Here is a 140,803-nt window from a genome sequence, read left to right as displayed (position 1 = left end):
CCTTTATTCTCATGGTGCCTCATCATTTCCAGAGGAAAGGCAGGCAGCTGCACTTGTGTTTATCCTAGGCATTAGTTTGGGTTTTATTTACACCAACTCCTATCCATGGTGTAAACTGGGAGAAGCTGTTTGTCAAGAAGGTATTTTGTCAACTTCGAACCTGTTTTCATAAATCCCAAATGAAGAGGTAGCTAGTCAAAAGACCATTTTGGCACACAGCTGGTTGGCTATAGTTTGCCAGAGGGTTCATCTCTTCAACTTGGCTTAAAACAATGGGTAAGGAATTGCAATATCTATTTCTAGCCTAAGCTTAAGTACTTACATAGTCCTCATTGTAGTACCCAACCTCACAATCTGTAGTGTAGTTATCCTCACAACACCCCTGCCTCACACAGAAGTCCTATTAACCCCACTATACAGGTGGGGACCTGAGGCAGAGAGAGACTAACACCCAGATTTTAAAGGTATTTCTGCATTGGTGCGCTCAGGGTTGCAGAGCCTAGCTGGTTTACGAGTCTAAGTCACATTTTCAAAAGGGACATAGCAGTCAAAATCCTATTGAGAGATGATGGAATTTTGGCTCCTAACTACCTTTTGAAACTGTGAGGTAGGCTCCTCTAACAGTTAGGCACTACAACACTGAGCTCAGTACCATAGAAATACCTTTAAAAACATGGGCCTAACTGACTTATCCAAGATCACACAAGAAGTCTGTGATGGAGCTAGGAATTGAACTTGAGTCTCTCAATTTCCATCCTAGCACCCTATGGCCATGTCTACACTAAGGAAACTGTAGCTGCATAGCTATGGCATTGCAGCTATGCCAGCATAATCATGTAGTGCAGATGCAGTTTATGGAGACAGAAAGCTTTTCCATTGCTGTAGGAACACCACCTCCCCAAGTGACAGTAACTAGACTGACAGAAGCACTCTTCTGTCAACTTTGCTGCACCTACAGCAGAGGTTAGGTCAGCATAGCTACAGATTCTTCATACCCTTGATACTGTAGCTATGTCAACCTAAGTTTTAAGTGTAGACCAGGCCTAACTGATCTCATAAAATAAGCAGATTTTCAAAGGCACAACTGGGAGCTGAGCACTCTACTATCCTCTGTGCCTTTGAAACATTTCCCCCATAATATTTCTTTTGTTTCAACTTTTATCACAAAATGAAAGTTCATAGTAGATAGTTTGGATTCACTTTACACAATGCACACACCTCTTCTAATCATTTAATCTAAGAGATTGTATTAACAATAAGACTAACAAACAATTAAGATACTTGCACTTAAGAAAATACCTTCAGCAATGTTCACTTCATGCATAATCACGCTTTTGTCCCAGACATCACAGAAAGAAAGACTCCAGAAATGTTTTTTTAACTAGGCTGTAAATGTATTAAGTAGCACATCTGGGAACTATCCAGCAATAACTCATCCAGTACAGGAATTCCTTCCTTTGTAATCCATTCCACCTGCCATCAGCCCCATCCCTCCTTTCTATCTGCTAACCTAGTATCTTCAATGCAAGCCCCGCAGCCCCCCACCCTACTTGTACAAGGGTTACGGGGGGTAGGGAAGATGTGGTTGTCTCCTTGCTGTACCAGACATTAGGATCCTCACACCATTCCCCACCTCCTTCAGCAGCTGCCTTCTCCTAATCCACTACCTGTTTGTCAGGGAACTGGACCCCTATGGAGCCATTATCTGCACTGGGCACCTGCCAAAATGTGACAAAATCCTAATCTACTCACTAGGTCCCTGGGCTGCTGAGAGGAAAGCAATAAAACCCACAATGCCCAGAGCAGTCTGGCAGTGAAAGAAAAATTCCTTCTCAGACTCAAAAAGGCAACTAGCATGATGCCTACAGCAATGCCCAACACCCCCACCTACTCAATGCCAAAGGGGAGGTGGGCAGGGTTGTCTTCCAGACATACAATGATGTCTGCAGGTAGGGGGAAGGATTTATAAAACCACCCTTGAGTGCACAGGAGCCAAAAGGTTTTTGCTGCACCATTCTACCTAATCCATCAGCCACAGAGCCCCCATTCTCTCCTTCTCAAACCCAAGAGGCGGCTGAGTACGGTGCAGAGTATGCAATCCTTAGATGGACCAAAGGTTTTCCTTCCGCTGCTGGCCCAGACAAAGCCTCCCCACTTCTGGGACTGTGAGGGGGGAAATTTCCATGGGTATGTCACAGTTCACACAGTGAAAATAATAACTAAGTTCGGCATTATTGATAGAGACTAGAACTACTGTGCTGAAAGTTGAAAACATTTAGAAATGCAAGGGCCCTCCTTCCAGATTGAGGCAGAGTCCAAAGCACATTATGAGACATAATCCAAAGCACACAGATGGTATTTCTGCAATGCACTGTATGTTATCAATTGATTTCTAAAACAGAAAGACACCCCATGCCAACAGAACCTATTACATTGTACACTTTGTTTCACTGGATAACATCAGCACATACTAGGTATTAGAGGGATAAAATTATCAGTGAGTTTTCTCCAGAGATTCCTGTCAATAATCGTTGTTATTCTAACGCTTATTCATAATTGTATGAAAACATGAAAAGAGATTAAAACATTGGCGAACAAACAACGGGTGTTATTTACATATAGATGTTTTTGTACTCCGAGTTTAGATGATTTTACCTTTTGAGCTATCACAATACGCATTGCAGATGATAAGTGACTGATAGTTATAACATTTTGCACGTCATATATCTGGAATGGAAGTCTCTGTGCACTTGCAAAGCCAAGGTCAACTGAAAGTTACAGACAAAGCTGGCTACCTTGTATTGGTCTTCAGATAGGAGAATTCACACTAATAAACTCAGCAGGCTCATAACAGATGCAGTGGCTCCCAGCTGGTGCTACCACAGACTTCTCACATTAGTGAGGACACTAGAGTAATACACAGAAATGCTGCCTGACTGGGGAGAAAGTCAAAGCACAGAAAGAGCATGATATTGGAGCTGGAAGAAAAGCAAAGGAGAGAACATAAAGAAGAGAGAGTGGTGAGGACTGCAGAATAGAGAAAAAAATGAAAGGAGCAGCTTCAATCATCTTGTGGTTAAGGCACTGGGCTGGGACTCAGGAGATCTGGGTTTAATTCCTGGCTCTATCACAGATTCTCTTTGGACCAGACACAATCTCACTGTGATTTCAGTGTCCCATGTGTAAAACAGGAATCCCACATCCTTACCTCACATAGTTGCTCAGATGCAGTACTGATGGACTGATGTCATCATGCTTATTATTCACTTATTCATAAACGAAATGGGTCTCCCACTCATCAAGTTTTACAACTTGGAACGTTCTATAAAATCAGCTGAATGAGATCCATCTATACCTTCTGACATTCATCGATCCTAATGTTATTGAGAAAGGACAAGCAGGAAGTCACAATCTACCTTCTCTATTTTATTCCATTTCCCCACCACTAACATTTCTATCAAATCCTCTTTTATACTACAAACTTCAGCAGGCATAGCTATGTCAGTCAGAGACGTGATGAGGTGCAATCCCTGACTGACATAGCTGTGTTGGCAGAACCCCCTAGTGCAGACAGATATACCAGCACCACTTTTGCTGGTATAGCTTGTTTCATTCGGCGAGGGCAGAGAAGATACAAGTTATACCGTCAAAAACACAGTTTTTCTGGTATACCTGGCTCCACACCAGGAGCGCTTTGTCGGTATAGAATGCCAGTACAGCTATACTGGTAAAGCGCTCGTAGTGAACACCTGGCCCTAAACAGTCCCAGTCCTTTCAATCTCTCCTTCTACAGAAATCTTGCCATGTGTTATGCTGGAAGGTATTAATGGCTTCCATCTACAGGTCCTTGATCTATAGACAATCAGAGACCTTGCTAAGGCTGATGGGTGTGTTAACCCTTTTTTCAGGCTAAATGGAAGGATCTCCTTACAGAGTGAAATAAGGGAGCCAATAGAAGCTACGTACTGATTGAGACATGGGCCTCATGGCAAAGCCAGAGCAGGGACAAACCATGTGGGTTGAAAAGTTTCCCTGGAACTGGCTGCAAACGCAGGACCTAGCAAACTGTGTATATCAGAGGAAAAGTTCAGAAAGCCAGCAGAGAAGTGAGAGAAGCAGTCTTGAGCATGGCCATGATAGGGAGCAGAGACTGAGCTCCTTAGGGCACAGGACAAGCTACAACAGTGATTCCCAACCTGTGACCTGGGGGCCAAAAGTGGCCTGCTGCTCCCCTCCCCTCGCTCCAGCAGAGAGCAAAGCACTCTGCCTGGGTCCCTAGGTGCTGTGGTCCCTGCTGGTGCCAGAGAGAAGGGAGCACTGATCTCCCTGGCTGCTGAAGGGAGATACTGCTTAGGGACCCCGGTAGAGCACACAGAGCTAAAGGACATGTGGTTTCCCTGCTGCAGCCAGGGGGACAGGAGATCAACAAGGAGGCAGCCTCCTCTTTCTGTCTGGCTGCAGGGGGGGGCTGCTGGCAGAGCAGCCAGGACCCACCATACTTAAGGAAGGGAAGGACTCTCAAAATCAGTGCCTTCTGGTTTGTCATCCACCCTGACTTAGCTGCCAAGCCATGTGCTTCAGTGTGAAGTGACAGTCACTCATCTACACTAGTGCTTTGTCTGTGAGTGTGTGACATACTGAGAGTAATTTGTAGGTGAATGTAAAAATGAGCACAATAGCATCAAAATGTTTACTTTAAATATGTAGTGATTTGTAATCCTTAATGGTGTATATGTCAATATATTTTTATGAGTTGATAGACTGGTGGCCCTTCAGGGTTGTAAAAATGATATCTGTGGCCCTCGAGCCAAAAAGGTTGGGAACCACTGGGCTAAAAAGTCAGATTTAGAGATTGTGAGCAAGGGTGTTTGTTTCAATTGAATTCAGAGAAACAGAACTTTGTGTACATTCTTTGTAAATAAACAGGACACCCTAGATAGATAGATAGCATTTAGCGTCAGAACAACAAGAAGGGGTTACAATCACACAGGTTTGATACCTTTCCTTCAGCTCTGTTGTCTGGCAGTTCCTTTTGTTTAGTCACAGCTCCTGTGTATTTTTGTTTATTGCCCACGAACTACCCCTAACTTTTACTAAAAATAACTGTGACAAAATCTTAACCTTAATTATGAGTGATGGACTCCAAAATCATGAAATTGGCTTAAAAATCATCAGGTGTTTTAATAATTTGGATCTTTGTATTTGACTCTTGGTTTTGGAGCCTTCTCATGCTTTCTCCACAACCAGGTGGGCTAGAAACATATTTTTTTTAAAAAAGAAAGCTGAGACTCTCATGTAATTACATATGTCTTGAAGCTGGGCCTTTAAGAAAAATAGCAAACCATGAGAATGGGCAACACTCAAATCCTTTGTTATAAAAGAAAATATTAAAAAAGATATCCTCAGTCTATCAGGATCCAGGAGGTAAGCCATGCAATACTGACAAGGAGGAATATTTTGTCAGACCATGGTGGCATTTTATCTTTTAAACTAAGGATAATGTAGTTATACTGAAGAGACTTATTTTAACTCTGAAATGCAGTAGAGTATCTATCTAGGTGCTTAGGCAGCCCTCATTACAATATTATCTGAGCACCTCAGGGTAACAGAGACTGACAATTTATTCTGTGAAAGCTATTTTTAGAGACAAGTATTTTAAATAGATAATTACCCTAACCAGGAAAGGAATTATCTAAATAGCATGAGCACAGGACTGGGGAAGTGAAAACTGAACTCAGCTCTCTAGCACTGACTCCTGCTGTGGCCAAGTCACCTTTCCTCCTCAGCTTCTCTTTCTGTAAAAATGGGGATAACACTGGAGTGCTGTGAGGGCTACATTTTGAAGATGGAAACTGTTAAGTAAATGCTATACATTCTTTGGAAGCTTCTTGTTAAAACAATGCAGGATGAGGGTGTACTTAACTTACCACAATAGCATGACTCCAGGGAAGAGACTAGATAAACATGAATGGCAGAGCTGAACAAGCATTTAGGAGCCTGCAAAGTGCACAGTTTCCATCTACCTCCAGTTTCAGGGATTTAAAATATCATTTGATCTCAGCTTTAATTTTAAAAGTATGTATGAGTTTCTAGCCCTTTTTCTTGCAATAACAACCTTGAAATTATAAACTGAAAGACAAACATTTCTGATTATTTGAGTCTGCAGCCCTCAAACAGCACTTGGTTCGGACAGAGCCTGGTCAGATGCTATTGATCACTAGGCCAACCCACAGCCTATGCTAGTGAAATAACAAGTCTTGAGGATTTTCCTAGGCAAGCTTTCGTAAATACATAAGTGTGCAGTTCTGTTCCAGTTAGAGCACACATTCCAATCAGAGCTGCAAATCTAATTTAAACCGATAAAAAAGATACCATAAAAACTGAATGGAAAAGATCTTTAAGCATATTGATCTCCCATAAACAGTGGATACTAGAAAGATGTGTTGCAGTATTAATTTAGTAATGGGTGGGCAAACAGCTTACCTCTATGGAAGAGATCCAGGGGATGGATCTAGAGACCTTGTATAGGAAGACCATCTTTATTGACCTACATAGAGGAACCAGGAAATTAGATAATTTAAACAGTGACTAGAATGAGCTCCAGAAAGTCCTCCTCTGTTTGCCTCTAGTAAAAGTGCACCCATAGTGAAAAACGGGAATCAGAAGAATATAGATTTAAGTTTCCTTATAGCTAAACCTATCAAGGCCAAGATGATTTCCATTCCCAGCCCTGGTTTTCTCTCTTCCTGTAGGAGGAGAAAGAGAAGCAGTATAAAGATTTTGCCAAGATTTTCAAAAGTAGTTAGTACTTTTGGGTCCCCAACTTGACACATCTTAGAGCGGCTGATTTTCAGAACCTTTAAGAAATCTCAGGTTAAGCACCCAAAATCACAAGCCACTTCTGCAATCTTGGCCCTTATAACTTCTACTATTCTGGGTGAGAACAGTCACACTGTTTTTAATATTGAGACAAAGGTGCTAGAGCTATTACTGCTGACTGGGTGCGTTCAGAATAGCTTTTATAATTGCCAGTCTCCATCCTGTCTTAATGACCTTTTGTAGACACACGCTATTTTATTATAGAAGGGGAAAAATTCACCCAGCTACACTTTTGCAGTGTAGTTACTAAGCCCCTATCACATCTTGTACATACTACACAAATGGTTGATCATGCGTTAGCTAAACAGCATGGGAATAAGGAGCAATACACTTAAAGGATTAGGATGCAATGAAGCAAAACAATGTGTTTCAATTTGTGAGAGAAATAAGCCCAAATACTTAAATGTGAGCATTAGCCCTGCTCCTAAGTCTAGTTACAATATTGGCACTTTACAATGTCATTTTCACATAATTGGACAGTAAACATTTATGGAAACTAAATTTATAAATTGATTCAATGAAAACCTAACTCATAGTTTTCCCTCCAGAATAGCCAATAATAGTTTTGTGGGACTTACTAAAATACATTTTTAAGCAAGGAAGCTTTGTATTTAATCTTCAATCACACAGCTGACTTCAGTGTTGAAAGGTCATCTTAGACAAAGGGTTGGGAATAACGTTGGGTTGCTGGCTCTGAAGCAGGGGCCTGTGTGTGCTCGGTCTTGCTATGATTCTTGCTGAATAATACAGGGGCAGGGTATAAAAGTCCTCTTCCCCCACACACTTGGCAGTGGCAGCATCCCCCAGGATAGGAGGGGAACTCCGGCAGAACCGGATGGGCCTAAACTGAGGCTGCAGGAGTGGTGCGAGGAAGACAGTCATCTAGTAACGAGCGCAGCCCCACTCACCCCCTTTTCCACCCCAACATGTACACAGTCTCAGCAGCTTGCACCCACACAACACAGGTGGTGGCCAGCCCCTCAGATGCTTTCCCCACAGCTGCAGACAGGAAAGGGCCGTTAGTAATAACTGCTACAGCCTCGAGCCTGCCACTGGACACTGCAGGCCTTGGTCTGTGCCTGGGCCCGAGGGCCCGGAACCCAATGGCGCCCCGACACCGTTCAGTAGGGCAATTCCTGGGAGAAGAGGGAAGCTTGGCGGGAGGCGGCCGAGACCTAGCTGTGGCCTGTATCTACCGCCGGCCATGGCAGCCTTGCCTCGCTGCCGGGCTGGGGCAGGGAGACCCGCGCTGCCCCCGCCGCAGGCTCAGCGCTGGCCCGAAGCTCAGAGGCACCGCGTCCCAGCTGCGCACCCCACTATGGCGCACCTCCCGTCCGGCCCAGGACAGGCGAGGCGAGGCGGCCCGCGGGGCTCCAGCCAGCGCCAGCAGCCGGGAGGAAGAGCCCGGCTGTGGCGGCGTCGGGCCGGGGCGTTGGCAGCGGCAGTAGCAGAACTCCCTCCTCACCGCCACGCGCCCGGGGGGAGCAAAGCGGCCAAAACCGCCCCCCTCACATGATCCCGCCGGCCCCTAATCCGCCGCCTCCCGCTCCCCGGCCGCTCAGTGCAGGGCTGAGGCGGGCGCGATGAAGGCAGGGTGCGGCCAGGGCTGGAGGAAACAGGCAAGAGGCAGCCGGGCAGCCTCCGTCCTGCTGCTCCTGGGGGCTCTGGCTGCCTTTCACCTGCCTCGCAGGGGCGCTGCCGCGCAGCGGCTCCGCAGGGAAACAGGTAGGCTGGAGGCTGCACCCCGGCCTGGGGACGCGGGGTCTCCCACTGCAGGACTAGGCATCGCGCGGGCCACCTGCGTTACGAGGGCTTGGATGAGAAGCTGATCCAATAGCGCCAGACTGACGCGTCCAGCCTGACCCGTGTGGGCTTCGGAGATGAAGTTGTCTCCCTTTAAGCAAACCTTTTGCAGCAATATACAGCACCCAGACGCTTTCTGCCTCTGTGGAGCTGGGGTCTAACTGGAGGTCCTGGAAACTGAGAGGGGGGGATAATTTAAAATTAGTTGCTCTAAAAAGGGGGAAGCACCTTTCCTTAGTGCAAGTTGCTCAGTGGTGTCTACCGGACTGGAACATTGGACAATATCCCTACAGCCTTATGTGTAGCGCCGTAGTTCTCCGGCTGGGTCTTCCAAAAATTAAAAACATCTTTTAAAGGAGGTTCATATGTTCCACCTAAACAAGACATCCTCAGAAGTTTTGTAACAGGGGGAGACGACTATGGTTGATATTATCCACAAGACCTTTGTACTCCCTTTTCAGAAAATGAAACACAGTGCATCCTTGCTACATCATCAGAATTTCCTGACGGATTTTTTACACAACAGGAGAGAGAAGATGGAGGGATCATTATCTATTTCCTAATTATACTTTACATGTTTATGGCTGTGTCCATTGTATGTGATGATTACTTCCTTCCTTCCCTAGAGATCATCAGTGAATGTAAGTTATATTTTAAGTCCTAGTAATCCATTTTTGTAAAATTGAACAGCTATTGGCAAGATTATTATTCTCTTGGAAGAGTTTCACAATATGAATATAACTCATAAATAAGGGCAGAAAGTGCAGCGTTCAATATTTAGCTTAGTTGGTAAACAATGTACAGGGAGAGTAGGCTTAAGGCTGGTAAACTACAGGAGTGTAGGAGATGCAATATTGACATCCAGGCTTACAGTATAAAGAAAAATATTGTAAATAAACTGATTAACTTTAAAGCGATTAAAAAAATGAAAGTACCAGATGTCCTAGACTAAGGCGGATAAACTTTTCTGCAGAAGTCAGTGTCCTGGGAAAAGCTAACAAAACACGTTGGTATCAATGGGATTCCTCTTGTATGCATCATTTTGATAAATTGGAGAGTGTTCAGAGAAGAGTCACAGAATGATTAAAGGATTAGAAAACATTCCTTATAGTGAAAGACTCAAGGAACTTAATATATTTAGTTTATCAACTAGATAGCTAAGGGATAATTTGCTGACAATCTAAGCATCTACATGGGGAACAAAAATTTCATAGTAGAGTAGTCTTCAATCTAGCAGACAAGATGTAACAATATCCAATGGCTGGAAGCTGAAGCTAGACAAATTCAGACTCTAAATAAAGGCACAGATTTGTAATAGGGCAATTAACCATTGGAACAATTTACCCAGGGCTATAGAGGTCCAGGGAATCTCCATCACTAGGTTCTTAAATCAAGACTGGATGTTTTTCTAAAAGCTCAGCTCTAGTTCAAACAGGAATTAATTCAGGGAAGTCCTATGGCTTGAGTTACTCAGGTCAGACTAGATGATAACAATCCCTTCTGGTTTTATCATCGTATTTGCATCAGGACAGAAGGCAGAGTGCATACATTTGCTTTTCTTTCTCTATCTGCAGTAGCTAAGTGCCTAAATACTAAGATGCCAGATGCATTAGAAATATCTTATTTAAAATGAGTTTAAGCAGTAGGGGAAACAAAGGTTTTAACTTGTTAGATTTAACAATCAATAATTAACTGATAAATAACCTGACAATGTCCAAAGGCAGAATCACCCAATGGTAAGAACAATAGTGCCCTCTTCTACCCAGATACCTGTATTAGTGGAAATAGTTGGAGTTTTGCCATAAAGGCTAATGTAGACTTAAGCCTTAATGTTTGCTTCATCCCAATACAATGTGATAAAGATGAACAGTTTTTGTTTTTAAACAAGACAATTGCTGGTTAAAATGCCCAATCCTGAATGAATTGGTAATTTATAAATGTCTTGTTATGCTTCAGGGGAATCTTAAGATGCTTTAACTAAGCTTCACATAATATATCCATGAAGCAAGTAGTGCTATACCCATTTTACAAATGGATTCAGCAAGTAAGTGAAGCAGGAACTAATTTTCAGTTATTTTATGCTTCACTTCAGTATATTTTCCTTGCAATAGTAGATAAAAACAAATAACATCTATAACATCAGTGAACTTTTGATTTAGATCTGACTTTAAATTTTTCAACCACAAATAAAGGCCCCAATCCTACGTTTATAAACTTTGTACACTTTTCTATAGAGCAAAAGCTATTTCCACACTTAAACCTATGCACCAGTCTTTAGAAAAATTAGTAAAGTTTTTGTTCAGATATTGTCTTACTGACATTCAAACAACGGTATCCACACTTCTGTTTTATAGCTTATTCTGTAACTAATACATTAATTTTCTTCTGCTAAGAATGCAAGGAACTGTTTTTACACATTAGTTGTAAGCAATTAGTGTAGAGGTTTAACTTTTGTTTAATAGTAATTCTTTTATTCCCTCTTCAGCCCTTGGCCTCTCTCAGGATGTTGCTGGAGCAACTTTTATGGCAGCTGGTAGCTCTGCTCCTGAATTAGTTACTGCTTTTCTAGGTAAAAAAAACAAACCATAGTTTGATTATTCAGAATATATAATTTCCCCTCCCAACTCCAAAAAAAAAAAAAAAAAAAAAAATTAAAAAAGGGAAAATTAACTATTAAGCACTGCTTTGCTTACAGGGGTATTTGTGACAAAGGGAGACATTGGAGTTAGCACCATCCTTGGATCTGCAATCTATAACCTTCTTGGTATCTGTGCAGCTTGTGGGTTGTTATCTGGTGTGGTACGTAAAACACTTGGATAGTTCTGCTCTCTTTGGAGCCAAATGATTGTAACATGGTTTATTGACAAACCACAAAGCAAGTTTAGTATGATAATTGTCTAGTTTATTACTCAGTAGCAAAACAGCATTTCATCAATCAGAAGATAAAATCTTATTGGGGAGTTATTTTTTTTTAAAAACTAATTGCTTTTGAATTATATATAAATTTTCTAAGAACTGAGTTAGTCACATATCAATAGAGAAACATTAAAGCAGCATGTATAGTACTTGGTGAAAGAACTACCGCAGATTTGAAAAAGTAATTTGTGTCCTGCAGGTTTCGAGACTGTCTTGTTGGCCATTGTTTAGAGACTGTCTGGCATATGCAATTAGTGCAGTAGCAGTCCTTACGATGATATTTGACAACAGAATTTACTGGTAAGTGCACAACTAATGTTAAATTCTTGTTGACTGGAAATTAGTGAGTGTAAAAATCAGAGTTTGTCACTTTTTCATCAAGCATTAACCTCAAGTAGCTCAATCTGAAGTTCACTGTATTGTATACTAACATGAATATTGTGTTGGCTTTAAAGATTGTATACTGAATCCAGTGTTCATGAAGGCTGTTATATTAACCATACTGTGTCATTACTATTTTCCTGAACCATTCAGCCTCCAGCACTTTTCTTCCATCCCACAGAAATTAGCCTGCAATATACACAAGATCTGAATTTTTAGGTTTTTCTTGAACTGGGAAATTGATCACATCATCATCCCATGTTCATTATTAAATACACTGCACTTATTTGCCATTTTTATCTTCAAAGACCATTAAAATCCTCAACATCTTTGAGTTGGATTTACAAATGGGGGTCCACTTGTAGTATAAAGGGGCAAGACTATATTGAAGTCAAGGGAGTTGCATCCATTTGTACCAGAAATGATTTGGACCAGTTTCTCTTCTTTACAAATAAATTCCTCTGCATAGCCTTCAGCAAAGTAACTACACCTAGGAATAGAGCTGTGAAATTCTAGAGCAGTGTCAGACCACTTCTACAGCAGTGCTCAGACTATGCCTTCTGTTGATTAACCCAATACATCTCAATTTTGCAAATATTTACTCATGAATAGTTCCATGAGACTACAGAACTGGGGCTGTAGTCTATTAATCAAATTGCTGTAAATAAGGAGAAACATTAGTCTCCATTATATCTATACCTAACTGTGTCCTTGCAAACTTAGAATATTTCCCCAATGCAGATTATCAGAGGTGTGTTTCCATTTAGTTGCCTTCTGCTACTAAAACCAATTAATTATCTCCTTAGTGGGTAATCACAAATATTACTAAGCTAAACAGCTTTTGTTATCCATTTCTTTAAAAAATAACAGAAGATAAAAACAAGTTCGATTTTTATGTAAAATCCAATTTTTATTCTAGGTATGAAAGTGCTTCCCTGCTGCTCATTTATGGTGTATATATTCTGGTGCTGTGTGTTGATATTAAAATCAATCAGTATATTATGAAGAAGTTTAGCCCCTGCTGTACCTGTTTTGCAAAAGCAATGGAAGAAAACACTGAACAACAGACACTAATTGGCTGGAAGGAAGAAAGTGGGCCACTAATTCGTCGACAATCAAGAACAGATAGTGGAATTTTTCATGATGAATCAGATTACTCGCAGCTTTCTATAAGTTTACATGGGCTTGATGAAATTGCTGAAGGTATTAGTACAGCTTCTACCAGTCTGTATCTAATTATGTGGGGAGCAGAGGCGGTTGAGTAAATTGTAAGACTGATTTCAAATGCGTTAGACCATGAAAGAACTCTATTTGAGTTTAATACACTACTGTTCCTTCTTGGAATCTGACCTTTAGCAAAATCAAAACAGACTTAGTTATATAAAGTTATCCAAGAATGCCAGAGCAGTCATTCATTTGAGCCATAGCAGAAGAACTGTGAATGATGGGTAGAGTAACTTTCCTTGAGATTCATTGAAGTACATATTTGAAACTTCATGGCTCAGCTGATATCTTTCATTTGATATAATTGCCACCTGCACTAACTGTGATATTGGTATTCTGTGAAAAGGGCAGTTACTCAAGTATGCTAAATAACTCAGGTGACTTTTCCTAGTGATAACAGAAAGGCAAAAACTGTTTGAGAGTGTATTTTTGTATGCTCTTGCCCATCACTCTTACAAGTAGAATCAGGTTATCAGATTATATACAAACAGAGCCTCATTACAGAGATTAATTAAAATGGCATACCTTTTAATCTTCAACAGATCCTCCAAGTGTCTTCACCATCCCTGAAGCAGATTTGAAAAGAATTCTTTGGGTGGTATCTCTTCCTATTATTACAGTACTCTATTTGACCACACCAGACTGCAGAAAACGGTTTTGGAAAAACTGGTTTATGGTGACATTTTTCATGTCAGCTGTGTGGATTTCTGCATTTACATATGTCCTTGTATGGATGGTAACAATAGTGGGTATGTACTTTACTTGCTGTATCAAGTCAGCTGACTAAATCCCTGGGGAGTGCATGATTTTTTGCATCTAAATAGTTTTCCTTTTCCACAACTGGGGAGGGTTAGCGCATAGTTCTGTATCCTTTTCTGAAAAAGTTTGGTCTTAGACTGCATGTTCTTAGCTCAGGTTCCCCCCAAGTGGTTAACAAGATAATTCAGCTGTTCCTATTTAGGTAGTTCTGAACTACCTTTTCAAAAGACCGCATAGAGAAGTTTTCATAATTAACTTTCTTCCTTTGTCTGATATTTCCTTAAAAGGTTATTTTCTGGAAATTGAGAGTTCTACCATTGTACCGCACTATCAGCCTTCCCACTCTGTGATGGACATCTGTCTGCTCATGTGCCTCTGTAATACTGAATGCATCTGAAAAAAACCTTTAAAATCGTACATGTCTAGTTTTTCCTGGATTTGCTAATGCACTTTCTGGCAGTCTCATACACTCATATCTTAAGTGACTGGATAGAAATGTTAAGTATCTCATGAAGTCATCCTGTCTCCGCAGTATTTTAGCAATTAGGAGTAAAATAGATGTACAAGCAAAAAAAAGTTTCTGAACAGTGACTAAGTTATTTTCCTCTTTCAGTTGCTCAACTTTCAGTCACATGTCATAACTTCACTAGTTCTCCAGTCATAACTTTCAGGATAGGCAGGCAATTTCTAAAGGAAATTTCTAAATTTTAAGAACAAGCCAAAAACTGACCCGCCTTCCAAACTTTATCTCAAAAAGCAAGCAGGAAAAAAAAAGGGACAACCCTTGCATTTCTCCTGTGTAGCTCACTTTAAGTGAACCTATGTATTCTAATAATTTGAAATAAATTAATATGTTGAATTAAGTTTAAGGGAGCTTTTTTAAATAAGGAAAAACCACCTGCCAACAGAGGCTTATGCAGTTTGATACAACCACTACTAAACAACTAGTTTGTCAAATGGTGTAGTGTACCAGTAGAAGTAAATCAGCACCCACTATCTTCATAACTAGATAAAAGCAGTTAGTGAGCTAGGAATCTTTCCCATTGCAGGTGAGAATTATTGCTGATCTGCTAGCTAGAGCTATGACAATGTGAAAGCAGGGGTGTGCCAAAGTTTCAAACAGTACAGAGGGTGGTCTACTTGGACATGACTAAAGTAGTAGTGGGAGGGGGTCTGTGTCTCACTGACTTCAAACTAAGTATTCTCTGTCTACAAGATAAAGCTTTAGATAGCCCTGCATATTCAACCTGGGTTCTTTTAGTCTCCTGAATCCATTTTTTAAAAGGTAATGCAGTAACATCTATGCTGCCCCTTGATCTCACAGAGTTTGTACAGGTTTAACATACACAAAGAATTATTCCCTATTAGCATGTATTAGTCCCATCTTTACATGGTCACTTGCCAGACTAGATCTGCACTTTTACTAGAAGCTGCTAAAACTATCTAGTGAGGAAAGAGCTCAGACTCACTTTAATTTAGGTTCCAATCATAACTTCAAACTAGCACTTCATGCTTCAGCTCTCCCTTGTCATGACCCCATTACGTTTTGGCTTTCTTGGTTTACAAGATGACTTTCTTCCGTCAGTGGTCCCTTAATCTAGCAGGCTTTTTTTTTGAGGGGGGAGAGGAGGGAAACAGAACCACTACATATCCCAGATCAGAATCACTTTCAATCCCTCCTTACAGAGAAGCAGCAGTTTTACATTCCCTATTTTAAAGTTTTGTCTCTACCTGGCCTAAGATGGTATCTGGCATGCAACCATTAGCCTACAGTGCACCTAAATTTACAGACAATCTATTGCATAATTCATTCTAACAAAATTAAATATTACTGTTTGTCAAAACTATTATGAATGAAAAAGGCCCAGAGCAAAAAAATTGAGGTAGACAATACACTTTTCAGTAAAGTGAAGTAAGATTAAAATTATCCATTAAAAACAAGTTAATAGTTTAAACAGGGATCAAATACTCAAACTTTCACCCAAGTTTTATACTGCATTAGAAACAAATGGAGACATTTGCTTGATAGTAAAATCAAAACTAAAGGCTGCTCAAAGTTAGCCCCAAAAGATAACTTGGATTTGAATCTAACCAATTCTAGTTTTAAATTTTAGTTAAGCAACTGAAGCACAACAGATGATTAGCAGTTAATCCATTTTCAAAGCATTAACAGCTGCTAGTGGGGAAGAAAGTAGTGTGCTGCTACTGAAGTTAATGTGAGAAAAACTTGTTTTCTACTTAAACTGGCATTTATGCTGGGAAATGTAGACTTTTAAATAATTAGAAGTGTTGTAATTATATTTTACTTAGCTTTTTTATTTTTATTTTTTTTTTAAAGTATGACTATTAAGAGTTGGGAAGTTACATTTTTCAACTGAAGTTTCACATCAATGAGTTTGGACAGTACTGTAGTAAGGATTATTTAAAGTCTTTTCATATGTCTCCAGGGGAGTTCATGTGCTTTTTTCAAGAGTGGATGATTAAAGGGGTTATTGCTTCCATGTGACTTCCAGAACTCATGTGATTAAACACCCAAAGAACACAAGGGATTATTCTATTTGCAGCAGTTCAAAAGTGTCACAGTTGTCAGAAACTTCAAACTTTTATGATAGCTGCAGGAAGTCAGTAAAAGCCTCCTGCCTCTAGCTAAATGGGCACATTTATTTTCAAAGCTGAAAGCTAATTCCATATCATGTTACTGATAGATTTTGGTGAGATCAAGACAGATGTTTGCTCGATTAGTAAATAACCACTGACTAGTAAAAAATTAAGAAATCAGTGTCAAACTCATAAGATTTCAGTAAATAAAGTTAAACTATTTTATTTCTTGTTTTCTTAAACTGAATTCTTACTGGCTCGCATGGATTCCTTTTGGAATGAGCATACAAATACCACTCGTTCCTTTCTCCGGTAAGCACAGAGCCGTGGCAGTTTCCTGGGGCAAGACTTCAACTATGAAATGTGTTGCTACTCAGTATCCTTGTTTATTCACTACAGGTGATACACTGGCAATTCCAGAGACAGTAATGGGTCTTACTTTACTAGCAGCAGGGACGAGCATACCAGACACAGTTGCAAGCGTACTGGTAGCTAGAAAAGGTAAGAATTTCAGCATTCATGTTCACTCCATTAAGAACTTGTTTGAAGAGCTCTCAACATAGTACTTCACTGTATCTGAAAGGTTCATAAAGTACATAAGGCTGCTACTGTTTGAGTGTCTAAAACAAAATAATGAAGTTCACCTAAAACCAATTGTAGCTTAGCCTACCAAAATTTAAAATGAAAATATCAAATATTCTAGGAAAAATGTTTGACTATAAAACTACAAATTTGATTGTGTTCCACCATGACTGATTTTAGCTCCTTGGTGTATACCTTACTTTATCTCCTGATCTCAAGGTAGATGCTTGTAATTTAGGGAGATACTTTATTGTACTGTAGAAAGAATTTTCTAAGTAAGTGGACACTCAGTGTTTTTTGTTTTGCAGGAAAAGGAGATATGGCTATGTCTAATATTGTAGGATCCAACGTATTCGATATGCTGTGTTTGGGAGTACCTTGGTTTATAAAAACTGCATTCGTAGATCCATCAGCACCCGTGGAAGTGAATAGCAGTGGTTTGACTTACACAGCTATTTCTCTTATTTGTTCCATTGTTTTTATTTTTCTGGCGGTTCACCTGAATGGCTGGAAGCTAGATAAAAAACTGGGAGCAATCTGTCTAGTAATGTATTTAGCATTTGCTATACTGTCAATTTTATATGAACTTGGGATCATAGGGAACAATCCTGTAATGGTCTGTGGTGGCTTTTAGCCAGTGACTGTACTGAGGAAGACACAAAACAATGAGGAGAAAAGGATCAATTTCTTCATTTAGTCAAATAAAAAAATCCAAAACTCCCTTTGGGCTCTAAAACTTATTTACAGAAGTTCTAAATCATGGCATAAAAGTAATCTTAAAAATAAAACATCACAGCCTAATTGGAGCCCTTTCTTTTAGAGTCAAGAATTACAGTGAGACTACAATGCATATATAAAACCAAAATTCTGGAAGGGATAATCTAATTTTTTACATTACAATGTTGATACCAGCTGGGGGAATCTGAAACACTAAACAAATCCCACTATGCAATCTTGAGATAACAGAGAAAATGGCTTATTTTATTAAAAACAGTATAACCATTCATTTAAACTGAATGACTAGAGACATTTGGCCTAATTATCCAGAGGCAACAAGCATCCACAGCTCCAACTATCTTTAAGGGACTCCAGGTGCTCAGTACCTCTGAAAATCAGGCACACTGTCCTTAAAAACCAAACATAGTAAGATTTAGTTAACAAGAATCACAGTATATTAAACACTATACTGTTAAAGGCTGGTGGGATTTAAAAGTTTGTTTTTACAGCTTTTTTAAGCATACAATGTTACTAAAAATGACTTACTAGGATATAGAAGCTAAACAGACATAGGAATGTTCCTGAACACAGTTTTAAATTATGCATTGCGATCCAAGCGTACATCAATTTCTCTGCCATTGATTTTTATGCCGTTCATTATTCTACAGGCCTTTTCAGCAGATTCTGGTGAGTCAAATCTGACTGTTCCACAGCCTTTTGATTTTCCATTCTCCATTTTTATTTCAGCAAACATTACATGACCTGAATAAATAAGTTAAACAGCAGTTACTATCAAGGCTATATTGTACTACCAAGTTAGAGATCTAATGACAAATTGAGGTAGAAAAGCATTTGGGAAAAAAAAAAAAAAAAAAAAAAAGTTTAGCACACATCTGATCTTAGATATTTGGAAAATATACTACCATCAAATGTGCTAACCAAGTGTAAGGCTTGCACCCATCTTGCAGCAGATTGAATCTTTGGGACAATCTGAGGTGTCAGTTTTTAGAAAATAAAAGTTGCTATTCCCATACTTTCAGGCAGAGGTTACTTATTGAAAGGAAACATAACATGTGCCAACACAGCAGACGAGAATCAGTATGAAAAGTCCCTAAATCCATACAGTTAACAGTCCTTCTCTCATACCAGAATAGGATTAAACATGTTTTTGCTTGAATTAAGTGAGCTCAGCTGCAAAAACAGAAGAATCCCATTAGAATAAGACCAGTTTTAAGGCCCTTTCAGACACAATTTGAACTATCAGACAGTTTAGATGCTAGTAATCACATGGTGATGGAAGACTTGCTACGTAATCTTAAACACTCAAGGCAGAAAACCAGTCATCTGCTTATTTTAAGAAAATATTTCATAGTGTGCTCCATTTAGTCCCAACATGTTAATACAGCCAAGCCACCAAAAGTACGCAAGCCTCTCTAAAATGTAGGACTCATTTTTAAGAGGCACACTATACAAGACTACTTTTTTACAGAAAGATGAAACATTTAGAGACAGATATTCTTTTTATTCCCTTAATGACATCTGCCTAATATACAGGCTTTGTTGATTTGTACTAATCATTCTTAAAATCATTAAACAATTACTATGTTAGTTGGTGTGAAAACTAAATTTCATTATAGCCTATTTCTGTAAATTTATGAATATAAACTATTCTGGTATAAGCACCGTTACAACTATATAACTGCATCCACAGTAGGGGGTTTTACCAGTATTATCAGATTAGACACACATATAGCTAAAACAATACAAAGAATTGTATTCAGACAACCCTTAAATAGAGATCCTATTTTCACACATATTATTAGGATCATTAGTTTTTTTCCCCTTTATACTAACATCTGCAGAATGGCTTGTAAAGATTTTTCCACATTTTAAAGGATGCATCTTCCAATGTTCACAAAATTCTTTTAATTTTAAGATGCAACATTACTAAGGTTACACATGAAAAGAAGGCAGCTATTAAGATTAGAGTAATTGCAAAAAAAAAGGGGGGGGGGGAGGGGTTACTATTGAACTTGGATTTGGGGCTGGGCCCATCTTCTGTTTTGTGTTTGTACAAAGCCAAGTACAATGGGGCGCTGGTCCATGACTATGGGTTCTAGGCACAAATATAGCTTGAAGATAAACTTTCTTCTAGGCTAGGTAGAAAAATAGCTGCAAGAGACTGGAAATTAATTCAGCATCTTATGCACTTCTGCTAAGTAGCATAAACACAGTCTCAGAGCTTACATCTACACAGAAAAACAAAAACCCACACACCCCTGTAACAGCAAGTCTCAGAGGCTGGGTCAACTGACTTGGGCTTGCACTACAGGGCTAAAAACAGTAGTGTACGTGTTCCCAGTCAGGCTGAAGCCCAGACTCTGAGGCCCCTCTGCACCCTGCCCCACCAAGGTTTTGGACCCTAGGTTCTAGCCCAAGTGGGAATGTCTACTCTGCTATTTTTAGCCCTGTAGTGCCAGCTCAAGTCAGTTGACTTGGGCTCTGAGACTCGCTGCTGCAGGGGTATTTTTTGTTTTTTGGCTATGTAAACATATCCATAACATCCCAACAATGAACATCTTTGCATGAAGTCAAAATCATCTGTAACTTCATTGGCCTGGAGAAAACCTATGTACATTTGCTATCAAATCTGTATAGCACAAATGTTTATGACCGTCTATTCAATATATCAGATGGCAGTGCTATGGTGAGAATTATTTCCTCCTCCTCTTCGCCTTCCCCCCCACTCCCCCCTAAAGTAAAAATGCTACTCTGCAAGCCAGTTAGGTTTTGAGTTCTGAAAGTGAGTTTTCACCGGGGAAACACATTGTTTGTTCTCACATCTAAGCCCCATGACTCATGCATTTTAGCAATAAGGCCATAAAGGCTTTCCAAATTACCTGCATAAATCAGTGTTATGTTGAATATCCACAGCAATCCTACACGTCTTCCATATACAAAGCCAAACAATATCGCAAGAATGCTTTTATTCCTTTTAATAAGCCACAGCCCTCAAATACACAAACCAAGCCCATCTAGTGCACAAAAAAACAAAAACAATCTGCTTCTAGCTGTAAGTCACATCTGAAGTTGCAAGGGTAAATTTAGTACAGTAATTTTCTAAGAAATTAGGATATGTGAGCAGGATAAGGCTGGCCAGACTAGTCTTCAGGCTATTTAACATTTTGTCTACTTGTGGAATGGACGTTTGTTAAGCTCTGTCTTTATGGCTTATACAGGGGCAACATTTGCAGCCTTTCATATACTTACCACACTGACTGAATTTCTCTTTTAGCTTCTGCCAGGTCAAGTCAAATGGAAGCTAGAATGAAAACAGGTATTAGTAATATATACAGACAGAGTGGAAAAAATAACTCTGAATTCACATGCTTACGTTTCTGACAAATATCTGGTTGCCTTTAGAACCTCTCTCTCTCACGCCACTTCCCATTGGGCCAGCCACAAATCCTCGATCTATATCAATGTTCCTGTCCAGGCCAGCTCCCATAGCTGGTCCCATTCGATCAAAACTGGAGCTCATCCGATCCATCCCCATTCCCATTCCTCCAGTCATACAATTCATACCACCCATTCCACCACCTACGCAGAGAGAGGAAGAAAAGATTTTCAGGAAATAAAAATAAGTTTACTTCATATTAAATTAAATGCAAGCTATAGCAATATTGTAAGTGAATTTAACTAACTGGGTCTCTTCCGTGGGGAAAATGCAGTCATTTTAGGTAAGAAACATACCAGTCCAGTACATAGAGGATAATGAAGTTTGTCATATTTCATATAAACTCCAAGCAGATGCAAATATCAGTATGTTAGCCCAATCAATATTGTTATAATATTCTTTGCACGTTACTAAAATTTATGTTTTTATTTCAACATTTCTGAATTACCAAGATATCAGTATTGTACAATAAGTACCAAGTAGCAGATACAGTACTCTTCAATCAACAATTCTATATCTATAAAAAGCATTCCAATGAGTAACACGACAAACTCACAGGAACTGAAAGTGCAATGACTTTCAAATTGCATTAGTAAGTCATACAGTGGACCAAAAAGATGAAATGAAAATACTATGGAAGTTTTAGAACATGGATAATTAGACCATTATAAATCCAGGAAGCCAACACAAAAATGCCAGTTTTGCTGAATGCAGATACACATACAGATTTTTACCTGCCTAATGGCATTGTCTTCCAAAGGAAAGATTATTTCAATTTAAACTAGATTGTCATTGATAGCAACTCCGTGATATCAGAAGCCTAGACTTTCCAACACTAAATGCTATTTTAAAGCACATTAGTTTGCATCAGGTACATGAAACTATTGGCACTCAGATAAATATCCTATTGAAAACATTATGAATCCACAATTAAATATTCAGGTAAGGTAGGAGGGGTCAAGGTCTTGCACATGTCTGGAGAATTAAGGAAGTGGTTTTACTAATGTGCCACCCAAGATAGCCAATGGCAAGGCATTAATGTCTTTCAACTATCCCAGCTTGAAGGCATCATGCCTATTGATTATGAATCTTGCTTTTACACAAGTTCAGGATTAGAGTTGTACACAAAAAGTTAACTGAATCATATCTGAAATTCTAGACCACAAATGATTTTCACTCACTGTGAAAATTATGGTATTGAAAAACCAAAGTTCTTTGTAGGATTCCTACAAATAAACCACCCTACTATTTTTTTGGGAAAAGGCTTACCAGAATGCTGCTCCTTCCATCTGAAATACTTAGTTTACGAAGAAGTTTAACAACTGAGGAGTAAACTCAGTGTAACTATATAAGGAAAGCACCTTTAGCAAAAGAGCTTCTCCAAGAACAATTAGAATTACAATCATAACATGGGACCGCTACATGAATATTTTCCTACAACTGACAAAGTATTGCACTAGAACAAGTTAATTATTTTAAAAAATCTTCTGCTACATCTATGCATTGATCATTTACATTCTATTAAAATCAATCAACCTACTCATTCCAGATCCTACTGGGCCCATGCTAGAAGCTCCCATTCCTCCTGCAAAACCACCAACCATTGCACCACCTAAACAAGGATAGAAAAAAAATCAATATATGCTAAGACTAGCTGTAAATTAACAAAGCCAGATAAATATTAGCATCTACACTGGTAATAGTTAAGACAAACTACAAAAGACACTCTTACCTCATGATTCTTCTCTGTGGACTGGTTTCACCAGTGTAGATTAGATGGGTTGGTCCCTTATTATGCAAGCTGGTGGGAAGCCTCTAATAAGTGACTTTGATGGCCCCTACCTCTTTTTACAGGTTTTAAGATGCTTTCCAAAGCACCTTTCCAGGTAAAAAATTCTTTTCTACAGACAAGTTACCACCAGGGCAAACTATGTGGAATCAAAATAAAATGATCCTGCAAGAGCACCAAAGCGAGGCTAACAGGACCACCTTGGTGTGAGAAATATAGACTGGAAAGAGCTCCTGGCATCCCCACTCCCAACTGATGTAACCAATAGCAGGAGATTTATTTTGAAGCTTTTGCTTCTCTCCCGAAGGATTCAAGACTGAAATGGCTAGGGAAAAGTACTTTATTCCCACCATTCTATAGCTCCCGCATGATGGCTTTGATAGAGGGTACCACAGCACTACACTGCCTGTCGCTGCCCAGATTTTCTAGTAAGCAACTAAAGTGCTGTTCTTTCTGGAGTAAACCTCAGTACCAGGCAAAGTGATTGAAACTATAGTAAAGAACAGAATTATCAGACACAGATGAACATGATATGTTGGGGAAGAGTCAACATGGCTTTCATTAAAGGAAATAATGCCTCACCATTTATTAGAATTCTTTGAGGATGTCAACAAACATGTGGACAAGAGTGATCCAGTGGAAACAGAGTACTTGGACTTTCAGAAAGCCTTTGACAAAGTCACTCCCCAAAGGCTCTTCAACAAAGTAAAGAGTTACAGGATAAAAGGGATGGTCCTCTCATGGATCAGTAACTGGTTAAAAGCTAAGAAACAAAGCATTAATTTTCACAGTGGAGGGAGGTAAATAGCGGGGTCCCACAAGGGTTTATACTGGGATCAGTTCTGTCCAACACATTCATAAATGATCTGGAAAAAGGGGTAAACAGTAAGAACAGTAAAGTGGCAAAATTTGCAGATGATACAAAATTACTCAGGATGGTTCAGTCCAAAGCTGACTGCAAAGCATCACAAAGGGATCTCATAAAACTGGGTGACTGAGCAACAAAATGGCAGATGAAATTCCATATTGATAAATGCAAAGTAATGCACACTGGAAAACAATCCCAACTGTACATACAAAATGATGGGTTTTAAATGAACTGTTAACCACTCAAGAAAGATCTTGGGAGTCATCCTGGACAGGTCTCTGAAAACATTTTCTCATTGTTCAGCAGCAGCCAAAAAAGCTAACAGTGTTAGGAACCATGAGGAAAGGGATAGATAATAAGACAGAAAATAAGCACAGAGAAGGGCAACAAAAATTATTAGGGATATGGAACAGTTTCCATATGAGGAGAGATTAAAAAGACTGGGACTGGTCAGGTTGGAAAGGAGACCACTGAGGGGGAATATGATAGAGGTCTATGAAATCATGAACTGTTTGGAGAAAGAGAATAAAAAAAGTGTTATTTACTTCCTTCACATAACACATGAACGAGAGGTCAACAAATGAAATTAAGAGGCAGAAGGTTTAAAACTAACATAAGGAACTACTTCTTCCCACAACCCACAATCAATCTGTGGAACTGATTGCCTGGGAATGCTGTAAAGGCCAAGGATATAACTGGGTTCAAAAATAATTAGATGAGTTCATGGAGGATAGGTCCATCAGCTGCTATTAGCCAAGATGATCAATGATGCAACCCCACACTCTGGGTGTCCCTAAACCTCTAACTGCTAGAAGCTAGGACTGAACAGCAGGGGACGGCTCACTCAATAAATTGTCACGTTCACTCCCTCTGAAGCACCTGGTACCAGCCACTACTGGAAGACAGGATACTGGGCCATATGGACCATTGGTCTGACCCCAGTATGGCCATTCTTATGGAGAAGAAAATAGAGAGAACTCTCTGATAAACCTAGATCATACATGAAGAATTGCTCTAGAGCCAGGCCAAGAGACTAACACTTCTAGACAATGGCAGCGTCACTGTGACAATAGATTTTGATATGAGAAGACAAATGGGTGGGATTCTAATGCCATCCAATGTATGTCCTCAAACTGACAACTTGTTCAATCCAGAACTATCTGCACAATCTTGACACTGTTTTGCTTGATTTTATTAGCTTTCATATTAAAGAAAACATGAGTGTACATGGTATGGGCTAGAAGGAAGGATACAAACTTCATGTTGCCCATTCTATTTTATCTGAAGGAAAACATTTCACATTCTGGATTTTTTGTCTGTCTGGTCTGGTTTTTTGCCACAGAAAGTCAATGACTGACTTGCCCGGACTGCACACACACTGAATAGCCAATTACTAAAACAGTTCCCCAAGCTGGATATATTTTCTGCATAATAAACCTGATAGACTGGTTAGCTCAGAAGAGTTCAAAACGGAAATATCATTGTTCTCTGAAAACCTAAATAGAAGGATGGTCTCTCACAGAAGGAGTTTGTTTTCCCTTGACAATTTATATATGCAACATCAGTGTTACCTTACCTCAGAATAATGTGCTGATTCTGACTAGAATACTGAGTTTGTTCAATGCAAGCTGGGCTTTTTCAGAGATTTAGCAGGTGGGTATCAAGAGCGCTCTCTGAAGCGCAGTATTTTCTTGGGCCAGATGGATAAGATCAGACAGGATCCCCAAACCAAAAAGCTTGTGTTTGGGTCCTGCACAGGAACCCTTTTCATTGTTTCACCACAATGCAACACATTTTCTGACTTGCAGGGGAAAGGCTATTTCACACACATTGCTTTTGTTGAAAGTGTCCTCCATGATAAGGAATTACTTGCAGAGCTTGTAGGAAAAATTTGAAACCAGCATACTAAATCCTAACAGGATACAGTAAGACCAAACAATCTCAGCAGAGCTCAGATTGCTGAAGAAATCTCCCATGCTAATCGGTAATCAGATTTTATCCTCAAAGTGATTCTCTGAAGGCAACACTAGTCTCCCAGCATCTGTCAGGAGCAAGAAATCTTCTGCCAAGGGCCTCTGTCATTAATGAAGACTCCTAGACTCAAGGACACTTCTACTCTGGTCATGGCCTTTAATAACCAAACTTCTAAATTAGCTAATCATCTAGGTAGGTGATTTCATAGATCTTGTTCTAGGTTCATGAGTTTTCTTAATATTGTAGGCAAGTAAGAGGGGAGATCCTTTTACTTCAGACAATGCCCCTTGAAATGAGCAATACAGACTCTTGGGTGCATTAAAGCTGTGAAGATCCCCTTGAGCAGCAGTGGCCCGTCTTCCTTAATTAAGAAGGCATCAGCCTAGATAATGGGATAGGAGGACACAAGGGTCTTCCTCAGCTAAGCACAGCATAAACCAACAGTTATTACGTAAAATCTATACTGTTTTCCCCCCATTTGTTAATTAAAATTACATAAGCTCAGAGGACCTATCAAGTTCTCACTAAATACAAACACACTGTCAAAATACAATCAAGACAAGCAGCTATCTTGGTCTCTTCCAACTACTTCCATTCTCTGACACTGCTATCCTGCTCAGTGGTCCCTAAACAGTACTGACCATAGGAAGCAGGGATCCAGATCTTGTACATACAAATCAGCCCAGGACACAGTGTTTCACCTTCAAGGATGTACTGTCTAGTCCTGTTACAGCAGCACCAGGGAATGCAAGTATATGGCAGAGCCCTGACCCCCCACGCTGCAGTAAGTTCCCCCACTCTACAGTAAGCTGTTTTGTAGTCTACTTGGCTGGTCTGCTCTGGTCTATTGCATGCAGAATTCCCACATCCAATTCCTCATGACAGAATTAAAATGCACAGACTTAATGCATATGCGTCTTGCAGAGGCTGACATTATCAATACACAGGAAAAAATGTGATACTAATGTAAAATACCTGCAGTCAGAGCTAAGTTTGTGTTTTCAACTCAGAAATTTGGTGTGCAAATTCAGAGCAGCCACTACCAACCTAAAACTATTCTATTTTGAAATTCTTCACTTTCAAGGAACTGTTCAGTCTCTAAATCCAAGATGGGACAAAGACCTCCTGCCATCTTAAAAGACAGATAGCCTAAAACAGATACTAGGAAATCTGATGTTTTCTGGAAGGGGACAAATTAACCAGATTGTGTAAAGATAACAAAACTACATGGCTGAGAATCTTCTTTTCTGCCCCTGAAGAAAAGACTGAATCATCCTGTGAGACAGAGATGCAACTCATAAATTCAAGAGAGTCAAGAGGACCCACTGATATTCTGTGAAGTGGACCAATCCTTGAAGACGCCCCTCCCCAAACAAAGAATGTATGAAGAGTAGGAGCCATTTACTGGCAGGGAGAAACAGAGCTTCCACACTGACTTGTGTAAAGAATGGTTCAATAACTTGACTTAAGCACTAGTCTAAAAAAGGATTTTCTAACTAAAATTAGTAATCATGCTTTTTAATCAATGTTGTTGTTTCTCCTTCAGGATTTTTTTTTTTTTTTTTTTTTAAAACAAGCAGCCTTCAGAGTGGGAACCTAAACCAGTCCCCTCTGCCTCTTCTAATGAGGCATCCATATATCATGAAGGATTTTATCAGTCAACCTCATACTACTCTGCACCTTCATGGAGGAAGTTAATAGAAGGTTCATCTCTTTAGCATGTCCACCATAGAGAGAAGGCAGTAAACAGCTCCATTTATGAAAAATCCAGGCTCATCCTTGCACTTCTGGTCAGCCTAAACTCTATTTCTGAAGAATATTTTTGTCCCAAATGAGCAAGTGAAGCCAAGAAAGTAGTGAAACCTGCTCAGTCAAAAAAAAAGGTGCCACATCCATGCACAGGACAGGGTGACCCAAAGTGAACAAAATATCAACACAGCCTTGAGCTGACTTGCATCAAAAAAGAAAGGAAGCAGACTAGGCATGTGCAAGGGAGAAAGAGACAGAAGCTAGAAGATGCTAAATTTCGTTGTTCCTATTGGATGCCTCCAATCCAGTTTACATGAAGAGGAAGGACAACCTGTCCAGTGTGCACTAATGAGAGGGCCACAGAATTTGCAAGACAAATATTTGAACAGCTGGTATGGGGTTTCCAGAAGGGTGTCCTGGAATTTAAATTATTCAAATATTGACAAAGTTACTGTGTTAACCTAAATATTTAAAAAAAAAAAAAAAAAAAAAAATTTTTTTTTGCTCCCCCCCCAAATGCTACTTTTAAATACATGCTACCTTATACCACTCCATCTTTGGACAGGGACACAATACTTCCTTCTATGCAAAGATCTAAATTCTATCATTGCAGCACCTACCAAAAATACTCTTTGGAGATTGAGGTTGAAGAGCAGTCAAATTTACTAATTGGTTTACTTGTCAAAAGAAATAGAGTGCTTGCAACACACTGTGATTGACCACGAGGAACTCAAGTTTGAGAGAGTTATCATACCCATTCTTCCAAACGAATCACCAAAGCCACGGTTCATTGCCATGTCACTGCGACCAAAATCTCTGTCCATACTTCCTCCCATTCCACCACGAAACATTTCTGCTGAGAATATACCAACAAGCAAACCAAAGTTGCAATAGATTTTCTATTATATTTTTAACATAAGATATGAATAAAATACATATTTTACGACTGCTTATTTAAATGGAAAGTAGTTTAAAGCACAAATCTGAAGAGCTCACATTTAAGTTTGCTGACTTACCTCCCATGCCAGTTGCCATGCCGGTTCCTATGCCCCCACTCATTCCACTGCCCATATTTCCTCTGAAGTCATCTACACTCCCCATCCCTATGTAAAGGAATGAGTTTTAATAATTATAATGAATTAAAAGTGGAGGGGGAAAGAGGAGGGAGAGAAAATTCACTCACCTCCCATTCTACTGACTCCACCAAATCCTCCCATGTTGGTCATTCCTTCCATTCCACCAAATCCACCGATACCTATGCAATAAGGAAAAATGTTTTCTATACTATATTTTAAAGAAGTTAACAGAAAATAAATAAAAACATATACCTCCTCCCATTCTGTTCATTCCTCCAAAGCCTGGACCATCCATTCCCATACCTTAAACAAAAAGTTATACATTCAGTTTAGAGTACAAAAAAAAAAACCTTCTCTATATTTATGTAAATCGATTTATCAAATTCATACTATTCAAGGTTTACTTTATTATAAGTAAACAACTTCTCCAGAAGCAAGACTGAGAACAATTAAAGTTATAGAAAAAAGAAATAAAAATATACTCACCTCCTGGACCCATATTCCCCATTCCACCACCCATGCTCAATTGGGTTGCGCTGATCGGTTGGCCACCTGGTCCAAGTCCCATCCCAATACCTCCAAGGCCACCTTTGAAAACCAGAGTAAGTATCAACACCAGGAGTCACAATTTCTGTTGCACAACGAGACCTTGCAGATGTGTACACCAGAAGACGTGGATGACATCACACAATTCCAGATTGCACATCAAAATATATGAAATTCAAGGAGTAAGAAAAATTATAGCTCATACTCACGGGGTAACTGGGGTGTCTTGTTCTCCACCATACGGAAGTCTTCATGAGGAATTGATTTGTCATCCTGATGTGAAATGAGTATTAGAAGGGATTTCACTACATTTTAGCTTAGCTAAAAGTAAGGTGTAAGGTAATGGGTAGACAACTCACCATTTTTACATGCATGGGTCTATCAAATAGAAACTGTCCATTGAACATAGCTGAAGACCAAGTCAAAGAAGTTTGATCTGACTACTGAAGACAACCTACCTACTTTCAAAGAATTGTTTTTATAATTTAGCCTATCTACCTCCCTCACACTTCTGAGTGGTTCCCTCACCCCTTCTCCAGTTTAGAAGATCAGCTAGTTTATAGAATGACATTTATAGACAATCACCGAACAAATCATCTCCCTTTTCAACCTTAACCACTGGATTGCAGTCTCTCTCTCTGGCCCAATGACTATTTAAGTGTATATCCACAGCTGAACAATCACCAGGCAAGAGAGACAGACTACGACTCTATAGTCCAGTGGTTCGGGCACCTACCTGGGAGGTGGGAGACCATGGTACAGTGCCCCTGCTCCAACCACTCTTTCATTTTTTATCCACTATGGAATGGGTCCAAACAAGAGAGGCTGAGGAAGCCCCGCATCAGAATATCCCATAGTTCAATGGTTAGACCACTTTCTGTTCAAACCCTCTCTGCCAAAGGGGCTGGGGGAGAGATGGGAATTGTACCTGGGTCTCCCATATCCCAGCTGAGTGCTCTAACTACTGAGCTAACAGTTATAAAGTGGGCATTACCAATTCCACCACCTCCAGCTGGATTTTGAAGGGACCTAATCTAGTGCATGTGCCAAGAGGCTGCCCCAGGCCACACAAACCAATTAATTCCTACTTCCCCCCTGGTTCATGAACTGCTAGAATTTAGGCATCTGGATGCCTAGAGTGGGGCAGAAGCGTACACGCCTCCCAGTCTAAAATTTAGGTGCCCAAGGAATTTTTACAATGGAAACATAAGTGTGAAGTTAGTTTAGGTGCCTACAAGGTTAGATGGCAGTCAGGCAAGAGTTCTGTGGATTTCAGTGACGTGCCAGGCATGAAGAATTAACCACCTAAACTCCAAAATTAGGGACCTAAGCTGTTTTGTGGAGTATGCTCAAGGTCTTCATATACACAGAGACTGAAGTTTAGCATGGACACAAGCTAGCTACAATGCAAATGGATACAGTGTAGCTTTAAGTCACATACACTCATACACCATTCAATGCATACTGAATCCATATTTAACAAATTGCTCCTTTAACCAGACAACAGTCTCAAAAACAAGGATACATATTGCCTGAACTGCTTCAATTGCTTGTTCAAAAGTGACTGTTCCCATTCCTCGACTCTTGCCATCCTTATCTTCTTTGATGTCTGCACGTTTTACAGTTCCAGCAATGCTGAACACCTCCTTTAATTTCTTCCAGCCAACTTTAAAGTCAAGCTTAATATACAAAATTAAACAATTCCAATACATTTATCTCTTCTCACTAAATAATTTAGAAGAGATTTTGCAGCACAGTAACTTTTTAGACTCCTAAAATATCTGATACAAAGGAATATGTACATACACTATATTTTTATGGCACATGTCCACTTCAGTAAGTCTAACATGTCAATGTGTCAAATCTCTTGGGAAAAAAGTGATGATTTTTTGTCACTTCTGTCTGCTTCCCTCCTTCTCAACTTTTAACATGCTGATTAGAAAAGGAAATTTTTTGCAATACCTGCATTCTCTTCAATGTAAGTTACATCTAAAGAAAAACTGGAAACTACCTCTAGTATTTCTTAAATTTGTGCAAATTCTGAGCTACTAAGAGAATCAGAATAAATCACCACATTAAAATAATAATATAAAATAATTTTTTTGTGCAGAGTAACTGGCAAGATTCTTTGCACAAGATGGATAAATATGACAACAAATACACTTGCTACCTAACAAGTACACTCAGTTTTAAAGAACAACCAAAGTTAATTACTGGATATAAATCTATTTGTAAATACTATTTTAAAAAATTGCAAGAAAGGATCACAGCAGAGTGAAGACCTTCAAAAAGTCCTGCTATGTAGTAGTCTACAGCTGTTTAAAGTCAATTTCAAGTATTTTGTTTTTACACCTCAACCTGGGCACATGAAGGCTTTCTTTCCCTCTTCAGTTTCAAGAAAGCAATACCAGACCTTAAAATTAATTTATATGCATTTTTTAAGTGAAGAGAGTGAGTGGATACTCTTGCATAATTCAAGAGATGGGTACTACTGAACAGAAAGATTTTTTAAGATAGACTAGAAATAATATTTTTTAAATATGTGCTTAAACTTACATTAGCAACAAAAATAGTGGACCCAAGCCTGCCAGCCTGCAAATTACTGATAATCTCAGGAGGAATGTTCGGATTATTGAGAATTGAAGGGGGTAAATTCATCAATCCAGGTGCCATATCAGGTCCATGTCCTCCTGGGAATGGTCCTCCCACACGCTGCAATGCCCTACGAGCATGTTCACCATCAGGATCCTAGAACACATTTAAAAGTAAAGCTAACACATTCATCAACAGCAGGATTGAGAGTTGAACAAAACAAAGTACTATTTTAAAATTGCACAAAAACCCATCAAAATCATCAACTAATATCCTTGTCAGCGTCAGCAGAGGGATCAAGCACTTAATTAGCATGGAGACCTAATTCCCTCACCTCTAGAGGTGGGTCCTTTCAGATGAGGGTTGAGGCATATTGGCAAAGCACTTGTTGAGGAAGCGTGCACTGCCACTTCACATGCTGTACCTAGCCTATGGACAAGTAGAAAAGATTTCAATCTAATGGGCTGTCAGTCTAGTATCTTCTTCCAAGCACTGAATTAATTCAATGAACTCTGAGTATGTTAATTTCACGATTAAAAATGTATCAGAACACTCCAAAGTACTATGATAGGAGCCAACACTATATACTACATTGAGAATTTTGACATTTACTTGAGATTCCAATTTGCACAATCATTCTATTTCCATCCCCCTGTCCCACTATAAAATGGTCAGAACAATCTGACTGGGAGACTAAAGTCATATTTTGATAAAAGTATACAAACTGACCGATAGAAGTGGTAGGAAATTAGAAATATCTACCATTTTAAAAAATACTGTTGGGTTTTTTAAAAGGCATTTGTTCATTTTGACATACTACAGTCTTTAAGACACATCATGATTTTGTCACACTGGCTTACAGAAGGCACAGTGCCAAGGGACCAATAGGCCCCTTGCTAGCTAAGGAAACATAAGAGGCCTCTGCACTATAGAGGAAGAAGAAGAAATGTATCGCTAATAGAACACTTAATGTATAGTAAAAAGCCACTTTAAGCATTCCTATAAAAGATTTCACCAATTCAAGCTAAAACAAAGTAACATTCATACCTCTTTAATGTTCAGGGGTCTTCCACTAAGGTCATATTTGTTCATAGTTTCTAATGCTTTCTTTACAAATTCTTCATCTTTGAATTCAACCACACTTAAGAGGGAACAAAATATTTAGAGTATTAAAATAAAGTTAATTTTAAAAAGCTAGCAGAATATTTGGACATTAATGTCTTTCCACACACACACACAGAAAGAAACTTACCCGCAACCCTACATCCATGATGATTTGTAAACATATGTAAGGAGAAAAAAAAAGGAACGAGTCAGTAAATATAACTGTAATATAGTATTTTAAGATTCCACATTACCGTTAAATAACTATTTATTAGATGATTTTCAACTCCAGAATTTATAAACACATGCTTTTTACTGGTAGCCAAAAAAATTTCATCTAGTCTCTTTTGAACAAACATACTGCAGTGGATATTACCATTAAAATGCAAAAGACAATACTCTAAACTTTATTTTATTCTCTTTGAGCCAAACCAGAATTGGACTACAGAAAAATGCCACACAGATCGATAATAAGGACAGTTAAAAGAATTTGATCAATGCCCTCAGTGTGTCACTGGATGCTGACCTTTGAGTACAAAATTAAATTCCACATACATATAATATACAAAGATTTTGTGTACCTTTTGGAATTACATTTAAAAGTTAAGTTACTTTTCATGAAAGTAAATTATCGACTGCACCAAACCCCATTTAATAAAGCAACCAGTTTAGGACTGCTTTAAGTGAGAAGTTATATAGAGACTAAACTGAAAACACACAATTTTTATTTTACAAATGTTAGGGAAATCATTTACAACAATTGTTCCTGCTCAGTTAGAATCAAACCTGCATTTCTCAGTTCATACAGCAGGTTCAGATCTACTATAGTTCAAACTTTTGACTAAAAAAGACAAAGGAGCTTTAACATTCTTCACTCTAAGTGCCTCATAGCTGGCACTCTCTTGGCTGCCAACCACCTCCTTCCATTCAGTTTAAAAAACAGGCAAGTTCAGTAATCCGAAGTGTTCAGAGCACTAGTCCTGTAAACTGTCAAATTAGATTCTTCAAACAGTATAGTCTTAACATTTTTATACTTATTGGCCTCAAATAAAAATATTACACTTGCAAAATTTGTCAATTCAGTAGTTTTTTTAAAGTCCTTTACATAAAACAGTTTAGAACACAACAAAAATCCTAAATTAAAGTGTTGGCTGAAAACTATTACCTTAGGAGAATTAAGTAAATGCCATTTGTTAACTTTTATAAAATAACTCGTCCCTTACAGCCAGCTAGATTGATTTACATGAAAGTGTCAGACTGATTCTAATACAGAAGCCTCAAGTCAATCATAATAAAATAAAAATGAAACTTACTTTCCAGTAACTGGTACAAGTATTATACAAAAATAAAACTGCTGAGGAACTTTTAAACCTCTAGCAGATTGTTGCCCACGGCACTTACCCTTGATTTTCCTTCAGCATCCTTAAACAGCTCCACGTATGTAACCTCACCAACTACATAAGACATACAAAGGGAAAATACCAAGAGACAATGCATTTAAACACCAGTATCTTGCTTTACTGTGCCCCTGTGCACAACTCTACAGAGAAGCACCTATTATTCACCAACAATCAAAACCAGACCAACATACCTCCTGTCAATGGCTATATAATTTAGCTAATTTTCAGAAATATGCAGCAGCCACATTCTCAAGAGCTATACAAACAACTATATTTAACCTAATTCATACTACAGATCATATTTTGGCCAGTATGATATAGTTGGTGAACAAATTCAGATATACACTTGGTCCCTTAACCTATCAGATTAGAACATCAACATTAGCACTGTTCAGTGACATTTGTCATCCTACTCACAACAGCTGTTTTAAGGTGACTTTCTACCTGAATGTCTTCAATCATAAGACTTTGCCTTCAATATAATAACCAAATTTACAAGTCAAATATTTCACAGCAAGCCACACACTTTCTAAAGTTTCAGTGAATAAAACCAATCAAATAGTCATGTCACCTTACAACAGATACACCAAGCACAGTTACAAAAAGTTTTTGGTATTATTTAACAGCCTAGAAGCCAAGTGTGCTTTGCATTACTTTTGAAGAATCAATATTTTCAAGAAAAATAACAGGTCTAACTTTTTACAGAATTCTTATTGGAGTTATTTTTCCCCAAACTGTCCAGAGTAAAAAGTTTGGGGTGTTCAGATTATTCTATCAAAACTGCAACAGCAGTAACACGCTTTTAATATAGATCTCCAGTCAGTCATGGCAGTGACAATGCAGACAAAGTTAATTCCACAGCCAGATTCCACCAAGGAAATACAAAACATCTTTTGAAAGACATCCTTTATTATTCATACGTTAACACACTAAGTATATTGCTTAAATACAATAGCCCTTTAAAAATCTACAAAGACTACAACTAGACAAAACAATCTCTTTAAAAAGTCATGAGGGCATGCATATACTGGTAGCTCTCTACTGTCACACTAGAATGGCAGAAGATTGTGAACACTTCATTTACCCATACTACCCTGCAATGCAGTTGTCTCAAATAAAAGAGAGGGGGAAAGATAGATATATCAAAACAACAACAAAAAAATGCAAGTCAAATCTGTGTGGCTCAAAGGACAAAAATATGTTAAGTTCCTCCCCTTCCTATGTGAAGGGGGTTATCAGGAGTGAGTTACCTTTCTCTCTCATAAGATCTTTAATAGCTTGCCATTTCATGTCATATGGGATGTTGCTAATGAAAACTCTGTTACGGTTAATTGTCTTCTTTTCTCCAGTGCCTGGATTCTTGTCCTTTAAATACGGATGGAATCTATTCTTGTTTCCAAGAGATGGAATTGCCTTTGGTTTTGGAACATACTTTTCCTTCACAGATGTTTTCTCTTCCTTTGCTGTCTCATCATTATCCCTATATTTTCAAGAGACAGATAGATTAGTTTTGGTTCGTGATAATGGTACGATTCTACATTAAAATAGGGCAAATTTCACATTTTGCATGCCATTAACTTTGCAACTACCATTCAGAACTCCATAATTTCCAAATACTAATCAATGTATTTTAAGAATTATTTCATTTTAAACGATTTCATGAACACATTGATTTATTGGGCAACAAAATATGAAGTTAATGTTTGCAAAGGAAGGCCAGACTATTCCTTTGTAATCACAATAAGGAAGTCTAATGAAGTTGTACTTCCTTTCTAATATACCTGTCAAGTTCCAGCAATGTGGTGTTATAAAGAAACTTATTAAAAATTTATGCAACTGAGATGTATCATTCTAGTTATTACTAGCCTTGAGACTTACGTGTTTTAAATAGTGTAGTGAAAGGTCTTTGCATAAGACACTGGTTAAAATTAGATATGAGACGAATATTGTGTAAGTGTCAGAACAGCCTTTATTATCCAAAATGTACTACAAGATTGTAGACGAGATGGATGTGGAACACTCCCACTTAACTTGTTGCTGTAGCAATACACTATCTTCACAACTCCTTACTAGCTATATTTGTTTGAACAGGATTGCAGGACCTAAAATTTTACACCAAGTTTTGACACTTTCAGTGTGTAGCTGAAAAGACCTAAAATAAACTTTTCAGTTATATAAATACAGTACATCGCGGGACTATTTGTGTTTATTGAAGAATTATGAAATTAAGAACTCTTCATAAGATCCTCTTTATGAAAAATAACCACTGCTTCCAATGTAACCAACCAGCATACCCAGAGTGGGCAATAAAGTCAATTTATTGCTGTTGCGCTAAGTAAATGAAAAGCTCTATGGTGTGCTTCCATTTATTTTCCATCCACAACGCCAAATTCCATTTTAGGAATTCAGAACATGAATTTGAAACAATTTTTTTTTTTTTTTTTAAAGAAAGTGTTAGGAAGTACTGGCATGAAATGGGCTTGGTAGCCAAAATATGTACTAATCAAGTTAGTTGAGAGATTATTGCAGTGTTTTTGTAAGATGTATATGGTAAAATGTTGCATTTGTAACATTTTAAATTCATGAAATAGTGTCAAAGTTAGCAATCCAAAAAATCACCTACTCTTGTTTTGCAAAATACACAGTTTTGTTCTTCAAAAAACAAGCATGTGCAGTATTTTTATTTTTTATACATAGCAAAAGTCAAAATCAATCACCTAAGCATTCATAAGGAATATAGAAATCCATGAATGCAGAACTTCTATGCATCCCCAGAGGCAGGGTACCCCAACATTTTCTGTAAAATTTGAGCTCTCATTTTAATAGTTTGTTCCCTGACTACAAAAAAAATCTTCCGGGAATCAAAGCAACATTACCTTGGTGGTCTGGAGACCAACTGAAATGACAACTTTAAGAGCTATGAACTACTCCATCTCACTTTAAGGTGGAGTCCGTTCAGCCAGAAGTAGTCAATCAGTACAGAATTCCCAGGAAAGTAATAAAATTAAGCAATACAGGGTCATCAGTTATAAGTTAATTAATTAAGAATAGGGACTTTGCCTTCATACTTGTCTATAGAGCAGCTACAACTTTTTTGGTGTTTTGTAAGTGTTTATATTTGACTTCTTGACCCAGACCTTCTAAACAGCAAGTTTTCTTTATTTTAATCAAACTTTACACAAAAGGATAGTTTGTTCATTCTCTAGTCAATTACTTGATGAAGATTGTCCCAACATAGTATGCATCAACATGTGCTGCGGCCAAAGTTGAGTAGGAACATAATCATGATTCAAAACTTTGATTACATCAACTGCATTTATTATTAGCATTTACTGCATAAATAATTAAGATATCAAGAAATAAAATAATTAAACTGAATTTTATTTTCTGATTGTAGATACTAAATTTTAACTAGAAGATTGCACCAGCTGGAAACAAACAGAAGCTAACATTTAAATCCAAAATTGCACAAAAAAAATAAATCTTCAAAACAAAATTAATAAAAAGATAAATCTTCCTAGTTTACATATAATGAAGCCATAGAAAACGACGTTTAGATTACTAATTTGTAATATGCACTCAATTTCTCAAGATATGAAAGTTAAAATACTGACAGCTCAGAATTCTATTTATTCGATGTACTGTGTTCAAAAAGTTATTCTAGGAACTTCTAATGGCTCTGTTCATAAGAATCCTACAAACTAGTAAATGGGTACAAAGTGGGGATGTATAAAGTTCCAAAACTAGATCCCTGATTCTGCAAACACAGATGCAAGTTCTTAGGACTACTCAAAGTAGTGACGTTATTACACAATATAGTAAGGTTAAGTTGGTGCATAAATCAGGATTGGAATAATAGATCATCATCCACTTTCACATGAGTACTAAATAGATCTGGTTACAGGAGAAGTTAAATAGACTGAAATGTATCTCTTGACACACATTAAAATGAACACTTAATGCTTTCTGTACATGATTGCAGAGGAAAGGAGGGGGGGATTCTGTGTACATTAAATCCTGTTACCCAAGACCACCACATCTTGCACTGCTTTCTAAATAAACTCCCCAACTCGACCAACAAAAATATAGGGTAATAAGTTTTTGATAAGTCATTGCCATAACTGTTACATTCCCAGAAAAAAATGAAACACTACACAAAAGTCTCTCTAATATGCAAACTGTGATTATCACCATGATGCATTTTGATGTTTGCACAGCAGTTTGAAAATGCAAGGCTCTACATACAGCCTTTATTTAATAGGATAGAGACAAGAATACTAACCACAAAAGACAGGAGTGTGAGCATTTAGAGCCAAGCCCACAACAAAGAAAAACCTGACCTAGGGTACCCCAAAGTATGTAAACTATAATCTACACAAATGTGTGGTCAAGAATGCCTTTATTCTTCATCCCTTTTTATAAATGTTTTTATTTTTAATCTGACCTCATGTGTGTTTATTTACCACAATCCATACTTTTAACATTTCAAACATCTATACAGCTTTCAAATAGCCACCACCTATTAAAAAAAAAGTCTGTCACAAAATGTTCTTTCCTCCCAAGTGTGAATTGGATAAAATGAGGAGCTGAAAGTTATACTGATCTGAGATCAAAGTCTTCCTATGTTCAACCATTGGCTAGCTAGTAAGTTTGAAGGTCTGAGGTAAAAAATCATCAGTTCTAGAAAATCCATTTGCTTTACATCACATTTAAAAGCTCCCTAGTAATATTCCATCTTTGTCCCTGACAAGTCATGGTTTACTAGATCTTAAAATAGCACCACCGTGATTTACAGGGAAGCTCCTAATTTTTAAAACCTTTTCAAGATGTGTTACCAGTAGTGATTTTTCTCTTTCCACCTGCAAAAGAGGACTCATGGCTCTAAGGTAACCTAGCTTTACAGACAGAGGAATAAAAATAATAGCAGCAATACAAAGTTAACATACATCTCCTGAAAAACCTGGCATAAACAGAACAAGTTATGGTATTGGATGGTCTGAATGTTTCACTGCTCAAAAGCGACCGATGGATTGCCATGCTGTGATGATAAACTCCCACCCATGTAATCCTTACACTCAGAATCCCATGCCTACTGCCTGTGTTACACGCACAGGGTTGGCTTCAGCCAGCAGACACACCACCGTGCAAGGAAGCGCACTGCTCCCAGCGAGCACGCCATTCATCATTAGTATAATGCAACTGCCTCCTGCCTTGCCCCAGGGCCGCGCTCCCCGTCTTCTCAAGAGGCTAATGGGATGGGAAAAGCAACCCTTCCCTAGCGCTGCACCCCACCGCAGGGCAGCCCTCGCGAGCCTCCCCTCTCCCAAACCGCCTCCCGCTCCACACCGCCCTCAAACTACGCCACAACACTAACGGGGGGCGGGGGCTTTCACAATCACGTCCCCAATCCCCTCCCAGCTGATGGGCCCCCCCCAGAGTAGCCCCATCTCCTCCACTCGTGGCGGGGGAGGAGCCTTGCCGGAGAGGATAGGAGGCAGACTACCTCTCTGCCACGGCCTAGGCGACCCACTGAATCCCCGCGCTCAAGTAGCCGCGTTGCCTGGCCCCCTCCCGCTCGGAGCCCAGGCCCAGCCCCGCACACACATTTTGACGCCATTGGCGCTGCCGCCGCTCTCGGTCGCTGTTGCCGCCGCCGCCTCCTCCTCTTGCTGCTGAGGCTGGTTGTCGGGGGCGGCTACGGCCTCCTCCGCTCTCCCCGGTGGCGCCGCCGCAGCGGCCTCCGGCTTATCGTTCTCCGCCATTTCCTCGCCGAGCTCCTGGCCAGGCGTGGCGCCGCTGCCGCTGGGTTTGAAAAGCCCCTGAGCGCCCCGGCCCTGGCCTCAATCCGCGCCGCCGGCCCGGCCAGCTCTCGCGAGAACGAGTTCGGAAGGGGGGGGGAGCGAGGAGGGCTCCTGGGTTACCATAGTGACACCGTTGTGCTGGAGACTCTGGAGAGGTTCAGGCCAGGCCTGTCATTTCCGTTCTCCCCTCTCCCAAGGCGGGGACATCTTACAGGAACGGGTCAAAGGACAGGGTTTCCCCCGTCCCTTTAATTAGCCATTTCCAGCTGGAAGAAGTGTTCAGAGCAAGCACCCCACAAAGACATTACCTGTTCCCAGCACTCTCTGTGTGTCCACACCCCAGCTATCCCCCAGAGCACTTACTGCCAATTCTAACTTCCCTGAGACCCCTTCCCTCACGAAAACCTACCTATTCTCACCTCTGAATGTTCAATAACACTCCCCAGCCTCAGTTAGCCCCCCCCAATAAACAACTCCCACCTTTACATATTCAATAATCCCCACTCCCCCAGCATACCCCCAAATCACCCCCCACCCCCGTACCACTCCACCAACATCAATCGCTTTTACCACTAATTGTTCAATAAATGCACCCAGGACCACACCAAAACTATCTGCACCCAGCACTAACTGTCCAATAGCCGCCCACTCAGCCCCAAAGGTCTCTCTCTCAAAAATTATCCACCTACCTTTAAAGGCAATAATCGGCAAACGACCATAATCCAGATACAAATGGGTGATTTTATACCACAAATAATAGCCTCTTAAAAATAAGCATTGCCCTGTACTTTTCATATGTATGGCCATTACTTCCTCCAAATTTTATTTCCTCCAGCCTTAGGGAGGTCCCACGGATCTGTGCGAACTTTTGGCTTCCCAACTCTGTGGACCATATTCATCCCTGCACCATTGCTGAGCACAGCACAGGGGCCAAGCCAAGGCTACCTCCCCAACCCCAGGGCTACCAGTGGCTTCTTTTGACCCACTCCACACACCCCATCTCGACTCAGGTTACAGCATTCCCAAGGGCTGCCCTACCTAGCTTTTACCCTAGCTGCAATTATCTATTGCCCTCTGAGCCATTCTAATAGTGAGGAATAGCCATGGCATTGGAATGCCAATGCCACTTTCCTGGCACAACTCCTGAGGTGAATGCTCATGATGGGGATAGCTAAGAACCAGCTATGTTGACTGTGATATTGTTGGGGGGGCGGGGTGCCTGTTTCAGGTGTATTCCCCAGCATAGATGTGCGCAGCACATTTCATTAGGGTGTGCACCCAGGAAATTTGTATTAGGGTGTGCACCCAGGGATTTTTCATTTTCATCTTTATCAGGGGTGTCAAACTCTATTCCACCAGCGGGCCACATTTGAATTTCCCGCCAGCAGAATTCTCGCCCTAGTCTCCGCCGCAAAATCTCGCTGCTCCATTTTTTTCGGCGGCAGCTCGCTGTGTCTTCCGAGAAATCATGCGCCCGCAGCTCTTTCGGACTTGATCAAAAGACCTGATCCTGTCTCACATTGGCAATGGATACATACCAGCCTGCAAATGGAAACAGAAAAGCCTGAGATATTCCTTTCAGCATAGGTTGACTCCCTCCGCCATCCACATCATCTGATTTTCTCCATATCATTTGAAAAAATATTAACATTAAATGATTTTGGTTTTAACTTAGAAATTTATAAAGCAGCCACCAGTCTGGTATCTCTGCATCTTTTAAATGAGGAAGAATATTATATCTAGATCATTCTAGAGCTCAGGATCTTACTTCTTTATGGGCTGCTTGGATTCCCTTTTGCCCTATATTTTAATGGTTGTGACACCAGCAGCCTTGACAATACTTCAGAGATTTTGGAGGAAGTCCTGATATTCTTATAAATCCCTTTAAAGCCTAGTCTCAGGCTATGTCTACCCTATAGGGACTTCAGCAGCATAATTATGGAGCTGTAGTGATGCCAGCATAGCTCCATAGTGTAGACAGGCTACAGTGACAGAAGGGGTTTTTAGCTTCCTATAGGAACACAACCTCCTTGAGCAATGATAGCTAGCTCAACAGAAGCATTCTGCCATCGACCTAGCTGCTTCTACCCTAGGGGATAGGTCAGCATAACTACAGAGCTCACGGTTGTGAATTTTTCACACTCCTGAGTGCAGTAGTTAGGTTGACTTAAATTTTTAGTGTAAACCAGGCACATCAAAAGCCTAAGATTAGGTAGGTACAGCTGAGTGCATCCTGCCCAGGAGTTAGATGGAAGGAATGACAACATTCTACTCAAGATTGACCTACAGCTGTGTAATAGTTGGACGTTTCTGTTATAACAATCAGTAGTAAACTAGTTAATGTCTGTAAATTGTTGTCAATACGTTTCGGAGCTATCATTCCACTAAAATGAAGGGTAGTCATTCACACCTTTATATTATTGGACCAAGTACGGAAACCTCTGAATAAATGGGCTTTGTACAAGGGGGTCTAGAAAACATTAAGGAGAAGGGAGTCCTATACCCCCAACCCAGTGCGTTGGTACTTCCTACAGAGAGGTTTAGACCGGCGTACACATGTTGTGTACGAGTTCTATTGGCTATTTCTCTGTCTTGCCTCCACCATGCCACCATTTATGTCAGTATGTATCTTTGGCCTGGTCTCTATACAGATTTTGCACTTGTATAATTATTTTTGTTAGCAGGGTAATTTTTTTATTGATATAGTTATACCAGTACAATCCGTAACACTGATGCAGTATAGCAAATTCCCCTTCCCATACAGGAATAATGCCATGTCTACACTACAAACTTTGGTATACACAAGTTATGTGAGTCAGAGGTAAAAGGGAATATATCCTCCCCCCAACCCCACTCTCTGCCATTAAAGGTTTCTCCTCCCACCTTACAAGAATTAGGATGTTTATATTTTTGAGGACCAAAATGCCAGACACTTGGAATGGACAAAATGCAGAGGGTTGTTTCTTAGCAGAAATATCCCACAAGCAAGACAGCAACAGTATAACACATACAGAACTGAAACCTACCAACATCACTTAGCTGTATATCTGCAGTTGTGCTGCTGATTGCTTCCAGATGTCCTGCCATTTCAGCATTTTTCCAGTTTGTCTTTTTGTTTTAAAGAATGAAAGACTTCATCAGTATTCATTGTTTTTCTCTCTCTAGCCTCCTGTAGTGCTGGCTCTTATACATGACTATATGTCCCAGAGTCTGCACTGGCTTTTATCTCATTCCCAGGTGTAAGTCAAGGTGTGGGTATTGATCCATTATGTTTTTATGGTTGCAATCCTACCAACTTTGATAGAGACTCCTTCTTCAATGTTTTAACTCAGCAGCTGAGATCAGTTAGGATACTTAAATTGACAGTTTCCAGGTACATCAGTTAGAGCCTAGGCTAGGAGGCAGGGATTTCTGAGTGGATGGTCTCTGATTCGTCCAACAGAGTCTGGGTTTGCTAAATTTTTAGTCAGGTCTGGTCTACATTACAGACTTTTGTTGACCCAAGTCAGCTTTTTGTGCCAAAACAGTGGTGGTGTATACTCTGCAATCCCCCTCTCCTTGCTGACCCAACTCCCCTGATTTTGCAACAAAACCACCTCAACAAGAAGCGTAGAGCTTTTTGCGCCAAACTTTTAGTGACAAAGCATCAATGTAGATACTGCACTTGGTTCATCTGTCATAGTAAATAGTGTCTAGGAACTGTCCCACAATGCCCATCCTGACTGCTCTGGCCATCAGTTTGAACTCTGCTGCCCTGCAGCCATCCAACCCTCCCCCTTTAAAGTCCCAGGAATTTCTGAAATTCCACTTTCTGCTTGGTAGGTGTGGAGAGTTCACATCTCATCTTCCCAGCTGACCACGGCGGCTCCACGCACCACACATTCTCCTACTTGGAGCACACCAGAGCTTCTGGATTTGACCAGCATTTAGGGAGCGGAGACTGTGCAGTCCCATCTCCGCTCCATCCAAATTTCTCATTTAATGTTGGAGATGGGCTATAAATGGGACATGCTGCAGTGTTGTGTGAAAATCAAGGAGCCGTGGTGGGGTACCAAAAGGCTAAGGAGTCAAATCATCGCTCTGATTCAGAGCCAAAGACTGCCGCTTCTATAAGGAGCCGGGTGCCATACTCAGCAGTGACCCCACCTCCACTGCCAAGAGACCCATGAATACCGCTGCGGGCCCAGAGGCAGCAGACACCAGACTCAACCCTGACGAAGAAATTGTGGATGAGGAGGTCGAGTTGGAGGATGATGCAGAACAGGGGACTGGGTCATTTAGTGATATGGGAAGCCAGGACTGCTTCTCAACCCCTGAGTGTTCAAGCCAGTCCCAGCCCTCCAGCTCTGGCGTGCAGGATCCAGGAAAGGGGAGTTTGGGTAAGTGATTTTTTTTGAGCTGATGCTGCTCAGTTACATGAGGTACAGCTGTCCTTTTTTTTTGTTGCATTATACAGGTGGTTGAAGGAATAGAAACGCACAAGAGTAGCTGTGTTTGCATGTGCTTCCCATTCCCCTGTTCAGCTAGGCAGTGTGGCAGAAAAGTGTGTTAATGCACACCGAGATTTCACAGGAATCCTCAAGAGAGATCTCTAGGAAGCTTTCCAGGAGGTACTTGCCAATCCTCTGCTGGAGATTCCTCGACAGAGCTGTTTTGTTTCTTCCCCCGTTGTAGGAAACTTTGCCCTGCCAATCGGCAATTACTTGTGCAGTGACTAAAGCAGCACACAGGCGAGCAACATAGGGACCCAGTTTGAAGCTGCTCACATGGAGGAGATTCATCCTAGCATCCCTGCTTACTCTAAGGAGTGAGATATCGGCTTCTATGGCCCCCACCTGTGAAAAATGGTGGAACAATTTGAAATGTTGTCCCTATCTACCTGAATCAATATCCCCAGTCACCCAGAACCTTTTCCCCAGCTTGAGTGCCCCCTTCCCCTGGGCACAACTTACCATGCCCTGATTGATCATCAGGCTGTGCGCTTGCCAGGGGACAGTGAGAAAGAAGTGTATTTTACAGTAGTGAATCAATGCTGTTACTGCACTCACAATCATGCTTCTGTTCATTGTTTATTGTGCTTCTACAGATCCGCCGTTGAGGGGAAATTCCCCCCACAACTGCTGAGTACCTGCGGCTGATAAGAAAATGACCACTGAGAAGCAAAGAGGAGATGTTCCAAGAACTTCTCCAGTTCTCTGAGGCAGAAAAAAAGAGCATGGAGACACACTGTGTCCAACAATAAAAAAAATGGATAGGCAGGAGAAGAGGGAAAACCAGGAATGAATGACAGTAGGTCATGAGCACATGATAAAAGTCATGGAGGAGTAAATGGACATGCAAAAAATCACTCATAACGCTGCAGACTGAATTCATGAGTGCTCACCCCCCCCCCCCCTTGCAGCCAATACAAAACTGCTTTCCATGCTCTCCTCAAACTCCACACACATTCCTACCAAATTCCCAGCTCGTCTTGGTACCCTGTACACTCCACCCCTTCATACAGCTTCTAGAACGAAGCTGGACTTACACCCAGCTGTCATGGCTCGCACCGTCCCTCACTGCTTTCTTCCCTCCAGCCCAGCTTTTTGTGTGCATTGTGAAAGATTGTTATTTAATAAATACATACTCTGTGAAGAATAAGCAATCTTTATTTGTCTCTTGCACATGATGGTTGCAGCTCACATTGATACATAGTGCAAGCTGGATAGCAGCCATAGCATGGCACAGTTCTGTTTACAAAGACACCTTATTATTGCTCACTGTCAAAATGGCTCCTCAAGGTCTCCCTGATTCAAATGCCCCTCCCCCCATTGTGCCCTCTAATAACCCTGTTGTTCATAGTCAGCCACAAGGTGATCCATGTCTGTGCTCCACCCAGGGGGAAATTTTTCACCCTTATCTTCACAAACATTATGGAACACACAGCAAGCAGCTATAACCATGGGAATATTTCCTCATTTAGGTCTAACCTGCCATAAAGGCATCGCCAGCGAGCTTTTCATCTGCCAAACACACATTCAATGGTCATTCAGCACCTGCTCAACCTGTTAGTGAAGAGCTCTTTGCTGATATCCAGGTTGTTCATATAAGGCTTCATGAGCCATGGCAGTAAGGGGTAGGCTGGGTCTCCCAGGATCACTATAAGCATTTCAACATCCCCCACTGGGATCTTTTGGTCTGGAAAGAATGTCACTGCTTGCAGCTTTCTGTACAGGTCAGTGTTCCTGAAGATGCATGCGTCATGCACCTTCCCTGACCAACCCGTATCGATGTCAGTGAAACATCACAGTGATCCACAAGTGCCTGCAGTACCATAGAGAAGTACCCCTTTCTACTGGTGTATTCCGTATCAAGATGGTCCAGGGCCAAAACTGGGATATGCGTGCCATCTATCACCCAGCCGGAATTAGGAAATCCCATTGCTGTGAAGCCATCCACTATTCTATGCACATTTCAAAGACTCACAGTTCTTTGTTGCAGAATGTGATTTATGGCCCTGCATACTTGCGATAACACAGCTACAACAGTGTATACTTCCCTAGTCCAAACTGATTAGTGACCGACCAGTAGCAGTCTAGAGTTGCCGGCTTCCACATGGCGATCGCTATGCGCTTCTCCACCGAGAGGGCAGCTCTCATTCTAGTGACTTTGCACCACAGGGCAGGGGCCAGCTCCACACAGAGTTCCATGAAGGTGGCTTTGTGCATTCGAAAGTTCTGCAGCTACTGCTAGTCATCCCAGACCTGCATAATGATGCGATCCCACCACTCAGTGCTTGTTTCACCCAAAAGCAGTGGTGCCCTGTGTGCAGATGCTCCGTGAATGCAAACAGTAATCTGGCATTGTGTGTTTGCATGGTACACAACAGGTCAGGCGCCTCGAATGCCTGTTCCAATTGGGAGTTCCTGATATACTGCATGACTAGTTGTGATGCGTTCAGAACACTGACAACAACAGTGGAGAGCAGTGCGGGATCCGCCCTTTCAGATAGAGATGGCGAGCACACAGGAAACTGGGGTCATTGAAAAATGCCACACAACAGTCAGAAACCCATGAAATGATGGGGCATGAAATGATGCACTGTGATCCTCTCCACCTTTCCACAACTCCTAGCGGCACAAGGTGGCAAGCTGCATAGTGGGATAACTGCCCACAGTGCACTGCTCTTATTGTCAATGCTAGAGCACAAACTGTGGACGCGCTTTGGCAACACAATGAGTGCTGTGTGGACAGGCAAAAGCATTGTAATTATAGCACTTTTTTATCATCATTGTAACTTTCTACTGTAGACAAGGCCTCAGAGTATGTCTACGCTTAAAAACACTACAGCGGTGCAAGTGCTTCAGTGTAGACACTACCCATGCAGATCGGAGAGGTTCTCATGTTGGTGTAGGTAAATCCGCCTCCCAGAGAGGCAGTAGCTGGATTGATAAAATAATTCTTCTGTCGACCTAGTGCTGTCTATGATGGGCTAGGATGGTATTGGATTTTTCAAACCCTGAGAGACATAGCTATACAGAAGCCAATCCTTAGGGCTAGTCTACACTTAAAACTTGCAGCAGCACAGCTGTATTGTTATAAGAGTGCTTGTGTAGCCGCATTATGTCAACAGGAGAGAGCTCTCCTGCCAACATAATAAAACCACCTAAACGAGCAGCAGTAGCTATGTCAGCAGGAGAGTGTCTCCCACCAACATAGCACTGTTCACACAAGTGCTTGTGCCGGCAAAACTTATGTTGCTCAGGGGTGTGTTTTTTCACATTCTTGAGCGACAAAAGTTTTGCCAGCATAAGTGCTAGTGTAGGCAAGGCCTTAGTGTAGTCCACACCTCAGGGTTTTTTTGGGGTGGAACGTGCATGGGTGGTTGGTGGGGAAGGTCTTGCTGTTTGCTGGTGTTTTAAGGATTATTTATGCACTTAAGCATGTGCATAAATTTTAGGACATCAAGAGTCCCACTGAGATCAGTTTGTCTACTCCTGTGCATATAATTACATATGTGCCTAAGAGCTTTGCTGAATAGGAGCCCTAAAGCTTGGAAATCTTTTCTTTATTTCTCTCTACTTCTAGATTAGCTTTTCTGTGTCTAAAACATTACAGCCTTATATTTCTTACTCAGAAATGGGTCATCTAAGATCTTGGTGTATAGTGTACCGAGGGGGCATGGAGGATGGAACAAGAGGATTGGGGGAGGCAAAAAGAAGACCAGGGGGAGATGGAGTTGTATACCCTCATTAAAACTTTAAACAGTAACAATTTCTAGAAATAAATAATTTAGCACTTCAGGTTTGCTATGTGGATAAAAGTCTCTCTCCATCAACCTGTTCATTCCCTTCCATTGTCCACTACCTCTCATATATCACTGATATATTACTTCGCACACCTCCTATGGACTTGCTGAAAGCTTTGGGAAATGGGAGCCCTGATTGATCAATGTCAGATCTTTCAGAACTGGGCTCTCTCGATTGACCTTATGCACCAATCCAATTTAAATTTCTGGCAATCATTAAAAAAGGGGATTTTTAAAAAGCTGTTTAAACAAGTTAAGTCTGAAAATGTGTTGTAATGGAGCCTGGTTACCTCTCAAAAGAAGTTACATTTTCTTTATTGTTCTACAACTTCAAAAAGACCCTAAATATTAAAAAGTCTGAAAACAAACTGTAACAGGATATAGCCAGCTCCCCACTGCCACTCATGCTCACTCCATTTGTTTTGCACCACCTACCCAACCTTAGCTTTGCCTGATTAAATTTACAAAGATCAAAATACTAAATTATTAGAGGACTATAAAATCTCAATTCCTATTCAAGGGATCCATTTCCAGTGTATCCTTAATCTTTTTTAGGAAAGCAATCCAGGGTCAAATCAGTGAAAACCGTAAGTGAAGTCAATGGCAGTTGTACTGCTGAATTCAATAGAAATTCAGCCTGATGAAAAGTGGAAAATAGGGGGGTGATGAAGACTCCATCTGTTCAGGTATCTAGTATACCAACACAGTTAATCAGTTTGCCTTCCAAGAATTCACTACTCCCAATCAAAGGGGAAAATTCTGGTTTTATTTATTTTCACCTTTCATTGTTTTTCCATTCTAAAATGCACCTTGGACTGCACAGGGTATTTTAAAAAACAGCATTATTACTGACAACCAGCAGCTGAAAGTAAAATCTGAGCTCTCACATTCTCAGCTGCTGGCTACCCACTGCTTTAGTTTGGTTTCCATGAAAAATGGAAGTCAAACAGATAAAAATGCAGTGGGGGGAAATGTTTAAAATAGAACTGCAAGTGCCAGTTTCAAGAACCAGTTACAGGATATCAAGCTACTCAAACCTGTAATAGTGTACATGTGAAGAAATTAATTCCAATTTTTAAATGATTGGCCTCAGCATCCATTCTTACAGAAGGGCACATGAGAGGAGAAAAACACCATGAGGATTTCCCTAAATCTTTCCAGGAGGAGGCAGGGGTGAATGAATTTCCACACCCAGAATACTATGGATCTTGAAGGATCTGAAGGAGGCAAGATCCACCCACATAGAGAATAGCTACCGCCACAGTGGCTCAGGCCTGCCCCTCCCTTGATACCCAGACAGCACAGCTCCATCCAACAGAACCATGCCAACAGGTCCTTCTCTGGCCCCAGCTACCCCAGGCCCACTTAGAGGAAGATTCTGCAGTGTCAGGGTATGCAACCTAAAGAGGTAACAGAGCTTAGAAGAAGAGCCTGGAGCTGTTTTACCTCTCCTTAGTAAATTGTGCTGAACTGGTGAGGAGACAATGCCTAGCTTGACCTCCCTGCTTCCTAGTTCTCCTCTATGCAGATCTTAACCCAGGGAGAGCCCTTTGCAGGGTCCCAGAAAAAGAGGGGTGGTGCTCTGAAAGCAGCAGGGAAGAACCACACATAGAAGGCCCCCTTCACAAGTATATTTTGGAAGCACAATCTGGCCCATCATATTTTATGAAAGGATCTGTTTTTAAAGGGACCAAATGTCTTTATATTTAATAATTCCTTAAGAATTTAACTTTATATATGTTACATTTTCAGTAATAAATATTGTTTATCATATGACCAAAATGGCAATTAAAGGATAACAATTACACAGACGTTTAGTAGTAGTAGTAAACATTTCTATTATGAGAGTGCCCAAAGGCCTAGGACCCATTGTGCTAGGTGCTGTATAAAACACTGAAAAAAAGAGAATATAGCAAGACACAGCATGAAAAAACTCTCCCTATTTCATCAGAAAAAATAACTTTACAAATAATATTTATGGTATTTATTTTAAAATATTTAAAACTATTTTTAATAACAGCAATAAAAAAAACTTTCAAGATATGCATTTATACCAGGACTTTGCCTGTCTTTGGCCTTTGACCTTGGCTTTAGCACATACCTGAGGTGTACAGCTAGCCAGCATAACTGCAAACATTGTCATCCTTGATACTTACTTGGATACCAGCCAGTCCTGTGCCACTGAAATTAATGTGAATTTCCAATGGGGTGCTTAACTACTGGAATGCATGGAAATGGAATGATCAGTTAAAATGTGCCTGGGTGGTTTTTTAAAATGTAATATATGGAGCCAACTTTAAAAAAAAATCTCCACCTCATAGCCACATGTTAATACCACTTTCTAATATGGCAAGTGAAATCCTTGGTTTTGAAATTTATATTTACAAACATAGATCTACAAGATATATGTAATTTAGCTACAAACTGGGCAAGAGGCTTTAGCACTAATGACAGCACCTAGCCATGATTATTATTAATCACTATTTATTATTAAGCTCTTGGGAGAAGAGGTGCTTGCAGTGCAAGAGGTAAATACAAAACAAGACCATCCTTTAGCTCACCACAATACCTCACACAAAGCAGTTGAACTTTATGGGCTGCTCATCTTGCGCCTTTACTCCACACCAGGTGTTTGCAGGAGAGCAGGATTTGGCCCCGGAGTATTTAACATGACTCTTCCGGTCTCATTAATCACCAGGTGGGAGAAAGCGTGAGATCGAAAGTCATAACAATTATGTGCTACCCACAGCGCGATGCCCCTCCTGCGGGAGATCCCAGGCTGATGCGGTAGGATTTTAGCAATGCAGATTGTATACCCGCTGCCTCAGAAATCGGTGCCGATTGCTTGACGGCTAGTTCACAGGCCTGGATATTAGACAACAACTCGCTCTGTTTCTGAATCAGGAGGATTGCTAAAGCTATACAACACACCTTCCTGCTGCTGGGGATAACACGCTCCTCCAATCATTTATTGTACATATTAATACTATTTAACCAAACTGCATCTGGGGGCTAAATTCACAGGCATAACTAATTCAGGTATCCCACCCACAGTAAAAGGATAGAGCCCTCTGCATTGTTGTGGAACGACGCTATTTAATGCAGATAGTCATACAACACCTTAGTCAGTTTCAAATCCCTCCTCCCCTTTCACTTGCTCCGCTTGAAAGCCAGCCTGCGAGAAACCCCCCGTCTGTGACACTGCTGCTTGCAAGGTAAGGGCCCCCCGCACACCTCAGGAGAGGTGCTGTGCCTCCAGATGCGATGCATTGTCCCACGGCCTTGTCTTTCAGGAGGGAAAGCAGCTGCAGGCTTCGGTGATCTAAGGGGGACAGCGCTGGGCAGCCCTGCTGTTGCTGCAGCTGCAGCGTCTGGAAGGATGGGTGTGCAGCAGACTTGCTGATGCCTCTCACGTAGTATTTTGCAGGAAGTTTCCATACTTCTTCAATTCAATCTGTGTAAAGTGGGTTTGGAGCGAAGCATGGTTCAATCATCCGAAAGGGTTGGTTTTTTTTTTTCTTTTTCTTTTTAAAGACAGTTTGAGAATTTCCATCCTCCCTATCGACTTGATCCAAGAGAGGAACTCCCGAGCGATGCATCCTGCCTCTGGAGGGGACTGCTGGGGATGTGTAACCTGGGGAGCCTCAGTGGCTTTGTGACCACAAGGGAGGATCGCAGCAGACACAGGCTCAATCCTGAGCTTTCAACAGCTTGAGAACCTGTTCAGTGAGCCACTGCAATTTCTGCAGTTCATCAGCATGGGGAGAGGGGACAAGGAAGAACGGGGTTTGTATTGCTATGTTTTCATTCGATAAGGATCCTTCTCTACCTAGTCACAAAACAAGGAGAAGGGTGAGGGCAGTGCACATTTTGGCTGGAGAATTGCACTGGTTTTGTCTGTTTAAATTCTGCAGGCTATATTGAGTGTGCTACGCTGTTTTGTTATGGTTTCCTAGCTATGCTGTAGATTTGCTTTTAATAATGCATATAATGACTGTGTATAGGCAGATAAGGCATGTTCTCAGAGAAAGCCTGTCTCAGAGTAAGACAAAGCAGGTCGTTTTTTTGCAGAAATTAAATGTTTTTTCAATACTGCTCCTTGAAATTTGCTGTAAATGGTTACAGACTGAATTACATGTTTTTGTAAATACATAAATGGCCTGGTGAGATAGGATGCCAAAGAGAAGTAAAAGCTATGGATATAACTGTGTATCAACAGTTGCCTTGTAGATACTCCATATCTTATGGTACAAATGTACTACATGCTCATGGCCAGTTTACTGCACTATTTTATGTTCACAAGTTGAAGGATGATGACACAATCTTTTTTTTTTTTTCTGCTTTGTTTGTCTCTTATCCAGACATCCCTACCGCATAAGAATAAAAAGTGCATTACAGAGCACAGGATCTACCACCAAATGGATACTCTAGGTATTGTGCATTTACTAGGAGTAAAATCCTATTTTTACAATACTTTGTACATTTGAAGAATGGAGGTGGCAATCCCTTGCTGCCTCAGATTTTCAGGGGAATGTACAGTGGAATTCAATTTACTGCTGTTCGAAAAAGGTGCAGTATGTCCTGTGTTTACATTACTACAGCCACACCTGGCCCTACTACACTCTCAAGATGGCTAATCACATCCTTCTGATACCAAAGAGAGCTGGGGAGCATGGCACTGGATTCCCTGCCTAATACTCTCTTGAATGCCAGGTTTGGGATCATGCCCTGCTGCTGTATAGAATGGGAAGAAGAGGCGGACTTCTCTGCAGTGATTTAGGGATGCACTATGCATCTTAACTTAAATGAGGTTGGCTCTATGGTCACAGAGCTCTTCTTGTGACATTTCCAATCCAGTGTTGTCAGCTCAGGTGGTCAAGATGGTTTGGATAAACTTCCAAATTCATGGAAATTGGAGATAACTCTTTGAGGTTTACCCATCACTAATCCTCTCCCACCACCACTTCTTTCAAATTCCTGGTACAGCAGTTGTACCACTCGGAAGTACCAGTCATCCAGAGCCAGATTTTTAAAAGATATTTAGGTATATAAAGATGTATACAAGTACCTAAATGCTTTTGAAAACCCATTAGGTAGATGTCAGTATCTTTAGGCACCTAAATTAAAAAACCTTAGAAGCATTAATCTAGAATCAGGAGCATGCACAAGGGTGGCAAGCAGGGACACGACCCCCCATCCCCAAATCACCATGTGGCCCTGCAGCCCAGGGAGGACGGAAGCAGCAGGGCAGCTGGCTGAGCTCCTCCTCCTCCCTCCTCTACAGCTACAGCCTGCTGCTGGAGTCCCATGCATTGCCTCTGCCTCCACCCCGTCTCACTTCAGCAGGCAGTCTGCACTTGGACTCCAGGAGCAGGGAAGGAGAAGCACCAGACTGCAGCTGTAGAAGAGGAGGGAGGAGGAGCTTGGGTAGCAGCCAGCTGCTCTGCTACTTCCTCCCTCCCTGGGCTGCAGGGATACGGATAGTGTTGCCACCGAGGGTGCTGCTGCCTCCTTGCTGCTGGGCATCTCCATCAGAGGTGTCCCAAGAAATGAGAAGGGTGGGGGAGGACGAGGCGGAGGAGGGTCACGCGAACCTTTCATTTGTGTGTATTTAACGTGCCCCTCCAAAAGTATTCAAATTTAAATTCCTGTGCATTCCTCTGTCTAGAATCCAGGCCATTTGAAGCATTGTTAGAATGACTGGGCCACTGCACCACTGCTCCATCCACATGGCCTGCGGCACTTCCTGAATGATAATTGTCGGAGTACTGTGGCACCAGGAATGACTTTTTATTACTATTATGTGAAACCCTTGATCTACAGGTGTCACCTGAAACTCGTTAACTACAATTATTTTTTTAACATGGGTTATAATGTGTAATGCGAATTCTCAGTCAACCAGGGCTTGATCATGCAAGGACCTGAATCCTCTCAACTCTTGATGACTTCAGTAGGATTTAAGGGAACTCAGCACCTCACAAGATTGGGCCCTTACATGGTGATCTTTATAACAAAACCTGTTTGTTTTCTAGGGTAAGGCTAAGTTCCAAAATGTGAGGAAGACTCTTGAAGAAGTCGTGTAATCTGCAACCTATGGAGGCTGTGGTCAGACTTCTCAGCCCCTTTCCCAAGGTTTGTTTACACTTTCTTTTTCTAAAGTCTGGAAATGTGAGGATGGTAACTAGGGTTGCGCAAAAAGTTCCTATCAAAACCCCCAAACCACCTATAATCAGGGTTTAGTCCTAATGGAACTTTAAACATCAGCCTGGTCCCAGGTTCACACACATTTGGTGGACACGGGTAGAGACAGTTGCAATAATCATAGGCACTCCAGCTTATCTACCTATTTATCTAGGCTTCTATACTCTGATCACTACCATGGTATCTGAGTACCATCTCTTGACCTCCTAAGCACCATCCATCCATCCAGAAACCCCCAACTGCTCCCCTGCCATGCTTACCTTTGTCAACCATAGTGGTGAGACGTTTGTCTCAATCCTGGGTCCTGGTAGCCCTCTTTCTGGTCTTGAAGGGACATCAGATGGCCTTTTCCACCACAGCAGGCTATTCAGGGATCCTTGCTTCTCCCAATCCAAAGGGATTTTGAGGGGCACTCAAGTGACACTGCATGGACGCAAACGGTAGAAGCTGGCCAAACAGGGATAGGTTTGGTGGCAACACCTGACAAATGGACCCTATAAATTCTAATTCCTATAACACCTTAACTCTGATGTAGTGGTTACCTATATGCTTTGTTGGATTAGGGCCCTCTAGCATTCATGGTCTTTTTGCTCATGATTTTAGACATACTCTAGAGCAAATGACATTATGTATGCATAACTGCTGGCTGCCTCAGTTGCCAATCTGCAAACAAGATTTATAATGTAAACAGATCCCATCCCCCTCTAGCGCCCCACAAGTAAAATCTTACCTTCATATGGTACATATTTAGGGCCAAATCCTCCACTCCAATCCGTAAGCATGCAAGGCCTGAAATGCAGTGGAAATACTACATCTCTGCTGCTCAGCATGGAGAGGAGGAAAAATCAGGGCTCAACAGAGGGACACAACGTGGATTGACAAACCCAAATCCCCTGCATGAGAAATGTACACTATTACTCCATATAATAAGGCTAACTGTGTCTACAGAGCCATTCCAGCCCACTACCAGAGGTTGGGGCCAAGAATTCTGTTCCTCAGTCCTGTATGCATTTCCTTGTATTCCCTGCCAATTTATTCAGGTTTCACATGCTGAAGATTTGACTCAGAATGGCCAATTATGATTAATTGAATAATATCATAAATAATATCATTGTAAGCTAATAAATGTTTAGTACAGCAAGCATGCAATGAACAATAGCAATGCTTGTTTCCTAGTCCATGTGAGAAATCAGCTCAAATATTGGTCTGAACCCTATTAATTAAGCCATAGGTACCAGTGCATAATATCACTTGGTGATTTAACACAGGTCTTGGGTATCCCTTCTTCATCCTGAATTATGTGATCATCCTAGCTCATGAAAATAAATGGTGTTCCTTCCAGGTTTGGTTTGGTTTGTAAGCTGTATCTTACCTTGCAACCTGCTTCTGCACTCGTTACTCAGGCAAAACTCCCATTGATTCCAGCGGGAGAGAATTTTGCTTAAGTAAAACGGCAAGATTAGGATCTTAAGCTCCAGTCTTGTAATATCACCCATACAAAGCCCCACTGATTTCTATGTGTTTCACACAGGCACAAGTGTCCCCCGCTTGCAGAAGCATTTGCAGAGTCATGGCTAGCATTTGTCTCTGAGACTTCTGTGCATGTGTCTTTTATGGCTGTACTTTTTTTCTGGTACTACATCTTCTTGCTTTAGTGTACAAATCATTTCCCAGTATAAGCCTTTTATTTTTTTAATTTCCCAGTGTCCTTGGACTCCTGGAAGGAGAATGTTCTTCTTGGTTGGATCTAGTTACACACTGGGCAACAATTGGAGAATTCTGTGATTTTATTTTCCATGCTCTGCAGCTGTTAAAACTTCTGGAAAAACTGGAAACGTTCCTTACATGAAAACTTGTGCAGCAGGTGGTTTTATTATTACATTTGGTTTCATTATATAGATATCGATTATTGCTATTCAATTGCTGTTGACATTATTTTTGGTTACTATGGACCATATACTGGCACCTTGTCTCTCACCGAGTAGCACCACATTCTGCAAATTATACCATTTGTTCCAATGGCACAACTCACAGAGTAAACATGGCTCTGATGGACAAGCCTCTAAGTATGAGAAATGAATTTGCTAATGAACAATGTGCAGAGGTTTGGACTTGGAATCAGGGAGAGGGAAGAGATGGTTGGCAGTGGGGTGCTTAAACCAACATTTTCCAAACCTTAAAATAAGTTCAGGTTATAGGGCCAAATCCTCAATGGGTATAAATCAATGTAGCTCCAATAAAGTCAATAGCACTACACTGACTGACATCGGTTATAGATTTGGGCCACAGATCTTTACTTTATTCTTCCTTCCTTTTTTTTGTTTTATCCTTACTCCTTATTATGGATTAAATTAAAGGGGAGTGGCAAAGGAAAAAATTAGGCATGTTTCCTGCCCTTTTCCCATCTCCCCTCCCTGCTTTTTAATTTTGGTTCTTTATGATATATATAAAGAACAATGGAGGTTCTGAGGAGAAAGAGGGAGACTCAAACAAGAATCTTTTACTGGTTGCTGTTAGTTTGGTTTTTTGCTAAAAGACTTCTGGAATGACTCAGAAATGTATAATGGGAGCTTCGTTGACAGAAGGGTGTTGAACAAAAGGAGTGTTTTCCCTAAGTGTTTTAGTTAAATAAGTATTAACAGCAGCCAACAAAAACAATCCGTCTAAAAACGTTTTTTTCCCTTGGAGCTTGTGAATCCTACCAGTTCTCCAGTTGTCTACAAAGTCATCAGGGTAGGCAGGATATTGGTTTTTAACAGGAAACTAAGCAGACAAAAATTATGAAAAGAAGAAAACTTTTTCAGCTTTCTTTATCATTATAAAGAAGCCCAAAAAAGGGCAAAAATCCAATTTCTTTCCCCTTTGCAGATCTCACCTATAATGATCTGATGGCTTGAGGGCTGCTAGGTTGTGGCGGTGGTGATGAGGTGGGTGTGGCACCTGAGTGGAAGTAGCTGGAACATTATGCCCACGTAAGGCTAACGCAGGCAGGAGCACAGGAAAAAGCACTCTAGAAATGTCACTCATGACACCTCTAAAAATGGTGGACTGTGTTCTCAGTCCAGCAGCAGTCTCAAGGCATCAGCTGGTGTTTATGGGTGAGGGCCATGTTTCCTAGCCCACTTGGCCACACCCTCAGTGAATGTTTTTAATATGCCAAGAATGCAGGATTGAGCCCTGTGAGTACAGTGTATAAATGATGCTTTGAATCAGGAAGCTGTTTTAAGGCTCCTAAATCAGTGTCTTGGGGAACAGCAACTTTTTAAAAGAGAAAATAATGGTAAAGAGAAGAACATAATGAGGGAAAGCAAAAAAGATTTGTATTCTCTCTTCTCCCATTAACCTTCCTACATACATTAATGGATGTAGAGATCTTTAATTTTAGTTTGGTGGGGACAGATGCACTATGTACCCTTGGGAGCTGGCACATGGCTCAGCCTGCCAATCAATGTAGCTTTCGACAGTCTGTGCCCCCAGCCAGACCCTAATGATGATTAGGCACTAATGAGTGACAATCACATAGGGACAGGTATTCAGAAAAGCAAGTATGCAACTACACAAGCACATTAGTTTGCATTTAATGCTACTTACATATACACGTGATCATTTAGAAATCAAACATTCAGCAGGTCATTTTTACAAGGATTTTTAGGCATGCAGATTCATGCATTTGTCTGAAAATGGAGCCCAAACAATAAGATGCCCAACAATATTATATAAATATGACATTTTCATTCTGTGCATTTGGTTCATTGCAGTTAGCATTCTAGGCTAAAATACATGGGCCTAATCCATCAGTCTTACTCAGGTGAAATCCCCATTGACGTCAAGGGGAGTTTCGCCAGATTAAGGACTCAGATACTGATAGTGCAAGCTCTCCAGCATAAATTTCCCATTCAACTCTGCGCATGGAGGCCTTTTGACCTCTGATGAAGATCAGCAAGATATTGCCCAATCTGATAAAATGCCATTTAGAGTAGTCTTGAAAAATTTCACATGCCCCTGGCCAGTAATTTTCTATTTTGGGTGGGAGGGACAAGCAAGTAGGTTATGGTCATTGTCATGGTCATTGTCAGAAGCTTGGTTTTATACAGGGGCTGCCAATTTCTAATGACAATTTTGCCAGGTGATTGGGATGTACAAAAAATGTACTTTCACTAATGATGCCCATGTAGGTTTTGATTTCAAAATTTTTGTATGCTGGTAGCTCAGAAGTTTGTCACATTTGGCCATAATCAAATTGACTGCACTTTCGCATACAGGCAAAGAAGGAATACAAGTGAAAATCTTGAAGACTCTTCAGGATGTGACGCCCAATGATGAGCAGTAACTACTGCGGCAACGCTTCAGCCAGTATGAGTGTCAACGAAGTGTCTGCCTTCCCACTGACTTTAGAGCAAAAAACTGGCTTTGCCTTTGTAGGGATTCTGTGTGTTTTCTTGGGACTACTTATTATTAGATGCTTCAGAATCTTACTGGACCCCTATAGTAGCATGCCTTCTTCCACTTGGGAAGATGAAGTTGAGGGGCTTGATAAAGGAACGTTTGAATATGCTCTTGCATGAAAACTCAAAAGAGTATCCTGCCTTACTTTTGATGTTGATTTCATTTTGAAACCTAATACTGATAAATTTGTAATATGTACCTATGTTTTGAAGATATGATGGTGGCATCCATTTTGTTAAATAAATATTTGTTGCAAACTCAAAAGTATTTCATGCTGGTTTTATTTTGGGAATTTGCCTTTTGTGGAGTTGTGGGTAAGAAATAGCTAACGTCAATTAGCAATTAGCAAGAAATAGTTTAGTGAGATGATTCGCTAAAAATTCAGTGAGGAGGAGTGGCAGAGAAATCTGTTGAGATTCAGATCTGTCACCTCCCTCTTCATAGGTGGAATTCATGCTGCAGCATCACATCAGTGGCAAAGAGGGAGGGTGAAAGATAGATGGGAAATGTTTTTGGATGGTAAATCCCGACGCACCCAACACCTTTTCTTGACACCCAGAAACTGTCCTTGGAGATCTCATATGCAGCCTAATGTACTTGACCAGCTTAGCTTGAAAGATTATACCGCACTAGAGGATCACAGCACAAGGGGAGATGCCTGTAGGTACTTGTGTCTGTGTGTGGAAACTCTTGTTTTCAGTCACTAAGAGAACAGAAAAAACAACATAAGAGCTGATGGTTATTACAGTCACTAACGAAAGTCCTGCCCTCAAATACCTGCAAGTGCTATCGCATTGGCTAAATCCATGTGAGAAGCACATGGTGCTGTTACAATATCTAGTAACAGTCTTTTTAGAACAATGTGCAGAGCTGTTTCTTGCTCCCAGTCTGAGAAAACTGTTCACACTTGCCAAAACAAAACTTCCCTTCTCCTGCGCTAACCAAATTGTTAGATGGCCAAGCAAGAGCTATTCATAGGGAGGGAAAATGTCATTAAAGATGTTTTGGGTGCCATATATAAGATATACGGTGCATTCAGCATTGCGAGACACATGCCCAACTCAAAAATCCAGCCAGAGCCTCTAACAGTTCTAACTCCATCCCCAGGCAGTCCACCTATGTTTCTCATACAGCTGAAAATCGGTTTGTGGCTTAGCATCAGAAAACAAATTATCTGAGCTTGATAAAAAGAGATGCATAGACATATGGGGAGGGGAAGAGAAAAAGCAAACATTGGTTAAGGACCCAATCCTCCAGTCTAGTTGAATTGTGCTCAGAGCAGGACCTAACAGGGTGTTCAGCTATCTTTGCACTGCCTTTGTGCTCCCCTGGGCTCCTGGAGACGGGTTCAGCTCCTGGCAGAGGCTAGAACAGCCTTTGCTGCTCTACCTTGGGTTGGATGGTAAAAGGCTCCAATGGCTGTACCTCCAGCTGGGGACTGCCAGAGTACAGAGGCACCCTGCAAGTCCCTCTATGCCAGTGGATCAAAAGAGGACAGAACACAGACCTGGTTATGCCAGCTGTGCACCATCCAGCTGCACACACCCCCCCTTCCCGGTGCTAGAAAAACACTGAGAGGCAGGGCAGGGCAGCTTTTCAGAGTGGTGCAGAGGGGTCAATCAGGGGCCAGGACCTGGTACTACCATTGGATTGGATTTGGATTGTCACTCTGAGGAATTCTGTGGCAGAGGGTCCTAGTAAGACAGAAGAGGTAACAGAGAGAAAAAACAGAGACTGAGTAGTAATATCAAGGTCAGCTCTTAGCACAAAAGCAGCTTTGTGAGAGTAACAGTACTTGACAGTAATTCAATTCCACTTTTGAGAAACTTGGAATTAGAATTTTGTTTAGTCAGTGTCAATCTCACTAAACAGCTATGTGTGCTAAGAGATGCAGAGACAAGAAGATGAGTTGTAGTGTTTGTTTGTTTGTATTAATTCAACAAAATCCATAATGTGCCATATCTGCTAGAAAAGTGGCAGTCAAGAAAACTTGGCTAAGTAAATGGCATTCACAGTGGAAGACACTGGATCATATGGGAAAAGCCATGATCATTATGCCTGAGGCTAATAGCAAGAAAGAGAACACGACCAGTCAGTGGCAGGACTGACTTTTGTTGGTCTTCTCCATCCAAAGTGTACAATGTAAAAAGCTGTGTCATGGAACATGTAACCTTTAAGTGGCTTGAGTTCCAGTGTGAGACACCTTTGAGGCCACAAAGCTCCAATATACTCTATTTATTTTTGTTTTAATTCAAACATAGATCAACTACATGCCATGCAAAATTATCCAGTGCGGAGTCTTAGCACATATTCATAATTATCCTTTTCATCCTAGTAACAAGAAATATGGCACTATTTCATTTTTGCTCTTGTCTATGAACTCTACTTAGATTCTTTGATTTGATTTGAACTGTTCTCTGATTTGACAATATTTTGTTACAGCCATACACCAAATTCCACCTTGATAACAGAGCAACATTAATTGTATCTTCCTTAAAAGGAAAGACTTACACCAGCAAGAAGAAGTGAATAAGGCTGGAACTTTTCTAAGGCTTTCCTCAAAAAACACAGGACAAGATTTTCAACAGATAGACTAAAAAGAGTTCTCACACAGCCTGATTCTTATCCCCCAATTTACAGATGGGGAAACTGAGACACAGAGACAGGAAGGCTAAATGACCTGGTCAAGGTCACAAGGGGAGTCAGTGATCTCATCCATGCTGGGGATCTAAATGAATTCAGGATTATGCATAAACACGGTTCCAGCTAAACCAGTTTCTAACATAGTTTTGCTAGGGGATGTTGATGGGGCTAACCCGTGTTTTAAAATGTGTAATAGCCTAAGCAAGGAGCTGAGCAAGGCCATGATTTTAAACATAGTGCTAGCAAAGTGTGAACCCATCAACCTATGTTTTTTAAACACAATTCCCAAACTCTTTTTAAAGGCCTGTCCAAAGCTAGGCTTAGAGTGCAGGTGTACCTGGCACTCAGACCTATATTCAGACTGCTAGGCTATGCCTTCTTCAGCATGAAGCTTTAAATTAACTCCCTTGATAGTTCCACTGTCCAAGTCTCAGATGTAGTGATATACACATCTCTGACACAGAATGAAGTTCACGCTGTTCAGAGGCTCCAGCACAAGGTCTATGCCCCATAGGTATGAGTTGCAGTCCCAAAATGGGAGTTTACTGATAATTACGTAGCTGGCAGATCCAACAAACATACCATTGCAAAGTCAGAATAGTCTGTGAACAAATAAACATGTTCATTTAAAATATTATAACTGCGTGGCCCAATTCTGCCACGTGCACTGTTGAGATGGATGGTCTTGTGGTTAAGGTACTGGATGGGGATTCGGGAGAGCCGGATTCAATTCCCAGCTGTGCCACATTCCCAGTGAGACCCTGGGCAAGTCACTTACTCTCCTTGTGCTTCTGTTCCTTACCTTTAAAAGAGAGATCACAATAGTGCCTTCCTCCCACTTTATGTCTGTATAGACCCCAGTCCTGCAAAGGTGTCGCAGATATTTAATTTTATGAACATGAGTAGCCCCAGTCAAGCCAACAGTGACACTCATGTGCTTAAAGCTAAACACATGTGTAACTATCTAGAAACTACTATGATACAAAAAATAAATAATCGTAATACTACTAATGAGTAGTAACTTATTCCGAGGGTCTTTTCCATTGACTTTAGTAGGACTCTTTGCTGGACTCACTGTTCAAATTCCAAATACAAGCTGCTAAAAGCAGATTTCTAGTGGTGGTGTTTTAGAAATTTCTGTTCATGTCAATGTAAATTCAGCCATCTCTTATTGTACATCCTTCCCCAACCCTTAAGACATTTTGGTGTCACAGCTTTCTCTACAAAAAAAAAAAAAGAAATAAAAAAAACCAAATCTAAAATGAAATGATCCTTGATCTTAAAGGAAATAAAACAAGAAGGACATACTGACATACCAGTGACGTAAGCAGATTCATAATTGTGGGACAGCAGCTGATACAGCAGCCTCGATGCCTGTAGCTATATTTTATAAATTCCAAGAAAAAACAAACAAACCTATTTTTCTTCTATGACATGCAGGAATAGTTTTATTCCTTACTTCCAAGAATTAACAGGTTCATTTACTAGTTGATATTTAACAAGCTAGAATGTTCCTCTAAATCAGTGATTTAGGAGTGTTTTAGAGCATGTGTCAAAGACAGGGATTGGGTGAGTCACTTGATATTTTGCACAGAAGAAAGAATTAACCAATGAGGTAAAATCCATGATGCATGAGTGAGGAGGACAGTCTATAAACAGACATAAATAAGAGGCAGATTGCCCTTAACTAGAGCAGGGAATCAAGAGGTAAGTTAAACTATCCTGAACAGTGTAAGCGTGTTAACTTATGCATAATGTAATAATACTAATAATACTAAATTTAATGGCATATAACAGCATCCAACAGACCTCTGGAAATCTTCTTCAAAAACAAATTATTATTTGTAAAGGCAGCAGAAAGGTAAGAGACTTTTATTTTCTTGATGGGGCAAAACAAAACAATAACACTTATTGTAGAAGTAAACTTGGAAGGTGAAATTATGGCTCCATTGAAGACAATGGCAAAATTCCCATTGACTTCAAAGGGCCAGAATTTCACCCAGAGTCTCCAAACATAGAATTAGAACCAAATTTGGTTTTACCAAAGTCAACGGCAACACTGTTATTGATTTTAGTAGGATCAGGATCTGGCCCTTATTCAAGGAAATATTTCATTTCTATGCACTCTTTTTTTATTAAAGATTTTTACACTAAGGGAAAGAGCATATAGCATGTGGGCAGAGATTACGAATAACATAACAAATGTAACATGGATCAGAGGTGACCAAGAAAAAAATAGTATCAAACAAAGAAGCTGAAAGAAGAAATGACTTGTTTCTGGTGGAGTTCACAAAATATTAAGCAGGAAAGAACAGCTTTCTTTGAAAAACCAATATCTAGAGGATTATAAAGAAGTTTATTGTGAAGACAACACACACACACATACAGAGCCAGAATCTGGATGTTATTTGCATTCAAGTGCTATAGCCAAGTCTCATAATGAGGATGGAGTGTATTTGGTTAAGGGGCTCGTCAAGTTATAATTCCCCTGTGTGATTATTAGACATTTTATATAGGTAGACATATGTAGATTTGTCAATAGATACGGCAATTTATCTTTCAATTCCCAATGCATCCTTCTAATGGGTTTATTTATTTAGCTGACGTTCAGCTGGTATCCTTTTATAATATTGCATGTTTTGTCTCCAAAATTTCCTACCATCAGATACACTTTCAAAAGCCCAGCATGAGCTCAGTAGTAACCGGATTGAACTTTTACTAAATTGTTCTACACATGGCTGTAAAATCACATTTCTTTACTTACTAAAAGTAAGTATCAATATATGCATTTTTTCAACCCTCACATTGGTCTGGCACAGGATTTAATAGATCACAAATAATTAGTAATACATACCATTTCAGAATCATTTAACTTGACAGCTTGTTCTCCTTGGACCCAGTCCTGCAAGCTTAACCATTTGCAGGACTGGGCCTTATATATACTCTTTTTTCCCTTTGCGGGGCCCAGTTCTGCATCTCTCACATATTTAGTTCTGACCATCTGTCACTACTTATTTCAAATGGTCTTAAGTGGGTATTTGGGGGCACGAGGAAGTTTTTTATATGTTTCAATTTTCTCACTTTTATTCCTTTCTGTGACATTACTTCTAGATACATCTAAAATGAATACTTTTCAGTGTTTCAGTCACCTACTCATAAATTATCTTGCATTCTGGAACTACTGAAAATTAAAAAACACTTATTTGTTTTACTTTTAATAGTATAATATAACACAGTTACCTTAAAAAATTGGATTTTGAATAGTCATGCCAATTTACTTCTGCACTAGGGGTGAAATCAACCCATGTGCAGTGGTAAATAGACCATGTGCAGGCTTTCTGGTGAATCTTGTTGGCTAGATTTACTTTCCTTTCATCTCCAATGAACCATTGGGCTGTACATTACTCAGAGAAGTACTAAGTTTACTTCCTGCAAAGATAATGTACAGAGGAAAGTTACTTTTAAGTATAGTTTTAGCCTATTTAGGACCTGATCCAAAGCCCGTGGAGATAAATAGCAAGACTCCCATTGATATCAACTTGACTCAGATTTTGGATGTTTGTAAAAAGTTACAAGGTTGCGGTCTCATTGGGTTTTTAAGAAATCATAGAAGACTTACCTTACTGTGTAAGTTAATTAAATATAGAAAAGTTTTACTTATGGTTTTGATGACAGAGTTGTGCAGGACAACCTTAAGAAAAACACTTAGGAGTGAACACTTCAAGAAAGTCTCTATTGAACTTTGTTAGATTAAGAACCAAGATCTTTCAAATGCAATAGCATTACTGTCTTAATTGCAGATAAAGCAACACTACCTCCGACTACAGAAGAGTAGAAAGATTGTGACCTCAGCACACAACATCCCTGAAGATGTCAATGAATAATTCTCCAAACATATTCTTGGATCCAAGTACAAACAGGTTTCAGGTTAATGTAATTAATGAAAGCCATGACAATAATACAACACCCCAAGAGGACGTTGATCCTCCACATTATGAAGAAACATCTTTTACTGAAGAAGCACATGGCAGACTCAGGATCAGTCACAGGCCTGGAAATAGAGCATTATATGAAAACTTTCTTCAAAATGGGGATACTGTTAAATCAGATGGAAATTTACATCCCTATGATTCTCATAGTAACACGTATTATCTAAAAACCTTTGGCCATAACACAGTGGATGCAGTTCCTAACATTGATTATTATCGAAATACTGGCAGCATCAGTGGGGCCAAAATGAACAGACCAAGCTTGTTAGAAATCCATGAACAACTGGCAAAGGTAAGTTGAAAGGAATGATACAAACATTCACCATTACATTTCCAAGCTATTAATTCTATTTATTAATATGTCCAGCCCCTTATTTTGTGAACCCTGTGCAAGAACAAAAGTATAAATACTTTTCTTATTTAGACTTATACCTGCAGAATGTTCTCTGTCCTGTATACTGCTAGGAGCAAAGATCTTTGTTAAGTAGGTCTGTAGCTGGTTGAAAATAATGAATCCACTCAATCAATAGGAAATATGCCTACTTCCCGTGTACAGCTATAAAGCCACAGGATTTATTTTATGTTTGACTTAAAGTTAAATAGGTAGAAATAGCAAGTTAAGCCATATGAAAATCAGAGATGAAAGTGTCTATTCTAACTTCTAATCTAACACCCAATCAGAACTAGAGTTCTATTGATTAGTTTGTTGTGTTCATTCGATAATCTGTTAATAACGTGTATTAAAGTTTATAATGTGTAATACATGCCATTATCATCTAGTTAGAAATACAAAGCTTTATTCATTTATGCTATGAACAAAAGCTAACACATTGTAAGAAGGGTGACAAGGTGCAAATGATGAGCATCAAACACATACAAGAATGTGTGTTGGTTTTGAAAGTATTTGCTTGAAAGAGGAATACGTTAACACACAATTCCCAGGGACAAACTCATCCTTCAGGCACTGGTTATCCCACTGGCATCAGTGGATTCACACTAGGGATGAATTTGGCCCTCATTTTTTATTGTAACAATGATTTTTGGGAGGGTCTGAGAGGCACCACTTGAGTAGTACTCTATCAATCATTTATGCAGAAGTCATTTGGCTAAATCCCTTTTTTACTGCACAGTGCAAACGAGTTGCAAATGGTGATGGGACCATGGAAGTATAGAGGCAAGTCAGAATTACAGAAAACTACTTAGAATCACAGGATAGGCTGCTCTTGACAAATGAGATGCCTAAACTGCTTTTAATGATTTTCTAGAGTTGGCGTTATTTCCCTCCCTCCTTTCTTGGGGGATTATGGCTCTAGTTTTGATTAACAGAATGAATGGGTGAGTTTACCACTGATCCATAAGATTGATAGTTCTAATGAATAGAACTTCCCCTCCAGCAGTCACTTGATGCGTGCTCCATTTTATCTGCACAACCACCTCAAGTAAGTTGATCATTAATTTACAAGAAATAGGCCCTTTCTGACCATAATCCTCATTTCTGTGACACACCGCACCTACTTTTCCCAAAGTGATTCATCTTTGAAATGCATTATCTAGGTCTGATCCTTCAGTCCCTGCACATTCAAAACTTCCCTTAAATGTATTTGAAAAGTTTATAACAGCAAGTCTCAGACTGAATCATGTTGTAATGGTCAAGACCAACCCTCTGAATAGCAGGGTTTCACTAACCTCCATGCTACTTCAGGTGCACCAGCGTAATTCATTTCTATAAAAAAAAATCTGAATGGAACACAGGGTCTGATCTGCACTGTCTTGCCCAGTAGTCATACACATATAAAGTGAACAAAAAGTAGGTGTAAAACACAACTTCACTGAGAGTTTTGAGTGGACAAAGGCCACTAGGATCAAGCCCTCTATATAGTTCTTCTTTGCAACAGTTAAACGAAATCATTGAAAACCTACTGGAAGAAATTATTTGGGATGGTTCAACTGATCTGGGTAAAATTAGAATCCCTCTCACCCCCCCAAGCCATGGTGACAAGTTCTCTATAAAAAGCATTACTGAGATAGATAGATAGATAGATTCTGAACTGTTCAGATGTTTCTTAGGGAAGAAGCAGGAGGATGGGGGGTTCACGTCTAGTTTCCAGCTGGGACTAGAAGTGCCAAAATACATTGAGAAAAAAAAAACCTGTTCTTTTTCTATTTCTGGCCAAAAGTGGAAGCAGAAGTCTCCAGAGAAAGCCTGGTCTCATTACATTTCCAACTCCGTTTTGCATATTTGTGAGGTCTGAATAATTTGGATAAACAGTATACTTTTGGATATTGATTTAAATGCAATTCAAATTCCAAACCTCTTGAGATTCACCCATCCTAGAAAGGATCAATTGAAAGTACAGAAATCATGCATAAAGTTAACCATTTGGAAAATCAGGGCCCGATTCACCCCCATCTCCCACATTGGGACTCCCGTTTACAACAAGGCCCCTGCCTGAGCTGTGTAAAGTGGCCTTAATGTAAATAAGAATTAGATCCTATGTGTGGTCACTTACAGCTATGCAACATGAATGCAAAGGGAGCATAAAACACTATCACAGGCGTAAATGAGTGGAGAATCCCAATTTGGTATCTCCACTCACTTTGCAGATGTACAAGTGAATACTCAAGGGGCAAGGCAGTGGGGAATCTGGCCTTCCATGTTCAGATAAACTTCTTGTATTATATAAGTGAATGACATTTGTGCATGTGAAGTAGCACAATTAAATCCTGGTGTTCAGGGGTTTAAGTCTTGACCATTATTAACCTAATTCAGTCTGAGATTTGCTGCAGGACAGCTTTTCAGTTTGGGTACCGTTTTTGTTTACAGAATGTAACTGAACTTTAGCTGTTTAGTTTTTTTGTTCTTTGAGGTTTTTTTAGTGAGTGAAGGTCAAAGCAAGAACAGGCTGGCTCATTTTGAAAGCTTCATAACATTAGCTGAATTGAAAAACACTTTCTTTTTTAACAAAAAGTTTTGCAGGCCGTGACTACTAGGTGGAGAAGGAGGCATATTCTAGCTGTTGGCACACAGCACCAGCAATCAGAATTTCTGGGCTGTAATTCTGGCTCTCCCACTGATTCACTGTGGGCAAGTCACAAACTCCACGGGTCTTAATTACCTCATCTATAAAATGGGGACATTAATATTTAACTGGATCTGAGGCAAGTGCTGTGAGGCCTAAGTTACCAATATTTGTAAAGTGTTTGGAGATCCTAACCTGAAACACTGAAGAACACAGGATTACAATGTAAGAGAAGGCAATTTTGGTATTTAGAAGAATAAATAAATTAGATGTAACTGCACTAGAAATTAGGATAACAAGCACTATGCACGTGCAGTAATTAATTGTCATAGTGTACATTAGTGCACATGGGATATTATGGAATTTTTATAATAATTGATTATTAGTGAAATAATCACATTTCATTTTCTTTATGTGGAAAATTCCAATGCAAGCTCTAGACTACAGTTTGCACAAGCAGAAAGATTATGAAAAGTATTTCCGGTGCATAGGAATTTAGGCCAAGAATTGCAAAAATTACTAGTGATTGGGGTTGAGGGTCTCAGTTTTGATGTGTCTATCTTGAGACCTCTTAAAGGTGTGTGATTTTCAGAGGGTGGTATTTTCAAGTCACTTTCTGAATAGCAGCTTACTTCACAGTGTCTCAATTTGGACCCCCCAACACAGGAGCAATCCAAAAATCATCAACACTTTTGAACATTAGAAATTAGTGATGGAGAAGAGTCTATCAAGACATCAAGTTTCTCCCTCTGCCAGTGCAAGGTTGTTCCCTGGAGTACATTTGTTAGTGCTTTGTGTTAGCACATGTACCAACGGCTTCTGTGGTATAAATAACTCAGCCATTCTCCTTTAGTTTTTGAAAACAAGCATAGACTTGATTTCAATGAGACTTTTTCAGTTAGCATTATAATGACTCTACATTACACAGTGGGCCCGCTCTAGCTCCCAGTTAAATCAATGGGAGTTTTTGTTATTGACTTTGGTTCTCCCCTTCTTCAGTCCTCCCTCCCCTCAAAAAAACATGTTGCTGTTGCACTGTGAAAGAGGACAGTGGGACTTAGAGAGCTTGCAGAAGGTAGGCCCATCCTTGCATGCACTGGAGCCCCGCCTCGTGGTAGCTCCCTGCAAACCATAGCATAGCAGGAACTTATTATGTGAATCAACCTGCTGCTTAAAAACACCTAATGGGGGTTTTGAAGGATGGAGTAGCAACCATGGCAAACTCGCTTCCATGACTGGTTATCCACTGGTAGGAGGAAGAATTCTGCAGTATGCACAGCCCAGTGTTACTCCTATCTGCTAGCTATGGCCATAATAGGATCATCAACCTCTATATGTTGTCCAGCCTTCACTAGAGGGGGACAGAGCATGAATGGTGTGGGTTACACTAGCAGCCCTTTCTGTGTCTGAGGAAGGATGCTGGCCTTACTAAACACATTAAACCTGGGCTTGTGACTCGTAAGACCACTATGCAAACCCCACATAATGTATCATATAAGGCCCTGTAATCCTGCACCATTGCTAGTGTTTAATGCCGTCTATGCCATACCTAGCTGGTGCATTAAATACTATTACCCATTTTTCTCAGTGCAGTTCACGTGGAGGTAAGCACAGCTCACTAGGAGAAAATCAGATTTGAACAACAAAACAAAACAAAGATGTCAAATATACCTGGCCTGTCTAAGCCCTTTGCTGCTGGCAGGTGACAATGTGTGACTCCAGCTGTCTGAGTCCCACATAAGCCTTCCCATTGTTCTTTGATGCTGGTTTAACAGCAGAAGATGAAACATTCATGTTTTATACATTTTTTAAATGTATAATTTTTCTGAAGTCAGAATGGAAAGCAGGCTGAAAGGAACCTCTGAGATCCAACTCCTTTGCTACTGGAGTTAAACCTGTGTCATCTTTTAGCAAGATGTGTCATTTTTAGCTTGTAATAAGCTCCAAAATGCCAATTATAGTTAAAGAAATATTTTGTAAGAACTATTTCACAGCTGGCAGTGGGTGAGAATTTCTAGGGTCTAACAGTTACCCCACCACAAGAAATAATTTAACCTTCCTTCATCTCCTTGGCAGTTCTCCACACTTATTATGTAGATTGGATGAGCTCATCATTACTAGTCACACAAGATACTAAAGCTGAAATGTTCTTAAATGAGGAAGGGAAAATGTTAAAAACAGCAATAACTTTTGATTTTGGTGGCTTCTTGAAATGTTCTATCACCTTTACTCCATACCCTTAATACATGAATTGCCCAGGTAAAGCCATTTGGTAAATAAATAATCAGTCCCTAAAGCACTGCAATTTAAAATGCATTATAAAAGGTTGAGGACCATAATTTACGGTAATGGAATGTGAAAGCACAAATTAATTCAAAGTATGTAAGAAACAACTAGTTTCAAGTAGCAATAACTGAACCTTTGAAGACTTGATCCCATGAATGTGCAATAAACAAAAATAGGCTAATTCATGTGACGGTATTATGGCAGCTAATCCTTCTTGCTTCTCTTTAATAACTGATTGTATTTTGAGTGATATAGCTGTTATCATCTTAGGTGGAATTATCAAAAGCACCTAGGTGATTTAGGAGCACAAGTCTCAGACTTTCAATGGAATTTGTGCTCCTAAATCCCACAGGTTATTTTGAAAATCCCACCCATAGATGCTCTTAAGCAGATACATTCTCTCCAAAGAAGTTCAGCATGGTTCTTCTTCATCAGATAAGATGGTAGATAGAATTAGTAGGAGATATAGAACAGAGTCTAGTCTGATAGGCAGGTAGGTATACAGCAAAGCTATCTGCTGTCTGTGTATCTGAGGTCAGAACTAAGCCCATATTTTCCACACAACAAGTATACTTAACTCCCATTGACTGGGCATTATAGGTGCTCAGCACCTTGGAAAATAAGGCCCCATATGTGTCAAATTGGACTCAGGCCTCGTCTACACTACAAAGATAAGTTAACCTATGTTAGGTTGCCCATGGGAGCCAGGCAGCCTAGTCAATTTCAGCTCAGCCATGAAATTGACAAGGCTGTCCCAGTTCCCTGCTGGAGAAGCCACCCATGGTTCTCCCCTCCCTGTTCCTCCAGCCGCTGCTGCTCAGGCTTCTCGGCCCACTCCCAAGCTGGAGAGGGGTCCAGCCACTTAGCTCTCTGGGAGTGAGAGCAGCTGGATTCTAGCTGCCTGGCTTTCTTGTCAATTTCACAGCTATTGACAAGAATGACAGCCAACAGCTGATGTAAGGAATGCAGTGTCCACACTGACACTGCATCGCCCTAAATACACCCACATAAGCCCGACACCTCTTGTTGAGATGGTTTTATTATGTCAGCATAGCAGGGGAGGTACATCGGTGAAAGGAGCATTCCAGTGTGTATACCTCCACTGTTTTGTTGACAAAGTAGGCTTTTGTCAACAAAACTCTGTAGTATAGACCAGCCCTTAACAACAGAGGTGGCCAAAATTAGAGGCCACTTTTAGAAATTTTGGCTTTGCTCAATATCAAACACTGAATCAATGGCAAATCCAGAAACAGAATTAATTTCTCGTGACTCCCAATCAGGTAGCCTATCCCCTGGACTACATTGCTTTCCAGAAGAAGAGATGCTTCTGCTTTATGGTACGCTTAATGTTGTATGAGGTTCATTGTAAGCAGATTTTGTAAGATGTGTGATGATAATGAATTTATGTATGTTTCTATTGTGTTTTTCACAGTTTTAATTACACATACAATAAAATACTATATATTATATATTTCTACATTAATATATGTGTGCGTAAACTACAGGTCAAGTTCTGGTTGGGCATGCACGGGCCAGCTGACACTATGCAACATACCTAGGTGGGTGTTGCACTGTATGGCTGGAATCTACCCTAGACATTTGCCATTAGAGTAGCAGTACACTACTCTCTGATCCCCCTGCTTCTCCCCTTCCTAGTAAGGAACCATGATTTTGCTACCCCAATGGCCTTTTTCTACCTCCTTTTATCTCTTTTACACACACACACACACACACACACACACACACACACACACACACACACACACAACTTGCCACATTCATTAATTGTGAGCCCAGCTATGTCTATGCCCTAGTATGTCACCCTCTCCCTTCCCCCCTTTGTATAGTTACCCTCTCACACCTCACCAAGTCCTGAAAAGCACCGAGTTCCCTGAACTACCAACTTCCTCTATCTCTCTGACCCCCTCTCTCACCACAATGGGCTATGTAAACTCACAAAAGCCTTCAAGAAGGCCCATGTATCTTACTTCACACAGGGCCCACCTTGCAACTGGGTGTCTGCCCTTATGCTGATTCTCCCAGAAACTTGTAGGCCCTTCATATGATGAAACCCAGAAGGGAGCAATGAAGCATAATTTAGAGGTCAGGGACAAGGTCTCTATGTTAGTCCACAGATACTACCTGTCCCACCAATGGCTGCAAGACATAATCCTGTAACACAATTTATTCCTATCCAAGCTGCAAGGTGAAGACCTGGAGCTGAACTTTCTGAAAAGCTCAGGGGAGTAGCATTGGGGGTTTTGGTTGTCCCATTAGCAAGACAGAAATAGATCCAAATCTGCACCCAGATCTGAACTTTCCCAAAACTCTGGGAAGTTGGTTCAGGCCTTCCTCTGTCTGTAGGGAGGAGGCTCTTCAAAGCCAGGATGTGGGCACACATTAACTCTGCATTTGGCATGTGGTTATGGCACCAGTATGCCAGTACTTGACCCTGTGTGCTTATGCTTCTATTACAGCTAGTTAAACAGTAGAAGAGCTTATTCATTTAAATGTATTATTAGATGCATTTCGCTGGTATTCATCAAATAACATTCTCACTGAAGAGTACTTAACCAGCTACAAAGTTGGTCAAATTCCACAAAGTTATATTTGGTGAATGTATTATCTGATGAAAAATGGTGGAATTCATCAAATAATTTATTTGCCAAGCAGTATTCAGCAAACTCTAGTTTCTGTAGTCGGCATTTATTCTTATTTATGTATATATTTATTATTATTATTATCATCAACAACACCAACAATAATTTACATTGCAGTAGCATTTAAAGGTCAACTAGCTCAGAATGCTACATGCTATACAAACATATAAGTATGGTATATATGCTGTATACTGTTTAGGTTTACCCATAAACTCACACAAACAGAATTACGTTCAGAGTGTGATTCACTTGCTCATTCTGAATTATATCTTGAATAGTTCAGCTACTATTTAGTGTGAGTAAGAGGATAACATTCTCTTCCAAGGAAAGCAAAATACACTTTTATTTTGAATCCTATATTTCGTGTGTTGCTTATGTAGCTAGTTGTCATCTACTTAATATATTGTTGATCAACTGTACAGAATATATTTATTTTCTATGTGATTTTTTAGAACATAGCAGTGAACCCCAGTTCAGTCGACAGAGTTACTAATGGAGACGGCACTCCAGGAGATGAAGCGGCAGCCAATAAGGAAGAAGAAAACAAAGGGGGTTTTGTGAAGTTTGGATGGGTGAAAGGTGTGCTGGTGAGAGAAACCTTAAATCTTCCTACCAGAAAACAATCTGTATATTACAAAAATTAAGAGATCAGTAATTCTAAATTCCCTTAAAACACAGGTGGTTTGTTTGCTGCTTTTAAAAAGCCTACTCATTTTCTGCAATGAACCTTACCAAGTTTCTAGCTATTCACAATACTGTTTGCAATTTTACAGTGATGTAACATTGTTTGTTTAAAACTTAGGTGAGATGCATGTTGAATATCTGGGGAGTGATGCTTTTCATTCGACTGTCCTGGATTGTAGGTCAAGCTGGAATCGGTATGTATTTTTTCAATATCTTTTTCAACAGCACAAAGAATAAAGGGTAGAAACTACACATGATTACAATTAATATTTAATCTGAAACATGAGTTTGCATGTTGCACTAATTCTGGCCTTCCAAGTGTTTGCTAGGGTACAAGAGTTATGAACTACTGGAATTTTCCAGACTCCCAGCCAAATTACTGCTTAGAGGGATGTGTGTGTAAACTATATACATAAACATATCATAACCCCCATCTTTGGTGAAATTTGTATTTAGAACCAGTAAGAGCTCTACACTTCATGACTGAGGACAATTTATAATACGTATACTCATGCACAGTTGACCTTCACAACTTCATACTTTGCTAATCCACGAACCCAAACGGTCATTCACATGCTATTTTTAACTACAATATGGAACCAGATACAAGTGGCACTAGGAAATATCTTATTCAAACTCAACTAAGCTTTTCAAATAAATTAATAAAGTACATTTTGTGGTGCAGGATCTTTCCATTTTCATTGTGTCTGCATCCTATCTAACTCCCACTGAATTTAATATAATGACTCATCAACTTCAGTAGGAGTTGGACCCTGCGGGCTCTGTCCTATATGGTACTGAGTGCCCTAACTCCCACTGAAGTCAATGGGAGATGAGAGTGCTAACCACCTCACAGGGGTCTTCAGCATCTTGCAGTATCAGGCTTTTATTTAGGAATGTAAAATCACAGTGTCACAGAGTTTAAAGTCAGAAGGGATCATCAGATTATCTACTCTGATCTCCTGTGTATCACAAGCCACCAACACCACCCAGCACCAGCACACTAAACCCAACAACTGAACAATCAAAAAGAGACCATAGTATTACAACCCACGGGGAACTAGGCTATAATGTGCCACAGGCAGAGAACAGGAGGGCCCAAGGTGCACCAGTGCCCGACGCCCTTGCAATGGCATGGAAATGATTAAGTGACATAGACCCTGATAATCCGACAAATGACCTGCACCCCACACTGCAGACAAGATGACCACCCCCCCAGTCACTGCCAGTCTGACCTGGGGGAAAATTCCTTCCCAACTCCATATTTGGTGATCAGTTAGACCCCGTGCATGTGAGCAAAAACCAGCCAGACAAGCACCTGAGAGAGAGAAGCCTGATGCCACCTCAGAGCACTGGCCCACCCCATCCTATGTCCCATCTCCAGCCACAGCCACACCTGATGCTTCAGAGAAAGAAGTTAAAAAAGTCCTTCCAGAACATATTGGGGTGGGGGGAAATCCCTTCCTGACCCTTGCCAGCAGCTGAAACCCTGAATCAAGCCCTGCTCCCCACCATCACAAGCAGCCCTGTCACACAACTGCACTCACATTTATCCAACTCTCTCAAAGTCATTAAGTTGCTTGCCCCCACAACTCCTATTGGGAGGCTGTCCTGGAACCTCACCCCTCTTATGGTTGGAATCTTTCTTCTAATTTCCAGCCTGCACTGGTTCATGGCCAATTTATATCCATATGTTCTTGTGTCCTTTTATCTTAAATAGCTCTTCACCCTCCCTGGTATTTACTCCCCAGTGTATTTGTAAAGAACAATCATATCTCCTTAGTCCAGAGAAGAGCAACAAAAATGTTCAAAGGTCTAGAAAACATGACCTATGAGGGAAGATAAAAAAAAATGGGCTTGTTTAGTCTGGAGAAGAGAAGACTGAGGGGGGACATGATAATATTTTTCAAGTATATAAAAGGTTGTTACAAGGAGCATTCTCTTTAACCTCTGAGAATAGGACAAGAAGCAATGGGCTTAAATTGTAGCAAAGACAGTTTAGGTTGGACATTAGGAAAAACTTCCTGTCAGGGTAGTTAAGCACTGAAATAAATTGCCTAGGGAGGTCGTGGAATGTCTGTCACTGGAGATTTTTAAGAACAGGTTAGACAAAACACCTGTCAGAGATGGTGTAGATAATACATAGTCCTGCCTCGAGTGCAGGGGACTGGACTAGAAGACCTGTCGAGGTCTCTTCCAGTCCTACAATTCTATGAACGGCCAGAACTGTACACAGGACCTGATGTGGAATATTACCAGCTCCTTGTGCATTATTGTGCATTAATACTTCTCTAGGACTATTGGAAATGTTTTGCCTAATACATCCTAGGATCGCATTTGCCTTTTTCACAGCCACATCACACTGGCGGCTCATAGTCATCCTGTGATCAACCCACAGAGCCAAGTCTCTCTCTTCTTCTGTCACTTCCAATTTCTGGTGCAGACTGTGCACAGATTTACTTTATATATGTAAGCTCTTTAGGACAGGGTCGCTCTTTTTATTCTGTGGTTATACAGTGCCTAGAACAATGGGGCCTTGATCAAGGCCCGGAGGCACTAATGGAATACAAATAATGGTTAATAATGACAACAATGATCAGCAGTCTCCAAAGTGTCAATAGCAGGTATTTTTAATTGCTATTCTAATAGTCCCATCTTAATATAAAATGGTATTAGAGGGGAACTTGAACCAAAACTTTGGATTTTAGGATCTGACCATGCCTGATCTCTGGGGTGATTCAGAATCCAAACATGACTTAGATCTCTAAGGTGAAACAAAACTTCAGATCCAAGCACCACCCGAGACTTTTCAAGAGTTGAAATCTCATCTCAGGCAAAACTACCATCAGCATCACATTAATTTTGCTTGAGTGAGGATTGCTAGATTGAGCCCTGAATTGTCAATTAGGAAACCTCTGTGTAACAGGTCTTCTGGAAGAAAAAAAGAGAAAAAAAGAACATAAACTTACTCAGACATAAGGTTGAAAAGGCAAGAAAGTTCCTGAAAGAAAACGGAAGAACTCTGCATACTTTTACAATGTTCCACGCTGGCTGGCCCTGACAAAGGGGTGCTTGCTGATTTTATGATGCATATCAAATGAGGTTTACAGCCACTGGGCACACATAAGTGTATGCCGTGCCATGAAAATTCTACATCTTAACATTGCCAAGACTTTGCTCGAGGGTTTCACGCAAAATTAGTTTTTTAAGGGCAGTTGAGTAACTTATCGAGATCATCAAGAAGCATTACTTTGTTTTGAGGTGTGAGAATAGCCATAGGCAAGAGTAATTCATTTTAATGCAACTTACTTAATATCCATATGTCTGGGTTACAATATAAACTTTAATCAAATCTTAACGTTACTTTGCACAACAGAGGTTACCAGGGCCCTGGTTTCACATTTAATTTTACGGTTGTAATTCACTAATAATCAAGCCCTCCTTTCTTACTATTTATTGCTTTGTTGTTGATTTTTTAAATTACATGTCTTGTATGTAAGCAGATTAGTTTCACTTTTAAAATGGGACACTGAATTCTGTTTGAATAAATGTCCCAATGCATTTTCTGAATATCCTACAAGCAATGAGCATTATGTCTCAAGACAAGCTATTTAAGCAAAGTAGAGATGGATGCTCATCATCACCATGGCTTGGGGATTTCACTGGGCACTGCTGCTAACATGAAAGTTAAATGAATCAGTTAAGCCACCATCTGGGCCACATTTATATCCCAATCATTAGCAGGGAAAAAGAGCAACCCCCTTTCTTGGGTACAAGCTAAAGAGGAAAAAATTAAGTTGAGACAAAGTTCTCTAATCATAAGAATTTATCAACTATGAAAAGAGTAGTTAAATCTGCTACTTACAGGGTTACATTTCCAAAACCATCCTGTTAATTTGTATCTGCCATTTTGCAGCTCCCCAAAACTTGGAAGGCAGGCAGAAGTGTAAAGAGGGGCCAACTTTAGGCCGTTAGAAAATTTTGCCCAGCATGTTACAATATAATAATGCAATGAATAATATTTTTAGTTGTTTTGTTTTGCCTAGCTCATTTATCTCTTGCATTGTGCTTGTTGAATGTTTCCATCTTTTCTGGATTAGTAACAAATTCTGTCCAAACAGACACATCAATTGTCTACTGAGCAGAATATATAGCCCTATTTAGTACATTTGTTTTGATAAAGTATGTTATCAAGATGTAATTGAAAAGCTCTGGAAGGTACTTTATACAAATTACAGGGAAAATGTCCAATCTACTTTGAAAGTGGTATGTCTGAATTATTAAATGTAATGAGTTAACAGTCGATTAAAAAGTCAGATTCTGCCATTCACCAAGGTGCAAAACTCCCATTGAATTCAGTGGGATTTGTGTGTGCAGACTATGAGAGGCTATGGCCCAAGAAACTGACTCTGTATACAGAAGTGTACACCAAATAGGTGCATCCTTGGTTAAAATTAAAGCTCACAAGTCAATAGTATAAGTGCGATTTATCTTTTAAAATAGCTAACATCATGGTATAGATCACTATATCTCCTGCACGATGTTGCTCTGTCTTAAAGTACTGTGATACCATGGTTATAATTTTAGAAACAAAGAACATTAATTTGGGGATTAGATACATAGAATAATCCAATATGACATGAAGTCAGCTATCTGAGCTGAATTAAAGTCAGCTGGTAGAAACAGGGCAGATAAATCCATACATCAGTAGTACCTCCTACCTCTAGCAGTTTGCTAGTTACAATATCCACGTTTCAAGTCAGGGCCAATATTTACTGCTACTTGCTATAGCACTTTAAAGTGAAGACGCACATACCGCATAGGAGCAATAGATTTACTAAAGCAGGAAACACTGAAGTAGGGAAATGTGAAGAAGTTCAGATACAACTTCTGTATTTGGCCTCAAACTTGTACCAAAACGTTTCTCGTTCCTCTGCATAGCCAGAAAAGAAAATGTCATATTTATAGCATTCACACAAAGAAATAAGATGAAAACAGAGATACTCTTGCTGGAAGGTTGCAACTTAACACTACTTTATTCCTTAGAATTCAGAATAATAACACACAAGAACCCAAAGCAGAGAGAGAAAATAGGCTGCTCCCAAAGGCAGCAAGGCACAGCTCACCACCTGTCTTTAAACTGGTTCCTTCCAGCCAGGCTGTCTGCTACTGACTCAGATAATCCAGATCACATGGCTTCCTTCAGAACCCCCAAGCCTGCAAGCAGGAGCAGGAAATCCCTGACACTTAAAGTGAAAGTTTGTCACTTTTAATCAGTTTCCAATACACCACAGGAAATACAAGCAACAAAATCAGAGAAAAGCTGCTATAATATTTCTTGCTTGACTAGAAGCAGGAAAGTGGTTCAGAAGAAAACCTCAGAAGAAGCCCTATTCTCATGTGCTTTCTAGTCCAGTTTTGTAGAGTTAAGAGAACCTAGACTGTATGGGTAAGGTCAAGAAAAACACGCAAACTATCTGAACTGAACTCAGAACCTTTTGAGATTCACCTTTTACTAAAATAAACTTCCAGGTATTTGATTAATTATATGGATCTCAAAGTTTATTTTTCTGGTCCTCTTGCTAAAAAGAAGATTCTCTCTAAACCACATCCCCTCCTAATCCCAACCCAATCCTTCCCTACAGTAACTATGGTAATTCTTTACATGAAAAAGAAACATTAGGACAACAAAATTCTAATGAGAGCAAATAAAAGTGAATTCTCATTAATGTGGTAAGTGTAACATACTTACATCTCCTTATTTTATGGCAGATCTGTGCAATTTATTTTCTCTCCCTGTGTTCAGGACTTTTAACGAAGAATCTCCCCATCTTGTGCTCCAATGCTCTAATCTCTGTAATCAAACTCCAGTGTGATTAAGTCATCTTCCTGTGTCTGCTGCCCCTCCATCTTTGGGTCATTTGTAACTATGACCCAGGCTAAGTGTATAGCAGTCACTTGACAAAGATGCATATTTGTGTACTATTATTGTGGCCAATCAGCTGGTCAGATACTATGGTGATGGGCACAATATGAGAACCAAAGCCGAATAAAATGGAAACCAAATTATAACATTCTTTTCTTGTATAGGAAAAAAACCAAAACTTGTTCAAGATCCAAGCTTTAACTCCATGAATGCAATATGGTTCTCTAAAATGCTTATAGCACATTTATTCCAACCATCTAGACAAGAAAAAAAGACATAACATTGCTTGGTTGCATCCATATTATACATGTTAAGCATGCTTAATTTTTGTAGTATCAAAGGGGTGGGTCAAAGAAAGACATGAGGCACCCATGAAGAGATTTGCTTGTTTATTATTATTATTAGTTTCAAAAAAGTCTCTGGAAATCATAACAGAGTCTATGACTGGGCTACTACTATCGGAAAACATCATTGCTTGAAGACTGATGGATGCTTTGCTATTACGATAGAAGTAGCTACCTGGACCAGCTGGAATTGCTCCACAGACCATGAATGGTCCACAAACTATTAATTCAGTCCAGAGCTCGGATTCTAGTTTGAAAGTTGAATTAAAGACAGAATGACTTAGAGGAATATGGATCACAAGTAAAATATTTTATCTTTTCATTACTGACAGGTCTTGGAGTTGTCATAATTCTTCTTGCCACTACAGTAACCTCAATTACTGGGTTGTCAACTTCTGCAATAGCAACTAATGGGTTTGTCCGTGGAGGTAAAATCTTTAGGGTTTTTTATGCTCTCAAGACTCAAAAAGGTTTTAATGTATTCTGAGAGAAACCAGAGGTCTTATTTCCTAAAATAACAACAATGCTAAGGATAAACCAAACCAGACATCTAGACCCCAGAAGAACCGGCAGGTAATACATCTAACCAACACTATCCACATTTTAGAATGTTTGAGTTCTCATTTTAATAAATCCTAGTTTCACTTCCATTTGTTAAGTACATTTCAGCTGTTCCTGTCTGAGACTGGAGGAGAAATGGATTCCACTTTGTCCTGGAGCTCTTTTGTTCTTACCTTTTTAACAGATTATTCTTATTTAGAGCATTTCAGGTTACATTTCCTTGAAGAGAGTGAATATTATGAGCCTCACTCCTTTAGCTTAAAGGCTGATTCAGATCGATGGATACATTAACTTTCATCACTTCCTGTACTTCTCCTTATAAAATCCTTTTACATTTCAGGTGCTTCTTGGAACATAAGTGATTACCCTTGGTTCAATACCAAAGTCTAGTGCATTTCAGGTACTTCATGAAACTTGTATCTAAAAGTTTAGTACATTTCAGGGTCTTGAAGATTACACCTGGTGTTTCCAGCACAGAGGATAATGGTGATTTCTTACTACAGAATTCAAGTGCTGAGCAGGTATTTAGGTTGAACATACTTTTTTTGGGATTTTTCAGGTCTTGGAATCGTGGTTATTATGCTGAGTGTGGTAGTAACAACATTAACAGGTATCTCAATGTCTGCAATTTGCACTAATGGAGTAGTAAGAGGAGGTAAGTAAATAAAACTGTATGGAAAATATGGAAATCTGCAGGGCTGATTCAGAATAAAATGTAGAGGTTGTAATGGTGTTAACCCAGTAAGATAAAGTAAAGCAAAGAAAAACCAAAATATAAAAGTTTTGGGTGATCTCTTTTACTGAGCTAACTCCAAATAACAATGTCTCTTCAACAGAGCTAATTTTAAAACAGTCAGACATTAAACACCATGATTCATTATGATTACTGATTGACCTATGTAGAAATACAAAAACTTTTAAGGCTTTATGGCTTAACTCTGTGGGACTATTTTAGGAATGTACAGTGCATGTTTGTATCTTGGAGAATAAATTTTTACACTAACAATAGAAGGACCCAGGTAAGTAAAGAACTTTTCAGCAGTGATGTTTTCTCTGTGTTTTAATTACATACCATTAGGGGCTGGTTTGCATACTAAGTAATACATGCTATAAAGGTATTAATGATTCCAGTAGCTAGTCATTTTCAATACTTCATATCTGAACTTCTACAGTAAGTTCTGTAAGCTGAATTTCTGTAAACAGTTTCTTTGACCCATCCTTACACGAATTTGCACCTCTCCATTAAAAGGGCAAATCCTGATTATATTATTCAAGCAAAAAACAAAACTATTGGAGTGTTCCAAGTTGTTCATATGAATAAGGTGAGCTGTATCTGGCAATAGTTGAATTATGTTAAAGCAACAGTCTTTTCTGTTGGCAGGTGGAGCTTACTATCTTATCTCAAGAAGTTTAGGACCTGAATTTGGTGGATCAATAGGACTTATCTTTGCCTTTGCCAATGCTGTAGCAGTAGCCATGTATGTAGTTGGATTTGCTGAAACAGTTGTAGAGCTTCTTAAGGTAAATATAAAAATATATTTGTTGCATATGGTTAAACCAGGGAATTTTGTCAACTTTGTTTAATGATAATCCCTTTCTAACTGCTTCAATCTGTGATTTAGATCTCTCTAAATGGATCACGAATCCTACTTAATAAGATTTTCCATCACTTCTAACTTATAGCAGAAGTGTTTTATACAGTGCTATAAGAACTTCAAACTTACTAAAGGGAATAGGTTCCTAATTAGTCAACCAATAATCTCAATGAATAAGGACCAACTAGCACAGGAAATTATTAACCCCTGATACTGTTTAAGCCAATGTACTCATTCCATTCTATTTTATCTGGTTGTCTGATCTAACCATCTTCTCATATAAACTGTGTTCTTACCTTTTCCAGAGCAGTAATGCATTGATGGTGGATGAATCCAACGACATCAGAATAGTAGGCTCCATTACTGTAGTGGTTCTTTTGGGCATTTCTGTGGCTGGTATGGAATGGGAAGCAAAGGTAAGCTTTAAAAGTTATGTATAAATATGTATTATTACACTGCAGAACATGTTATATAAGAATAAAACAAGGGTTTGGAGGTTGAGATCTACATATGACAGGTGGGATTTTCAAAAGGACTCAGCCTTAGCTTACCTGCTCCCTTTGAAGTCAATGGAGGTTCACTATTGATGTCAGTGGAAGCAGAGTTAGGCCACATGCTCTCTCTTTTCTACATACACATTTGTGGGGGAAGAGGAGTTTTGTGTTCTGCAGGCAGTTTAATTTTATTTGTTTTTGTAATATATGCAGGATCATCTAGGGTCTTGGATAGCTGCCCCTTTTATTTTTTGTACAGTTTTATGGAAATAATAATAATAAAAGTAATACACAGTGTAGCCATACTACTCTGAGAAGAATACTGGCCCAAAAGTGGGCTGTTATAGTAATACATTCATTACCCTCTAATGATTTATGCTTTACAGTCTACTGTTCAAAAGTTAAGAATCTCAGTCACTTCTATTAATGGGAGAGACACCCACAAAATAAAGGAACCGTTACATCTAAGAGACTGGAACTTATATGTCAAAATCAAGTCCAGAATAACAACTTATCTTTATGTTCTGCTGTGATGGGAATTTAGAGCTACTTGTAAGAGTGGTCAATTAGACATAATAACCCATGAAGTAACAACATCCTGAAACTAATCAAACAATATAAAATGTCTTAATCGAAATATTTATCCATCAGCTATTTCACTTTTCCTTTTCTTGTATAGGAAGCAAACTACAATATAAAGTGGTAGCTTTAACTTTCTGTATTTATATCCATTCCTTGTTACAAAATATTTGTTATTGTCATAGAACTTAAGGCAATTTGTCTATTTAGTCATCTTGATTATTGAATCATCTGCCCAAGCCGTGGCTGAGTGTGCTCTAATACTGCAGAAATTTGAAATAGATCATAAATAATACATAAATACCACTACATACATAACTACCACCATATTCAAAACAATAGAGAATCCACTAGTAAAATGTATTTGTCTCTGTTAAACAGGCTCAAGTAATTCTTCTAGTCATTCTTCTGATTGCCATTGCAAATTTCTTCATTGGAACAGTCATTCCAACCAGCAATGAAAAGAAGGCAAGAGGCTTTTTTAATTACCAAGGCAAGTGTTGTTATGACCAAGTAACTTAAAATGAATTAATGTTTTTTTGGTCCAGTCCTGCAGCCTTTAGTTCTGCAAAATTCCCTTTGAGAACAGCTACAAGATCAGGCTCTTTTATCCAAAGACAAATGAGCATGTAAACTAAGGGAACCCAGTTTTTAAAAAATGTATTTCTGGGTAACTGGATTTAGTCCATTTTTACCTTTGAACCTGTAAGTGCCTCTGAAGCTGACACTGGTAGTAGCAGCTTGAGCCATTTATATGTCAGCAAATGGTTTTGTCTAAATATTTTAACTTGAACCTGGAACACTCCTATTATTTCAATACTGAACTGTAGTTCTTTGATTTGGAGAAACATGCACTGCAGAGAACTAGACTGAGATGATCAAATTTGCTTCACTTATGAGCTAAAATGGATTGGAACCTAGTCTTCTAGAGGTGACGGGCTATTTAATTTACCTACTTCACCACATTATTTCAGAATCAAATCTTGGTGATGTGTTTGATTTTCATTTGTATTTGCAGCCTCAATATTTGCAGAAAATTTTGGACCAGATTTCAGAGGTGAAGGATTTTTCTCGGTCTTTGCCATTTTTTTCCCAGCAGCTACTGGCATTCTTGCAGGGGCCAATATCTCAGGAGATTTGGAGGTATGGATTTTATTTACTTCATAATACTGGTTAGGTATAGAAGGGCAAGCATGAATAAGATACAAAATTATTAATCAACACTATTTTCAGTTTCAAACACACAAGTAATTCCATAAGGCAAAATTCTCATTTTTAAAAGTGTTTTATTATCTAAGAACATTGGTTTCCATTTTCCTTCTAATGTAATACAGCTATGTACACAAAATTACTTCATTTAAATTTGGTCTGCAGAAAGTAAATTACGGCTCTTGAAAAGGGTGTTTCAGTAATCCAAAAGAAAATAACATTAACGGGATCCATTATCAGGATGTTGTACATGGAAATTAGCTGTATAATTCCATTACAATTGCTTTGTAATTACCCTTATATCATGCTGAAAAGTATGCTGTAAAACTCAAGTTTACACACATCAAAAAAAAAAAAAAGGAAATTGAAAGCTCATGTGAAAAAGGAGCCCAGACCCTTATGTGTTCCCCCCTTTACCTTTGCAACTTATATAAGTTATTTAGGTCATAAATCTTTCAGTGATGTTTCCCATATCTAAGCAAACTAGTAAATTAAGGATTTGGCATTAGCTTTAACTATGAGTGCCCTCTAGTTTTTATATCAGTAAATAGATAATATAAAACCATCTTAATATTATAGCTGATTGAATCGTACTTGTGACATACAAAAATCTGCTAATTTGGGGCTTTTCTGGCTTTGCAATGCATCTGGTGAAACAGTCCCAATATTTGTGAAGATAGTCGGTACTCAGTAATATTCAGAGAATATCACAAACGAACCAAGGGCAGTCTGTGGAGTATTTGTGACACATCGGTTGTTTGGATTTAGTATATGAGTTATAAAAATGGTCTCCCAAATATTCTAATGGGTAGGACACCTATAAATTAAATGTCAAATGAAGTTGTTGTGCCTTATCATACAGTCTGGTTTTGTGAACATATCACTGTTAAAGGGCTCAACTCCAGTCAAATCGATTTAATACTCAAGTATTTGCAAAACATCCACAAACTGTTTACCAGTATCTGACCAGCTCTATCTAAGGGCCACTTTTGTCGTCCTTACTCATACTGAGCAGTTATGGCCTGAAGGGACCATCAAGATCATCTAGTCTGTCCTCCTGCACATTGCAGGCCACAGAAGCTCACCTGCACACTCTTCCAATAGGTTCATGCCCTCTGCTGAATGACGGATGTCCTCAAATCTTGAGCTAAAAATTTCAAGTTACAGAGAATCCACCATTTACTCTAGTTCAAACCAGCAAGTGATCTGTGCCCCATGCTTCAGAGAAAGGCGAATCCCCCTCTTCCCTCAGGTGTCTGCTCACAAAAGCTTCGCCTGCCTTTGTTTTAAGGGGGCTGCTTTCAAAGCCAGGTGCTCCTCGATAGGCGTAAACATGATAGAGTCCAGTCAATAGCATTTGTGATGGAGGGTTGGTTTTTTTACATGATTGGTTTTAGACTGGGAGCATTCTGTGGAGACTGAACCAGTCCCTCCTCAGTCCAGCCTGAGAGAATCCCCATTAGTTCATCAAACCTACTGTCTGGTTTGATGTTTGAGCCCTTTGCTTGGCAGGCCACAGATGTGAAAGGAATTACATACATCTCAGTAAAGCTTCCATAACAGCATCTCTTCCTTCCCAGACTATGTGGAGTACTCTCCACAGATCTAGGGAACCACTCAGGAACTAGGAAAGGGTGGGAATGAATGGGTTGGTGGGACACATAACATTCCCGCCCAGCATCAGCCATACAGAGCTGGATTGCCATGGCTATATGTACATTTCCATAGCCCCATCCACAATGGAAATCCCCCACTGTCGATGCTTAGATGCATCAACCTAGAGAGAAATTAATCAGCCTAAAGAGAAACCTGAAACACAACATAAGCTGTAGTTTAACATTTGGAAGTAGACGAACTAAACTACCTCTAAAGTTTGTAGCAAACAATTAAACAATCATGTCTCTGTAGCAGGCAAGCAGGCATTCATTCATTAAGGACCTTATCCAAAATTCATTAAAGTCAGTGGGAGTCTTTGCTTTGACTTCAAGGGCTTCACAGACCTTGAAAGGTTGATGGCATATTGAGTAAATGTCCTTCTAGTTAATGTTTCAGGACTGCAGCATAAGACCCCTTCTATACAATGGCTACTTGACATACGAACACCGGGACTGCATGTGTTAAAAACCATAATGACTGGAGGTTAAAGTTTCATATTGAACTGAAGTGATTTGTTTGTTTTTAGTCCAGTGAAAATTTACTACATTAATTCTTGTTTGATAATGTTAAGAGTTAACATAATTAATTAAATTCATCCACATTACACACAATGATTTGCTAAATTTCATTTGGAAAAACAAATCAGTTTAATAAAGGTCCAAAAAATTCTGAAAAAATGTAAAAATAGACATTTCATGCTCCTTTAAGTAAAAAAAAAAATCCTCATTAAACCAATTTAAAAAGAAAATTAACAAAAAATTACTTTTTAGGCTGAACAAGTATATACCAAGTTATAGCCTGCAAGAATTTTTTATGGTATTAAAATCTCCTAAAAATCAGAATTAATAATAGAATGTCTTAGAGCTCCTTCTCCACTGAAGCATGAACAGTGCTGATATAGGTTTTCAGTTATAGTTTATAGAAGAAATGCTGACCCAACACATTGGCCTTTCCCAGCAATAACACATAGCAGACTTTTCCTGAATAATCTAATGTAAAAGTAGAAGCAATCTGAAAGGAAGGAGCTCATTTTGGGCATAACTGGTAATTAGCTTCTAACAGTAATAGTATTGTCTTTTCTTTCAAAATGACTATTTAACCTTATTGGCTAATAGAATTGTACAGTTAGTTTCAATCATTAAACTCTCAACCAAACTACCCATCTAAGGGCCACTGCTGGTGCACAAGGGACTTAAAGGTGCCCTAATGTACAGCCAAGGATTCTTGCAGCATGGCATTCCCCTACATGGAGTCTGGACCTGCAGTGCCTCCTTTACAGCATCCATAGGAGGGGAATGGTGCCACAGAAGTGTCTCACTCTATCCCCATGCTGGAGAGGTGAGTTTCTTGTGCAGATATAACTGGTAACAACTCCCACACAAACAAAATTATTTGCATCTCACAAAGTGGCAGCACCAACACTTGCTAATTTGTAAACAATCAGAGCCTAAGATCTTAATTTACAAATATATAAAGAACTCACAACAATCTTTGCAATTATAATTCTGAAGGACCCACAAGCTGCTATACCCAAGGGAACAATGTTGGCCATTCTGATTACAACTGTTGCCTACCTAGGAGTTGCAATATGTGTAGGTAAGTAGTGAACATCTGTTTTCTATCATAATTAATATAGTTAAGTAGGTTTAGAGCTCTATATTCAGATGAACAGTCAACCTCATCATTTCTTTTGATCTGGAGGATTTGCTATGTAGTAAGACAGCTGTTTTGGCTTTATAGTATTTAAAAAGCAAAAACAAAACAAACCATTCAATAGAAACAATAATCTCCATGTGGCATCTGGATAAAATTTAGCCAAATGTGTGCTTACATATGGGTAAAGAGATTCTTTTTATATTATAAGGAAATTCCACTATGCCAAATGATTCGACAACAGACACCATCCATGTACAGTACATATGAACAAACTGGTTTGGTAGACAAGGGTAGAAGTACCACAAATCAAGCTACTCATGATTTTGCTCCTCTTTCACATGCAAGTTCTCCAAGTGGCCTCCACTTGCTCTCTTGTTGGCATTAGAGCACACATAAGTGACAGGAGTTACATGCAAACTCTGAGCATTCACATCTCAAAACAGAAGAAATCAATTAAAGAAGAAACGTTGGGTCAGAAGGTGCCCTTTGGCACTGGAATTTGGAAATGAAAGTTCAGCAGAACAAACACAAGATAGAAAGCAGGCTTGTACTGCAGCCATAGTCTGCATAAGGCAAACATTCAATTAAAATCTCATTACAAAGGGTGCAATAAATCTTTGATCAAGAAATAAAGGTTTCTTTCCATTTTAACAGTGCTGTAAGAAACTATTTAGTAAGTGGCGCTTTTCCCCTCTGATTATGTGCCCAGGCATGTGCTAGGGCCCTGTAGGATACTTCCTTTCAGAGGAGATAGAAAAACCAAAGTCTTTTGACTTTTTGGGTCTTGGCACTTTATGCAAAAGCAGAGCTGCTGTCCCTGTTGCCCTAGCCATGTTGCAACTTTGGTCATTGCATTCTGTATATCTACATTCTCCCTGCAATTTCAGTTTCAGAAAGTGAATTCTGCTGTAAACCTGTGTAATGTTGCTTTGTTCTGTTAAGCAGTTGCTGCATTTGAACCCTAGAGGGGGCTACATTTCAGTGGTGGATGTAATCATTTTTGTTCAGTGTGTAGATCAGCTTGCTAAATATATAATGGGTTGTCAGAATCCTTAAAACATTTTTGTTTGGACATGTTTGAAAAAAACTGTATAAATATAAATATTAGAAATAAGATAGGCCATACTGGTCTATCTAGGCCAGTATCCTGTCTTCTGACAGTGGCCAGTGCCAGCTGCTTCAGAGGGAACGAACAGAACAGGTCATCATCAAGGCATTAGCAACTAAAGCTGTTGAGATCAGAGCTTCATAAGTTTCTTCCTTCTTCTGTGGGGAAGGAACAAAAAATAAAGTGAACATAAATATCATTAGTAACAAAAAGACTTCGGGCCAAATTCTCAGCCAGTATAAATCAGTATAACTCTAGTGACTTCAATGGAGCTACACTGATTTACAGCAGCGGAGGATTTGGACCTCTGAAGCCAATGGGTGTCTTGGCTAGACAAGAAATGTATGCTCAGACTCTAAACCATTTGACAACATGACTGGTATTTTTAGAAGGGCTCATATATGGACTTTATACATCACTATATCTACTCTGAGTTAATTCAGATCATTTTCAAAAGTACGTGGTGTTCCACTCCTCTGAGTAAGACAGTCCCCCCACTGGCCCAAGTTCACAATCCAGAGAAGTGATCTTATCCTATTGAAAAGAAAATATTTTATACACCATGGCCGGATAAAACCGAAGCAACCACTTGTACAAAATCCATACAGACTACGCTCCGAAGTGTGGGGAGTACACATTCATCTGTTGCCACAAGTAAGGGAGATAATCATACTCTGTTGTTTCCCCAGCTGCTTGTGTTGTACGTGATGCTACTGGGAACATCAATAACACAGTTGTATCTGGAATGAACTGTAATGGATCCTCTGCCTGCACCCTTGGCTATGATTTTTCCAGCTGTGAAGCCCAGGAATGTCGTTTTGGGCTGATGAACAATTTCCAGGTTTTAAAGTGTTTTATTTACATAATATGCATAATCATAAATGATACAAGCACACGCACAATGATACACTCACATATGTAAACCCTCACACTTTGTTTATTGACAGTTAAGGTTGCATCAGGACACACACCCCAACTCAAAACATGAAAACCATAAAAATAAGTTACAAAGAGAAAGACTCCTGCATTTATTGCCACTTTCACATTGCTTACAACACTCAAGAGCTCTCTCCAACACTCCATACAGCTTTTAATGTCATCTCCATAAGATACTAAAAAGCAATCCATGCCCCCACATCATGAAATTCACACTCTAGTGAAAAGCCTTAAAGTGACCTCAGCTGCTCTTATATCAAGAGATCGGCACATCTGACTGTCACACATTCCATACATTTGAGAAGTTATTTTGCCTTAAAATTGCTGAGATCACCGTTAAGATTTGCTACTGATTGCAATGGGAGTTAGGCACCTAAATACTTTTAAAGATCTGGTTCTTAGTCTTTCTGTGCCTCAGTTTCCAAACTGTAAACCGAGATAATGGTATTTCCTTACGTCACAGGGGTGTTTTGCAGATAAACACAGATCAGGTGCTGAGGTACTCTGGTAACTGGGACCATGTAAATAGCTATGATGGATAGGTGTATCCTAATCTTGAGCCTGACAGTTCTTTACTTTTGTTGTTTCTAAAGGTTATGAGCATGGTTTCTGGCTTTGGTCCTCTAATCACTGCAGGAATCTTTTCTGCCACTCTCTCATCAGCTCTAGCCTCACTGGTCAGTGCACCCAAGGTTTTCCAGGTACAATAAACAACATCAATTTCCTTCTACCCAATTTCCTCCCAAGATACATAATTTGCTGATCTATATCTCCTTACCAGCAGTGATCTATTTTTCAAACAAAAATCAACATTTTTTTACATCTGCATAAAAAAGTATTTAAAATATTTTAGAAAGATCTTAATATTTTACTACAGAAAGAGGCATGGCCTACTAATCTGAGCATGGGATTGAGAGGCAAGAACTGTGGGATTCCTGAGTTTAAATCCCAGCTCTGCCACAGACTTGCTGATGCTGTGTGATTTAGACAAGTCACTAATTGGTGCCTTAGTTTCCCCCATTTAGCTACCTCTCATGGGTTTTGTGAGACTTATTTGGTAAGTGTTTGTAACACACTGAGAGTTAAGCATCACTGATTTTATTTAGCTACTGTATTACATACAGCATGTTGATTATCATCTTATTTCAGAGCTTTGATACCATGATGATAAATATCTTGGAAATACCTGAGATAGATATAATTGTTCCTTACTAGAGCATGCATAGTTTTGGGCTAGCTTTCCCAAGTATGAACTAACTTTTTCTGATGCAGAAAGGACTATTAAATTGTGATTTATCTACCAGGCTCTTTGCAAGGATAACATCTACAAAGCACTTCACTTCTTCGCTAAAGGACATGGGAAGAACAATGAACCACTCAGAGGATACGTTCTTACTTTCATTATTGCTATGGCATTCATTTTGATTGGTTTGTATATTTGTTCCAGTTCCCAACTATAATTTAGAAACAAATAACTGAGAATTTAAATTCATTTCCATAAAAAATATCAATTTTTAAATCCCTCTCCATCTTGGCATTTAATTTAATGTAAGTGTTTTTAATTAATTTCATTTTGCAAGAAAGTCAAAAGTGTGAATGCAAAACGCCTTTTATGTTGCCACTGGTTATTAATGCTTCTTAGTCATACATCATTATTCAAAACACTCAGCATAGGTGCTAATTGGTGTGCCCCCAACCAATGGGTGAGCTAGTCCTGGCCACACACTACCTTTGACCCACTAACTATGGCTCAAGGCAAGAATATTTGTTATTTTGGCCATTGACCACCTTCTATCAAAGCAAACACTCAGGGCAAAAGAATCTTAACTGAATCCATTGATAAAACGTTTGCTGCACAAGGAATAGGTGAGACATTAACATCCATTCCAGAGGCATTAGTATTAAGTTATAATGAGAAGCAAAAGTAATACTGAAATTGTACAAATCTGGTATTTTAATATTTAACTACAGGTTAGAGAAATCTATAAACTGGTTAGAAATTATATGGGACTTGAATGTACTCGCACTGAAAACAATGGCAAACATTCCTTTATCCTCAGAGGAAGTAGGATCAGGCCCATAATGTGAACAGGACACATAAGTGATCTTTGACAGTTTGTTATTACTGCCATTCTGGCCTTATTTTCAAAGGTGCTAAGCACCCACAATTTACTTCAGCTTGAGAGGCACATGCTCAGCACGTAAGGAAATCAGGCACAGGCATTTAGACATTTCTTTATACTCTTTCCATTTGGCATTCATTTCAAATCTCTTTTAAGTAATACACAAACCAAACTGATTTTGCAAACCTTCCACACAACAAATTCCCACTGACTTCTGCACAAACTCACAGCACTGGTCCTAGGAGATTCCAGCTACTGCTTTCAATCTTTGATCATTATTAGCAACAGTTTGGTGATGTTTGGAATTTAAGTTAATTTTTCATAAGACTTCAAATTCAAGCTGTGTGATGTGTTGTTTTAGAATGTTTCTTAAAAAGTAAAGAAAATAAATTCACAGTTACCCTTTTGTTTCTAAGTGCATCATCCACAGAATTACATTTTTAAAATGCTTAAACCAAAATTAAAGATTGTGATGTTCTTCCATTGAATGGTATCTTACATCACAAGTAGCATCATTAAAGTCAGTTATATCATTTGTGGAGTCAGGTACTCCCAATATGAGTAAGGCTACCACAATCTGCCCCTAAATTAGCCCCACCAGAAAGATACCCAGGTTTTGCAGGTGTAACTTGAACTTCTCCGATATCCAACCATCAGTGCATGTTGAGGAACTAGCTGTCTAACCCCTATCCCATCAGAAACACATGCATTTGAAACCTAACTTGTGCTTCTTTCTTGCAGCTGAACTCAACACCATTGCACCCATCATCTCCAACTTTTTCCTGGCTTCATACGCGCTTATTAACTTCTCCTGTTTTCACGCATCATATGCGAAATCTCCAGGTTAGTTTTAGGGCCCACAATGAACTAAATGTAGCAGGCATCATAGTCAGTCATATCAAAATAGTATAAAAAGGGTGTCTTAATGTTTAGCTGCAATCCAGAGAAATCTCCAGCGTCTGTAAAACGACTAAGGACCGGTTCACACCCCGCGATTCGGCGGCAGTCGACGGGAGTTACGCAAACTACGCAGAGTAGTTTGCGTAACTGACGTCGACTGCTCAGCTTCCCTTCTGTGCGCTGTTCACACTGTGCTGAGACGCAGCACTACGCTACTTGAGGGGGTGAACTTACTCAGTCAACTTCCTGATTGATTGAGTGGGTCTCACCGACCGCTCAATCGATCCTGAAAGATCGATCTGGCGGCAGCGATTTTGCCGCCATCAGTGTAAACGTAGCCTAGGATACATGATAGAGACAAGGTGGGTGAGGTCGTATCTTTTATTGGACCAACTTCTGTTGGTGAAAGAGACAAACTTTTGAGCTCCACAGAGCTCTCCTTTCCCAGACCTGAAGATAAATAAATAAAATATCTAATAAAAGATAGTATCTCACCCACCTTGTCTCTCTCATATCCTGGGACCAACATGGCTACAACACTGCAAACAAATAAGATGCACAATGTGAGGCCTGACCATGCTCCATTGAAGACTGTGACAAACCTTACTTATCTCTATAAGTTAAGACTAATGGCTCTCTCTTACACTGTAACTTGGCTCTGGAAATATAAAGCCTCATGTTCCCTGCAGCTGCTCAGCATGGAAGGGAGCAAAACAATGGAATAAGCTGCTACATGGGATGCTTTCCCTGCTACATAATCACTTCCACCTCCCCCTTTGCAAAACTCTACATGGCCCATCAGTCACTTGTGGAAAGTGGGTAGGCCAGAAATATAGACGGGGGTGGGAGAGGAAGAGGGGAAAAGCCACATCAAGTAGCATGCCCTTCTCCCCGTGACTGCAGAAACTCTTCAGGGCATTTTGTAGTAAGTTATTACTAATAGTAAGACTATTACTGGAAATGATAGCCCCTATCAGGGGGTTACATAGAGCAGAAACAAACCAACAAAAGAATGGCAGCACGGCTAATAGGCTTGCCATAGCTAGTAGCAGGGTTGTAGAGCAACTGCAAGAGTTCCTCCACATGGGTGACTGGGATCCATGAGGTAGGTATCCCAGATACCCAGAGGCTTCTGCTTAATGTTTGGGTCCAAGCTCTGACCACTGACTAGTCTATACCACTGAAAGTCCTGGATGGGGGAGGAGGGAGAAAAGGATGAAGGGCCTCTCTCCACTTCTGTGCAACAGGTGAGCATCTAGGCCCATGTGTAGCACCACGGGCAGACTAATCCTCTTGATTTTCATGAATAAAAGTTTGACAGCCAGAAAAAAGGAGAATCATCTGAACGATGCCCTTTTTGACCAACAGTAAAGGCAATTTTCTGCTGCTGCAAATCAATTATTCATTTCAAACAGTAGAGAAATGCACTCTTTATTTCCAGTGTGAAAGAAGCCACAGGGGTGGCATAAACATATATATTAACTCCCTTCCTATAGGTCTGCATGCTGCCAGTTGTTCAGAGGGCAGAAAAGATAAGCACTTCTGCTAATTATCTGCAGAGCTGAACAAATGCAGATCTGCTCTGTGCTGCCGTAGAGCTCAGTACAAATTACCTCTGTGCTCTTCATGTGTGCATCAGTCATGAGTCTATAACTACTTAACATTGCATATAAAACCATAGCAATTTTCCCCCTTATTTTCCTTGCTTCCTTCAGCTAATTTATTTGGCTCCTGCCAATAAATGCTCATAATTGCAAAGCTGCAGGACAGTACATTTCTTCACTACAGTGCCTTCCCATTCCATCATTATTATTATGATTCATGTTAGGGTGCCGGGGACCTCCTTATATCTTCAGTGTTTTTCCCTTCACCAAAGAAAATGTTCTGAAGAACATCTGGTAGAAATCCACAAACCGTGGAGATTCACTCGGTGACTCATCATTTTAATTGAGAGCAGGGGAAGTATTCAATATCACAGCTCAAGAGCAGCAGGAATAATACCTTTGTAAAGTCCATTGCAATTTTTTTTTTCAGTGATCCCAACTGATTTCTAAGTTTAAAAGCCAGGAGTACTTACAATATTGGGATATATTCTCCTCTTGGCACGTGTGGAACTCCAATTAACACTAACGAACGTTATACAGATACATCAAAAGGAGATGATAACCTATTACCTGCAGTTATAGGACAATCCATTTTCAGTTCTGAATCAGTGATCTATGATTTGGCAAAAGCATGTAAATGCACTCGCTGTTTAAAACCAGACTGGACAAAGCAATCAAAGAGGTACTGCAGGGAACAATCCTGCAATAGCCAAAGGGAGAGACTAAAGAGATCCCAGTGGTCTGAATATCCAAGAGGTCTCAACTCAGCCTTCATCCTTTGCATACAGAGCTATATCAGAGCCCTTTTACAGCACAATCACTTCCATCTGCAGGGTCTGCGAATATACCTTTCGTTACCTGCATTCACCAGCAATACGCAAATGTTCTGACAGATACAAAATCAGAGGCCCGTCATTGGCCAGTGTGGCACCCCAATGCCTTTTCCATCTCTGATTTCTCTGATTCTAATTTAAACAGGCTGGAGACCTGCATTCAAGTATTACAACATGTGGGTGTCACTTTTCGGAGCCATGTTGTGCTGTGGTGTCATGTTTGTCATCAACTGGTGGGCAGCGCTCATCACTTATGCCATTGAGCTCTTCCTCTATATTTATGTGACATACAAGAAACCAGGTGAGACTGGAAAAATCGTTCATTGTTCATGCTTTGCAGTTAGTTGTAGTGGTCATTGTACTCATCCCTAAGACTACTGCCTAGGCCCTACGGTCATTCCCTTTTCAACATAGCCTCTGCCTTAAGTAGGACCGGAGGCCCCAGGCACTATGGACAGAACATAATGAATTACAGTGAATCCTATAGATTGCTTAAGGCAAAACCTCTTTGTATTTCGGGCATTACAAGCGGCCAAAGGATAACCCAAGCCTGGTTTATATACAAAGTTGCACCAGTTTAACTTAAGGTATGATTTTAAACCAATTCAGTTAAGCAGATGTACGTTTGTGTTTGGATGCTCTTAAATCAATTTGAACTTGACTTATATACAAGCAAAATCTGAACTGATATAAACTTGGTATAAATGGGTATAAGAGCATTCACACAGAGATTTGCATAGGTTTAACTAACCAGTTTTTTTAAAACTGATTTAAGTTAAACCAATGTAACTTCTGTGTGTAGAAAAGGCCCAAAAGTAGTAGAGCATTTGGGAAAAGTGGGTAGTAGAGAATTTGGGACAAGTGGGTACAAAAATATATCACTAAGAAATCACGAGAATACTGCTTTAAAATTTCCAAAACATAGCTCCATAATAAAGGTCTTTTCCCTTGGGCACATTTTATCCAGCCCTCTTGGAAGCAGAAAGGAGATCCTCTAAACACAAACTCCAGCTCTTGTTAGGAGGTATAAACTACATTACTCATTCCTAGATCAAAAGTTCCTTCCTCTTTTATCTGGTCCTATCAGCCAGCTCCTTCTGCTGGGGAGAAACACCCGAGGGAGATTTTTAAGAAACAGCCCCTCCCTGCCCCCAAGGAAACATCTCATCAGGCTTTTGCAGCTAGCGGTCTAGCTCAGCTGGTCTTAGCAGACTTACCTGCGCAAAGGAACCAAGCTGTTCTTTCAGCTTTTTAACACCCCCATTTGGAGTCACCACAGACTATGCCCCCAGAAGTCCTAGCAACAGGCATAGGGTGATGCAGAACCAAAGAGGAGAGGTGTAAGTGAGGCAGGGCTTTGCCCTGTGGCTGTTCACACCCAGGCAAGACCAACCAGATGCTGGGTTCCAATCATCTGGGCTAACTCCCCAATGAAGACATGCCCTCAGATTGAAAAAGCAGCTCATACATTTGCATAGAAACGTTTTCTCCATCCCACCAGGAGAGGATGACTTCTACTAAATTACCCTTATGAGGTGTTACATTCTTTACTGGCAACTAAGTGATACTCAGAAAGGTGTGACATTCTTTCTTACCTTGGGAAAGAAAAAAAAAAAAAAACAACCAAAAAGGCCATATTCAAAAATAACAAAGTTGCACATAATACCGATTCTACACTGGCATTGCTCCCCATTTATACAGCACGACAGCAGAATTTAGAAATAATTTATTTGTGATTTGATTCCTTCAGCCAAACATCAGTATAAGTGAGAAACAAGAATATCCACAGCAAAAAGCTGTAGCTTTTGGAAAGTAATTAATTACAGCTGAATGATCACAATCTGCCATACCATCAGTCTTGAGTATCTCAGCAAACAGCTGGGAAATTGATCTAGATTTTTATAGCATGCCCATAGCTATGGTATCTGAGATAGACCTGCCATTTGCAGAACTGTGCAATCCCTGCAGGGTTTGGTTCATGAACTGACCCAGAGGATTCAATTTGCAGGAGTTACAATGAACCAAGCCCTGCAGGTTCACATTTGGACTTTGAAGGTAACATTCCACACCCTGTCCCCCCACCACAAGCCCAGGAGTGACTCCCATCTTATTTCAGATACTTTGACACACTCCTAGTACTTGCTTCTCCTTTCTGCTCTGTCTTAGAATCAGTCTTAGGTAACACTGATGGGCTACCTTGCCAGCAGGTCCTTTAAGAGGCACACGGGTACAGCTCCTGTCCCCTCCAAATCTTGAGGGTTCTCTTGCAACTATGTTTAAGATCCTAGGGCACTAATGTTTCCTTTCCTTTCTTCCATTGGTGAGCAGGTACTTCTTGCCCCCTGACATCCGTCAAGCACAAGAGTGTTGGATGCAGAGTAGCCACTTGGATCCTTACTGAAGCCTAGATCCAGAATGAAGCAGGATTATTGTCTTACCTACCACACCCTTGAAGGGTTGGCTGTTAGTAGGGTGAAAGGACAATGGCTTATTATATTGTTATACAAATGTTCCTTTACCATGTCAGTATTCTTTGTCTCAGAGACATGCACTATAAAGAGGTTATAATAGTAAGGGTTCAATAGCAAAGCAAACGGGCTTGTGGTTGGCTAGCATGTCTCAGTAAGTGACGCACCTTATCTTCAATTTTCTTCTTTGAAAGCATGTGGTTTTAACTCACTGGAGCTAGTAATGTGCCTTCCTAACAGCTTCATTTCCTCTGCTGAAATATCACATCAAATGCAAATGCATTACTCAGGGGTGTCCATTTTATACGTGGGAGAAGGGAAGAGAGTTAATGGAACAGAGACAAAACATCTCTTAAGCAGAGGAAGAATATTCCCTATGCTTTTCATACAAAGAATGAGGCAAGATTTATTTGTATGTTTGTATTTGCATCACCCAACACACTCATTTTATTGCTATAACTTCATTTTGTTCTATCATTTATTTGGATGAGGGCATGATAGAATACAGTGTGCTATGGATCATAGAGAACATGATTGCTGATGTCTATAACAGCTTAGAAAAAAACATGGTTTAATATGCATTGTTTTTCTTTGTCATACACAGAGGTAAATTGGGGCTCATCTGCACAAGCTCTTTATTATGTTAATGCATTAGACAGTGCACTGGAATTAACCACAGTAGAAGATCATGTGAAAAATTTCAGGTAAGGTTTACAGGGAAGTAGTGAATGGCTCAGTCTGGAGTTAGATAGATAGATTCCCACTTAAAATGTAACTTTTTTTCCTTCCTCCAGACCCCAGTGCATAGTATTAACAGGATGTCCCATGACAAGACCTGCTCTGTTGGACATCACACATTTATTCACAAAGAACAATGGTCTCTGCATCTGCTGCCAAGTATATACGGTAGGGTCAATGTATGTGAACCTAAAAATTAAGAGCAAAATTCTCCAGTGTGCACTGAAGAGCTCCATTCTGCACTCATTTGGCACACAATGCTCCCATTGATACTGATGTGTAGAGCATGTCAATGAGTTTTGTCATATGTCTTGACAAGAAGGCTCTCAGTTGATTTGGAGCCTGCTGGTTAATGCCTCATTAAGATGTGTCTCAGAGTTCATAGACCAACTAAAATGATAGGAGGTTTGGAAAAATAAGAGTTACAAGGAAAGATTTAAAAAATTGGACACACTGAGGCTAGAGAAAAAAGTGAGGGGACAAGGAGGCAGCATGATTTTGGGAACAGAGCACAGTAGTCAAAATACCCAAGTTCTAGTTCCAGCTCTGCCACTGATTTGCTGTGTTGACCTTTGCTGCTCTGTATCTCAGTTCTCCCATCTATAATATTAGAATAACACTACCCACCACGCTTTGGGGGAAGGGATTCTTCTTTGAAGTTTTCTGAAGAAAGGAGCTACCTAAGTACGCATTTCTGTTATTATATGCTAAGTAGCTACAACTACATGCAGGGAAAAGATGCAGTAAAACGGATAGGGATCTGCTGGTCTTTCAGCTAGGACAGAACCAAAAATAATGAGCTTATATTGCAGCAGTGAAAAGTGTAGTTTAAATGTTAGGACAAAATTTTTAACTGTAAGAAAAACTAAATAGTGGGACAAGCTACAAAGAGAGGTTGTGGAATCATTCTCATTAGAGCTAATGATAGAGATAATGCACCCTTCTCCTAGCATTACTGTAGTAATAATTAAATCAATGCTACCACATTGCTGAAGGGTTAACTAGAAGACCTAGATAAGCTCCTTTCCAACTCAAACGTGTCTTTGGGCTTCCATTCATGGTGCGTTAGTCTGCACTACAGGGGTTTAAATTCCAGTATGCACTAGTGTGTTGCACAACAACTGGCCTGCATAGACCCTGCTGCCACAGACCAAAAGTTCCCCAATGCACATTAAAGTAGTCCCGTTTCAAACAGTTTTACATTAACAAACACCAGAGAACTTACAGTGCACGGCAGCAGGTACTTGTTAGTATGCAATATTCTAGTGAGCATTAGAATTTACACCCCTCTAGTGAGGACTCAGACACTATGTAGGCAAGCCCTATATGAGTACACAGAGCTGACAGTGCATCATTGAAGTTGATGGGAGATGTGCCATTGACCTCAGTGGGTGCAGACTAGACAACTTCACATAATATGGCTTCAGCAAGTTTTCTTGTTAGGCATCTTCCTGTAATATTATTGGTTTTCATATAGTGTTAGGAGATTTCATTTCTGCCTAGAACACAATGCAAGTCAATTGTGCTAGCGTAAGCATTTCTGTTGTTTTTTCTTTCTCTAACAATTTAAGCTAAATTTAGTTTAGTGGGTAATAGAAGTGTGACACAATGAACCTCTGTGATTTGTATAACTGTAGCAATAAGCTGGTGATAAAAACAGCTATGTGTTGTCAGTGGGAATCCCATAATGCCTACAAATATAACTTGGATTTTACCCAATTAAGCTGTCAGATGATTACTGGAAAGACATAGTAACAAAGGAATTTGTGCATCCAGTTGAGTAAAGTCCAGTTTGCCCTTACTATCAGAAAATAGGTATGTAATGACTGTTTAAGTTCTGTTGAGCCTTCCTGTAGGCTTGCTTACACAGTCAAGTCAGGTAGGGAGTTTATTTGCTCAGAGATACTTCATCACAATATTGTTCTAAGATGTTACAATTCAGAGTAGTCTTTCTTTCTGTCAGAATCACTATATTTAAGTAGCATTAACAGCCTCAGTCCTCTTGAATAGAATGTGAATTATGTTACCAGCACGATTCTTTTACAAGCACTGAATCTCCATGGGCTCTTTTTGGAAATGTATTTTTCTGACTCCCTCCATTTCCGCATACATCAGACTAGGTAACTCCTTCAAAATCACAGTGCGAGGTATATAACAAAGTCTTCTTACTAATATTTTATTGTATCCTACAGGGACCGCGCAAGCTGTGTGTTAAAGAGATGAACAGTGGCATGGCAAAAAAGCAGGCCTGGCTTACAAAGAACAAAAGAAAAGCATTTTATGCTGCGGTGGCAGCTGACAGCTTTAGAGACGGAGTCAAAAGTCTCCTTCAAGTAAGCTTTTTATTTACAAAATGCGTGCAAGAGTATTACATCAAAGCTTCCCTGTACGTCAAGCATTACTGTTTACTTGTTAAAAGGTCTTGTATATATGGATAATATATTATAAATGTAGAGGGTGTCCTGAGAATACCTCTGTTTGTATTATAGTCTACTTCATGAACAGATGTGCTTCCAGGCTATGGAACTGCGAATCAAAGCTGGCTGATTCTATCCTAAATGAATGAGGCCCTATTATGAAAACAGAGGTGCCTTTAGGGCACGGTACAAATGTCTGTGCCTACACTCAGTGCACTGCAAGTGAGTTCGGCTGCTTGGTAATAGGCAGTCTATTAAACACTGCAGAGTGTTTTTGCATTTCATATCAGAAAATATTTTTATCAGTTTTATATTTATTTAGCAAATAGAGCGAGGCCCATCTCAATTAATAAAAATTCACTCCCTGAAACATTTCCCTATCACTCCAAACATATTCCAGATTGCTTTTAAACCGTCCATTACAATTAATCTAACTCCACTGAAGAGAGCATTTTCAGAAGCTAAACTGGCCCCACTTTTGGATTCCCCGTTTCCCTCTCTTTCACATGCACACGTGTAAATGCGTACATCCGGAGGCAAAACATGGGGAAAGAATCCCACCATTCTCACTTGTAAAACACTCTGTGGATCTCATTATAAGAGCATGGATATCCAAAAGACTTTATGTCAGTTCTCTGGTAACAGTCACCCATTGGTAACATATATTCAGGTTAACACTGAATGGAAAGCAGTGGTGAGTGAGATGATGTGTTAATAAATGAGTGTGTTAATACATCTTTCTGTTGTATTAAAGCTCAGTGAGGAGACTTTATCTTGAGTTTGTGTACAAAATAGCTTGCCAAGCAGGAGTTCTTTCTGTTGGTTCCAAGAACTATTATCTCCTGATGATCTTTTCTTCTTCCATCTCTTTTAAAATACCATGATCAAAATCAAGTACATGAGTGCAAATAAATACTTCCCTTTCAGCAGTTTGGGAGGGTTCTCCGGGAGGGTTTCCTGGAGAAATCGGTATGAAATTGTTTTGAAGACAAGCTATTCATTTAATGTGTACAATATGGATGTGTCAGTACAATTCACAAAAACAGTTTTCCCATGGCTCTATTCATTTCCCTTTCACTAGCATTAAAAATATGTAAATGCAGTACCTCAAGAGCTCAGGAGAATTTGTGTATGCTAAGAAAATGTTCCTAACACATTGCATTTTTTTTAGTTTGCACTCATACTTAATCAAATTAACTGGAAATACAGGGAAGCTTGGATCTAGATTTGGTCACCTCTTAAATTTGGGTCCAGCTTTTAGTACGAAAACCCATCTCTACTTAAAACCCACTTTGAACATCTTGTTGGAAGAAGCCTGCTCTGATGTTACATCTTGCCACACCTCTTATTCTTCCTGGGTGTTTCCAAATTATTATTGCATATAAGATATGCTCAGCTAGTTTTGGATCATCTCCTCACAGGGACAAGAATTCCTCCTTTTAAAACAAAGGACTGCCATTCCTCCACCCTCTGAGTGCTTCAAGTACTTAAAGGGACTTCAAGACCCAGTTTATTTACTTTATGTTACTAACCAGACAGAAGCTTGATGCTGTTATGTTAGAATGAGCACACATACAGCATCATGAACCTATCTCTTGGTTTTAAGTTATTGAACCATTTTCATGACAGCATATCAGAAGAAATGCAAATGAATGCTAATTTAGCAAAACTATATTTCTTTCATCTAAAAACCATTTATGGCTAGAATGATGTAGACCTAATCTTTCTACTTTTTGCTTGGGTACAGGCATGAAGGACATTCACAAAATGCAATCAAATCTTAAGAATCTCCAGAACATTACTTCAGTTATCTTTTGCCATTACTTCTCATTTACAGCAAGGGCCTGTGTATATGCACCTTTTCATGCAGTGTTTTAATATCATTAGGCTTCAGGTTTGGGTAGGATGAGACCAAATACCCTGGTGCTGGGATTTAAAACAGACTGGAGGCATGCATCAGCTGTGCAAATTGAAGACTACGTAGGTGTTATACAGTAAGTTATGGTTTCGTTTCATCATATTTTCTGTGGACTCAAATTATTTTGCATTTCTAAAAAGAAAAGATGTTTTAGATAATGTAAATATTTCTAGCAAAAGTGAAAGTATGAAAAGCTAGCTGGTATAATGGGCTAGTGCTCTAGCTTTTCACCTCTGGAGATCTGAGTTCCATCTCCCTCTAGACTTATGAATGAAAATGAGCCCAGTTTCATCTAGTTCCTAAAGGATGTACGTTCAGATGACAAAATCATCCCCATTGTGGCACCACAGGTAACACCTGTACAGTGAAGGCCCATCACTGCCACAGCGGAGGTGTTTTGACAAAGCTGCATAAGAAAGCTGCACGGCTTTCAGCAATGCTTTTGTAGGATTACATTTTCTTGTTCTCTATGTACAGGGATGGGGAAAATATAACTCCAAAATACATGCTTGTGGGATGGGAGAGAATAATGGCATTCTCCTTGTTGGCCAAAGGGACTACGGAAGCCCCTTCCTTCAAGAATCATGTGGTCGAGGCTCAGCAGTTTTGTGAGCTGGGTTCTGGCCAAGGCGTAGCCACTCTGAGGAGTGCTTTTCCTAAGACCTTCTGAATTTCCAGCTACAAATCTGCCCACTAGCTACTTTTGGTTCAGTCAGCACATCTCCTGTTGCACAGAGGGGATGGAATGGGGCACTAGCATGGAGGAGCTACTCAAGATTGGCACAACTCCTAAAGAAGCTGCCAAGGGGGAACTTAGAGGGACATGTGAAAGGAAGGTCCACCTCAGGGACAGCCTCTCTGTTTTTCACCAACTCCTCTGTCTTGAGGGGAGAATGTCACTGGAACCCTGCAAATTCACATTCGCTTAGTTTTGGCCACATTTCATCTTCCGTGGTTTTATCCATCGCAGCACAGCATGTGGCCCACAATGCCTCCCACCAAGCATTACCATTTCTCTGAATGCCTTCCTGTTAGGCAGCTCTGCATGACGTGTATGATATGAAGTAGTACTGTAGGTAAAGGTAAATGCAGGTAAACTGAGTTTACCCATTTGTCATTTGGGGAATATGGAATTTAATTTAGGTTAATTTACCCACTTTTTTTGCACAACACCACTGGTGTGAAATGCTCATAATCATTTTATTTTTGTTTTCAGCGATGCATTTGATTTTGAGCTTGGCGTGGTTATTGTCAGAATTAGCCAAGGCTTTGATATATCTCAAGTCCTCCAAGTTCAAGGTATGTAGCGATGGAATCATTATTGCATGTAACTTCTATTCTTAAGGTATGCTTCTTTTTAAAACTGTCATTTTCCCATTGATTTCCAAACCAATCAATCTGCTAAAGTCCTGCTCGATGACTTGTTAACCTACAGCTTAATGTAAAATATCCAGAAGCTGGGAGTCAATAAAACATGTGTAACAGCTGGAGCATCACATTATTATCTCCATGTTAGTGAAGGTCCGCTGTCAGCTTGAAATCTAGTCATTACAAAATAAAGAGCTAAAAGCAGTTTAGGATACCTGCCCAAAGAGAGAAGTAAGTTGTGTCAGCAAAAGATTACTTCTCGAATCCCCCTGGTCCAAGGGATGAGACTGGGATTCTCAGAATCACAGTTTGGTTCCTGTCCTTCTCCTGGGGCAACACAACTGCCTACTGCCTCTTACTTGTAAGCTTGTAGTCCAGGCCAATGTCCTTATTGAGGTAGAGCTCCCACAAAAGTCAGTGCAAGTATTGCCCTGAGAAAGGCCTTCAAGGGTGGGCCTTAGAACTGGTCAGAGGTCCTGCACATTGCTTCAGAGAACTGGGGTCCTAAGAGACCCCTTCCTTGGTATACATTGAAGTAGAAAATTAGGCACACAAGGGTGACCTGTGGCTCAAAAGTATGCTCACTCCCTCCTCTGGGAAATGCTGTAGGGCAGCTCCACAAGGCTGACATTGTTGAGACTTGTGGGAGCAGCCACTCTGTAAACCCTGTCTGTTCCATCCTGTGTCCCAGTGGATTTCAGCTGCAAAATCCACACAAAGTTAGTGCATCTATATGGAGCAACAACTCCCCTTTGAAGCTACAACTCCCCTTTTTAAAGGAGACAGTGCACAGTTCTAGTGGAGGTGGGAAGGCAGGGTTCTTTTAGTACAGAGGTTTCCTGGATCCACACAGTTGCCATGACTTTCTCTTTTCATCCTTGGGATGTGTAGGGTTTGTAGGCATCTCACTGCCTCCCAAGGACACTTAGAGAGGAGAATACCAAACGAAACCCCACCAGAAGAACTCTCAGGGCTTCAATAGAATTATTCTCTGAGAGTTAGTCCACTCAAGGGGAAACATCCAACTGAGCCATGGTGATTAATCCATTGTACACAAAATGAAATATTTTTCTTTTTCTGTTAAACATGAATTGGAATAAATCTAATAGGAAAACGGGTATATGAGTTAATCATAAAATAGAATGACGACTCTTTGCTGCCACCTGCTGCAGGTTTGCCTTTCTCATTTCTCCCTGCAGTATCTTGTTGATACACATTCCAAAATGCATTCATTATACATAAGGGAGATATGTGGGATAGCAGAATCCTCTACGGTAGTAACCAGAAACCACAATACTAAAGCCCATCTCCCTTAGTGGGCAAGCTCATTTTGTAACTCCCAACAGCAAACCACTTTTAAGATTATTAAGGATTAAGAGAGTCCAGAACTTCCTTTTAAAAAAACTACAGCAGATGAGCACTCAACTTCCAAACACATCGTTAAATTCCGAATCAGCTTCTGCAGACTTCCCTGTTAATATCCCTACCACTTCGATTACCAATTTGGGAAACAGTCAAAAATTGACTGCTATTTTAAACTTCTCTGAGAAGGCACATTCTGTAGGAGTCCAAAGTAATATTAATGAATACCAACTATGAACATTTACTAGTCTATAAGGGTGCAAACTGTTGAAGAAACATAAATGCAACCAGAAATTACAATCGACCGTAAAAAAGCCAACACTGAAAATGCTTTTGGAGCTGATGATACTTATCATACGAACACGTTAGGCTAGGAAGTGGGAAAAGAAATGTTATGTTCTATTAAATTCATTACAGCATTCTGTTTAAAAGAATAACGGAATCTTTAGTTTTGAATAACTGTGTGTCAGTGGTTATCATCATGTTCTAATAAACACAAGCACCATGCTGTCATACTGCAGTCTAATTTAAAGGAAATTTTAGCAATTCAGAGCACCAACCAAGCTAGTAAACTCTAGTGGCTGCAGTTGATTTTTTATATTTATACACAGGTAATTTACCAGCCAAGGAAAATTACTTTTGCACCATGTCTCACTCTAATGAAAACACCTTTCCTTATGGAAAAAACTTACTAGGGACGAATGCCTACATCATATTAACTAGTGGATAAATTCAGCAGTGGTGGATGCTGCTTTTCCTTGGAGAAAAGTCCATTTTCTCCAAGACAGAAGAAATATTTTATATTATTATACTGAAAGAATCGTTTAGCTAACACTTCTGTCTCTGCAACAAGCATTTTAAAATGCATCAACAAGATAAAGTACTGTAATATTTTCAATATATACTGTGGTCACATATTCAGAGTAAGTACTAAAACACCTATGAGCATCTCAATATAGGAGGCAGCATGGTCTGGGGATTACTGAAGGGGACTGAGAATTTAGAGCCTGGTTCACAGCTGCTGAAGTCAATGAGAAGACTCCATTAGCCAGTGAAATACTGGTCCTTAGAAGACCGGTTCTTAGCCAGCAATCTCAGTACCTCTTATTCTCTGCCTGTGGCACATAATAGTCTAGTCTCCTGTTGGCTGAAATACGGTCTAATTTCGGTTGTTGGGTTTAGTGGGCAGATGCTAGTAGTGTTGGTGGCGTGTGATATACAAGAGGTCAGACTAGATGATCTGGTGGCACCTTCTGGCCTTAAACTCTATAACTCAATGTGATACATGCGGCAAATCACTTTATATATCTGTGTCTCAATTTCCCAATCTGGACAAAATCAACTTTTGTAAAGTGCTTTGATATCCTTGAAAGAAAAAAACCAAAGTATCATGTTACTGTAAAGTACAGTGATACTACTATTTCTGATCTGGTGGACTAGCAAACTAAAGACAGAGAGCAACGGAGTAACACTTGATAGTAATGCAATCTCTATGGATAAGTATGGTGCACTTCAAACTAGAGCTTTCATAGATGAATTCAGTTTCCTGCCATCTAGTGGCCTACTAGGAAAATCATTTCACAAAAATTATCATTATCCCAATATTTTTACAGAGTATATTAAGAATCACAACAGTAATTATAATTATCTCAATGTCATTACCATCAACAGTTTAATTACGTTTAAAATGTAAATTAGTGTGTTACTAGTTTCTAGTGTTGCTTTCAATTAACAGAGGACTTAGAGAAGTTGGAGCAGGAGAGGCTGGCATTAGAAGCTACCATTAAAGATAACGAATTTGAAGAAGAAAATCATGGTATCCGTGGATTCTTTAGCAAAGCCAGAAAGCTCAATATTACAAAGCATGTAACCAAAAAAGGTAAGCTCTGAAATGACAAAAAAGGACATTTTCAGAACACTTTCACTGATACACAACTATACCTTCATTCTAAAGTACAATAGCGTCCTTTGATTTTAGCTAGATTTTAGCTTCCATTTAATTCAGACAACACATTAGGGAAATGTTCCAATGGAGTATGAAAATGCTTTGGGCTTGGGTTCTAGCACTACATTTTCCCCGTGAGCATAAATGTATTAGTTGAGATAACTGTGTAATGATGTGCAGAGTGACCTTTGCTGATACAAGATGTAACCTGATATGACAGAACTCATTTCTTTCTCTTGTCATTTTTCAAATGAAATGTATGGCTTTGTTTTTTATTTTTAATCTAATTGATAAAATTGGGTATGGCTATTAAATGTTTGAACAGACACAGATCAACAAGTTCTTTTTTATACTGAGGTCATTTTCCTGAAGTTTTATAAAAATGTTGAACTGTGCACAGAATTCAGGGAACAATCAAACACGAATTCTTTACTGAACAAAAGAAAATGTACACAAAAACCACATGTGAATAGAATATATGTAATAAAAATGGCCATAGTTCTATGTTCTGGGTATACTATCATACTAAAGGAGCGAACCAATGTATGCATAAGCACTGAAAGCAAATGTATAACATATTAAGAAACAATTAAAACAGACTGTAAGTAGCATAGTGTGATAGGATCTAGAACAGTGGTTCTCAACCTGTTTACCATTGTGGGCCACATAAGTAGCTCTCGGTGTGTTATGTGGGCCACATCCACAGAATATATATACTATCTTTATGGCCCTGCAGATGTCATATGGGACACAACTGTGTGCAGATCGGGATGCAAGTGGCCCCCGTGTTGAGAACCACTGATCTAGAGTATTAAAATGTATAAGGGATGTAATCAAACCCATATGAGAACTATAGTAAATCTACTACATATCTACTGAATTGAAATTCTCATTTCACAATGGTTAGGTTATGATAATGACCCATCTAAAACCATTTTTGCATTCAGAAAAATATTTCTGAATTTTCTACTGCATGGTCTATAGTCTAGCTATACACTCAACTCCGAAAGATATCAAGAAGATACCACAGACTAATAGCAGAAAATGTCATCAATTCTTTACTTGGCAGTGCTCAGTTAATTTTGCATTTTAGGACAGAATTTACTTTTATAACAAATGCTACTAGATATAGCATACTCCAGCTACTCTTTTCTGTTCAGTCCAGAAAGGAAATGGAGCTGGTTAGGAATTCTATATTGGAAAATCATTCCAATGGAAACTGCCCTTTTAGCAAAATTGAAATTTTCTGCTGGAAGGGATTTCTATTTTCTGGCCATATAAAAAGAAATATATATTGCACACTTTTGCTCTGCACATTTTTCAAACAGAAATATGAAAATATATTCTATTAATAAATATCCCTGTCTTCCCATTTTGTTTATAAATATATTTTCCTGGAGTTGCAAGAACTCCCAACATAAATGCCATACTACACAGGAAAGCAAATAATTGTTTTAGAATTATCTTGTCAAAACTCTAGAAACACTGGAAGACAGAACAAAGTATCTTCTGAACCTAATACATCAGAGCAAAACCTATAAAGAAGCCTATCTGCTCCACTTTAAATATTGCTCTGACACTGTCTCTTTGAAATCATTGGAAGAGAAACTATAATAAAGTTACTGGCTTCAAAGAAAGATGGACTAGGAAAAGATATTGTTAGTATATAGACAAAAACGTACATTTTTAGACAGAGCTAACATTGCAACAAGAAGCAAAGCATACTTTTAAATTAACACAAAGACCTTCTGGGGTGATATATATGTCCCATGCTTACATTTTCCTCCTATCCTTAGGGCTTTTCTACATGGGGAAATAGCCCAGAATTGATAAGCCCTTAGGTCTTTATATCACCTCAACCTTCTCTGTATCTAGTTTGTTATCCATGTCTCCCTTTAGCATACCCTATAATGTATTTTATGGAAGATTCATAGTTTGCAACACATTTCCTAACTAACATTTCCTAACTAACTATCTACCTGTGTTTCAATGAATATCCATTTTAGAATAGGTTATCTCATCCACAGAATGGATAACTTGTTCCCTTTTATAGTTGTTACAACTTGATGCAATAAGGTCCCAATATCACAAAAACTAACACGCGGGAGCAAATTTGCTCATGCACTCCAGTTCCAGTCGGTACCTATGGAAGTTATGCATGCTGACCCAGTCAGAAAATGGTTCAGAAAATGATTTATTTTTGCAGTAAGGATTTTCAGTATTGAGGTCTAACAATCATGTTACCAAGACTGTCCATGTACCTCCAACAGATGTAACTGAAAAGATGCCCCAAAATGACACTAAAGCAAACAAACATTCTGTAATCATTTATGCACATGCTGACTTTAAGTTTGCAAGTCAAAGAAGGCTCATGTGACAAACAGCATATGATTCCTCCTTACTGACAAGAAGCACCATACTATGTCTTTATGAGATACTGAACTGAATTCTTTCACAATGTCAATGAAAATGTCTCCTGATGTTTTATGGGTTTTTTGGCTTTAGGTGAATAAGTTTAAGCACATGCATAAATGTTTGTAGGTTTAGGGCCTGAATCATTTCAATACATTACCTATATAATAACTAATAGTGAATAAAATACCACCTTATGCCATGATCTGAAATCATAACCCCACATTTGAAAACTATTATATAGTCTTTGTTTAATATACAAGATAAAACAAAATATTATGAGATTACACAAAATTTCACTAATCATTTTTGATTCCCTGTAAGACATTTCATTATTTTGTCCAAAGGGTTCCAATTCCCAAAAAAGAAACAGGAAGAAGAAAAATTTCACTCACATGATTCTTTTTTTCCTCGTTTCCTAAAAGCAGATTCATCAGAAAGTTAAAGAAAAGAAGATACAGTTTTCTCTCTCATTTCAGATAGCAGCATTAACACAATCCAGTCAATGCATGTGGGTGAATTCAATCAGAGGCTGCTGGAAGCCAGCAATCAGTTTAAAAAGAAACAAGGGAAAGGTACAATTGATGTTTGGTGGCTGTTTGATGATGGAGGTAAGAGATCCAAAAGAGCACCACGCGGAGAAAGATTTTTGTGTTGCCAAATATAAGTACATACTTGGGGTTTTATATAAAAATGATAACATTATATTGGGTTTTTTTTTACTTGGCTTAAATATTTTAAGATAATTTTGTGTATGTCACTGCCAAATAAAGGAGGTTTCATTTTTACCATACAACATACTCATTTAATCTTCCTGTGGTTTAATATGTTTATCCAGGTTTAACACTCCTAATTCCCTATATTCTGACTATCAGGAAAAAGTGGAAGGATTGTAAATTAAGGATCTTCACTGGAGGAAAGATCAACCGGATCGAAGATGAAAAACTAGCGTAAATATACCTATTTTTCCCCCACTGTTTAAAGTTTTGATTGCTTATGAATATATTTGTATATGGTCCCCTCTAGAAGTAACCTTAGCATTTCTGAGCAAGTCCAACTTGCTTTATTTTGGACAGTAATCAAAATATATTTCACATAGAGATGTCTAGCACTTGACAAGGGCCTTAGGGATCATTAATCTTAAATGCAAATGATGACTGGCATAGGAAGATCACATCCCACATATTCTCTCCCTAACAGCTCATGTTCCCTTCTCAGCAAATGACAGTCTTTAGTCTGTAATATGAAAATCATTGTGTTTTATAGAGTTGACATAATTTTGTCTAGTTAAGTAGTGAAACTGCATATGAAGCCTTGTAAATGCACGTTATAGACAACACACAAAAATGTGATTAACAAGTGCAAACTTTTAAGAGCTTATACCCAAGAAATTTAGTTTTAAAACTTTCTAGACCTCTGAGCTATATAGTCTGCTTTCCATCCATGTACAAAATGAAAGTGCTAATGTAAGCTCATTATAATAATAATTTATACAGCACCATTCTTTCCAAAGCACTTTACAGACTATAGACACAATTATTTCATCCACTGTGGAAATGCAGTCAATTTGGAATGGAATTCAGTAACTGTTTAACACAACAGAGCATCATTAGGCAACTGGTTAGGACAGGAAGTGAAGAATAACTTATTCAATTATCACTACAAGGGGAATTTAAGTAGGAAGGATTTAATTGCATGAGTTGGAAAATTAGCCAGGACAAGGCTGCTCTGTGGTTTGGTTGCATTCTCTTATGAGGACTTGAATACCTGACATTCCACAAGAGACATGGGTGTAATTCCATGTAGTGGGGCTGTGCAGCCTCTCCCACTCAGTGTGGCATTGTTATACAGCTGCTGCTTATTCCACTTATGTGGAAAAGCTTGAGGGTAATCCAGTTATTGAGCTGGGATAAACTATGCAGAATGGTTCTGTAGTTTCTCCTTGGCCTGAAAGGAAGGATTTCTTTCCTCCACTGCCATCACGCATTTCTCTTAAGCCTGGCCTAGCTATTCAGACTGGCAATTGCCTTCTGGATTTGGACCTTGCACAGAAAACATACAATTTCATTTAAAGATGAAGCAGGGAGTTCCGCTGATAACTCTGATAGAGGTCTGCACTGTTGACTGGAAGAGAGAATTCTCTCCTATACTCCTTTGTATATGACAGACCTTTCAGAATTTAATCTTTTAAAATATTTGATCACAGTACCAATGTTTTCCCTAAAATGTAAACATACTTCCAGGTATCTGCCGCCCTTGCTTTCTGTATTTTTATGCAATTCCCACTGATCTTCAGCTAAGTAACTTAGGAGCTAGTCAACACTACAAAGTTAGGTCGGCTTAACTACATTGCTCAAGGCTGTGAAAAATTACATTCGTAGTAGTAAAGCCGACCTAAGCCCCAGAATTCTTCCGTCAACCTAGCTACTGCCTCTTGGAGAGGCTGATTTACTACAGTGACAGAATAATCCCTTTACATCACTGTAGTAAGTGTCTACCCTTCATATGTGTTGCTATAGCATTTCTACTATAGCCATACTCCTACTTTATACCTACATATATATATAAATTCTGTAATTGAAAACAGAAACACTAACTAAAGCATTTCAGATAAATTCACTTGTCATAAAAAAGTTAACATATTAGATTATTGCTTTTAATGACTTAACTCATTTACGAGCACTCTTTGATTTAAGGTACTTAAAAATGCAGGAATGAAGTGTTCTCCCCTTTGTTTTCAGGATGACTTCACTTCTAAACAAATTCAGAATAAAATATGCGGACATTAAGATCATTGGCAACATCAATATGAAACCCAACAAAGAGAGGTAAGAAACATTTCCAAAATCCATTATTTAACTGCAGTTCTTTATCTGGGAATTGTTTCTTTTACACTGATTATAAAAAAATTATCAAAGGATGAAAACAAGAGCACTAATAGAAACATCTTTTAAAAATCACAATACAAAGGTTGGTACTACAAACAGCCCTCCACTTTATGTTGTAATAATAAGACTTAATTTTAATACCAAGACTAATTAGAGACCTACAGCTATGAGCCACTGAATTTAACAGGCACCATTTTATAATTGCTTTTCATATCCGTTTTTGTTTCCATGGTCTTGACTTCATCATGCTGTTCAGCAGATTGCAGTTCTTTTGTAGACTCATCTTCCCCTCTGACTCAGACTTTCAGAGTCCTCTGGGTTTTACCGCGCCCAGGCATTCGGTAGCTCACTATCTTTCAGGCTGAACATACACACTGCTCCTTTCCCTAGAGAAGGACATTACAGCTCTCTCCTATCACTCAAATATAATGAAGGCATAACACACTTTTAAAAAAGCTATGTACATTTATTCTCTAGGTAAGTCAGGGGAGAAATGAAGAATGGGTAATATTCAAGAAATTCCATCTCTGAGTGCCTTGGCCACAAATGTTCTGAGTGCCATTCCAGTATTAAATATTTTGCTGTACATGGCAAACTAGAAAACTACTGGCCCTCACAGCCACTTCACATTCTCTAGCCTTATATTTTGCTGCCCACGGTGACCACCCATCCATTGCCTGCAGGGTAGTGGAAATCCCGTATTTCAGTACCAATTATAGCTAGTCCCAATTCAGCAGGTAAATGTGCCTCCTCCCTTCTAAAACAAACCACCATCTCTGTGAAATTGCACAGATTACTTGTACCTCCTTCTGCTCTCTAGCCTATTTTCCACACTTTTCTGTTACCATACTTCTTTCTTTCTGTTCCATATACCACCATCTTGGACTTCAGGTATAACCTTGGGCAAATCACTTAATCTCACTGTGCTTACATTTCCCTGTGTGTAAAATGGTGATAACAATATTTATCTTGTTTCATTAATGTTTATACAATCACTGGATGGGAGACACTATAGAAATGCAGAGTATTATACTATTATGAATATATAAAGGATTTACTATTTGATACCTACATTTCTGAAAAATCAGCAAAGCCATTTAAATTATTCATCCCCTTTTTGATTCCACAGTCGGTATCTTTTTAATTATACCCAGAATTGTGTAGAACATTATTCTTTTCCTCTTGTCCAGTGTTAACTGAGTAATGATCTTCCAAAAGTACATTTGCAAAGTAAGCAAAGAGAAATATATTTGGCATTCACATGAGCAAGATCAGCATTATTTATAACATATAATAAATATATATAATGACTGGACACCTGCAATAGTGCCATATTTCTCCCTGAACCTGTGTGCAAATCCCTTTGATTTCGTTAAAAAATGTGCACATGGATTACGGGCAAGATTAGGCTCTGAAATTGCTGCTGAAATTGATTAAATTATCTGTATAGATTGGCCTCCCAGTACAGTAGTATCAAAATACCTCACAGCTGTTTATGAATTTATCTTTCCAACTCCCCTGAAAGATAGGGGGCGTCATATTTTACATATGGGAATTGAGGCACAGAGAAATTAAGAGGTATGTTCAAACTCACACAGGAAATCTATAGCAGAGTTGGGAAGTGAACCCAGATGCCTGAGTCCCACTCCAGAGCCTTAGCCATAAAAGTTCTTTCCTCCTGTCACTAGGGTAAGCTTACACAGACTGGCTATTAATTTCATTAAAGCTGTATACTGATCACTCAGGTGACTTCTAACTAACATTACAAAACTCTAAAAAAAGTTTGTGTGTGGTCAGTGTTGGCATAACGTCCTGCACTTTATTAAACTTAGACCTTATCTACACTAGAATTTACTTCGGTATAACTTACATCACTCAGAGGTAATTCACCTCCCTGAGCGATGTAAGTTATACCAACCTAAGTGGGGCTGTAGACAGTGCTATGTTGGCGGGAGAGCGTCTTCTGCTGACATAGCTACCGCCTTTCGTGGGTGATGGAGTAATTAAGCTAACGTAAAAGCTCTCTCCTGTCGGCTTACTGCGTCTTCACAAAAAGCGCTACAGCAGCGCAGCTGCATCAGTGCGCAGTTATAGCGCTTCTAATGTAGATGTAGCCTTAGTAACTAATAAATTCCAGTTTGGGCTTACACTGAAAACATTTCAGCATCTTAAACAGGCTATGTTATAACAACGACAATGTTTGCTGTAAATTCACTGCAGAGATATTGGGCCAAAACTAGCTCTTAGTTATACCAATATAAACCCATTTTAGTGGGGTTGCAGAGATAGATTCAAGGGCATAATTTGGCTCCAAATGTTTAAAGATGTTGCAAGTCATTCAGCTACAATTCTGCAGTCAGTAGGGACCTGCCTCACCTAAATCATCTGTGAAATAATGAGTTAGTACCCTGCTGTGAGATCTCCTTTATAATTTTTGTTTCAGCTGGAAATACTTTGAAGAGATGATTGAACCATATCGCCTCCATGAAAGCTGCAAAGATTTAACAACTGCTGAGAAATTAAAAAAAGAGACTCCATGGAAAATTACGGATGCAGAGCTGGAAGCATTCAAGGAGAAGGTAAATCTTTGCCTGCATTTATTACATATTGCTGGCTAGTTAGTTGGAGAAACTAGTGAGCAAATCTGAAATATCAACTTAAGAATTTGATATACATGTTACCTATGTGTCAGCATTTGATTTTTTTTAAGAATTGGGTTTGTATTGTAAAAATCATAAGAAAAATTGTTTTCCTTTGTACAGAGCTCTTGGAGAGACCCTACTTGGAGTACTCAGTGTGGCTTTAAATATTTACTTCTGCAGGTATACATTCATTTAGGGAAGGGCCAGATCAGGATTGCTACATGAAGCGAAGGAATGGAAGGTTTTAGCTGTGATGGGAGCCTGAAGAGCTGAGATCTATTCATTTAGAGGACAGGAAAGAACTTACTGAAGCATTTAGAGAAGGACCTAAACTGGAACTTTAGTTCCAACCACCCCTAAATTTGGGAAACTTTGTATCCAAATACAGACTTTGTGGCTTGGACTCTGTTATTAACATAGGACCCAAAGGATTGGATAAAAACCTATTTGAAACAATCAGCAACATGAAACTGCAGGGACACTCCTAGAAATAAGAACAGCAACAACAACATTTAGGTTTACTACCTGGAGGGGTTTCTTCCTCAACCTCAGAGGTTAATCAACAGTTGAAATCTCTGACCAAGATGAGAACCAGGATTAAAATTCAAGAGGAAAAAATTAGTAATTATTCAGATACCATTGGCACTTTAAGGTATCATATGTGGGATTAAATGTTTAACTAAATTATGGTGATTCTTACTCATTATACACAAGATTAAAATGAGGGCAAGGTTTCAAGTTGAGAAGGGATATTCCTTAAGAGCAGATGAACCATATTTTACTTATTTTTTCCTTTCTCTAGAATATTTAACAGGTGGATTAGGATAAGGAAGATATACCAAATTCTTTGTAGGTGAAATTCAGACCTGTACAGATGTCCCAACTTAAAACCTATTAGTGGTTAAGCACCAATGGACTTTAGTTTTCCCTATTCTTTTCTTCTCTATCGTGTGTGTGGTGTTTTGGGAGCTTTAGGAAACTCAGTCAGACTTTGATATAATCCCGATTGAATCTCAACGTAGTATTCATGTATGCAAATTGTTAAAGTCCATAAAAATCCATGAAACAACTATAATAGTTTGACTCCATATATATCACCATCAGTGCTCTAGAACAGCAGTTCTCAACCTTTTTTTCCCCGAGTACCACTCAGGTCAGGTACAGTCGGGTCAAGTACCGCTTCACCTGACTGTACCTGGCCCGAGTGGAACTTGGTAAATAAGCGGGGGGAACACTTTCGGTGGCGGCGGGGTTGCGTGGAGGGATCAATGCCCGCCGCCGAAACCCTGCCGCCGTTTGACTGTTTTCGGCGGCAGGATGGGTGGGACTTTCGGCGGCAGCAGGGTTTCTTGGCGGCGGCGGGGGGGGATTCGGCGGCAGCAGGGTTTCTCGGCGGCGGCGGGGGGGGGATTCGGCGGCGGCAGGGTTTCTCGGCAGCGGCGAGCTTCCGTGGCGGCGGTGGGGGGGGGGATTCGGTGGCGAAATCGGCGGCGAGGTTTGCCTCGCGTACCACCGAGCCGTCTTCCGCGTACCACTGGTGGTACGCGTACCACCGGTTGAGAACCGCTGCTCTAGAAAATTTTGGTAAAATGAATGATCTCTGCTAGGTTGCAAGGTGGCTTATTTATTTACCTAATTATGTTTATACCCATTGATATGATACCTGGGCACCTGACAAATTAAATGTAACAACATATTAAACTGTCAACTGCAGACAGCAGAAAATGGATTATTTGTGTTTCCCCAAGCAGCCATAATAAATAGTCCACTGCCATAATCCACAGTCAAACAAATATTTGATTAAAAAACATGGCTTCTCAAACTCTGGGAGGTCACCACTGTGACATACCAGAGTACAATCCAAAGTAATGAGCATCTGTGTCACCCCTGCCCTGCAAATGTGGATGCCTTACAATGCCTTGCTGAAGGAGTTCCCACTTGGGCTGCTCACAAACAGCCTTTCAGCATGCAAACCACACCCTGGGTGTCTGTGTGCAACTGCAGACTGCCAGCCACACCAGGGACACACTCTGGGTCTCACCAGAGTTGGTTATACTGCAGGGTGATCCCAACACACCCTCAGTCTTAGAATTTCCCCCAACAATGTATGTCCTGCATTGCCCACCGATATCCTGGAGAATACAAGTTGTATTAAGTCTGTTATTTCTTTAATAGAAATAATTTGCACACAACATGCCATCCCATGAAGTTTCTTAGACACTTCAATTTAAACACAATGGGTTAGATACAACAAGCTTATTAACTACAAAGAAATATATTTTAAGTGAGTTCAAGTGATGAGGCATAAAAGTCAGAAATGGTTACAAGAAAAATAAAGATAAAATACTACTGGTGCCTAACTCAACAAACTATGTTAAATTCAAAGCAAAGTTTTCTCACCATATGCTTTCAGTATTCATACAGACCAAATGTCTTAGGTCAGGATCCCTTGTCCGAGTCCAATGAAGGCTTCCTTTCTTGCTTCTGGTACAGTGAATACGATGGGCAGGGAGAGAGAGAGGGGTCCCTTGGGGTGTTTTCCCTCCTATTTATAGTTTCAGTCCACCTCTTGAAAAAGATTTCCACTGGGTAACAGGAGACAAAAAGTCTATGTGGAAGGATGTTCCCTGCTGCTTTTTCCTCAACTCTTCGAGTTTCCTTTGTTTCCCTTCCTGCTTGATGACTCTGTTTACTGCTTAAATGCAAATTAAGCAGAGCATACACTGAGGATTAAACTGAGTTTGTCAACCTCAGTTTGGTTAACACCATGCAGTGGAATCTTATAACTTCACCTGCAATATGCCACACATATTTTATCAGGATGATGCTGATCAGCAAATTATGAGTTTTCAAATAATACAAGGCATACTTTGTACAAAGATTACAATAATGTGTATGGTGTGAATACAAGGTAACATTCTGTCACAACCACACAGAGCAATTTTCATACCCAGGAAATTGTCTAATGGGATCTGATTTTTTCCCCTCCAGAGTTACCGTCAGGTTCATTTGAACGAACTCTTACAAGAACACTCTAGGGCTGCTAATCTCATTGTCCTGTAAGTTGCACAATTTTAACTCAGAAAATGAATATGTTAACCTGTATGTAGGGATTTTTGGACATAAGCAACAGAAAGATGTGTGTTAATTCACTGAGATTGAAATTCACTTTTGTCCAGAGGTCCAGCACACGGGCTATGCATCATTTAAGTCCCTTTTAAGCCTATTTCAAGGGCTTTTGTGGGACTTAAGCTGTGCACAAGTGCTGGTTCTCCAGACAAAGCTGAAGTTCATCCTTAGTTAACAGTTCTTTGTAGCTTAAAATGAGGTTCTATTCTGAAAAAAGCATTATATGAAAATGGCACCTTCATGCCCAACAAATTTACTCTCTACATATTCAAAGTTGTATCTGCTTACTATAGTGGAAAAAAATCCATTTTGAGTTCTTCTGACTATTGTTATCATTATGAAGTCAACTGACATGAGAAAGACAGAGAGAGAGAATTCTCTTTTCGGTTTATGTATCATGACCGAAATTGTTAGCTAGGTTCAAATTGCAGGACCAATCTGTTTTGCCTGGAGAAAAAATCAGTGAGGAGAATGGAATTGTGTAGGTTTTACTCAGGGTATGATTTAGATTGAAGAATCTTATGTGAGGATCTAAGAATCAGAAAGATGTACTTTTAGGGTTTAGGTTGATGATTGTGCAGGAATGACAATTAGAAAAAATGCTTACTTGTGAACTTGACAAATAGAATAACCAAGAATCAATACACATGGAACCATGAAGCCATTTTTAAAAGAGCCACTTTTCAGAGTAGAACCACACTTTAAGTGCTTGAATAAACTTCAGTTACTGTTTTGTTTTGATAAGCCTCTCTGACTCTGCTACTAACAGTCTCCTGGAGGCAGAAACTGCATTTGCAGTATATATGGAAAATTGTTCTATACTTGTACAACCCAGATCTCACAGGAATAAGCGATCATAAAATAATTTAGAACAGACCTGATACAAAGCTCATGGAATATATAATTTGTCAGTTTTATATTTTCTCTCCTCTGATTCTTATCAAACTAGGCATAAAACTAATTTGTGATTTCTATGGCCCCAATCCTGCAAACATTTAACTTTATAAGCTTAACTCTACTATCATGAGCAGCCCCACTGCTTTTATTGGGATTACTCACATTAATAAAACTAAACACGTGTAAGGTTTGCAGGATCAGGGCCTAAGAGAAACTCCATATATTATAAGATTAACATTTTGAATGTTCATGATTGGGCTGTGTAATTGTTTTAAGCAGCTTGCTTATAGTTTTCTACTCAAGATAGCATTTATTGAAATGTATATTATCAGGGTTACTCTATATGTATAACATTAATGTTATTCCTCTCTTTACTTCAATAGGAGCTTGCCAGTGGCGAGAAAAGAAGTAGTGTCTGATCACCTGTATATGGCTTGGTTAGAAATTCTCTCAAGGAACCTGCCTCCAATCTTACTAGTCAGGGGCAACCACAAAAATGTACTAACTTTCTACTCTTAATAAAATATAAATACCTAGAATAGAATATGTTCGATTTCAACACAAGTATTTTTAAAGACAATGCTACACAACACTATTGAGTAGTTTAGACCCAGAATGTGACCTACTGATGGAGAATGTCCTCCAAATTATAAATATCCTGTTTTAAAAAACACCTATGTGCCACATATCTGTCACCAAAAATTAAAAAGCTACAATTTATATAGAATCTAAAATGCTTTGGGTTTTGCTGCTGTAGAGACAATTAACAGACCAATAGGAGGGGCAGAAAAATATGTAAACAAACACTACTTTCAGAACTGTGCTGACATCACTGCTGATAGCTATACACAAAGGAGAATGACAATAAAGTAGATCCATGTTGACAATATCTCTAGAGTTTCACCGCATCTGACTAAAAATGATAATTTAATGTAGTAGGTATATATCTTATAATAGCCTGTTTAAGGTACGTTTCCCAATTATATCATTTCTCAAATTACTGATTATATAAAAATGTACTATGTCCAAACACATAGGCTGTCTCTTTGAATGTATGCATCTATTTTTGACTCCTACCAAATATATTTGCCAGTTACTCATAAGGCATTATTTGCAAACAGTTTCTAACTAACTAGCTGACAAACAGAAAAGTTAGAATTATGGAAAATTAGTTTCTACATAATAGCTGATCATGAATTTTCAAACAATTGTATGGAACTAAATTATATTTATAATTGCAATAATCACATATGGTTATGAAATAGAATTCTAAGCAAAGTTAATGAAATACTAAAGTAACATTTTGTTAAGATTTGTTATGAACATTATGGTTTTCCCAAATGTATAATCTCATATGATTTAAAGGATCACATTCTATACTGATTTGGTAAATTGCAAAAAACGTATAAAATAAATGTAACATTTACTCTTTAGTTAATGTCTTAATTTTCCTGGTCAAAAGAGATTATTCCTTTAATTGTTGGGCTTTCTAAAGAAGATCTGTTAAACATTTTAACTTGAAATAAATAATTGAAGTCCACTAATCTATCTGTGTGAAATTTGTTTCTATAGTATATTCTGGAATATTACACTAATACATTATCTCATGCATTATCATTAAAATAGGCTATTTCATTTCCATTAGAGACAGGAAAATATGTATAATTAATATTTAAACGACAAATTACTAAAAAGTATGGTTAGTTTAACCCATATCACACACACTTGCACTGTGCCTTTTCACTGTAAAGGAGCTACCTGCACTGGCCCTACACAGAATACCACACTTTTGAAACTTAACAACCACTTCCCACTTTAAGGCAGAGTGTGAGTATGAACATATTGAAGCATCACTCAAAGAGGGAAGAGTTACGGTTACGTGGACATACACCTTAACTTTGCATTTCCTCATTTTCTAAAATTTGAGTTTTCTGAATTTGATGTTTTGGAAGGACACGAACGTTTTGGGCATCCTTAACTCTGCCTTAATGAAGGTTTTTGACATTTAGTTTCCTAGTTTTTTTAAACAGAAAGGGAAATGTTTGTTGGTAGGAGTTAGTGCTCAGTTAGGCATTTGTAATTCTCATCTAGATTTGCAGTTGATACGCTTCTGTGGATAGGTAATAATCAAAAGATCTAGCTTTTATATAGTGCTTTTCATCAGTAAATCTCAAAGAACTTTACGTCATTATCCCCATTTTACAAATGGGAAACCGAGGCATAGAGAGGTGACCAAGGTTACCCAGCAAGTCAGTGGCAGAGCTAGTAATAGTCCCAGTCCAGTGATCTTCACACTTGGCCACATGGTTGCTATGTGCTTCCTAAGTGCTCCTCCCTGCTTCTGTACGTTTTGTTACAGTGGACTGGGGATAATGGTCATACTTTGAAATGCTTGCAAGGTGTAGTTGCTAACAAGGCCAGTTAGAGAAATTTCATTCATGGTCTATTTCACAGTTTCATAACATGGTTACAGTAACTTTAAGCATGTAAGAAGACCTGTGTCTCTCTCTCCTTCTTCACCCCCTGTCCCTGCAACATGCAGCCCCCGCTCCCAACAGTCCCAGTTCTCCCTCCTCTTCCCATTAAGCCATTAGTTGGGCGCTGCAGAAGCCATTAACATGTAAGATGTAGCTCCTTGCTGTCTCCTGCCTTCTGTTCCACTGCTCTGTACACAAACCACAGACAGCAGATTACTGCAGAGCCACACATTACCTGGGTTATGTAGCCTGAGTGGTACCCTGAGCTGGGCCCCTCACTCCCACTACTCATCTGCAGCTGTGACTCCTGCCCCTACTTCAGCCAGGCTTCTTCACCCATGTCTCAGGCCCACCCAGCCCACTCCTTTTAAACCAGGCCCCTAACCCCACACTCTGGCCAATCCTGTCCACTCTCCCTGGGGTATTGTGTATTTTAACTAGTCATTTTCTGGGCTTCTGATGTTTAAATTTGCATTACCTTCAGACATCCTCCCCCACATCCCAGCTCACATGGAGAGAGGCTCAAACACCCCAAGAGAAGCAGAGTCTCCCAGATTACAGAACACAAATGGAGCAGGGAGAAGAGTTCTGTGTAAACTCAAAAACATGCCTCTCTCACCAATAGAAATTGGTCCAATAAAAGATACAACCTCACTCATCTTGTCTCTATAATAACTTTAACTATTAAAAATGACACTTGAAAAGATTTTAGGGGTGACCGCTATGCAGGTACGCAAACATTTGCTTTTTTCTGTAATGGTATGAAAGGGAGGACTAACATACGCCCATTCTAGACAATGCCTAATTAAACAAAGATGTTTCTCTTTTAATTTATTTTATGATTTGAGAGTCCATAAGATGGAAAGAGCATTCACACTTCTACAAGATTCATTCTCACTCTCTTTCTGTATTTACCCCTTTCCCTATGCTCTTTTCACTTTCACATGATTTTAAGATTTCACTTCTTTTTATCTGTTTTTTATAGCCAGAGCTGGTGACTCTTTGGTGAAGAGGAATTCAAAATGGGGGACAGACTATTTATAAAATAAGCTCCTTCCTTTGCTGTGTTAATTAGAGGGTGTTACATCCCATACATACAGGTCTGTCTGTGAAAGCAATCATTTATGATTAGCTATGGAAACCCCCAGAGTGTTACTCTTCTGTATATATTTAATTTGCTTTTCTCCCCATATACATACCTTTGTAAAAAATAATATAAAGTATTATATTTTAACATTTTCTGTGTAATGGACTAATATCCTACACTCTTCCTCATGCAAAACAGCACAATTGTGAAACAGAAAGTGCCTAATAGCAGTGACAAACAACCCCAAACCAAGCATGTGCAAAACATCTATTTTCTACAATTGGGTTACAGCTAGTAGCAATGGTTCTACCACCTATGGCTGCCTTCTAGCTGCATTTTTAAAAACGTGACACATAAAGTCACATTTATATCCTTTGATCTTTACTGAAATGACTTTAATCAAATCCATAAATGGAACTTTGGCACACAAAAATTTAGAGGACTCAATTTTTAACCCAAAGCTCTGACTGTATGCACAAAAAAATGCAGTGTAAAAGTGGGCGTGCACTTTTGTACACATAAATCTGATGTTCAGATTCTGGGTCAAACCAGATCTAAGGGAATACTATGTATGATTTAAGAAGATATTATTTTACAGAGTATGGTGAAAAAAGTGCAATAAACATCCATATGAGGTGGTGGACTCAAACAGTATTCTATTTAAGCAGAAACTAGATGACTACATTAAAGGGCCAGTGGAAATAGCTGACCCTCCTCATAAAAATCAAGGATTTTTTCCACTGATCAATTTTTTTTCCTTGAAGACTGGATTTGGAGGTTGTTTATGGGATGGGAGTGTTTTTGCCTTCATCTGAGACAAGTTTTTTGTTTTACTTATAAAACGTTTCTAGAATTATGTAAACCAGAAGTGCCAGTGTTATCAGGAAGGACTTCTCGCCAGATTCTACCATACTATTGCGTAATAAAGAGATGGTCTTGTGGTTAAGGTGCTGACTTAGAGCTCATGCGAGAAAGGTTTAATTCCTGACCCTACCACAGATATCCCCTCACTTAATTTCTCTCTGTGACTGGAGATAACAGCAGCCTACCACACAGTGAAGTACCAGAGGCCCATATGAGTAATTATTCAAAGTGAATGGCAGCCAAAGCCCTATACATTTTTGATCGCTGTGGAAAGTACCAGGGGAACTTTGCTGACCCATGCCATCATTTCTACATCCCATCTGAAACACCCCTCTAGCAGCACAGTTGCCCTGTGCACGGGCACTGGCTCAGTGGATGCCACCTACTGATTTCTGAACAAGCCATCCCTGCTACCTGCAAGCACCCGGCGTTTCCTGGGCGGCTCCCACCTCCCTCTAGCTGACGAGCTGAGAGGAGACCACAGCTGGGCCGAATCCCGATGCCCATTGCCCAGGGGTAGTAGTAGTAGGGACAAAGCGGGCAGTGCGGAAGGCGTGGGTCTGGCTCTCAACAGACAGGGACCCTTCTTGCAAGTAGCGCCGCGCGACGAGCCTGCAAAGCAATCACTGCCTCGGGGATTATAGGGGCAGCGGCTGGTGCGCCAAGCGAGGTCTGCAGCCAGGCAGGCAACGAGGCAGCCCGGCCAGACTTCGCTGCTGTGCTGTTGTTGTGTGTCTTCCTCTCTCCCCCCGCGAGCTGCAGCAGCAGACGCCATGCTGGCCAAACGCCTCCTCAGGCAGCTCCCGCGCCTCCACAGACACAGTAAGGGGAGAGAGGGGCTGCGGCGATATTAACCCTGTGCAGCCGGCCCGCTTTGCGCCGCAGCACAATCTGCGGAGGAGAGGGGCTGAGCTCCACGCCCAGAGGTGGGGGGCGGGAAGCGAGTCGACTGGGTTGCAGGCAGGCCGGCCGGCGCAGCTGAGTCAGTGCGGGCCCGCAGGGCCAGGTTGGTATTGCAGGGCGGGCTTTGCAGGGCTCCGCGCGGTGTCGCAGAGCCGGGGGTCGTTCTAGGCGACGTGGTGGTTTTACAGAGCCGCTTTCTGCGCCGGCGTTGCCGGCCTCTGAGCCGGGGGATCCCTGAGGAGCCTCCTGCCTGGCCACGCCACAGCTCATAGGGCGGCGGAGTGCCCGATCGAGAGCCCACGGCCGAGCCACCGGGACAGAGCCGGGTACCACTCCCGGGCGGCTGTGTGGGGGTGGGGCGGGATCGGGACTCAGGAAGAGCCCGGTCCTTACCCGCAGAGAGGCCAGGGCCCCTCGGCCTGTCGACTCCTGCCTGCCCCGCCCCCATGGGCCGGGCCGGGGTAACGGTTAGAATGGCGCGGGCGGGAAGCGCTCGCTCCTCCCCTTCGCTCGCCAGTTAGCAGCAGCGCCCACCATCCGTCCCCTCGTGTGTCTCTCTCGCCCGCTCTCCCCATGCCGTGCTCCGAAGCAGACCCCGCCGTGTCCCCCAGCAAAAGGCTCAAGGTCTCGGGGCCAGACCAGCGGCTCCGCTTCGCCAAGCTCTCCGAGAACGCCTCCACCCCGTCCCGAGGCTCGGCCCGGGCAGCCGGCTACGACCTGTACAGGTGAGAGCCCGCCGCGCTCCTCCCTTCGTGCCGCCTGCATCGGGGATCAATCCCCTCCCCCTCGGGCTTAATGTCCCCGAGGCTGCGCCCGTTGAGCGGAGCAGCTTCTCCTGGGTAGTGGGTAGAGGGCGAGTGGTTGCCCTGCGGGGCCCGCCACCACCTTCGGAGCTTCCCTGTGCCTGCCCCGCCGCAGAGCCAAGCGCGGTTGCATTGGCCCAGCCGCCCGCCCCTGCTGAGCGGTGCTGGGCTCTGCGGCTCCTTGGTTCTAGGGCTGGTTGGCCTAGGAGCGTGGCATGGCCCCGACACCAACCTGGTGAGCTAACCCAGAGCTGCACTCTGTGTAGACACTCTCACTGCAGTGACACAAAAACGAGCCACTCACATCACAATCCGTGTCTCTGCAGGGTGTCTCACTGCACGCTAGAGGTGACAGCTTATGTGAAGGTCTTGAATCACTTCTGCATCCGCCTCCACTTTGGCCCCCCCATTTCCCTTTCTACTCTCCTCCAGCGCACCCAGTAGCTAGCATCTTCCTCTTTGGCCAGGTCACTACATTTTGAATCCTTTCATTGGCTTCCTAGGGACATACACATACACCCTTTGCTCACATGGCCATTCCTTTGTCTCCACTATGCTTGTTTTTATATCTACTTCCACATTCTTTGCTGCATGTGGAAAAGACTTGCCGCTCCATACAGAGCCTTCCCTTGCCTCCTCCAGGTGCTCAAATATCACTTCTTCCTCAAGATCCATATGCTAGCCAGTGCCAGCAAGATGTGGTCACTGTATTACTGTTACCAGCCTTTTTCTAAGTCCTGCAATTGGATCAGCACAGACAATTTGTCAGGCTCTGCCAAGTCCGAATATCTGAATCAAATTTTGCAGATTTGTACATGGCTTTTACACTAACATTATGATAATTTTTCTCCCCCCATCATTACCATGTGTAATTATGAGTACCTATATTTTGTCATTAAGTTACTAAGAAGAAAATACCCAAAACATTCTAAGTAATTGTTGACATGTATTTGTTCGCTTGCTTTATTTAGTGCCTATGATTATGTGATTCCTGCTATGGAAAAAGCCATAGTGAAAACTGACATTCAGATCTCCCTCCCATCAGGATGTTATGGCAGAATAGGTAAGTTAGCAAACTGTAGAAAAACTTCACTGAAAAAATCTCATTTGCCCCAGTGGCTTGCCTTGAGGTTTAATCTACATATGCAGAAATTGCACCATATAACAATGTCCGTTTCTATACTGATTTAGTTAAATAGGTGCCATTCCTTTGCAAGGATGCTCTTAAACCAGTTTGATTGGCTGCACAAAAGGGTGTACCCATTAAAGTAAATCTTCATAAAGTGAATGTGGTTAAATGATGTAATTCCTCTGTCTAGACTGCTCCTTACTGGACTCCTTTAACTAGAACCCACTGATTGTGACTTAATTTAATTATCTTGAACCTAATTTTCTAGTTAGGTAACATGCTACTTAATCATTACCACACCTTTTGGTGAAAACATTTGAAGATTTAGTGGACGACTTAGGATAAACTAGGGTGACCTACTGACATGAGTCCAATTTCAGGACAGTGTGATCTCATTTGTGGGACATCGCGGGACACGGCGAAATTAAAATAAATAAATCCCTTTAATGTAACCAAAAGAACTAATTTTGCCCCATAGCAAAATAGCCCATTTCAGGAAGTTGTAGATAGTTAAACCAACACATTTAACTAAATTCTGCATTCAGTAGCTAGCTACATCGATGTAGCTAGCTTGCTAGCAAGTTAAACAGCCCTGTCCCACGCCTGGCCCTGCCCTTCCGCCGGAAGCCCTTTCCCACCTCTCCCTGCCCCTGTTGTGCCTTCCCTTTGCCCCCATGCGCTTGCATGCCAGCCAGCCCTGAGCCTCCCCAATCCTTCCTGAGTCCAAGGTGGAGCGGAGCAGCCCGGCTGGGCGGCCCCACCAATTCCTAACCCTGTGCGGAGCAGAGCAGCCCGGCGGGGCAGCCACCCCACCTCTATATTTTGCAGGACATTGTGTAGTCATTGTGGGACGTGGGACAAAGGATCCAATTACGATTTGCGGGACAGTTGGTCACCGTAGGTCCGATAAACTACGTAAAATACTTTGCTAATAAAAATGTGCATAACTTGTTTGAACTGTTATAGAACCTATATATATATATATATATATATATATATATATATATATATATATATATATAAATAAATTTTTTGGCTCTCTAGTGCACAGTGATGTGTAGTATCACACACATACTATGGGTCAGTTACACAGGATTTAAAACAATGTTCTAAAACTGATGAGAAAATCACAAAATATATTTAAAATAGTACACTAACTTTAGGTCAAAGCAGCTGATCTGGTTAAAGTAATATTTTAAATAATTCTCTTAAGAATATTGAAAAAAGTGTCAAGGTAGAGTATAACTTAATCAGCATATCCTAGTGGAAATAACTCAGATTGCTATTGGTAGGCCTATGAAAAATTAATTGGTATTTTAATCAAGTTCCTATTGGAACATGGAACATTTCAGAACTAAATGCAAAGCTCCCTGATTTTGATTACCCACCAAGTTCTTGACATAGAAAACTTGTATAAACTAATCAAGCTATATTTCTTCTACAGGCTGGTAAGAAAAGATGTTTCTCTTTTTAAATACTTGAGGTGCTTTGATTCTGTGTTGATGTGGGTTATTCAGTAATGGCTGTCTTATTAACAAAACAATTTCCACAATTGGCACTAGTGTCCTTTTCTTGGTAATGTCAAGAAAGACATTTTATCCTTGGCCTGTAGTCTGAACTACATTCTTTAGTGGTGATCCCTCCAGGTAAGAATTGAGGTACTTCCTTAGGTTTCTGCTACTATTTCTCATTCTTTACACACAGAATAATTACATAGATTCACAAGTGGTAAAGGAAGAAGCCTGTCCTGGGTTCCAAGTGTAGTGTATTCAAATGTGTAATGAAATAAAAGATCAACAGCCATCCCAAAATCGAAAAATGACCAATCAGTGTTTCCAACACTACTTACTACTAAATTCTCCGAAACGGGAGATTGGCTGAAGATGAGAGAAATGTACAATTTTAAAATCTTTTTGGAAATAGGAAAAGCTAATAAGGTAACATTTAACCCCCATAGTAAATCAGCAAAGCAGCCTGAAGTGAAGTAAAGTAAAGCCTTAGCAACAATTAACTTACATTAGCAACTGTCAGTAGGTTGCAGGCTACACCAGAATTGCAGTTTTAAGTGAACTAGGTATATTGTTTTTTGAAAATAGAGTGCATTGCACTATACCTGACTTGTTTATAGTGATTACTGTGGAACAGACGTTTCAATGGTAATGTCAAGAAGTGCCAAGGATTAATATAAATGGCCATAGTCTGAACTACCTTTCTTTTAGTGATGTTTCAAGGTGAAACAACACACTTCAGTTACAATAAACAATCATACACCTAATTAATTTAACCTGCAATCTTATTATAGCCTGCAACTGTTGATACTGTCACTTACTGCAGCCATGTAATAACACTTGCTGTAAATTTTGTAGGATTACATGTACATTTTGGAAGGGGCTAGAACAGAGCTTTTGTTTGTGGGACTTGCTGATTTTGAGCAACCTATCTAACATAAAATGCATACTAAAATTCATTTTCAGAAGGTTTTCTTAAACTTCAAAAAATATTTTTCATTTTCTAGCCCCACGTTCTGGATTAGCTGCAAAACACTTCATAGATGTTGGTGGTAAGATGTTTTTGTTCATTTTACATATTTATTCTTTTATTTATTTATAATTCTTTATGTCAAAGTGAGATTCAGAGACTAAAACCATAAAGTGACAACTACAGCTTCATTAATAACATTTCTTTTCAGGGTTTCATTAAAATAAATGGAAACTAATTTAAGATTTTCAATCATATATTCATCCCAGTATATAAATTCCCAAACTCTATTTGGACTGAATCTTGCTTATTTAAGGTTTTCATTTCCTTACCTGTCTTCCAGATTATTTTGGACTGGTAAGAAGAAAGTTTAGATCACATTTTTGGGCTCCAATAAAACCATTTCTTTTCTAATCTGCATATTGATTTTTTTTTCCAGATATAGAAAATAGTCACCAAATGGTATTCTCTCTGAGTGCTTTATGGGTCAAATGCCTGTCTAATAAACATTAATCAACCAAATGATGATGATAATCAAACTAAGTACAACACATGTTCCCCTGCATCTCTCAACTTTAAATAAAGCGTTGGGACCAAATTCAACTTTAGCATGAACCCATTTACATTAAGGTTGAATTTAGACCTTTTCATAACCACCTCTTGCAGTTCTGGGGTTTACTGTATACTGTAGGTAAGTACTAGGGATTATTTTTTTCCTTGTTCTCTTTGTATCTTTCTGTCTTGTTCAGTAAGACCTATACTTTCTAAAAGGGCTTGCTGCTTTGCACTCTCGACTAACTACTGACTTACTTTCCTGTTAAATCAGAACCCCCTTGTTGTTTTGTTTTCTTGCATTAAAACTAATTGTTCCATTCTTTTGTACCTATTTATTGTTTTGCCCAAAGATGTAATCATCATCTCAGAATTTCAGACTTAATTGTGAATGTCCTTGCTTCTGTTAGTCATCCCATTATTACTGTACTTTGTACTTTCATGTTCTCTTATTAATTCAGTGTTTTTGATGCCTTGGAAATAGTCTTAAACATGCTATTTAGCTGCTACTTAGTAATAATTATAACAACCAAAATGTTGGCATCAAGGGTAGCTAATTTCTACATCCAGTTTCCTCCATTAGACTATTATCTTTTTCCTTGCCCATTTACTTTGGATTAAAATCTGTAACATGACTTGCAGTATACAGAAATCTTCAAATAAGACATTTTGTAAGCTAATAATTACAAAAAGTTTAATATTTAAAGGTTGTTGGCATATAAAACATTTAAATGGGTATAAGAAAACATTTCTGAATACCAACAGTATAAGCATTGGAAATTTATTTCCAAATCTGTTCTTAATAATTAGCCATTTTCTGATTATGAAGATGAAGACTTAGCTTTGACCTAGTAAAAGATACTATGGTTTTACATCTTATTAATCAAAACTTGGTGGGAAAGAATGAGGTAAAGAATCAAAGAGACAAATTTGAAAGTTACCCTTAACTTTCTACATCGTTGTTCTAGAAAAAGGCTTTGGAAACAGAAAGGTAACTTAAATTTTATAGCTTCCATTCAATCTATAGATCTAGTAAAATTAGTGTGGTTTTGAAGAATGAGGATATGTGATATCTTCTTCTGAATATATAAAGTCAGTTGCAGTTACAAATATCTGCCAAGACAAGCTCCTCTTTATTTGCAGATAGGATACCTAAAATAAGTAGGTTATAGGAAAACCCCAGCTGTACCACCTTCCCCTCAGCCACACCTTTCATCACACTCAATGCAAGTCATTGTATATAAAGGTCCAGATCCTTGGTGCAGTTGAGCTGCAGCCAGTACAGGCCCCGGGGAGGTGGGGAAAGATGGATCTAAGCCATCTGTTTCCCTCCCTGATCTTGGAGCCAAAGCTGAAACAGCTCCCAGTTTAATTTAGAGCAACTTAAGGGCCCTGTAAACCAGTTGAGGATGACTGGAACATAAAGGTCTGACGCTACCCCGACATATTCCCTATGTCCAAGATTGGAGGTAGGGGGAACTATGCCTGCCTAATGCCACAGGGGATTCATCCTACTTCAGGGGGATCCTGTGTTGACCTCGTAGGGAAGCGCTCTTCTCTTTGCCTTTGTTCCATTGGACAGACATGATCTGACCCAAAGACTTTCCTGGACTATCTGGTATACATAAAATATTGTATGATAAGATAGATGCCCTGAGGTTGTAAAAAAAGAATTGTGATCATATAATAAGACTATTAATGCATATAAACTGGGATAACAGTGGGGAAAGAGTAATTTTGGTATTTCCTGACTTGAACGCTTAACTGTGAAACCTGATATTTAGCTTTTGTGTTCAGCATTTTGAAAAAGATGACAGTTCCACACCATAAGTGAAAATAATCATGACAATTGGTAGGGTGCCTTTTATGAAAATATCAGACATTGATATGTTTTACTGGATCTCAGTGTCTCACATAAGCACACTTGACATAACGGAGAAATGTTTTATTTCAATACAAATGTATTGTCAGAGGTCTCAGGCTGTAAAGAAGGGGCCAAGGGGAAAAATTGAGCATACAGGATTCTGTTCAGAATCCACATCTGGTAGGTGTGGGTGGTTTTCCAACAAGTGACATGCCAGAGTCTTGACAGAGTAAGGGCTTTTGCGTGAAGTCAGTATATCACTCTGCCAGTTCCAATGCAAGATTTTTCCAGCAGTGACTTTTAGATGCTTTCCACCCAAAGTAGATCATGTAGAAAAGTGTCCTAGTGTTTAAGAGAGTGTATAAGTGTTGTAACTTGCTGTTTTTGAATAGTAGAATCCTAAGAGGTCTGTTACATTAACCTTAAGGAGACCAAACTTCAGAACTGCTACCTCCTGTTAATCCACACCAATTACTTAAATTGAGTGCCTCTTCCTGTACAGAACAGAGGATGTTTAGGTTCCTGCCTCAAGGACCTTTACATTTTGTGATCGAGAATATAGTTTGAATGCAAACACCAGAAGTTGATCAGTCTCAGTGGTGCATTTTTTTTAAAAAACTCTGTTGGAATACTCTTTTAAATTCTTTCCTTGCCAACCCTTTTTCTATTTGGCAAACTTTTTTACCCTGCTGTGTTTCTAATGGAGCTTGAAATTAACATGGCTCTGACAGCATTTTTGCCATTTCATTCAGCACAGCACTAAATTAGTGGCAATGGCTGCAGCATATTCCAAAATCATTGCTCCTTATCACATCTTAGCTTTAGGTTCCAAGGGCAGATCTAACCTATAGCATGTATGCTTTCAGGGCAGAAATCATCTCTACCCCATCCCCAAAAAAAGAGAACTTTTCATATACATTGCAGAGCATGATTATGATTCCTGGCTCTATTAGAAAAGATATCCTATCAGACTACAGAATCATTATAACCAGTGTAATTCATAACTGCACCGTAGGAGGTGGTGGTAAATCATTAAGCTGGTTCTATCCAGTGTAATGATCATTTCAGTGGTTTATTCTTTTTCTACTATGGCTGGTTTTGACAGTTATTTCTGTGACTAAACTCCCCACTCCCCTTAACTTGACTTTTATCAGACATAGCCTTTAACTCATGAGGAGGATATATTTCTCTTCCTCATTTCATTTCTTAAAGCTGGATCATCCTCTCAAGTGGTAAACCTTCAGAAGGCAAGAGACGGACTGAATAGTGAAATTAACCTTACCAAAAAAATAAATCAGGAAATTCTCCTCAAGTAGGAGTTTGAAGAGAGCTCTGACTGTGCATGGAGCAGAACCTTCAAACTCTCAGGCTCAGGGGGATTGGTGTGAAGGGTGTCGCCACATAGGCTGGATACCCTGCCCGTTTCCTCTGTCAGCATGATTCCATGTACTGTCACTGGCTGAGTCCCCTGCTGCTGCTTGAAGGGACTCAGTGGCAGTTAATTCTGCTGTAAGCACTCTACTTCTCTGTAAAAATCACTTGAAGTATACAGATTCTGCCATGTAGGGTGGCTGGTTCAATGCTCCACCTTAATCTCCTAACAACCCTGCAGATAAATTTCTGGTTGTCTGAGAGAAGGAAGGAGATGAAGCTCATAGGCAGCACTTCTCTGTAACCTGGGAATTCAGGCTGTATTGGTGGAGAGGATAATCTGGATCTTCAGGCTTAATGAATCAGTAAATGGGTGAGGTTATGACTTTTAGAGATAAATAGTGCATAACAGCTTTTAAGAAGGGCAGGTTTAGTCATCTTGAGAAAGGGGTCTACTAGTTCACTTACAAAGAAGGTGAGGTATTTAACCTTGCTATGACTGAATTTGGTGTTCTTGGAACATCACTTCAAGGCAGGATTTAGTCCTTAAAATATATGCATTCAACTCCCTTGGACTTCAGCTGGAGTTGCACATGCACATTTAAGTACAGAATTTGGCCCTGAGATGCCTGGGAACAAGATATGTTTTTAAGAATACAGTACGAGGGAGCCAGGGCCATTAAACAGACCTGAATTTTGTGTTTGTTAAATGTTAACTCAGCAAGAAACAGTACTCAGGCTATTTTGTCTGTTACATGTGCTGTTTGTTTCAGGGAAGTGGTGAAATGGAGATGGCACATCAATGCCAAATCTCCATGGCAACATTTGAGGGGATGATCAGAAAAAGCAGGAGCCTGTTCTTTAAGGAAAATATTTGGATGGCAGCTTTACAGCAAACTCTTTCAGCATGTCATAGTGACTAAGCTACAGTACTAGTTTGAGATTGGGTTACTGAAGCAGCGTTATGAAGCTTTCCTACTTTCAAAGACCCAGCCAGTAAAAAGTACAGGAAAGACTTCAGGCCAGATCCTCCTCAACTGGTGTAAATTAGCATAATTCCATTGGAGTCAGTGATGTTCCCCTCAAACTCAACAAAAATTGTCTGGCACTAAATAAAGTAACAAGAATTTATAATAACTGACCATTTAAAACTTAACCTGCAGTAAAGTAACTCTAAAAATTAAAACGTTAACTCTCGGATTTAACTTAACACTTAAAGGGGCATCTTAACTCAGTAGAGCTATGCCAGTTTACACTAGCTAGGGACCTTGACTATTGTGGCTTTGTTTCAGCATTCCTGGTAGGAGGCTCTGGGGAGAGAGGTCTTGCTGATGGTCAAAGCCATCTTATTTAATGGAGTGGCACTGGTTTCTTCCCCACTCATTATTCCTGAGTTTAACTGTTTATTTTTATGAGCACTAAGGCACACTGACGACCCTCTTAACTTTTCTTTGTAAAGCAAAAGGTGTGAATGTCACTAAACATAATTTTATTTTTGGTTTACTGCACATTCTTAAATTGCCAATTAAAATATCTTACTTTGACTCAATTTCTGCCAGAGGCTGGTATCTTATTTTAGAATAAACAGATTCACACAATTGACAGGTTTTTTTTTTAAAAAAAAATTCATTGTCTTTGTCTTTAACTAGACTCTTAGAATAACATGAACTTTACTACAGAGATAATTAGTCTTCAGTAAGCACGGTACAGAAGAACACCACTTTAATTACTAGAATGGGCATGAGCTGTACACATTTTCTGTTTTCCCAGAAAATAATACCAGTAGCTGGCTGATCAAGAAGGTAAATTAGCAGTAAGTACTCCACTCTAAAGCGACCTAAACCTGCATTGCAAGTATGGCTTTAGCATTACATGGAAAGGGAATTTACTTTTGAGGACTTAAATATGTGGGAGTTAGATTCAGTTTGAAATTGCCAGAATTCTTCTCTTCTGTGGAATTCTGACAAACTTCAACCAGAGAGCAGCACTAAATTTAGGTTTTTATATGTATAAATTTAAGCAGGCTGTCTAAATCTCAGTTGTACTTACTTTAGAGGAAGACTGAGCTTTTAAAAATACTAGGACTGTAGTAATCTATCAACACGCAAAGTCCAACCACTAAAGAGTATTTTGTGTATTACTTTTTGAAGTAAAACTAGTTCTGATATATTAAATTAGCAAATTCTATTTTCAGTCTTTGTAATAGGTGGCATTTAGGTGTTGCTGCACTCAGCATGGCAGTGCCTAACTGATTTAGGATCCTAAATCCCATCAACTGCCAGTGGGATTTAGGCTCTTAAATCAGTTATGCATTGCCATGGTGAGCGCAGGAACACCTAAATACCTTTAAATATCTGGGCCTTAATGCTTTTTGGTAAACATTTAAAAGCTTATTTGTGTGCACTATATGTTCTCTCTAAACCCTCCAACCACATTGCTTTCCTTCAGAAAATGCTCTGAATTAGTGGATGTTCTATTTAAAGAAGAATTTAAGTAAGGCTAAGAATATAAAATAGCCAGTCATATTTTTAAGTTCATATATTCCGGCCAGGCTATGGTTCCCATCACACAGTGTCCATGGAACATGGATAATGATGGCTGAATGATAATGTACTTTAAAGTAAGAGAAACTATTTGCATAATACACTGAAATTAGTGAGGAGATCTAGTCTGAGTTGGAATTCTTGTTGCAGTCTTAGTTCTACCATGGACTCACTCACTTTATCATGGTAAAATGTCTTGTGTCTCTGTTTACCCATTTACAAATGCACCTAAGACTTATGCAACGTGAGGCTTAATGCTTGTGCCAGAGCTCTAGATCTTTTGATTAAAGGTGCTGAACAAATGCAAAGTGTAACACTATTATAGGAGATAAGTGTTTCATGTTACTGTCATGTATTGGGTTCTGGCTCTTGTCTTTTCTGCACATGCCCTTGCACTGCTTTAACTAATTTTTTTTTTTTTAAACCTAGTTAACAGTGCAATCTTGTGCATAGACTTGGACTATGGATTTAATCTACATTAGAGAAACTTTCCAAAATTACCCTGGTGCAATCATCAGTTCAACTGATCTAATGGGATCTTCAGTGTAGCTGAAGCATTATTGGCTTCTGCCACCATTTTAGTTGGACCGTTTTCAAAGTAGCAGTGAACAAACCTAGGAACAGTCTCCATGTCAGTGATGGTAACTTTCCATAAAGTTTATATATGTTGGGTAACAACTAGGTGCAGCAGCCATGCTGCCATGAGACTGCTCATGTTTTGTTTGCTGCTATTTTGACAGTGGTTCACTTAAAAAAAACAAAAACAAAACAAAAAAACAAATAGCTTTAGCATGGAATAAGTGAGTTTTTTCTGAAAAACAAAGTATGTCTATCAGGACTAAAAAGTGGCCTAACAGGACTTTTTTCTTTAAATTTGTATTTTTAATTGCTTTAAGCAGGGCATACATTTTCACAGGCAGGAAGCAGATTGTGTACAAAGTAATTCTTCAGTTTTTGCTGGCACCTTAATTGATGGCTGAAGGAAAATTTGGCACACAGTATTGTGAGCTGATCAAATAAAAGCAAGGAAATGCAGAGTAATTGTGAAAATACTACGTTTTCCACATCATGTTATGTCTAGATTTTGAAGAGATTATGTGAGGTAATTTTACATAACCATATATGCTGCAGTATTTGCACACAGCAGGATAAGTAAAGAACAGAGAATCAAACTTGATTCTCTTATTTCCTTAAGTGTATGGATTGTGGTTTAACATAAAAATTCACACAAAACAGCCAAACAGCCACATTACAAGTTGAACTTCCTCTGGCGTGTCTCTTCTATAAAGGGAATATTTTATATACATTTCTCAGAACAATGTGAAGCCAAATGTAACTTAAGCAGTTGGATTATTCTTATAAAGAAACTTCAAAATGGATTTTCTCCACAAGAAATCCCATCAATTTCCAGTGTTTGTTCTGGAAATGTAGCTTGTGCATCTGAAAATTATGTTTTTTCCAGGTTAGTGCCTAGTTTGAACACTGCAATGTATATTGGTAGTTAATCTGCTGAACTACATTTATTTAAGGAACTTGTAATATTTTGTAAATGCAGCTATCTAAAACATTTGAAGCTAGTTTTTGTTGTACAGTTATACTAAATGAATGACAGTCCTTATTTTAGAAATCCAACTGCTGTTGTGTTGGATTGGACTTTTGGATAGTTGGATTTATAAAGTAAAGCGATCAGGCTAAAAACATCCTGCTTGGTTCTGGAAGAGCAGTACTTAGTATTACAAAAGTGGACTGTATTTGCTATTATATTGCCACTGTATTCTTGAGAACCTCAAATTGCAATAGTATATTTAATATACCTTTTAAATCCAAAATAAATCTATTCTAAACAACCAATTTGATGCAGTCCCTTTCTCAGCTAAATTTGTTTAATCTCCTATATGAGATAGACAAAAGAAACCATCACAACATCACTTAAACACAGTGGTATTAAATGCTTGTTGAAATATGCATGTTAAATTTTAGAAATAACACTGTCTAGAAAAACATAATGGGGTCTTTTTAGTTTGTAATCACTGCAAATTAGACTTGCATTTGGATACTCCAGTATTTTAATATCTACTCTCTTTAGAGGATGAATGGATACACTTAATGTGCTGAAATGTATCTACTAATCTAAATGAGTATTTCATGAATATTTTTCTTCCTTGATATTAATATCTCTCCAGCAATTGTAGTTAGCTCTTAATTACTCCCTTTATTACAGCTGGGGTCATAGATGAGGATTACAGAGGAAATATTGGTGTTGTACTTTTTAATTTCGGCAAGGAAGCTTTTGAAGGTAAGCATTAGATTGAGGAAATCTGTATTTGAGGTTTCAGTCAGCCTACAAAACTTGATATTAGCATATTCCCTAGCAAAATCTTAACTGTTCACCCTTCATTAAGAGTATATGCCTTCCTGTAAACACATGGAAAATCAACTAAATCCTCATCCATGCATTGCAACCTACAACCATGAAGTCTTCTGCTCCCAGTATAACAGGTGTCATGGAAAGACTTTTAGCTCCAGGACTAAGCTACCAGCTCTGCCCAGGGCTGGTTTTTTCATCTGGCAAATTTCCCTATGGTTCACCACAAGAGGAGCCCCAGTCTCATGGACCAAGGGGGATAATAGCTGGAAATGATGAATGTCTCTTCTGGAGCCTGGAGGGAGGATTAGTGTGTGGTGAAAGGGATGGCTTACCATCAGGTATGCTACTTTCCCTCTCCCTTCCCACAAACACAAAGATGCTCACCCCTCCAATGTTTTACTATTCTACTTCCTCTGTGCTCCTAGATGTAATCAGAATGTATTTTGAGTTTGTGGGGGCTGTTACCTATGTAGAGAAATTCAAAGGAAAGAGAAATACTGGGTTGCATTTCAAAAAGGAAGCACTTAATACATTGTCTGCAAAAGTTAATAAATATTTCTCTGGAAAACCTGACATGGAAAATTCACTTGTCTGAAGTTATTAAACTAAATTTAGTGATTAGTGGGAAGTTGAGTGAGTTTGTCTTGCTTAAAGTGCAAATTTCTGCACATAGCCTGAACTCAAGTTGCTACTGATGTCTAGATACATAATTTAAGTTTAAAATTTAATGCTACAACCATAATGTTTTATGAGAGTCTTAAATATGGAGGTTGAAATTACATTGGGCTCGTTACTTTAAAAAAAAAAAAAGTAACAACGTATTAATTTCTCTTAAGTTAAAAAAGGGGACAGAATTGCCCAGCTGATCTGTGAACGCATCTTCTATCCTGAGTTGGAGGAAGTTCAGGTAAGTTACTGGAATGAAACACTTGCATTATTCTATGAGTATACAGGAGGAGCTGTATTTAGTGTCTCAATTCAGAGAAAAACTTGACTTTTCAAAGTCATTTACTTGCATTGCTGCCTGTAACATGATGTAATTTATCGTTGTTTGAATTAAAAAGGAAAATGTCTGCAGTTTAATACTTAAGTCTATACAAACATGTTGGAGGTTGAGGATATGAAGAGTTTAAAGTCAGTGATTCTTAAATATAAAAATGACAAACATTGGTGTTTACTAGAAATCTGGGATAATTTCAATTTGTAGGTGTCTGCTTAAGTTCTTTTGAAATCTTAAACTGTAATTTTTGACAAACAAAGCAATTTGCCCATGTCAGTGCAAGAGAAGGAATGGAGTGATAATCCCACCCTGAAACAACCAATTAAAAGAAACTGAAAAAAAAATTGATGCAATTTTACTTGGAGATGAGCAATTTACAGCTTTAAATTATTGTCTTTGAAAATATGGCAGACTTGTATTTTAGACATGTCAGGTATTGCGAAAATATATTTTAATGTCTATTCTTTTGACTCCTGAACTTAATTTTAGTTTAAAAAATTGTAGCTTCTTTATGCATTTCTTGTGCAGTGCAGTAAAGATCTCTATAAATGAAAATATACTGATTTTTCTTTGTGGAAGATGAAGAGCATGCAAAAAAGAAACAAACGAGTCTACATTATAAGCATAAGTCTTTAAAAAGCTAACATTATTGATCTTTCAGATTCTAGATGACACTGAACGTGGGGCAGGTGGCTTCGGTTCTACTGGCCAGAATTGAAGAGAGATGTTAGATGTAATAAATTCTTATTGTATTTGGATTTTATTGAATAAAGGTTCTTTTTGTAAACTGTCTTTCAAGAATTGTTTCAAAAGGGGAGTTGGAATTTTAGGCTTTGTGAAAGTAAGGAACTCTTAACACAAGCATTGTACAAGCTTCTAAAAATCTCTGCCCTCTTGTCCACTTCCAAAGTGATAGGAGGTGATGTTGAACAGCATGCTGATTTGCAACACAGAAATCTGCACAAGTGATTTCGCCAAGTATTTTTTGTTAACTCCTAAAGACCTGAAGCAGTATGTCTTTTGAGATGGAAGTTTAATGTACTAGTTACATTGTCACTTTTGTCCAAGCTAGTTTTACATCTTCAGATAAGTAGTCTTTTGCAAGAGAAATCTAGTAAGTGTCTGAAGCGATCTTACAATAGATTAAAGAAAAACATCTTAGTCTCCAAAAAGTGAGTTGCCTTATGCCCTGATGCTGTATAGTGAAAAGCATGCTTAATACAAA

General features: G+C 39.6%; 5 protein-coding genes across 12 annotated transcripts; 4 read left to right on the top strand and 1 right to left on the bottom strand.

The window, feature by feature from the left end:
- Positions 1-7,354: 7,354 nt before the first annotated feature.
- SLC24A5 (solute carrier family 24 member 5) lies at positions 7,355-17,781 on the top strand. 3 transcript variants are annotated; one of them, XM_067555809.1, is made up of 9 exons: positions 7,372-8,604; positions 9,144-9,323; positions 11,168-11,251; positions 11,378-11,481; positions 11,798-11,898; positions 12,899-13,182; positions 13,746-13,952; positions 16,960-17,061; positions 17,451-17,781. In XM_067555809.1, the coding sequence occupies exons 1-9, from the start codon at positions 8,463-8,465 to the stop codon at positions 17,774-17,776; spliced, it is 1,530 nt and encodes a 509-aa protein (XP_067411910.1). In that variant the 5' UTR covers positions 7,372-8,462; the 3' UTR covers positions 17,777-17,781. The 3 variants fall into 3 exon arrangements, with proteins under 3 accessions (XP_067411912.1, XP_067411910.1, XP_067411911.1); XM_067555811.1 differs by lacking the exons at positions 16,960-17,061; positions 17,451-17,781 and adding an exon at positions 14,250-15,505 and having other exon boundaries at positions 7,355-8,604; XM_067555810.1 differs by lacking the exon at positions 11,168-11,251 and having other exon boundaries at positions 7,374-8,604.
- Positions 17,782-17,808: 27 nt separating this feature from the next.
- Positions 17,809-40,258, bottom strand: MYEF2 (myelin expression factor 2). Its single transcript, XM_067555812.1, has 18 exons — positions 40,019-40,258; positions 35,665-35,894; positions 34,416-34,468; positions 33,163-33,170; positions 32,958-33,051; positions 31,875-32,066; positions 30,844-30,997; positions 29,678-29,727; positions 29,528-29,591; positions 29,259-29,360; positions 29,025-29,075; positions 28,880-28,951; positions 28,713-28,799; positions 28,451-28,552; positions 22,857-22,928; positions 21,254-21,459; positions 21,130-21,181; positions 17,809-18,621 (listed from the first exon to the last, which is right to left on the bottom strand). The coding sequence occupies exons 1-18, from the start codon at positions 40,174-40,176 to the stop codon at positions 18,458-18,460; spliced, it is 1,911 nt and encodes a 636-aa protein (XP_067411913.1). The 5' UTR covers positions 40,177-40,258; the 3' UTR covers positions 17,809-18,457.
- Positions 40,259-51,658: 11,400 nt separating this feature from the next.
- CTXN2 (cortexin 2) lies at positions 51,659-59,404 on the top strand. Of its 3 annotated transcripts, none has more exons than XM_067556128.1 (5): positions 51,659-51,717; positions 52,864-52,933; positions 54,535-54,634; positions 56,408-56,567; positions 58,966-59,404. In XM_067556128.1, exon 5 carries the CDS (start codon positions 59,020-59,022, stop codon positions 59,266-59,268), a length of 249 nt encoding a protein of 82 aa, XP_067412229.1. In that variant the 5' UTR covers positions 51,659-51,717; positions 52,864-52,933; positions 54,535-54,634; positions 56,408-56,567; positions 58,966-59,019; the 3' UTR covers positions 59,269-59,404. The 3 variants fall into 3 exon arrangements, with proteins under 3 accessions (XP_067412229.1, XP_067412228.1, XP_067412230.1); XM_067556127.1 differs by lacking the exon at positions 51,659-51,717 and adding an exon at positions 52,146-52,288; XM_067556129.1 differs by lacking the exons at positions 51,659-51,717; positions 56,408-56,567 and adding an exon at positions 52,165-52,288.
- Positions 59,405-63,385: 3,981 nt separating this feature from the next.
- Positions 63,386-121,624, top strand: SLC12A1 (solute carrier family 12 member 1). 3 transcript variants are annotated; one of them, XM_067555807.1, is made up of 28 exons: positions 63,484-63,499; positions 63,590-63,653; positions 65,593-66,073; positions 74,200-74,334; positions 74,550-74,625; positions 81,034-81,129; positions 82,644-82,783; positions 83,163-83,273; positions 84,312-84,423; positions 84,949-85,073; positions 88,307-88,391; positions 90,249-90,400; positions 91,089-91,196; positions 91,800-91,923; positions 93,360-93,461; positions 96,101-96,256; positions 99,028-99,127; positions 99,218-99,329; positions 101,354-101,494; positions 103,466-103,572; positions 104,713-104,795; positions 107,962-108,105; positions 111,063-111,194; positions 111,422-111,533; positions 113,325-113,411; positions 115,915-116,050; positions 119,105-119,172; positions 120,523-121,624. In XM_067555807.1, exons 3-28 carry the CDS (start codon positions 65,663-65,665, stop codon positions 120,656-120,658), a joined length of 3,291 nt encoding a protein of 1,096 aa, XP_067411908.1. In that variant the 5' UTR covers positions 63,484-63,499; positions 63,590-63,653; positions 65,593-65,662; the 3' UTR covers positions 120,659-121,624. The 3 variants fall into 3 exon arrangements, with proteins under 3 accessions (XP_067411909.1, XP_067411908.1, XP_067411907.1); XM_067555808.1 differs by lacking the exon at positions 63,590-63,653 and having other exon boundaries at positions 63,386-63,499; XM_067555806.1 differs by lacking the exons at positions 63,484-63,499; positions 81,034-81,129 and adding an exon at positions 81,822-81,917 and having other exon boundaries at positions 63,527-63,653.
- Positions 121,625-125,137: 3,513 nt separating this feature from the next.
- On the top strand, positions 125,138-140,365 carry DUT (deoxyuridine triphosphatase). Of its 2 annotated transcripts, none has more exons than XM_067556126.1 (7): positions 125,138-125,389; positions 126,063-126,195; positions 127,245-127,336; positions 129,918-129,962; positions 138,432-138,506; positions 139,415-139,485; positions 140,240-140,365. In XM_067556126.1, exons 1-7 carry the CDS (start codon positions 125,341-125,343, stop codon positions 140,294-140,296), a joined length of 522 nt encoding a protein of 173 aa, XP_067412227.1. In that variant the 5' UTR covers positions 125,138-125,340; the 3' UTR covers positions 140,297-140,365. The 2 variants fall into 2 exon arrangements, with proteins under 2 accessions (XP_067412227.1, XP_067412226.1); XM_067556125.1 differs by having other exon boundaries at positions 126,060-126,195.
- Positions 140,366-140,803: the final 438 nt, after the last annotated feature.

This window comes from Emydura macquarii, unplaced genomic scaffold (assembly GCF_026122565.2).
Source record: "Emydura macquarii macquarii isolate MOO-44397 ecotype Brisbane River unplaced genomic scaffold, CSIRO-AGI_Emac_v2 contig_1644, whole genome shotgun sequence".
In the NCBI taxonomy this organism is placed as follows: domain Eukaryota; kingdom Metazoa; phylum Chordata; order Testudines; family Chelidae; genus Emydura; species Emydura macquarii.
The sequence above is the reverse complement of the archived record's forward strand: the minus strand, read 5'-3'. Positions and strand labels throughout refer to the sequence as shown.

Excerpts from the sequence above, each read along its gene's own strand:
- SLC24A5 (XM_067555809.1), top strand. The coding sequence starts at position 8,463 with ATGAAGGCAGGGTGCGGCCAGGGCTGGAGGAAACAGGCAAGAGGCAGC. Across the intron at positions 8,605-9,143 it reads GCGGCTCCGCAGGGAAACAG|AAAATGAAACACAGTGCATC; the intron begins GTAGGCTGGAGG and ends CTCCCTTTTCAG. Across the intron at positions 9,324-11,167 it reads CCTAGAGATCATCAGTGAAT|CCCTTGGCCTCTCTCAGGAT; the intron begins GTAAGTTATATT and ends TTCCCTCTTCAG.
- MYEF2 (XM_067555812.1), bottom strand. The coding sequence starts at position 40,176 with ATGGCGGAGAACGATAAGCCGGAGGCCGCTGCGGCGGCGCCACCGGGG. Across the intron at positions 28,553-28,712 it reads CATGGCAACTGGCATGGGAG|CAGAAATGTTTCGTGGTGGA; the intron begins GTAAGTCAGCAA and ends GTATATTCTCAG. Across the intron at positions 18,622-21,129 it reads AGAGAAATTCAGTCAGTGTG|GTCATGTAATGTTTGCTGAA; the intron begins GTAAGTATATGA and ends TTATTTATTCAG.
- CTXN2 (XM_067556128.1), top strand. The coding sequence starts at position 59,020 with ATGATGAGCAGTAACTACTGCGGCAACGCTTCAGCCAGTATGAGTGTC.
- SLC12A1 (XM_067555808.1), top strand. The coding sequence starts at position 65,663 with ATGTCAATGAATAATTCTCCAAACATATTCTTGGATCCAAGTACAAAC. Across the intron at positions 66,074-74,199 it reads TCCATGAACAACTGGCAAAG|AACATAGCAGTGAACCCCAG; the intron begins GTAAGTTGAAAG and ends GTGATTTTTTAG. Across the intron at positions 111,534-113,324 it reads ATCGAAGATGAAAAACTAGC|GATGACTTCACTTCTAAACA; the intron begins GTAAATATACCT and ends CTTTGTTTTCAG.
- DUT (XM_067556125.1), top strand. The coding sequence starts at position 125,341 with ATGCTGGCCAAACGCCTCCTCAGGCAGCTCCCGCGCCTCCACAGACAC. Across the intron at positions 126,196-127,244 it reads GCCGGCTACGACCTGTACAG|TGCCTATGATTATGTGATTC; the intron begins GTGAGAGCCCGC and ends TGCTTTATTTAG. Across the intron at positions 138,507-139,414 it reads CGGCAAGGAAGCTTTTGAAG|TTAAAAAAGGGGACAGAATT; the intron begins GTAAGCATTAGA and ends ATTTCTCTTAAG.